Source organism: Telopea speciosissima, chromosome 10 (genome assembly GCF_018873765.1).
Source record: "Telopea speciosissima isolate NSW1024214 ecotype Mountain lineage chromosome 10, Tspe_v1, whole genome shotgun sequence".
Classification (NCBI taxonomy): domain Eukaryota; kingdom Viridiplantae; phylum Streptophyta; class Magnoliopsida; order Proteales; family Proteaceae; genus Telopea; species Telopea speciosissima.
Window position 1 is genome coordinate 33305143 of NC_057925.1, and position 104811 is coordinate 33409953.

At 41.9% G+C, this 104811-nt stretch overlaps 3 protein-coding genes across 4 annotated transcripts; 2 read left to right on the top strand and 1 right to left on the bottom strand.

Moving 5' to 3' along the window:
- Nucleotides 1-1239: 1239 nt before the first annotated feature.
- Nucleotides 1240-66494, top strand: LOC122642969 (L-2-hydroxyglutarate dehydrogenase, mitochondrial). 2 transcript variants are annotated; one of them, XM_043836596.1, is made up of 6 exons: nucleotides 1240-1675; nucleotides 19278-19559; nucleotides 19691-20127; nucleotides 50224-50383; nucleotides 66057-66174; nucleotides 66445-66494. In XM_043836596.1, the coding sequence occupies exons 1-5, from the start codon at nucleotides 1391-1393 to the stop codon at nucleotides 66168-66170; spliced, it is 1278 nt and encodes a 425-aa protein (XP_043692531.1). In that variant the 5' UTR covers nucleotides 1240-1390; the 3' UTR covers nucleotides 66171-66174; nucleotides 66445-66494. The 2 variants fall into 2 exon arrangements, with proteins under 2 accessions (XP_043692531.1, XP_043692529.1); XM_043836594.1 differs by lacking the exon at nucleotides 66445-66494 and having other exon boundaries at nucleotides 66057-66236.
- Nucleotides 46630-47175, top strand: LOC122642970 (probable prefoldin subunit 2). The gene has a single exon (XM_043836597.1). It carries the CDS (start codon nucleotides 46660-46662, stop codon nucleotides 47107-47109), a length of 450 nt encoding a protein of 149 aa, XP_043692532.1. The 5' UTR covers nucleotides 46630-46659; the 3' UTR covers nucleotides 47110-47175.
- A 33108-nt stretch (nucleotides 66495-99602) lies between the features above and the next one.
- On the bottom strand, nucleotides 99603-100184 carry LOC122643486. Its single transcript, XM_043837104.1, has one exon. It carries the CDS (start codon nucleotides 100182-100184, stop codon nucleotides 99603-99605), a length of 582 nt encoding a protein of 193 aa, XP_043693039.1.
- Nucleotides 100185-104811: the final 4627 nt, after the last annotated feature.

Below are 104811 nucleotides of genomic sequence, written 5' to 3' on the forward strand. Positions count from 1 at the left end.
GACCCATCGCCCGCCCGGGCCATCCTGGTTCATGAAGGCGCGCAGCATCTCGTTGGTGTGGAGCATCTGCGTTGCAAATCCATAACTGTCGATTATTTGCCGGGCTTCGGGTCCAAACTCTCCGGCAAGGGTGGCGGTGCAGTAGGACATTCCCGCCCAAACTTGGCTCGGCTTGTGCCGGCTAGCCGCGGCCGTGGTTAGTGCACCTCCTCCATTCCCGCTCTCTGGAGGTGGAATGGTGCCCGTGATGGGCTGCGCACCACCTGCCCTAGGGGGTCTTCTGTATATCCCCTGCCGAGAGGCTTCGGGGGGCGGTGATCGTCTCGTCGGCACAACGGGTTGCGGCTCCTCTGTACGGGAAGTAGAGCCATGCTGCCCTGACCTCGTATGCACCATTATTATTGTTCTAGGATTTGGCAGAAACGATGATGCTTGCTGATGTCGTTCCCACAGACGGCGCCAAATCTGTTGCGTATGAAAACCTCCGGTAGTTGGTTCGCCCGTGGATGAACCTGCAAAAACCAAGCAATGAGCGCAGGAGGGCCGGTGTGGCTCCGGCCTAGGACTCTCCGATGCTCAAGTCGGGTCTTCAACGCGACACAGAATCGCGTAGTAAAAAGCAAGATGTCGAATAGAGCTCAATACCCGGGTATTTATAGAGTAAGGAGGAGATGAGACGGCTGGGAGAGTCCTAGTATGGTAGGAGTCCTTCTTTCGGAAGGTTCTCTCGCGTAGAGCGGAGTGGAGAGTTATTTTCGGGGTCGGACTCTTATTAAGGTAAGAGTCCATGTAGAGCGTGATTCTGTGTTGCCCTGGGATCGTGGCTCGGTCCTTATCCCGTGATTCTCGGGATGTGCTGTCGTGGCCCGGAGATCCCCGGTGGGGTGCCATGAGAGCCTCAATGGAGGAGGGCTCGGCCTACAAGGTCGGCCCGGGGGGACTTTGGTCTCGGCCATGAGGTCGGCTAGGAGTCTATGGCTGACCCGTGTAATCTCGGCCTCAGCCACCGGCCAGCTCGCTCAAACCAGGCTTCGTCAAGTGACTTATCGGATAAGGGGTCGGCCCAATTTCCTGCTCGGCCCAACTCGGTTCTCGGACTGAGGTCGGGTCGGCCACGTGGCAGCCTCTGATAGGTGGGGTGTCTTATGCCTCATCACAGGCCACGGTCATTGACAGCTTTCTTCAGGGAAAGGTTCTATTGGATAAAAGCATACTCAAATGGATAATTCGTCCGGCTACGCTCATTGTCAGCTTTCTTTAGGGGAAGCTTGTATTGGCTAAAAACATACACAGATGGATAACATGGATGAGCTCCACTGACGATGAAACGATTGGGAAGTAACTAAAAAACTGGGAACTCGCAGTAATTCTGAGTGATTCCCATTTGAAGATGCTGCGATCAGCTCTTAGAACGTTAAAGAATTCCATAAGAAGCACACCCCGATGCGCTGGATCAAAGTTTTTATATACTCTTTCCGATAAAATCCCGAAAGAAACAGTAGATTGTGTTGTGATTGGAGCAGGGGTGGTTGGGATTGCTGTGGCGAGAGAGCTTGCATTGAAGGGTAGAGAAGTTTTGGTCATCGAATCTGCTTCCACTTTCGGTACTGGAACCAGTTCTCGCAACAGCGAAGTCATCCATGCTGGAATTTATTACCCTCCCAACTCGCTCAAGGTAATCAATTTCCCGAAATTAAATTTATTGTTTTGTTGTTGCCCCCAAAGTTAAAAGTAACTCATTTACGATTTTCTCTCTTTTCGACCTGATTCTTCTTTTTTCTCTTGAACTTCACCTTAAGAATATACTTTTGTGTTGTAATTTGGGAATTTCTTCCACTGGATATATATATATATATATATATATATATATATATATATATATTTACATTAATAAAGCTTATACTTGATTTTCTCTTTCTTCTTTTTTGGTACTCGGGTTGTTGATAATGAAAAATTAACTTAACTAGAAAACTAGAGATCCAAAAGAAAAAGAAAAAACTTAAAATTGACTATGTAATTGGGTTCTAATTCTAATAATCAACCCTTCTCCTCCCCCCCCTCACCCTCCCCAAAAAAAAAAAAAAACCTCAGCCTTTTCCCAACTTATGGGGTTGGCTACATGGATCCAAACAAAACAAGGTAGGGAAAACTGAGGTCTAAACAAAAAAAAAGGGGGAATGAAGATATGAGAAAAGAGGGGTGGGAAATGAGACGAGAAATAAAAAAAGGAAAATGACAAATGAACGGTGGAAAATAAAATAAAAGATGAGAGAAGAAAGAAGAAAGTAGATGGAAAGAGGCACAACTCAGCAAGTCATGAGGATTTCAGCTAAATGGGGTCTGCTACATGGATCCTTGGCCTCCAACAGGTTCTATCCGAGGTCATACTTGAACAAAGCCTAGACTAAGCATGTTCTTCTTCACAACTTCTTCTATGGTCATTTTAGGCCTGCCTTTAGTTCTTTTAGCTCCTTCAATTGAGATCATATCGCTCCTTACTGGGGCTCCCTAAGCCTCCGTTGAACATGACCATACCACCTCAAGCGACTCTCTCAGAGCTTGACGTTGATCGGGTTAACTCCAAAGTTAGCTCTAATTCGTTCGTTCCTTACTTTATCCTTCCTAGTTTTCCGCACATCCATCTTAACATCCTCATCTTTGCTACACATAGCTTCTCAATATGACACTTCTTAGCTACCTAACATTTTGCCCCATACATCATTGCCGGTCATACAACAGTCCTATAGAACTTTCTTTTAAGCTTTAAAAGAATACGTCTGTCATGCAACACACTGGACGCACCTCTTCACTTCATCCATCCCACTTTAATTCTCTGTGAAACATAATCCTTTATGTCGCCTTCTTTATTTATGATTGACCTCAGATATCTAAAATAGTCACTTTGCCGGATCTCTCTTTCCTCAATTCATCATGTCAGTAGTCATCATAGTGTAACTAAAATTACACATCATATACTCCGTTTTCGTTCTATTAATCTTAAAGTCTCTTGTTTCCAAGTTTAATCTCCATAGCTCCAACTTAGCGTTAATCCTTTCTTTTGTCTCATCCACTAAAACGATATCATCGGTGAGGAGCATACACCACGGGACTTCGTCTTGAATGTTCTTGGTTAGGTTGTTGATGATAAACGCAAATAGATAAGGGCTTAAGGCTGATCCCAGATATAACCCAATCGTAATTGGGAATTCCTTGCTTGACCTCCCATAGATCTCACACTAGTCTCCACACCCTCATACATATTAATGTAGGACAGGATTGAAGGTTCAACCAGTCCTAGAACAGGATCCGAAATCAGGGAAAAGGTTCAATTCGATGGGGTTAAGGTTGGGTTGGGTTGGGTTGGTGTATCAATTAATAGGCTGAAGGTAAAGGTAAAGGAGAGGGAATAGGTCTAGAATAACAGGGAAGTCAAGGGATTAGGCAAACAGATCTGCAGCAGGGCAGTGGTCTCTGCTGATTTGGTTTGCAGGCTGGGAAAGTGGGGTTTTGATGGGTTTTAGGGTTTCTTGTGGAAGGTGATATGCAGGTTAGATTGGGCTAAAAAGGAGATCGAATGGAGGCTATAGGATGGGGAAGAAGTGCCCAAAAGATGGGAGAAAGGTGATTGTTGGATTGAGCAGGGGAAGGGTGTAATGGAATTAGAAGGTTAGGCTGAAAATAGAAAGTAAATAACTTTAGCTAGACCACTAGGCTTGACCACAACTTAAATTGAACCGACTGGTTCAATTGAACTAACCCAGACCAACTTAAAAATAAACTAAGTAGAGAAATAAACTACATAATCCCATATGCAACCATTACCCATACTTTAGGCCCATAAAAGTGGGTATTATATTGAAAACCCATGGGACCAAAGGCCCAACATGTATAGAACCTAACTCTACACTTATTTCTAAGAAAACAAGCCATGTTTGGTGATGAATCTGCTTCAACTCTCTCAAGCCTGAAATTAATAGGGCCATTGGCATTGTTGATGTCGTGAATGTTAGAGACTACTTTGAGAAGGCCCTACATGCTGAAGAGTTATTGGCTTCCAATAACAAGAGGTTTGGTTATCAGACTGGAGAGAATAAGAAAAATCTTCCAGCACAAAAACCTGCTACAACAGCCCCTAATTGACCCACAACCTTTACCAGACAAGACAAAGGTAAGGATCCTATGGTGGCAACAAGGCACAATGTTTCCATTGTCAAGAAACTGGACATTATGTTAAGTATTGTCCACTCCGTCAAAGTAAATGCTGTTGTTGAAGTTCACAATACACCGGAGGAGGACGATTCTGATCTACTCCCATACCCATTCGATGATGCTGATTATAGTGGAGCTGAATTTGATGAGGATGATGCTACTGATGAAGGTACTTATGGCATTCATCTAGTCAGCCGTATATTGGTGGCTGAGACTCAAGGAGAGGGAATAGGTCTAGAATAACAGGGAAATCAAGGGATTGGGCAAACAGATCTGCAGCAGGGCAGTTGTCTCTGCCGATTTGGTCTGCGGGCTGGGAAAGTGGGGTTTTGATGGGGTTGGGGGAGATTTCTTGTGGAAGGTGATCTGCAGGTTAGATGGGGCTAAAAAGGAGATTGAGTGGAGGCTATAACCTATAAGATGGGGAAGAAGTGCTCAAAAGATGGGAGAAAGGTGATGGTTGGATTGAGCTGGGGAAGGGTGTAATAAAATTAGAAGGTTAGGCTGAAAATAGAAAGTAAATAACTTCAGCTAGACCACTAGACTTGACCATCACTTAAATTTAACCGACCGGTTCAATTGAACTAACCCAAACCAACTAAAAAATAAACTAAGTAGAGAAATAAACTACCTAATCCCGTATGCAACCATTACCCATACTTTAGGCCCATAAAAGCGGCCTATTACATTGAAAACCCATGGGATCAAAGACCCAACATGTATAGAACCCAACCCTAGACTTATTCCGAAGAAAACAAGCCATGTTTGGTGATGAATTTGCATCAACTCTCCCCAGCTTGAAAAAATTCGTCCTTGAATTTTGCAGCGATGAGGGGGAAACAACATGTGAGTAGCAGCTTTGACCATTCCCAAACAAAACTCTGGTGATGTAGGAACATTAGGAATAAAGTCTTCAAGGAGTGGAGCTTTCCCTTCAAAGAACCATGGTGGCATAACAAACTCTATGTGCTCGACCTCTGAGTCAATATCATATATGAATGTCATATTCATAGAGTCCTCAACGTTGGTAACATTCTCATCTAAGACTTGAGGCACAAGCTCTACCTCTTCAAGAACAACGTCTTGAATGTTGATGATTTCTTTTGAAGTGTTCTCGACCACTACCTCATCTTCCACTGTATCAGCTTGGTCTACTTTGATCTCTTCAACGTAGACTTCTTCAATAAAATCTTCCACATGTTGACCTTTCGTGTTGGAAGCTTCAAGCACCGTCTTTTGTTTATCACACAGTTCATTGTGATAACTTCAGCTTTATCTTCAACTTCAAGCTCATTCTCTTTGAATGCTTCCTTCGTTTCTTCCTTTGATGGTGCAAAGTTGAGTTGAGCCTGTGCTCTAACATTAGTGGTGCTTGACTTCCAACAATCCTCAATTTGTGAACTAAATTTCATTGATGGTTGCTTCAAGTTGTCTTCAATTTTGAAGCCTTTTGGTAGTAACCTAGTCGAAGGGTGAGTCTCCTTGGGATATGCTTTGGTAGCTTGGTAGGTACACTTGTTCTTCAACTCGTGCTTCATCTCTCCCAAGTCCTAGGTTCACGCCTTCTAACTTTAAGCCTCTCTTGATGGAATGTCCACCATTCTCTAGCACGACCAGTCAATCGCAAGCTAACAAAGTGAAGCTTCCTTTCCTCAGTTGTTCTACACCAGTCAAAATATTCATCTAGAGAATCTAACCAATCAAGGAATAGGTATGGATCTGTCTGTCCATCGAAGTAGGGAAATTCGGGCTTCACCTTCTTTGTAGTAATTTCAGTCCTCCTTTGTGGACCCCTATCCATTAACTTCTGAGTACAGCTGTCTATTGTAGATTGTTCTGGATGTTCTACCTCACCTTCAAGAGGTGCACAACTACCTTGTGTAGGGGTAACACATGGATTCTCCCTTGTTGTCATCTAATCAAGCAATTGCTGGAACATCTCCAACACCCTAGCCATAGGATCAGGTTGGTCTGGAGTTCTTAAACTGTTCTCTGCCATAGCTCTGATACCACTTAATGTAGGACAGAATTGAAGGTTCAACCGGTCCCAGAACAGGATCTGAAATCAGGGAAAAAGGTTCAATTCAAAGGGGTTAAGGTTGGGTTGGGTCGGTGTATCAATGGATAGGCTGAGGGTAAAGGTAAAGGAGAGGGAATAGGTCTAGAATAACAGGGAAGTCAAGAGATTAGGCAAACAGATCTGCAGTAGGGCAGTTATCTCTGCCGATTTGGTCTGCAGGCTGGGAAAGTGGGGTTTTGATGGGTTTTAGGGAGATTTCTTGTGGAAGGTGATCTGCAGGTTAGCTTGGGCTAAAAAGGAGATTGAGTGGAGGCTATAGGATGGGGAAGAAGTGCTCAAAAGATGGGAGAAAGGTGATTGTTGGATTGAGCAGGGGAAGGGTGTAACGGAATTAGAAGGTTAGGCTGAAAATAGAAAGTAAATAACTTCAGCTAGACCACTAGACTTGACCACAACTTAAATTGAACCAACCGGTTCAATTGAACTAACCCAAACCAACTTAATAATAAACTAAGTAGAGAAATAGACTATCTAATCCCGTATGCAACCATTGCCCATACTTTAGGGCCATAAAAGTGGCTTATTACATTGAAAACCGATGCGATCAAAGGCCCAACATGTATAGAACCCAACCTTGGACTTATTCCTAAGAAAACAAGCCATGTTTGATGGTGAATCTGCATCACATATCTTTAATTACATCCACATATTTATTCGATACTCCTCTCTTAACTAGAGTATGCTAGATTAAATTTCTAGGGACTCGGTCATAGGCTTTTTCCAGGTCAATAAAGACCATATGGAGATCCTTCTTTCTATATGGAAGGAGTTCATGCATGAGAATGCTTCATCAAATAGGGGGGATCACACGGTTAAATGTATGACCATGCAAATAACCTTTTGCCATAAAATAAAACAAAAAAGTAGAGTTCCAACTAATGATTTGGGACTCCTGAATTTTTCTTCTATTTACTTTCAAGAGTCCCCTTTTGCTCAAGATGCTTCAATTCTTGTCATCTTTTTGAAATGACTAAAATTTTCTATTGGGATAAGCTTCATAAACATATCCGATAATTGGCCATAGCTTGCTTTTGGATGCCTGCTGGTTCTCCTCAATATGCTTGTTTTGCTGTGGGGATAGGAACTTACTGATACCGAATGTGTTGGGACCTTGTTCCATCTAAAAGGACGTACCCAGTGCTTGAGGCTCCCACAGCGGGGTCGAGGGAGGGTCATATGTATGCAGCCTTACCCCCACTTTGCGAAGAGGCAGTTTCCTGACTTGAACTCGTGGCCACTAGGTCACAATGGAGGGTGCCAAGCCCCTTCCTGTGGGACCTTGTTCCAGACTTCCAGCTGCTGTTGTGAAGTGTGAAAGATAGTCCAATTTTTTTTTTTTTTTAAATTTCTTTTCTGACAAACTTACTGCTGCTGCTCTATAAGTAAAAGCATTTCTTCATGTGCTACTGTAATTTGTCCTTCAATCTCAAGACTTGAATTTATCTCGATGTTCTTTTCCATTTGCTCTCTGATCTTAGCCCAATAAGTGTCAGGTGTTGGGATAATCAAAGTATGTTAGTAGCCTTTAGGACTGAATGCTTGAGTGATCAATAGGATCTCCAAGCCCCTTTATTTATAATAAAAGAGGAGAACAAAAAATTACAATAATACCCCCTCATAGCTGACTCTAACTAATGAGTCGGCTATGGGGGAAAAAACCCCATAATGCCCTTGCGGGCTACATAACTCAACACTCCCCCTCAAGTTGGTGCATAAATATCACACACGCCCAACTTGAACAAAATAGGATGAAATAATTTCCCACCCAACCCCTTAGTGAAGACATCAGCCAATTGATCATCGGTCTTCACAAAAGGCATACAAATCTGTCCACTTTCTAGCTTCTCTTTGATGAAGTGTTTGTTGATCTCCACATGCTTTGTACGGTCATGCTGCATTGGATTATGGGCAATACTAATTGCGGGTTTGTTATCACAACATCATTGAAGACGAACACTAGAGGGGGGGGGGGAAGGTTGGCGGACAAGGCGGTGGAAGGCACGGTGATTGAGGCGTGGCTTAATGAAAAACTTAAGAGTGCATAGTGCGGTGATCGTCTACCATGGTAGATGAGGAGGCTACGACTTCCAGCGAGTGGCGGCAGCGGTGAAGGACAACGTGAAAAACGAGAAAGATTTCCTAGGGTTTTGGGCTCTGATGCCAAGTTTAGAATCAGAGTTTGGAGAATAATATGATTTGTCATTAATGACAGAGGTCCACTTTATTTATAATGCGAATTGCAGCCTAAGGGCAAACTAGTCAAAGAGGGAAATATAATAAAACCGTGAAGTAAAGAGATAATATTTCAATCCCACGGTTCTCAAGATTCACTTTTAATACATCTAACATGGTCAAGATCTCTACGCTTCCTTTCCCTCATTTTAGCTCTATTATAGATAGTCGTTTCCTCTTCCTTTGTACTTAGATTGTTATGGGAAATTATCAACGCCACCCCCTGAGTTATCCCGTGATTTTAATGCAACCCCACTAAGTACCAAAATATCAAATCTGGCCCAAAAACTAACGGGGTTAACTGTGTATAATGCAAATGACTAAACTACCCTCTACACTAAAACATTACAAACCAGCCAAATCTGCTACTCTGTGTTATTATTTTTGCTTCCTGAGAAGCAGGAACAGAAAATGGCAGATGGGCTTCACAATGAACTCTTCTCTTCCTTGATCACTGATATAAAGACCTACACAGGCAAAGACCCTCTTCTCCCAGCTCCGGTAAGAAGAACCCATCTCTCCATTTCCTTTCTTTTCATCGTTTTCGATTCTCTCTCATTTTTTTCAATTTCCACTTTTCCTCATTCCTATAATCAAATATTGACCAGAGGAGTTCGAAAGATGAAGGAATCTCTCCCTACTCAGCTTCTCAAGGGGAAGTGATGCAGATTCATCATCAAATAGGGCTTTTTTCATTGGGAATTAGTGTAGGGTTGGGATATATATATGTTGGGCCTTTGTTCCCAAGGGTTTTCTATGTATTAGGCCACTTTAGTGGGCCTAAAATAGGGGTATATAGGTTGCATACGGGATTAGCCCAATACTTAGTTTTTATTTTGTGTTTTTAATTGAACCGGTTTAAATTGGTTGCATCCAATTGGTTCAATTGGTCTAATTTAAGTGAAGTGATCCTATTGGCTAAGAGGTTCTTACATCCTATTGGCTACTAGGGAATCTTCTTCATTTTAAGTAGTTTAAGTTGTTTTAAGTCATTAGGACTCTATTTTGAGTCTATTTGAGTTTCCTAGTTGGTTTAAGTTGCATAATAGGTTAGGGATAAGGTTAGGCCATTCCTTTTTAGTGTCTAAGTCTATTTTTGAGTCTTCTATATAAGTTTGTAAGGGAGGCCAGCATTGAACACGAAGTTGATTAATGAAAAAGCTTTTGTTTGCTGCCATAGCTGCTGCTCTGCTCTGTTGAGTGAACCTTGTGAGTAATATCAAGGCTACCTTGTGGGTAATATCAAGGTGAAGGGATTGGTGGACTCCGATCGACTCCTTGCATCTTGTAGATCGGGAGGTCCTTCTTCTAGTTCTTCAAAGCTGCTACCATTGAAGATTTAATCTTTCAAGTAAGTAGTTTATTAATTCAGCATTTAACCTTCTTCTTCTAATCCTCTAACCTAAGCTCCATCTACTCCTATTATCATCCCTTCCATTAATCCATAGATCCATTAGAACCCTAAAACCTGCAACACACTTCTGTCCAGAACTGCAGAATTTTGTAACTCATCCAAACCCTAACTTCTTTATACCAAAATAATCCCCTAGACCTGCCCATTAATACCCTATAAACCTCTTCCCTAAAATCTGTCCCTAAACCCTAGATCTTACAAACAGTCCATTTTCATAAGGCATCCTACCCAAAACCCTAGAATTCCAACCTCAACCAAATTTGATCCAACTTATACCATTAGACTCATAAAATTTTGCACATCATTATCAAATAAAACCCTAAGTCGAAACCCTAACCATAATCCTAATTCTGCCCTAATTAGCCTAAGCTGTCCCAATCAGCCAGCCTTGTTAAGAGATCCTATTACCCTGGTTCCTAGTGGGATTACTTCTACCTAGGACTACATTAGGAAGCTCCCCCGATTCCTACAGAAATGCGCTCAAACCTTCGAGGCTGATTGTTTTTTCCCCTTTTTTTGTGTGTAAATTGCAGCGGCTAAAGCAGGAGCGGATTCCAGCCATTAAGGAATCCGGCGAAGGATCCAAATGAGGCAGAGAACCCTGACAGTGGTTCCAACCTTTGCATCGTGACCCTCCTTCACCCTTTTTTTTTTTTAATAAATTTCTGCAACTTGCCGTCCCTTCATCCTGAAATCTTTCCTGTTTAACCTACCTACCCACTTACTTTCTTCTCTCTCTCTCTCTCTCTCTCGCGCAGTCCGTCTCTGAGGGTTAGCGTTTCCTTGATTCATCTTCTTCTTCCTCTTCTTATCTGAAACAGGAACAGAAGAAAAAAAATGGGGAAGGGACAAGGGAGGTTCTCTGAGCGAGAGCATGGTGAAGAAGATCCTGCTCTCATACACATACGTGGCCATATGGATCTTCCTGAGTTTCACTGTAATCATGTACAACAAGTACATCCTAGACAAGAAGATGTACAACTAGCCATTTCCAATCTCTCTCACCGGCCTTTTGCTCATCCTTGCATTCCTTGGCTCTCCCTCCTCGTTAGTGTCTTCAAGTTCGTTGAACCAGGCACCATGTCTCGAGATCTCTACCTTTCCTCCGTCGTTCCCATTAGAGCTCTTTACTCGTTCAGCATCTGGTTCTCTAACCCAGTCGAACAATAGAACCTGCGTCATCTAAGCTGCCCACTCCCAAATCTTGAATCTTTCCTTTCTTTTCCTTTTTTTCATCATCTTTTGGCTTACAAATTTATCTGATCTAAATAATTAAAATCAACAATTGAATCAACGTCAAGCCTGCAAGATGGAAAGGCTTCTTGGGACGAAGAGGAAGATGAGGCAACAAGTTGTAGAAATGAGAAGGCTTCTTCGTTGGTTGAGGACGAAGAAGACTTGGTTCATTTGTTTTAAGGGGAAGGGCAAAATAGTCTTTTAAAAAAATCTAACCTTCTGACATCACTAATTAACTGTTAAAAGGCTAACCTCGTTAGTTTTTGGGCCAGATTTGATATTTTGGTACTTAGTGGGGTTGGATTAAAATAACGGGATAACTCAGGGGGTGACGCTGAGAATTTCCCTAAAGATTTTCATATTTCTTCGTCCTTTCTTTTCCCACAATCTTCTTAGCTTCATTTCTGGCAGATTTATACCTTTTTAGATCATCTACATCCTTAATCCTTTGCCATATGTTAAACCTAGCTTCCTTAGTCTTAATGGTTGCTTAAACCTCATCATCCCACCACTAAATCTTCCTAGAGGAATGGTGTTTTCCTTTCGATTTGCCTAGGACATCTTTAGTAACCTTAATACAAGTAGTCATCTCGTTCCACATTCTCTTTGTGGCTCCCTCAAAGTCCCACTTTCCTTATTTGACCACTTCTCAGTAAATGATTTCAAGGTATCTCTTTTTAAACTCCACCACCTTATCTTAGGGTAAATAAGCTAACATTTCTTACGATTCTGCGTAATGAGGCATATATCCATGAGGCCCACTTTAATCTAAACTCAAGGTTGCTGGATCTGGGATCACATCATGTCTATTTTTGGCTGGTTGTCCTTCTAGGACACAGTCAAGAGTCAACCATCCACCATCTTTGCACAAAACCCTTGCTCTCAGGAAGATTTCCTGACAAAACAAGGTGTTCTATGGTCAACCATGAATTGGGATGGTCGTCCATCTAGAAAGGGACAACCAGATGGATTGTCTGGTGCATGGGACTGACTGGCTAGTCATCATCCAACCTTTGTCGGTTGACCACAGCTTGTAGCTAGTTGATCGCCCTTTTTGTTAAGTCAAAGAATATTGTCAATTTGTTCTCCAAAGAAATTGGTTGACTACCTATGCATTATGGGTGACTTATTACCAAGGTTTAAAATCTTGTTTCGTTTTTGTATTTCGGTTTGACCGAAATATTTAGGCCAAGTTAAGGCTTGAAACTTCATGGAAACCCTATTTTAGGCTATATAAACACATGTAAATGTTCAAATTGCAAAAATAGTCACCCAAAGGGGTGTTTTGGATTTGCGCCATTGATTGGCAGTATATGGCCGAATCCTAATGTATAATTTAGTTAATTACACATTTGCACATACTTTACACATACACATTGTTTAAGACTTTAAGTACTAGAGAACATAATAACTAATAAGCAATTTAAACAAGTAAACTCATAAGTCATAATAAAAAAAATAATATACATACAGATAAAAGATTTCGACACCGTGATGTGGTGAAGATTCGAAGGCCGGTTCAAAAATACCAAAGAGAAGTGAAGGAGGAAGAAATGGGTGGAAGAAAATGGAAAAAGCAGGCCTTGTGAGCTCTCGACCGAGACTCATGAGATTTTGACATTTTATGATATGGGTTTGTAACATCTTGCTGATATTTCGGTGAGATGTTACAATGTACCGAAATTTTGCGAGATGACCGAAATTTCGGTTGAGTTATTGTAATTTTTCAATTCGAAGGCGTGTTTCGTTTCGGTATCATTGAGATTCTCAAAATTCTCGAAATCTCGATCGTGTTTTAACGAGTTTTTGTACTATGCTTATTACACATGTTTAAAGGGCATCTAGGCAGTTGGAGTTGTTACATAGAATACATTGTGATTTACAAATTTAGAACTTAATTTTGTTGAATCATGGACTTGATCACCTTATCCTTTGCGTGTGTAGCTCCTTCCAAGTCATTGGCCTTTGTCAATTCCTGAATTACTATGGCTTGGTGAAGCCTGAATAAGCTGTGGTTGCCAGCTTCTTCAATTTCTTTTCACAACTTGTTTGATACATCCGGTTTAGTACAGGCTTAATGCTTACATCTCCTATCAAGTCCAATAGAGCTATCTTGGGAATATATCAACCTTTCAAACTTAACTGTTAGCTATATGGCCACGGTATTCTGGTCCTCTTTCTTTTGTTATTTTATTTATTTCGTACATGTGGTTTAGTCCCACATTGTTAATTTACAATTGTTTCATTCTTCATTATGATTATAAATAAAGATGTGCTTGGGATGACTAAATCCAAGCATTCATTCTCTAATCCTATTCTGTTAACATGGTATCAAAGCAGAATTCGAATTAGGGACCCCCCCTTCTCTTCCTTTCTCTATTTCAGCCTCCTCCCCTCTCATTCGCAAGTTTTTTTCTTCATTCACCCCTATTAGGGCAGCACTGATGAGGTGATCAATAGATCCAGTGGCTGCCCTCCATTACCTCATTCTATGATCAAGTTATTTGATCGATAGGGACAATTTTAGCTCCTGTTGCTGCCTGTGATATTTGAAGATTCTGTTTTTTTGTGGACTGCTCTCACTCCCTTCCAAGGAAGCAATCTACATCATTGAAGACTCAAGAACTGCAGCAGTATTTACTATTCTGGATTAGTTCCTATCTCCACCAAGTTTGAAGACATCCTAGATCGATTATTCTTCCACCAAATCAGGGTTTTTTCAAAACCCTGAGCATTATCGATCTAGGGTTTGCAGGTTCTTGTGGCGGCTGATATTTGGCAGAGTGATTCAGCATTACTAGAGCACCACTCGATCCTAGTTTCAGCTCCATCTGCTGAGATTTTTCTCTTGTTCTTCCCTACATCGATCTTATCAATTTCAGGGTTTTTTCCAAAACCCTGTAAAAATCGATCTAAGGGATTTACTTGGCTACTGTTGCTGATTTTTGGAGACCATTGTTCTACCACTACCAGCAGGCTCTCCTCCAATTTTCAGTCCTTAACTTGGAGGATTTCTTGGGTTTTTCTTCACAACAGCCCCTTTCTGCGATTTGGGCTTCTCTACTGTCTTCATGGTGACTCTGTGGATTCAATTGCTACTTCTGTTGGTGATGGAACCAGCAAGCCAGATTATTACACTTTTTCTCCAAATCCAATCAAGTTAGATGGCAGTAATTATTTGCTTTGGTCTAGGTTTGCATCCTTTGCCATTGCTGGCCGTGGCCTTACGGGTCATATTAGGGGCACTACTGTTATGCCCACTGAGGTTGGAGCTGCTCAATACAAGTGGCTTGCCAACAATGGAGTTCTTATGTCCTACCTAATTGGTTCTATGACTATAGAGTTGCAACACCATTTTCTTCTCCTTGACACAGGCTCGGAAATTTGGGCTGCTTGCAAGGAAACTTACGGACAGCTTGGCAATGATGCCCAGGTTTATGAACTCAGGAAGAAGGTCCTTCATACTACTCAGGGGGAGTTGACAGTCTCCAAGTACTATGCTACTTTGCGCAGCCTTTGGCAGCAACTGGACCACTTTTCTAACTTTCACCCAAGTACAGCTGCTGATATTACTTCTTACAAACAACATATGGACAAGATCAGAGTCTATGATTTTTTGGCAGGTTTGAATGTCGAGTATGATTAGATTCGGGTTCAGGTGTTGGGTCATAAGCCATTTCCCACAATTGAACAGTCCTATGCCTTGGTCTCCTCTGAAGAAAATAGTTGGGCTGCCATGTTGCACCCTCCTATTATTGACAGATCGGTACTCCAGGCTGCTGCCCCTGCCACTCCTGCACCTAGTGGCATTGCTTCTCTTGGTGATTCTACTACTGGGTTTGTTGTTTGTGAGTATTGTCACAAACCTTACCACACCAAGGAGAAGTGCTTGAAACTTCATGGGAAACCGGCTGACTTCGAAGCTAAAAGGGTTGCCAAGACCAAGACAAAGACTAAGACCAAGGCCCATCGACCGAGAAGCGTTCACGCGGCCCACTCTCGCCATCGACCCTGGTCTATCCCGGGATGATCTACGAGCACTCCTTCGTATGCCGAGGTCTTCCGTTGCCGCCTCTACTACATCGCCACGCCAATTCTTCGCTACTTCAGGTTCCCACTTTGCCCGGTCAGGTATTCCATTTGGGGGTCATTGTGCTTCTGTAGCTTCACATCCGTGGATCATAGATTCTGGGGCTACAGATCATATGACCGGTTCCTCTGGTTTGTTTCATAGATATTCTCCCACTTCTGGGAAAGACAATGTCAAGGTAGCTGATGGTTCCCTTTCTTCTATATCTGGAAAAGGAATCATCAACTGCACTTCCTCTCTTCCATTAACTTCTGTTTTGCATATTCCTAATTTTACTACTAATCTTCTTTCCATTAGTAGTATTACTCGTGATCTTAACTGCAAAGTCACTTTCTTTCCTTCTCATTGTGTGTTTCAGGATCTGGACTCTGGGAGGACGATTGGATTGGATAAAGTGCAAGGTGGGCTGTACCTGCTTGATGATGGTCGCTTCTCTCCACCACCATTGCCTTCTCCACTACACCAGAACTCCATGGTCTCTTCTGAACTCTGCCAGTGGCACTCTAGGTTAGGTCACCCCCTTTTAGGAATTTTAGCACATTTATTTCCTAGTTTGGTCACCTTTCGTACTAAGGATGACTTTTTTTGTGAGGCGTGTGTTCTGGCCAAACAGACACGTTCAAATTATCCTATTTTAAATAAAAGGAGTTCTTCTTGCTTTCAATTAGTGCACTCTGATGTTTGGGGCCCTAATCGTAAACCCTCTATTTCTGGTCATCGGTGGTTTGTCTCTTTCATTGATTGTCATTCTACGCACACATTGGTGTATCTTTTGCACACAAAAAATTAGGTTTTTTTTATGTTTTCAGCACTTTCATAAAATGGTCCAAACTCAGTTCTAGGCTACTCTCAAAATATTGAGAAGTGATAATGGGACAGAGTATAAAGAATCACAATTTCAAAAATATTTGGCTGACCATGGAATCATTCATCAAACTAGTTGTATTGATACCCCTGCCCAGAATGGTGTGGCAGAAAGGAAAAACCGCCAGTTGTTAGAAATGGCTAGAGCTTTGATGTTTGCGAAAAATGTCCCATCTCAATATTGGGGGGATGCGGTTCTTACGGCGGCGTATCTCATCAATAGGCTGCCCTCTAGGGTGCTTAACTCCCGTAGCCCCTCTGATATTTTGATTGGTCATTCCTCCTTTATTATGCCTCCCAAGGTGTTTGGTTGTGTGTGTTATGCTAGAGATACCAAATCTCCAGGCAAACTTGAACCTCGGGGGCTCCGTTGTATTTTCTTGGGTTATTCTCCAACCCAGAAAGGCTATAAATGCTACCATCCCCCTTCCCGCCGTGCCGTGGTTAGTATGGATGTTATTTTCCATGAGTCCCTTTCTTATTATTCTTCGCCACCTCTTCAGGGGGAGAGTGCTGGTGAAGATGTGGCTTTCGAAATTCCTTTACCTGAGGTGCTTCTGGCTGCTGCCCAGCCATCTTTACCACCCTCGGCCGCTGTCCAGCCCCCTTTACCACCCACGGCTGCTGTCCAGCCCCCTTTACCACCCACAGCTGCTGCCCAGCCCTTTTTGGATGCTTCCCATCCAACTTTGGATGCTGCCCATCCTACTTTGGAGATTGCCCAACAACCTCTGGCTGTTCCTCCCACACCTAATGGGAATCCTTTACAGGGGTAGACCATAGAAAATAGTGTTGTTAATATTCCTATTCAGGGGGAGCTAACTCCAGTCCAGGGAACTATTGGTGAATTTCAGAAGAGAATTGACAACTCCAACATGATCACCTATACAAGGGGCAGATCCACCAGAGGGCAATTGCATCCCACTATAACACCAGTACCCATCCAATTGCCGGCTCCAGACACAGATCCTTCATCTCCTGGTAATCCATCTCCTTCCGACCTACCTATTGCACTTCGCAAAGGTACTAGGACTTGCACTTTACATCCCATATCTCATTTTGTTTCTTATAACTCTCTTTCTCCCTATTTTCGTGCATTTGTATCTTCTCTTTCCTCTATATCGATTCCTAGAAATTGGCAGGAAGCATCTACAGATGGAAAGTGGAAGGCAGCAATGTTGGAAGAAATGAGAGCACTACACAAAAATAATACGTGGGATCGTGTGGCTCTTCCTCCAAGGAAAAAACCAGTGGGATGTAGATGGGTCTTCGTGGTTAAACAAAAAGCTGATGGCTCGGTGGATAGGTTTAAGGCACATCTGGTTGCAAAGGGGTTCACTCAGACTTATGGAATTGACTATCAGGGGACCTTTGCACCAGTGGCAAAGCTCAATACCGTCAGGGTGTTATTATCTTATGCTGCGAATCTTGGGTGGGATCTTCAGCAGTTAGATGTCAAAAATGCCTTCCTCCATGGAGAGCTTGAGGAGGAGGTATATATGGACATTCCACCAGGTTTTTCTGATGACAGGACTAAGGGCAGGGTTTATAAATTGAAGCGTGCCCTTTATGGTTTGAAGCAGTCACCTAGGGCCTAGTTTGGTAGATTTCATAAGGTTATGATTTCAGCAGGTTACAAACAGAGCAATGCTGATCACACTTTGTTTATCAGACGTCTTGGTAACAAGGTTACTCTTCTCATAGTCTATGTGGATGATATTGTGGTCACGGGTAATGATGATGTTGCAATCAGGGATTTGAAAATTCTTCTTGGCCGTGAGTTTGAGGTCAAAGATCTTGGTCCCCTAAAATATTTTCTAGGGATAGAAGTTGCTCGATCTTCAAAGGGCATCTTTCTTTCTCAAAGAAAATATGTCCTTGATCTATTGACTGAGACATGGCTACTTGACTGTCATCCTTCAGATACTCCTATGGAAGTTACTACAAAACTTAGGGAGAAAGAGGGTGAGCCTGTTGACAAGGGTGCTTATCAGCGGTTAGTGGGCAAACTAATCTACCTTTCTCACACACGCCCTGACATTGCAGTTGCTATAAGTTTGGTGAGTCAGTTCATGCATGATCCCTATTCCTCTCATATGGATGCAGTCCGTCGTATTTTGAGGTATTTGAAGTCTGCTCCGGGAAAGGGAATCCTCCTTCTATCTCCCAATGGTCACTTGAAAATTGAAGCCTATACTGATGCCGATTGGGCTGGTTCTCTTGACAGAAAATCTTTCTCTGGCTACTGTTCCTTTGTGGGTGGGAACCTTGTCACATGGCGTAGCAAAAAGCAGAATGTTGTGGCAAGGTCTAGTGCTGAAGCCGAGTTCCGCGCAATGGCACAAGGAATTTGTGAACTTCTGTGGCTTGGAGGATTATTGCAGGATATTGGTGTTATTGTTCATCTTCCTATGATGCTCTATTGTGACAATAAAGCTGCCATTAGCATTGCTCATAACCCTGTCTAGCATGATCATACTAAACACGTGGAGGTTGACCGTCATTTCATCAAGGAGAAGGTTGAAGCCGGCCTCATTTGTGTTCCCTTTGTGAAGTCCACTGATCAACTGGCTGATGTATTCACTAAGGGGCTGAGTAGCAAGCTGTTTCATCCTATCTTAGTCAAGTTGGGCATGCATGATATATATGCACCAACTTGAGGGGGAGTATTAGCTATATGGCCAGAATACCGTGGGGGTATTCTGGTCCTCTTTCTTTTGTTATTTTATTTATTTTGTACATGTGGTTTAGTCCCACATTGCTAATGTACAATTGTTTCATTCTTCATTATGATTATAAATAAAGATGTGCTTGGGATGACTAAATCATCCAAGCATTCATTCTCTAATCCTATTCTGTTAACATTAACAAACATGTTAGTATTCCTAAAATCATCATAACCATTTTTCTGGTCATCCCCAAGGTGTCCAGTTTAACAAACTGGCAACTAGGTGTCCAAGGTTGACATTGCCAAAACTCAATTGGAGTATTTGCCTATTTGGGCAGATTACAATCTCCCAACACCTATGACTATCATCTCCACTTTATCTAAGTTAATATTTTTATTTGTTTATTTTTGGAATTTTCTTTTCTTTTCTGTATTGGGGAAAAAAAATATTCATAGAAGGATGTAACCTCAACTTTTGATGCAGGCAACTTTTTGTGTAAGAGGAAAGGAATTACTTTATAAGTATTGCTCTGATCATGGGGTTCCTCATAAACGAATTGGCAAATTAATAGTTGCCACAGGATCTTCAGAGATTCCCAAGTTGAATGATATATTGTGTCGTGGAATAGAAAATGGAGTCAATGATCTAAGGATGATGGAGGGCTTTGAAGCTAAGCGGATGGAACCAGAACTCCAGTGTATGAAGGCTTTGTTCTCACCATCTACTGGGATAGTTGATTCTCATTCCCTCATGCTGTCCTTGATGGTATATTGTTCCAACTTATCTATCCATCTTTTGTAAAGTTTGAAACAGATTCCTGTTTCATAGTTTTGGTTTATCACCTTTGTAATTACAATCTCATTTACACTGGGAAGGTTACACCTTTGTGGTTCCAGGGAGAAGCTGAGAATCATAGAACAACCTTCTCCTATGACACTATTGTAACTGGGGGCCACCTTGAAGGAAATCAAATTCACCTCTACATTGCCGAAAACAAGGATTTTCAGAAGTGCATTGAGAAATTTCCAACGCAACCAGCGCTTGTCTTGATCCCCAAGCTTGTAGTGAACTCTGGAGGTTTAAGTGCTTCATCCATTGCAAAAAGATTCATTGGCCTTGCGAGTGGAGTTATTCCTGCCAATTATTATGCTCGTGGTTGCTACTTCACACTTTCGAACACTCGGGTTTCTCCTTTTAAACATTTGATTTATCCTATTCCTGAGGATGGTGGTTTTGGAGTGCATGTTACATTGGATATGGATGGCCATGTCAAATTTGGCCCAGATGTTGAATGGATTAATGGTGTAGATGACATATCCAGCTTCTTGAACAAGTACACCCACCTCTCTCTCTCTCTCTCTGAGCTCACTATTCAGAATTTATAGCATGTGAAATTTAATGCTCCAGTATTTTGTACATGCAGCAACCATCATAAAAACAATGTCAGAACTTGTTGCATAAATCTAGATGGATAATTACTGTTGAGTGATATAACCCGAAAGGGTATTTTGGGGGTTTTCCCCTAGCTGACTTATTTAGTAAAGTCGGCTATGAGGGGGCCTAATTGTAATTCTGTCCATTCTCTCTTTATTGTAAATTAAGGGGCTTGGTGATCACATTGATCATTCAAGCATTCAGCCTTAGCTGTTAACATGGTATCTGTTAGCAGAACCTTGAGTTTGAAAGAGAGAAAGAGAGAAAGAGAGAAAGAGAGAATGAGAGGATAGAATGTGGCTTAGATTCATTAATAGGTAAGCCCCTCTATTTATAATAGAGAGGAAAGTTACAAAGGGACTGAAATAGACATAATTACCCCTAACTAGCTGACTGTATAAGAGCTGCAACTTAATCCTAATATCATAAGAATAAATCTACCCAAAAGGACCAGAATACCCCCACGGTATTCTGGATAACATATTCCAACATTCCCCCTCAAGCTGGATTATACATATAAGTAAAAAAAAGCTCCAGCTTGAACTAATAAGAAGGAAAAAAAAAAAACCCTCCAACATTCTAACACTCCCCCTCAAGTTGGCGCATATAAAGCACTAATGCCCAACTTGAATAAAATGGGAAGAAACAGAGTTGCAATAGAGTCCGGCTTGACAGATGAATGAAGCTCCCAAATAAATCTTCAAGAACTTGAAATAATTGATCTTCAAAAAACTGGGTAGACTTGATCAGCGAAGCTTTCACCAATCTTCAATAGCATTCCAATGATGAATCTCAGATTGTCATAGTGACATAAAATCTTGAAGTGAAAGACTAGGGCAGCAAGCAACGGAAACAACTGAATCAGGCAGTGGAAACAACTGAATCAACCCAACTGTAAACCCTCAAATAGGCAGGCAACAACTAAATATCTTCAATACGCTTCAAAACTTCAATCTCCCCCTTACGGCAGACTCAACCCAATAACGAAAGATACCCAATGACAATGGTGGAGAAAACTGATTTTCTATGTTTTTCACCAATGTTCTTGCAAGTTCTGCGTTCTGCAATCTCTGCAAGTGTATTGTACATAATCCCCCGCTCACGTGTAGTAGTACACGTGGACAAATAACGGAGATGATGTAAGAGATAGTGCAAAAGTATAAACTTCCAGAATTCTCCAAAGGTGCTATGGGTATGGAAAAAGGAAGGAATGGCAAGTTAAGAGTATACCATAAACTTCCAAAGTAGTTATGGGTAAATGCCAAATTTATGGTATGGAAGATTGGTATGTGAAAAGGCAATGGGATAAAGAATCATGGAGAAAAACACATAAATTTTCAATACACCTGCAACGGAGGAACACCAAACTCCAATATTCAGATCTGATCTAAAGAAGAAGACAGATCTGATTTGAAGCAAGGAAAGGCTCTAATTTTCAAAGCTTGATCAATTTTCAAATAAGGAAGAACCGGTGTGCAAAACTCCAATCTAAACTCCCATGTGCTAAATAGAACTGATGAAGATATCTGGGCAGAATTGGTGTAATAAACTGCTTGAAAACTTGGATCAAATCTGAATTAGAGAACAATAATGCTTGGAGTAATCTCCTAAAGTATGCTGAATATAAACTTGTAGAAAAGCTTCACACAACTGAATAGATTCGTAGTCGCAACCAATAACTATGGAACAACTGTTGTAATCCCAAATAGAAACTGATCTCCAAGGTAGTAGATTCGATTCTTCAATAAGGTGAAAGAACTTCGATCTCCAATATTAGGTAGACACAGTCTCAAGAACAGAGCAGTTGTAGTCCTCATAAAGGCAACAGTAACATGTCAACCAATCATGTTTATAGAAGCCAATCAATAGAACAAGCAAGTATAAGATAATAACTTAGCAGATCCAATAGTAAGTGATGCAGCTAGCCACATAGGAACTAGAAAAAAATAGGTTGATAGATGGTGAAATCGAGCCATAAGAGTGAAACCTGAATTTATTTCAAAATAACTCCATGAATGATGCTGAAACGTGGTCAAATACTCCTCTGATATGCATAAGACTCCTAGAATATTTAGCTTGATAGGATAGCCCAAACTCTAAAATCAATTTTAGTTGGGGTGTTAGAAAAAACCCTGAAAGTTGAGATTGATTCTAGGGAAGGGGGCTTCAAAACTTGATGATGACTTGTCAAAGATTGATGATGTCTTGTAATCGATGCTGTCGTCAGCTTCTTAAATGGATCTCCAATACGAACAACCAATCTCTTGTTGTGATTGAGACTTGATCTTCAAGAGGGAGAAACACCAAAGAATTGCAGAAAAAATAGGGCAGCAGCTATTGCAGGTAGAAGAACTTCTTCAAGCCATTAATTGTTGAAGCAGATTGTCCCTCTTGATGGTAGAAACACCTCTAAAGAACTCCAGCAGCAGCAAGCAATCCTAACCCAAAAATCGATTTGTGTTAGGGTTTTGTAAAGCCCTGAAAATAAGAATCGATTGGGGTTAGGGGTCTTCAAAAAAAAACTTGGAAAGGTGCAATGTTGAGGTCGAGTGGTCCTTGTAATGGAGGAAAGCAACCCACAAAACTCAGCATGAATGGAGAATAGTGACCCTAGTATCGATTGGAGTCAGGGTTTTGAAAAACCCTGAAAAGGTGAGATCGATTGGGTGTATCAAGACTGGAATGGTTAATGAAAGCTGGAGAAGAAAAAAAAGGGGAAGAGAACAATGGAATAAGGTAGATAGGTGCTGGAAAAGAATGCAGAGGGAGCTCCAATAATGGAAGATCATCCTTCCATGGTGATAGGAATATGATCTCCAAAGAATTCTAGGAAACTCCAAATCGCAGAGATGGTTCTAGCAGTTAGTGATTAGAAAATTGTAAAAAATAGATAGGTAGGTTGTGGGAGGGCAACAACTAAATCATTGGTTTAGGTTTTCCTCATTAGTGCTGCCCTCTTACAAAGAAGAAAAGCTTAAAACCAGAAGGAGAAACCGAGAGAGAGAAAGGAAGAAGAAGGTGATGGAAGAAAGAAAGTTTTTTTTTTTTTTTTTTTTCTTCTGTCTAACCTAGATCAAAGTTGGCTCTGATACCGTGTTAGTAGAACCGTGAGTTAGAAAGAGAGGATGAGAGAATAGAATGGCTTAGATTCATTGATAGGTAAGCCCCTCTATTTATAATAGAGGGGAAAGTTACAAAAGGACTGAAGTAGACATAATTACCCCTAACTAGCTGACTCTATAAGAGCAGCAACTTAATCCTAATATCATAAGAATAAATCTACCCAAAAGGACTAGAATACCCCCACGGTATTCTGGATTACATATTCCAACAGTATCAGAGCCATTAAATCTGATCTAGGTTTTCAGCTTCTCCTTCTTCCTTCTATCGCAAACATCACACCTATTTTCTTCCACCTTCACTTCTTCCTTTGTCTTTCTAAACCATAACAGGGCAACACCAATGAGGTGATTATTATGAATCTAGTTGCTGCCCTATCTCCCACCACGATGAGATAAAACCATCGAACCCTGCAAGAATCGATTGGAGTGCTTTCTCCCTTCTACGATTTTTTGATTCTTCTTTTTTGGAGATCGAGTCTACATCAAATATTGAAGATCAAGTACTGTCCCTGTGGAAGCATCCATCGTTGCTTGCAAAATTTAAGAACAATTATCGATTTCAGGACTTCAGGTTTTTTTCAAAACCCCGACTTCATCGATTTCAGCTTTCCCCTTTTCTGATCAAGCTGGTTTTTGGAGGAGGTCTTCATCACCATATTTCGAAATTTTGTCTCGTCTCTCCATTTTGGGCTGGTTGATATTTCCGAAATATTCTAAAAATTCAGCGAAATATGTTATTTTTTCTGCCATATTTCGGCACCCCATCTTGGTGGATTTTTGGCCATATTAAGGCCTGATACTTCATGTACACCCTTATTTAAGCTAAATAAATACATTTAAACCTTCATATTGCAAAAAAATGAACTCAAAGTGGTGTTTTGGGTTTGCACCCTTGATTGACAGTATACGGTCAGACCTTGATGTATAAATAGTTAAATACACATTGTTTGAGTAATATACTGAAATTTCACGAAATATGAACATTTTTCATTTCGGAAGCCCATCTTGTGAAACCCGTAAAAAAAAAAAAAAAAAAAAAAAAGAACTTTTGGAACCTGTGTGATTTAGGTTCTGGTTCAACTGTACCCATGCTAGCCTCTAAGTTGAGGGCCATCTTGACTAAGAAATTCAGACCTATCTCATGACTCGTCTGTGAAGGCATTCCGATCAGCTAACTACCGTGGCCTTAAATGAGTCTGAGGTGTCTAACGGAAGACAACACATAAGCTTGGCATGCTAGATTGATGGCTTGTGGAGCCTCTCTTTGTCGTAGGCCTAGTGCCAAGTGAGAATTTTCCCAAGCTGCTCTTCTGGAGTCAGAGGACCCCTGTGAGACCTCGCACCGGAGTTACCTGTGCCGGATCTGTTGCCTGGAGGCCATGCAGAGGCTCTCCCTCGATTAAAATTATTGTAAGTGTAATTTACATATATTTATATATATTGATGTACGACTAAATAGAAATTCAGGGGTATTTTAGTCAAATTGCCCTTGTGGGACCCAATTCCCTAGTGGGGAATGCTGTTCCAGACAATTACCCATGTTCGGATGACCTTTAATGTCGCCCGACATCAAGTTATGGATAGAATAGACCAATAAATACGAATTCAGGTTTATAAACTAGTTTAGAAATTAGTTTAAATCTAATTTCTGTCCAAAAAACAGATTTACCCCTTAGTGCTTAAGTAGTTAGATAAATATCAAAAGCCTTTCCAATTGATCACTATTCACAAGTCTAAGGGAGCTAAAGAAATTCGTTCCTGCTTGGGAGAGAAGGAAAGAAAGAGGAAAAGAGAAGAGAAGAAGGGAGAGGAAGAAGCTTACACTTAGGGCTTGTCTCCCATACTTAGGATTAAGCTTGGATTCTCTATTGGAAGGCTAAATTGCACAAAAGAAGGGCTGCCTGCATCTGTTTTCACTTCTGAAATTCAGGTAGGCCATGCGTCTGTACATATTCCACCTTCCTCTTCCTCTAATCTTCAACATATTATGTCTAATTGAATTCCTGCCATTAAAGCTCTAAATCTGAGCTCAAATACTAGGAATTTTACCCAATTTCCTGCTGTTCTATTGCTAATTGGGTTTTGCCATGCCTGAACCTTCATGGCTGTACCTCTAATGAGCCTATTTGTTGATCCTTAATGGGAAATTATGAACCTAAGCTAACCAATTTGAGATTTAATGATGAGATTTTTAAATTTGGGAACCAAATATCAAATTAGAACCCCAAAAAGGAAGACCCACCTTGAATATGGCTTGGAACCCCAAATTTGGGCCATGCATGTAAGGATCTGCCCAAATGAAGCAAAAACCCCAAATTTGGACAAGCTCCCGGATGGAGTTGCAGGCCCAAGGCGGATGATCCGGCCCTGAAGCCCTCTGCATCTGGTTGGTCCTTTTTGGTGTCCTTGCTACCCTGTTATGTTAGGAAATGCCCTAACTTCTATTGGGACCTAATAAATGCTATTTTTACATGTTGATTAGGTTTGTTTTCTGCTGTGTTGTCTACTTTGCTGGTTTATTGGAGAGTTATCTGACTAGGTTAAGCTACATTACAGGTAAGGGGACCTTGACCTTAATTTAAGTGTGTTTATCATTTTAATTTCACTGTTATGCTGAATGCCATGTCATGCATTATTACAAATATACTGATGCATATAGTTTTCTAGCTTATGATTTAATGCATTAGAATGCATGTGAATTAGGCTGCACATTGGCATACCGCATTGCACTGCATTGATATTTTTATTATGTGGAAATTGTTGAAGGTGGAAATCAGTACTCTATAACTCAATCCATGCTTGTATCATCATAATTAGACTACACTGGGTTAGGTTGATATTCATTACCTAGTACTACGCCCCTTACCAACAGGGGGAGATGTGTTGGACAACCCGTGGTACAGCCGAAGGGACATATCGGGGTGCCATCTTCTGTCCCATATTAGCGTGTCCGTTCCGTTGTGGGAATAAACAGACAGGGTTGATTTTTGGGGGTCTGTCGGGTCCGCTGCCTGGTGTCATGCCGATCTGGCGGGTCCTCACCGTGGTAGCATGGTTTCACTCGGGTGACCGATGTGTTAGTTCCGGGACCGAGGTTAGCATCTACCACTAGTAGTACTGAGACCTCATGAGACTTAGTATCTGTGCTGGGAGCATGTTAGTTTAGCACATGCATCATGAATATAATTGTGTTTGTATGCATGTATCCCCCTTACTGGGCTCAGTGGAGAGCTCACCCTTGTGGATATCCTTATTTTTCAGGTGATTTAGTTACTTTTAATAATGGATTTGCGATGCTGGAGTTTGAAGTGCATGATACTTCGTGCGTACTTGATGATTGCACAATCTCCTGATCTTGGCCTGACAGTCCAGGCTACCTCCCCACTCTTTTATGCTTTATAAACACTTTGTATAGTTATAGTATAGTTTCTTGTGTAATTTTACCTTCTGGTACTTTTATGAACTGTATAGTTGTATCACAAGCTTTATCTTTTATATATATGAAATATCACTTAGACTTCTCTTACTAAGGATGTTACCTCTATTATTTAAATTGTTTCCGCTGCCTCTGATTACTGTATTTGTGAGATAATGATTGTAAATAGGGTATTGCACTTGTGATCCTTGGGGGATTGGTTGGATGTCAGAGACATCCAGTCTCTCCTGGCCCTTAAGCACCAGGCCGGGGTGTGACACATCTCATCTCGGTAGTGTTGAGATTTCCGAAATATGCCGATATATCGCAAAATTTTGAACCATGTTCATCACCCTAAAAGAGGATTTCGGTCCTACCTGTGGCCTTTTTTGCCAAAGTTTTGGGGGTGATCTACATATTCTCTTTTTTTCAAGTTTTCTTCTAAAACCTTGACAAATCGTTCTCACCCATCCCTTATCAGCGGCAGCTAATTTTTGAAGGAGTTTCTCACCTCACCAATAGAAGAACTCGATCCAAGTTTGAGCTCTTTCCAACGGCTGATTTTGAAGATAATGTTTTTCTCCATATTTGAGTCGATCTGGTGTTTTTTTTTGTGCCCTAATGTCTGACACTTCTACTGCTACTTCTGGGCTTGATGGGCAGCCGCGGAATGAGTATCTTCCCTTTGCTGCCTCAATCAATCTTGATGGCATTAACAACCTGATGTGGTCCAGGTCTACATACTTAACTATTGCTGGTCGTGGTTTTACTGGACACGTCACTGGGACTACTGAGAAGCCATCTACAGCTGGTCCTCTTCAGGACCGATGGATTTCAAATGACTCCCAAGTCATGTTCTTATAACATAAGTCTATGCAACCAGATCTTGCTTGTGGTTATTTGCTATTAGACACTGCTACTCAGATATGGATTGCTGCGAAGGAGACTTATGGTTAGGTTGGAAACGAAGCTTAGGTGTATGAACTTCGCAAGAAGGTTTATGAAACCACCCAAAAAGAACTTTCCATCTCCCAGTACTATGCTGCCCTTTGTGGCTTATGGCAACTTCTGGATCAGTACACTAATTACCAGCTATCTAATGCAACAGCCATTGCTGCCTATCGCAAGCATGTAGACATGATTCGAGTTTAGGACTTCCTGGCTGGTTTGAATGTTGAATACGATCTGATTCGTGTTCTGGTCCTTAGCAGATCACCTTTTCCTACATTGGAGCAATCTTATACTCTGGTTTTTACTGAAGAAAATAGACGGGCTGCCATGCTTCATCCTCCTATCATTGACTGATCTGCCTTGCAAACTGGTTCAGGTTCTACTCCTATATCTAATGGGTCTTCTCGCACTGGAGATACCTCTAAGGAGGTCATTAAATATGAGCACTGCCATATGCCATATCTCACTAAAGCCAACTCCTGGAAACTTCATGGTAAAGTTGCGGATTTTGAGGCGAAACGTGGTCGTTGGAAGTCCAAGTCCAAGGCACACTGAAACCGCTGCACCTCCTACAGACATTGGTCTTACTCCGGATGAACTTCAAGTTTTCCGTCGCATGTTAAAGGCCTCTCTAGCTTCACCTGCTCCGCCATCTGCACCTGCTGGCCCATCTTGTTCTCACTTTGCTTCAGGTATTCCAGTCGGTAGTCACTGCGCATCGGCTGTCTCCAGTCCCTGGATTATAGACTCCGGTTCTACTGACCACATGACTGATTCTTCCCATTTTTTTCACCAATATTCTCCCTCTTCTGGGAAAGACACTATTCGCATGGCTAATGGTTCCCTTTCTTCTGTATCTGGAAAGGGTTCTATTCGCTACTCTCCTAGCCTTACGTTATCCTCTGTCTTACATGTTCCCTCTTTCTTTACTAATCTTATTTCAATTAGTAGTCTTACCAAGGATTTAAATTGCAGAATAACCTTTTTTTCTTTCTCACTGTGTCATACAAGATTTGATGAAAGGGACGACGATTGGGGGTGATAAGGTTCATGGTGGTCTCTACTTGATATGGGTCAGACTCCTCTCCCGCCGGTTTCTTCTCCAGCTCATCAGTTATACTCAACCTCGTCTCCTGATCTCTATCTATGGCACTGTCGGCTTGGCCACCTCTTTGGACTTTAGTATTTTTTTTTCCTCAGTTAGGAAAAGATTGTAAAAAAAATGAGTTTTTTTGTGAGGCTTGTGTTTTAGCCAAATAGACTTTTTTTAGTTATTCCCCTTTGAATAAAAGAAGTGTTTCCCCTTTTGCTTTAGTTCATACTGATGTGTGGGATCCTACTCGTTGCTCATCCATTTCTGGTCATCGATGGTTTGTTACTTTTATTGACTGTCTTACTCATACTACCTGGGTATACATGATGCAGCATAAGAGTGAAGTTTTTCACTATTTTCAGCTCTTCCACTGTATGGTTTAGACCCAGTTCTATGCAACTCTAAAAATTCTGCATAGTGACAATGGTAGAGAATACATGGAGGGTCAGTTCCAAACCTATTTGGCTGATAATGGGATACTTCATCAAACCAGCAATGTCGACAATCCTGGCCAGAATGGAGTAGCTGAAAGAAAAAATCATCTCTTGGAAGTTACTAGGGCCCTTATGTTTGCTCGGCAGGTTCCTTCCCAATACTAGGGTGATGCTATTCTTACCGATGCCTACTTGATACACCGTATGCCTACACATGTTCTTGATGGGATGGTTGTGCGCCTACAGACACTCTCCATGGATCCTCTTCTTTTGTTGTTCCACCGAAGATCTTTGGCTGCGTTTGCTATGCTCGTAACCATCACCCTCATGTCAAGCTTGATCCTCGTGGCGTTTGGTGTATCTTTTTGGGTTACTCAACTACTAAAAAAGGATACAAGTATTATCATCCTCTTACCCGGCGTACTTCGGTCATTATGGACATCGTCTTCCATGAATCTCGAGCCTATTATTCCCAGCCACCTCTTCAGGGGGAACATGATTCTATGGTTATTGAAGATGTGTCTTCTATACTACCGGTTCTTGTTTAGGGGGAGCCATTTGCACCTGACGCTCCTGACTCAACCTCTAGTCCAGTTCTTGTTCAAGAGGAGCAATTGGTTCGAAGGCCTGTGAGTCAGATTCTTGTTGATAGTCTATATCCGGACCCCTAAGCACAAGGAACAAGTTGAGACTACTACCGCTACTGCATCTCTTCTCCTATCGCCAAACTTTGATCCAGAGTCTGCTACTCCATCTAGTAAGAATCCTTCTCTTAAATTACCTATTGCTATTCGTAAAGGCATTAGGTCCTGTACCCAACATCCTATCTCCAATATTGTTTCCTATGATTCCCTTTCTTCTTCCTATCATGCCTTTGTGTCTTCTTTTTCCTCTGTTTCCATTCCACAGAAGTGGCAGGAGGCATTTGCAGATCCAAAGTAGAAAGCAGCGATGATGGAAGAGATGAAAGCCTTATCCAAAAATGAGACGTGGGAGTAAGTGATTCTTCCTCTAGGCAAGTGATCAGTTGACTATAAATGGGTGTTTGTAGTCAAGCAGAAGATGGATGGGTCAATAGATAGATTCAAGGCAAGATTTGTGGCCAAGGGGTCCACTCAAACCTATGGGATTGACTACCAGGAGATTTTTGCTCTAGTTGCAAAGTTGAACACTGTTTGGGTTTTATTGCAATATGCTGTCGATTTGGGTTGGGATTTGCAACAGTTGGATGTAAAAAAATGCCTTTCTTCGTGGATAGCTTGAAGAGGAAGTTTATATGGAGATTCCTCCAGGTTTTTCATGTGACAAAACTCATGAGAAAGTCTGCAGATTGAAGCGGGCATTATATGGGCTGAAGCAGTCCCCTCGGGCTTGGTATGGCAGGTTTCATAAAGCCGTGATTTTTGTAGGGTACAAACAGAGTAATGCTTATCACACCTTGTTCATCAAGCGTTGTGGAGATAAAATTACTCTTATTATAGTCTATGTCGATGACATAGTTGTGACCGATAATGATGTTGATGAGATCTCTCACCCGAAACATAGAGGAAGAATGAAGGGAATATCTTATTGAGGCAATTGTATTTGTTTCGGCAGATACACTATCAAAAGCTTATTACGTGGAATCCCATTTTTTTGGAACTAGTTGAGGAGGCAAACAAGTCCGCGGTATTTCAAAACTGGAATTGGCACAATATCGCGAAGTGGCCACCCTTGCTCAATTTTGGGTCAGTCCTTGATGCTGCGACTCAGGCCTTACCCAATAGAGGTGTAAGGCTCATAGAAGTACCGAAACAACCACAATATGCACCACTTCCAATTCAAAAACAAATTCTAGTAATTTATGCACATTTATATATGCATAGCGACTTGTTCAGGAAGAAAAAGATTGACTTGGGAAGTCTAGGCTTTTTGATGGGGGCATCATGCCATACCATTACTAGAGCCCTTTGTGCACCACTACCAGAGGCGCAGGAGACTACTTCCACGGAGCCAGTTGCTATGGTTCGATGATGATTTCAGAAGCTACAGGCTAGCACGAGGCTGCTTAGACATCTAGGGTTATTTTGCCATTTTCTTTTTAGTATTTAGGTTGAATAAGTGAAGGGCATTTTAGTATTTTTATTTGTTTAATTCTGCACTTTAATTTCAGCCTTTATAACTTATGTGAGGGTACTTTGGTTGTTCCTTTTGTTTTAACTAGGTTAAGGGTATTTTAGGAATTTACATATTTCGTCTTTATTTAAGTTGTATTCAGACATTTGATCGACTTAATGAATGAATGAATATTGAAGAAAGACTTGCGGCAAGAGCAGTCCCCCTCCCCTTCTACGATTCTCTCTCTCAAGGTAATTCTCTAACTCCCTCTCTCTCCCTCTCTCTTTTTCTTCCCCTCCCCCATGGCCATCCTTTCTCTTCTCTCTCCCCCTCCTGTCGTGATTCCCTTCCCCCCCTTCCCTGCTGTCGTGACTTCTTTTCCCCCCTGCTGCTGTCGTGAATCCCCTCTCCCCCCTCTGTCCCTTGCGGCTGAAGCACTCAAGCCCATTATTGCCATTCCCCTCCATCTCCCTCTCAATCAAAAAACCCTTTTTCCCATCATAACCCTATCTCTAGCCACCCCAGTCCCATTCCCAGGTTTTATTTTGAAAGCCTTAGTCCTAAACCAACCTCTACAACCCATCCCTTCTTTAACCTTAGTAAGCAGAATTTATAATTTTGTTTGCATGATTTTCCCACCCTTTTCAGCCCTAAAACAGTATCTGTTGTTTTGAATTAATTGCATTGTCTTGATATTGGCTTATATTCCTAATCTTCTAATTAGTGGTTTATCAATGTGGACTGTTAGTCATGCTTAAGGATTTTTTTGGATGAATATTCATGCTTAATGATTAGTTGAATGGAATGCATTGAATCCTCTTCTCTAGCTTTGTGGATCTAATCATATTAGTTGCTAGATTTGTTTCCTAAAGCTTGTGGTGATTATTCATTTGTTTATGGTGATATATTACTGGTGGTAAATTTTTTTATTTATTTCTCATGCTGAATGTATAGTTGTGCAAATTCCAGCCCTTGTCCCAAGTCCATATTAGGGTGTTACAACCTGTGATCCTGTCCTATTGCGGGATACCTTAGGTCCTAGGGTTTGTCCTGCATCACTTTTGTTACATCTGCACCCGAGATTCTAATGGTTTATCTCTAACATCGTGACGTGTAGATGGTGCTGCCATGTATGCTGGTAAGCTGTTTTTGATGATGGTCAAACCCAGCTACAAGATCATTGACTTTGACACGGGTTTGCCCGTCGAGGAGAGGTTTCTCATTCGGGAGTAGGGGAAATTCATCGATGGCGACATCACCGACTATCCTCCCAGTACAAGCCCTAAGAGCAAAGAGTATTTGAGGGAACACCCTGTTTCGTGCCATATTGACACTTCGTCTCTCGATGAAGTTAGCATCGCTGTGAGGAAACTCTTTGGGGTCATGGAGGAAACACCGTGACGGGCGAGGGGTAAGCTATTGACCCTATTTACTACTTGTTACTACCCTCTCGTAGTTCTGAAGGTCCGGGCCAGCCTATGGAGCTTTGACAGAATGGTTGAGATAAGGACGTAAGCCCACTTGTCCAATTCTGCTTCCAGGTGATCTAAAATTCCACTTCAAGTTGCTGTCATGGATTGAATTCTTCTATTCTTGAAATTGACCCCTGTTCAGTTAAAATGACATAACTCCATCATCTGAACCTCTTTTGCTTTGATTCCAATTTTGTTAGAAACTAGATTCATATATCTTCATTTTATTAGAAGGAACCATTGTCCAATTTTGCCTCCAGGTGATCTGAAATTCCACTTCAAACCCAAATTTGCCTGCTGTTGCACTACTGGTTGATTGCCACTGGTCGATTCGGATCAACCAGTCCAATGGACCAGTACTATTGTCTTGTGTAAATTTCTTTCCCGGTGTGTGGGGCCGGCCCAGTGTCTCGCACCATCAATCACCTCCCCGCATCCCAACTAACCCGTGGGAATATTGCCCCGCTAATGTGACCATGTGGGGCCCATCTATAGGCTTAAGTGCTTAGGAATAGGCTATAGAATGTGTTTTTAGCCAAAATGACCTTAGCCAAACAGGCCTTAAAGCCAGCCTCTATATAAACCCAATCCTATTTCCTGAACTTTTTTCTTCGGCCAAAAGAAATCGTTGAGATAGAGGAAGGAGAGAAAGAAGAGAAAGGAGGTAGGAAGAAGAGGAGAAGAAGAAGAAGGGAAGGCTAGGAACCTTCTTAGCTTTGGAAGTCCTAAGGTAAAACCCTAACCCCACGATTTTCCCTTCTAATGAACCCTGCTTGTTTCTGATTTGTATAATTTTAGAAGTTGAAACCATAAATTTACCAATCTCTAGGCCCCATGTTAAATTCTTTATGTGTATGAGCTTGGGAAACCAAACCCATGAACATGCAGCCCAATATACTTGCTGTTTGTATTTCTTTAACTTTCAAAACATGAAACCTCTCTTTAAGTTCTGATTCTTGTCCTTTTATAGTTCAGATTGTCAATCTCTTAAACCCCATGCTCAATTATGCTTGTGTTTAAGCATAGGAACCCGATTCCATTAACATGCAAGCCAAATCCCTCTTTGATTGTTTCTTTTAAACCTTCAGAATCTAAATTTACTTTGAATTTCAGGTTTCAAGCATAATTTAGTTAATTAAAATGCTATCCCTTGGTCTCTATGCATAAACCCCATGAATGGGACCCAAACCTCCATGCATGCAAGCCAACTCAAGACCCAAAAGCTTAATTTAGTACTGTCATGACTTAGAAACATGGATCCCTTCATGCATGTTCAATCTTCTCATTCAACCTTGAAAGCCAGCTTAAATATAACATGCCTATGCTTGCTGATCATAAATCCCAGCTTTGGATTAGTAGAATCAAGCCAAATCCTCAGAAAACATCTATTTCTCGAGCTGTACTTATACTGGTCGATTGCCACTGGTCCATTGGATGGACTAGTACCAATCGACCACTACCAGAAACCTTGCCCAAATGCAAGCTTGGTCAGCCCATGGCCTGTAAAACCTTGTGTTAGGCCTTTTGTGTTGAAACCCAAGCCAACCCATCCCTATGCCTATTGTTTGGAGTCCGGCTAACCTAGGAATGGTGATTGACCAACCATGCCTAGTTGGGGACAATACCCTGACCCAAACCCTGTTGGAACCACTTATATAACACCCTAGGGGCCCTCTTGGTGTGAAACCATGACCCTTTTTCTCAATTTTGCTGCTGCAGCTCTACTGGTCCATTGGTACTAATCGACCACTACTGCTGTCTTTCCAGTTTTGAGTCTGACCTTGGTTTAAAACTTAAACCAAGGGTACCCCTAGACTCCATGGCCATTTACGTATCTCTTAATGTTTGCTTTTGATTTAATTAACCCTAGGCTATAACAATTTGTCCGCCGACGCGTATCGGAGTGCTTTTGAGGACCGACAGTCCTTCGAGCAAATAGATCTTAGCCAAGGTGAGTGGGTTTGGGTGATTGTTTGGGTTTGACTATATCTATGCATATCCATTATTATATTGAATTGCATTCAAGCATGTTGATTAATTGCATTATATTCTTAATTGAAGGATTATATGATTTTAGTTGTGAATTGTATTTAATTACTTATGCCGGGTTACGGTACCGGGAGTGCTGGTGCTGGAACCCCAAGGAATAAATTGCTATTGCTTGTCATACTGGCCTGTATGCGCCGTGTCGTGTTGGTACCCGGGTACTAGATGGTATGGGACGTTGATGCACCTGGAATACCTCTCGAGACGATAGGATTTTGCATATAATATAACTACGGTTGGGTTTTATTTCTCCCATGCTACGACCCTTACCAACAGGGGTTTAGGTGTTGGGTGATCAGGGCTTCTTATTGCTTGTAGGGGAGAGAGGCCAGGCCAGGGATGACCACAGATCATCGGGGTCTACCTCTAGGTGGTTTTGGTGGCTTCGACCGGCGCGGGTCCCTGGTAACAATTGAGGTTTCACTATGGTGATAACATAAGTAACCCATAGTAATTCCTGAGTTGTTATAGTAGCATAAACCATTGACTTAGTTTGTGTGTTAGGTGAAAAATCTACTAACATTTATATGCATCATGGACTATGTGTGCACTGTGTGTTTGTGCATTCCCCATCCCCTCACTAGCTCAGTGGAGCTAACCCCCTTTGTGCACACTCTTTTAGACTTTGATGCAGATGGTGAAGGTTACGTTGCTGGTCTCGAGGTCTAGACTTCGAGCTATGATGATATTGGTACTGTGGAGCCAGAGGCCGTGACTGAGGATCATGGTGATGGTTGCCCCTGCGATGATTGTGCCTACGGGTCGTATTGATATTTGGGACTAGATCCCTTTTTGATCATTTTGGGCCTCGTGCCTTGTATAAACAGTTATGTTATACTCCTTTTGGCAGTTACTTGATGGCATAGTACTAAATCTCGTTTCGTTTCGGTGTTTGGGTCTGACCGAAATTTCTGAGATACCGAAATTTCGTCGAAATATGGTATTTTTCTGTGGGTGTAAAATGCCAAAATGACCGAGATTTCCGAAATTTTTGAAACGAGATTACCGAAATTACCGAGATTTTTGAAATTTTCGAAACGAGATGACCGAAATTTCCGAAATATTCGAAATATTGCACATGACTTTTTCAATATCTCGCGATATATCGTGAGTCCACGATATTTCGTTGATATCTCACGAGATATTGTCGAAATATGGTATTTTTCCATTTCGGATTGGTATCGTATCTCGGACAGCTCGAGATATACGAAATTTGGCGAAATATCGCCGAAATTTCGCTAGATTTTGAACTATGCTTGATGGTCATAAAATGTTTTGTTAACTACAATTCTTGTTATCATTAGTCAACGAACATCTTGTAACTATTTAATTATACGCTTCCGTAAATACTGATCTATTTTGGAATGTAATATTCCCTATCTTCCGCTCTGATATTAATGTGTATTAATGTCAGTTAATGACTGTGTATTGGGACACTGCATTTGTGATCCTGGCAGCTTATTGGGATGACACGTGTTGTCCTAGTCACCCCTTTATTGTATTTTATTCCCATCAGGAATAGGGGCGTGACAACTTTCTTAGGACAAGAATTTGAAATAAAAGATCTAGCAAAGCTAAGGTACTTTCTTAGCATTGAAGTTGCCCGTTCTTCCAAAGACATTTTTCTTTCCGAAAGGAAGTATGTCCTGGACCTTCTCTTCGAGACTGGTTTGTTAAGGTGTCATCCATGTGATACTCCTTTGGAAACTACTACTCGTCTAAAAGAAAAAGATGGTGATCCTGTTGATAAGGGAAGTTATCAATGATTGATGGGAAAATTGATCTTCCTCTCCCATATTAGACTAGACATTGCATTTGCAGTGAGTTTGGTCAGTCAGTTCATGCATGATCCCTACTCCACTCATATGGTTGTTGTTCTTTGTATTCTCCATTACTTGAAGTCAGCTCCAAGAAAAGAGATTCTTTTGTCTCTGCATGATTATCTTCGTATTTCTACACTGATGTTGTCTGGGGTGGTTCTCCAGATCAGAAATCTACTTTAGGCTATTATACGTTTGTAGGAGGTAACGTTGTCACCTGGCATAGCAAGAAGCTGAATGTTGTGGCAAGATCTAGTGCGAAAGCGGAGTTCCATGCTATGACCCAGAGAATTTGTGAGTTACTATGACTTCAAAATTTACTTCAAGATCTTGGTGTTGTTGTTCGCTGTCCAATGATGTTGTACTGTGATAACAATACAACAATTAACATTGCCCACAATCTATTGCAGCATGGTCGTACCAAACACGTGGAGATTAATAGACATTTCTTCAAGGAGAAGTTAGAAAGTGGAAAGGTATGTATGCCTTTTGTGAAGTCAGGTGATCAGCTTGCTGATGTATTCACTATAGGATTGAGTGGAAAATTGTTTCATCCTATTTGGTCAAATTAGGAATGTATGGTATCTATGCACCAACTTGAGGGGGAGTGTTGAATGATGTAACCCGAAAGGGTATTTTGGGTTTTTCCCCCTATAGCCGGCTTATTTAGTAGAGTCGGCTCTGAGGGGGCCTAATTGTAATTCTCTCAATTAAAGGGCTTGGTGATAACATTGATCATTCAAGCATTCAGCCTTAGCACTACTGTTAACAATTACCTACCATAGCACTCTTCCTCGTTGAATATTTTTGAAAAAAAAATTGATATTCTTCATTGTTTGACCTATTCCAATTTTTTGTACAGTTGAAAGCCTGCGACTACAATGGGAAAGGCCACTGGTTGGATGGTTCCAATTATACAATTGCATTGATTATTAAGTGGTGGATTTCATTCCCATTTGACTATTCTTCATTGTTTGACCTATTCCATTTTTTTGTACAGTTGAAAGCCTGCAACTACAATGGGAAAGGCCACTGGTTGGATGGTTCCAATGATACAATTGCAGTAATTATTAAGTGGTGGATTGCATTCCCATTTGACTTGTCCCATTCTTGAAACAGTTAATTATGACGCAATGGCACACATGGGAAAGCACCAAATATATGCTGTAAATGGGCTTCTACGGACCTTTGACCAGGAGTAATTTTAGGCCTAAATATGAAACCCTTAGGGTGCCATATTATGGACCAGGGTTTGGGCATATTCATGGGCTTGAACATGTCCAGGCAGTAAATCTGAATGGCACAGTTGCCTAGTTTCTAGCTGTCCTATGCAGCTATGATGGATCCCCCATAGACCATTTGTTAATCTACTTGTGGCTTGGGATAAAAATATAGAATATAATTTGATTTGGTTCTTGGGTCCTCTTTAAATTCTGAGAAGATTGTTTTTTGGGTGAATAAGAAATTCATTACCAAGAAGAAAGGAAAATCACAGGGCCCTCAAAGGGGAGCAACCAAACAAAAAATAAGGAACCCCAGCATCAGCTTTGCTGGCTAGGGGAAGAAAAGGAAACAGAGGAGAGACCCTTGGAGACAACAATAAGTCTGTTCCTTGGGGTGTCAGTATAAAAAGAGGGAGGAGCAGCCGAAAGCTTTGCTCTAATATCAAAGGAGATGGAATCCTAAATCTGTTGGTAAGATCTAGAATTGGAGGTCCATTTCCTGATATTGCGCTCCATCCAAATGTGGTTCAGGGTAGCACAAAAAGCAAGCTTTCCAATAGTGTCACACAGCGATAGGCCCCCAAAAGTCATATCAATCCAAATTCATTCCCGGGAGAAAGGGGGAATTCTTCTAGGGGCAGACCAACATTTTTGTAAGATGCCTTTTCAGATTGCTGCCGCAGTTGGGCACTCGAAGAAGAGGTGGTCAGTGTCTTCCACATTGTTCCAGCAAAGGCAGCAAGAAGAGGAGACAGGAATGTGGCGATACTACAGGAAGGTCTGAGTGGGAAGACAATTGTTGAAGATCCTCCAGACCGTGAAGCAGTACCTAGGGATGTGATGCTTGAACTAAAGCAGCTTTCTCCAGGCGGCAAGAGGACCCTTGTGCCGAATGAGGTCCCAGGTAGATTTAGAGGAGAAAAGAGCAGGGTTACTTGCCAACCAATTTACACAGTCCTGGCTGCCAGAAGGCCTTCTAGTGATGGAGGAGAGATCATTCCAGATGCTTGTAAGGACCGTAGAGGAAGAAGCAAGAGGAGCCCAGCCGGATTGATCAAGGATGTCAGCTACCAAAGATAGCTTGTGAAGGCCCGAAGCATGAATGGTCCTGGGGGTGACCAGAGGAAGAAGGAGACCCTTTGGATGCCAGTGATCTAGCTAAAGATAGGTTGAGAGCCCATCTCCAATCTGAGATTTGATAACATGGCTGACCAAGTGACAGGAGTCTAACATTTTGCGCCAAACCTAAGAAGAATCACTTGTCGAGGAAGCCTTCCAAATAGAGTCATGCCTAAGAGGCCTTGAGTAAATCCAGTCAACCCAAATGCTCTTGTGCTTTGAAGCAATCTTCCAGATTAGTTTGGAGATACCAGCCAAGTTCACATCCTTGATTCTTCTAATGCCCAATCCACCTTCTTTCTTCGGCAGGCACACAACGGCCTAGGGGAGAGGGTGGAGGAATCTAGAAGTATCACTACCCTTCCAGAGGAAAGCAACCAAAAGAGATTCCAAGGCCTTTATAGTAGCTTTAGGCAGCCCGTAGATTCCGGACTAGTAAATATAAGAGGATTCTAAAACTGATCTGATAAGGACCAACCGGCCTGTATAAGAGAGGAGCTTGCCTTTCCATAGCTGAAGCCTTTTTCGAATGAGGTCGAGCATAGGAGTGCAGTGGTGGGCTGAAAGCCTGGCAGGGACCAAAGGGAGACCTAAATACTTCACAGGGAGATGACCTTCTTGGAAACCAGATCTGTCCAGGAAAGGAGCCTTGTTCTGCTCAGAGACCCCCGCAAAGAACAAGAGAGACTTAGAAGGGTTGATGCGAAGACCCGTTAACTCATGGAAGTGCTACAAGCATAGCATGATAGAGTCCAGAGAGGCAAGGGATGCCTTTGAGAAGATCATAAGGTCATTCGCAAAGGCCAAGTGAGGTAACTTGAGAGCTTTACACTTGGGCATGGGCAAAATAAGCTGTTGATCAGTGCAAATTTGAATTTCCCTGTAGAGAGCTTCCAAGGCCAAAGTGAACAAGTACGGGGAGAGAGGACATCCTTGTCTTATTCCCACAGAGGAATCAAAGTAACCAGCAGGGCTGCCATTAACAAGAACAGAGAACTTTGTGGAAGAGATGCAATCCTCAACCCAGTTGACAAAGATAGAGGGGAATCCCATCTTGGTCATTACCTGACAAATATAATCCCACCTTAAAGAATCAAAGGCCTTGTGAATGTCTATCTTCAGGAGGATGTAAGGGGCACGACTTTTCCTCTCAAAGCCTCTAATAATGTCATGACAAATAAGGATGTTGTCCAAGATGTGCCTTGCTGGGATGAAAGCCGATTGGTTGTCACTGACCAGAAAATCTACTACACTCTTGAGCCGCCTAGCAAGGATCTTGGCAATGAATTTGTACAAGAGGTTGCAAAGAGCTATGGGCCTGAAATCATTTATAGCAGACGCACCTTCCTTTTTAGGGATAAGACAAAGGAAAGTGTGGTTGATACCTTTGACCTGGTAGGGGTTGTAGAAGAAGCTGACAATAGCTGCAATAAGGTCCTGCTTGATGATATCCCAGGTAGCTAAGAAAAAACCCATACTGAAGCCATCTGGGCCAGAAGCACCTGAAACCTTAAGGGAATGAATGGCAGCAACAATCTCTTCCTCATTTGGAATGGCACTCAAGGAGCTAAGGAGAGCCGAAGGGATAAATTTGTTGAGAAGATTGTTCTCCAATACAATTAGGAAGTTTTTCCAGTTTAATTTTGGAATTTCTTGAATTATGTTTTAGTAGTAAAGAAATATTTTAGAGACTCCTTTGCTTTGCAAGTGTTGAGATGTTGAGAGTTTTAGAGGTATAGTCCCACATCGGTTAAGTTCGGTCCTTGTTACCTTAATATACTTAAGGAGCTATCTCCACCTGATGTCTTAAGGTTTTGGGTTGGACCCTCCAACATGGTATCAGAGCCCAATACTTTGGGTATTTTTTCTTTTCCGCCGCCAGAATTATCCGATCAGCGCTGCAACCAAGGCTTTGGCCTCCCTCACTCGTCCAAGCATGGTTGACTGAACATGTTTAAAGCATGTCTCACTACTTCTGCCAAGCTCTACTACGCTGACCACTTGTGCTCTGCCGACCTGCATGGCATCTCCACTTCCGCCTTGGTAACAACATCCCTACCTTGGTTCATTTGTTGTCCTCCCTAAGTTATTTGTCCACGTGTAGAGCCAAGTATGCCGAAGCTACACGTGAGGGGGAGTGTTGAGATGTTGGGAGTTATAATGGTATAGTTCCATATCAGTTAAGTTCGGTCCTTGGTGCTTTCATATACTTTAGGAGCTATCTCCACCTAATGCCTTTAGGTTTTGGGTTGGACCATCCAACAAGAAGTTTGGCAGGGATTTATTTCTTCAGAATCTTTCTATATGGTTAGAGTGATAGGCTCGTTTGGTGAATCCCTTATCAGACTTAAAGCATAGATTCAGATCTGAGATTTTATCCTTGAAGGTAGAATATGGAAGGTATTATCATGAGTCAATACATGGACAATGCCGTAAGCATGTAACATTCAGCTGTAACTCTATTCATCAACCAGTGCTAAAAAGATATGGAAACCTAATAAGAAGAAAGGTTTATTTTGGTAGAGGTTGTGGCTACTACAGTGGGGTTTTGTAGCATTTAAGTTCCATTTTCAATGATGTCGAGAGTATTTCCTATGATACTACTTCCTGCTATTAGCATAGGGATTGAGAAGCCTAAAAGATATTGAGAGTGAAGAAATAATTGGAATGGCTTATCAATGTGATAGCCATCCATGATTTATTTATAATAGATATGAAGAAAGTTCCAGAATAGGTACAATTACAATAATACCCTCAGGAGTAACTAGAATAAAGAAAACCCCATGGGACCCATGTTACATTAATACCCATATTCCAACACTTCCCCTCAAGTTGGTGCATAGATATCGTCATGCCCAACTTGCACAATAGAGGTTGAAAAGCTTTTCCACTTAACCCTTTGGTGAACACATCTGCCAACTGTTCCCCAGATTGAACATAAGGAACACAAACAGTCCCATTATCCAAATTCTCTTCGATAAATGACGATCAATTTCTATGTGTTTTGTCCGATCATGCTAAACTGGGTTATGGGCAATACTTATTGCTGATTTACTGTCGCAGTAGAGTTGCATTGGCAGACTGATAGAAATGCTCAAATCTTGGAACAAGGTTATGAGCCACAATAGCTCTCAAATACCAAGAGCCATAACTCTAAATTCAGCCTCTATATTGGAACGGGCTACCATTGTTTGCTTTTTGCTGTGCCATGTAACACAATTTCCACCCACAAATGTATAGTAACTTGTGGTGGATTTACGATCATGAGAACCAGCCCAGTTCGAGTCAGTGTAGGCCTCAATTTGCAGATGATCATGAGGAGACAATAAAACCCCTTTACCAGGGGCTGACTTCAAGTATCTCAAAATCCTGAATACAGCTTCCTGATGGTTAGAGCGAGCATCATGCATAAATTGACTAATGAGACTCGCAACATAGCAATGTCAGGCCTAGTGTGAGATAGATAAATTAGTCGCCCGACTAACCTCTAATATCTCCCCTTGTCCACTGGTTCACCATCAACGCTTCGAAAAAGAGTATTGGCCTCAATAGGAGTATCCACAGGAGAACATCCCAACATGCTTGTTTCCGAAAGAATACTTGCGTTGAGATGAGAAGAGCCTCTTAGAGGAATAGGCCACTTCAATCCCGAGAAAATAGCGAAGTATTCCTAGATCCTTGATCTCAAATTCCTTGGCCAAATAGGTCTTCAACTTGGAAATTTCTGCAGAGTCATTTCCAGTTACAACTATATCATCTACATATACGATGAGGAGAGTAATAACGCTACCCGTCTTCTTGATGAACAAAGTGTGATCTACGTTGGTTTGTTTATAACAAAATGTCACCATTGCGCTCTGAAAGCGACCAAACCATGCACGTGATGACTGTTACAGACCATACAAAGCCCGCTTGAGTTTATAATCCTTGCTATGAATTGCAGCAGATGAGAATCCAGGTGGCACATCCATATACACTTCCTCCTCTAATTCACCATGGAGGAAGGCATTTTTAACATCAAGCTGCTGTAGACTCCATCCAAGGTTCACAGCACAAGAAAGGATTATCCTGATAGTGTTCATCTTGGCAATAGGTGCAAAAGTCTCCAAATAATCTATCCCATATGTTTGGGTAAAGCCGCGAGCGACCAATCTTGCTTTAAAATGGTCAATAGTTCCATCAGCTTTCTGTTTAATTACAATGACACATTTATAGCCAACAGTCTTCTTTTGTAGTGGAAGTGTGACAAGGTCCCATGTACCACTGTTCTTAAGAGCTTGCATTTCTTCGACCATAGCCCCTTTCCACCTAGCATTTGCAAATGCCTCCTGCCAAGTCTGTGGTATGGAAATAGAGAATGAAGAGGAAACAAAAGTATGAAATGAGGGGGGCAAAGATTCATACGAAACAACCTGAGAAATTGGATGTTGCGTACAAGATCTTTTTCCCTTCCTGAGAGCAATGGGTAGGTCAAGTGATGGATCAGAAATAATAGGAGGTTCGGAAATAATATGAGAAGGATCCAAGGGAGAAGAATCTGAAGGATCAGAAATATTATCAGAGAAAGTCTCAATCTGTCCTGGATCAGAGGACAACTCTCGGTTTGGTATTGATGCAGTGGTGGGCTTTAGTTGCCATTGCCCTTTTTTCTTCCGATAATACTGTTGATTAAAATCTTTCTCTGGCTGAACTTGCTGCTCCCCCTGGACACCACCATCATCTAAAGGTACATGATAATCATCGGTGGGCTCATGAAGGGGAGGAATAGTAATCGGCACATCTTCTGTGGTAGATGTAGACTCTCCCTAAAGAGGTGCCGATGAGGGATAAAATGCCACAGCCTCATGAAAAACAACATCCATGGAAACAAAAACACGATGGGATGAAGGATGGTAACATTTATAACCTTTTTGTGTTGGAGAATAGCCAATGAAAATGCAGCGGAGACCGCGAGGATCAAGTTTACCATGGGCATAGTGGTTTCGAACAAAAAAAACACACCCGAAAATTTTGGAGGAATGATATAAGAAGAAGACCCTTTTAAAAGATCAAGAGGAGATTTATAGTCAAGGATCCGAGAGGGCATTCAATTGATAAGATAAGTGGCTGTTAGAACAGCCTCGCCCCAAAAATGAAAAGGGACATTCATTTCAAACATAATGGAATGAGTAACATCAAGAAGATGTCGATTTTTGCGTTCAGCCACTCCATTTTGGGGTGGAGTGTCAACACAACTAGTTTGGTGAATGATACCTTGAGTACCAAGAAAGACTTGAAATGCCCCGTCTAAATATTCACGACCATTGTCACTCCGAAGAGTTTGAATGGTCGCCTGAAACTGAGTTTGAACCATGCTATAAAAAAACTTAAAACAAGAAAACACTTCACTTTTGTGCCTCATTAAATAAACCCAGGTGGTGCGTGTGTGAGAATCAATAAATGTGACAAATCACTTAAAACCAGAAATAGAGGATGTACGTGAGGGACCCCAGACATCAGAATGAATCATAGAAAAAGGTTTGGAACATCTTTTATTTGAACTAGAATAAATAGAACGAGTTTGTTTTGCAAAAACACAAGCCTCACATAATAAAGTTTAATTGCTGAAATAAACAAGGAAAAATTTTAGCTAAGGTTCCTAAAGGTGGATGTCCCAATTGGCGATGCCAACGATGTAATTCAAATAAATGATGGTCAGCGGAAGTAGCACTATGAGCCTATCCAGATATGGCAGCAGTGTTAGAGGTAAGATCATCGTCGAGCAAATAAAGGCCACCACACATTCTACCAGTTCCAATCGTTCTCCCCGTCCCCAAGTCCTGAAAGACAAAATGGGAAAAATAAAAAATAGCTTTACAATTGAGATTAGATGTCAAACTACTGATAGAAAGCAAATTAGAACCACCCAATTTGGGGTCTCCAAAGTCCAACTCCTAAACCGTTCCAAGCCTGCCTCCCCAAATTCTTGCCTTCCCATCCTATGTTTGCTACTCGGGCAGCCGACATCGACGACTAGTCCCTACCCACCTTCTCCCCACCAAGGTTTAATATTTCGCGATATCTCGGTATCTCGGGCCTACCGAGATATTCGAGATACTCGAAATATCGCGAAATATGACCGAAATATTGCATTTTTTCTGCAATATTTCGGGGGTCCATCTCGGAGGGTATTTGGCCATATCTAGGCCTGAAACTTCATGGACAGCCTTATTTAAGCTTAATAAACACATTTAAACCATAAAATTTGTAAAAATATGAATTCAAATTGGTGTTTTGGGCTTGCACCCTTGATTGACATACGGTCGCTGACCGTAATGTATAAATAGTTAAATACACATAGATTAGGCAGTTAATATTTAATAATAGTATTTAACTTCATCACATATTAAGTTAAAGCCAATACACATTGATGAGTACCATGATTCTCATAAAATCCATAATATTCAATAAGTCAAAACTCAATAGCTCAAATGCTTAAAGCCTTAAAGGTAATACACTAAGTGTCAAAGTCACAAGACTCGCAAGTCACAACTCACAAGTTCATAGATCAATGAAATCACAACTTAAGTTACAAATTACAAGTGCTAAACTACTAATAGTAGTTGCTGTGCCTCCTTGGATCAATCCCACTCATGCCTCGCTGGAGTCGACGTCCATTGCTCTCTGTTTGAAGGACATATGTGGACCATGGTATAGAATCGGAGAAGAAACGAGTGTAGTCATCCACAAGTGTCACGTAAATGGAATCATCAACATACTGTAGGTAACCTATCCTAGGATATAAGCTAGGGTTACCAATCAATCCAGTCTGTGAAGAAGATGATCCACTGTGATATGATGTTGGCGCCGGCACAAGAGGCGATGGCATTGGCTGCATGTATGGCTGGTGAGGTTGGTAGCTAGGTCTGCTAGGGTATGCAAAGATGTTATCTACAAAAGATGATCCAGTATGTCCCTGGGACTGGGACTGGGACTAGTAGTCATAGTCCCCTACCCCACTAAACTGCCCATATGATGATGATCCATATCCATATCCATTGTAAGGTTGTGATGCACCATAATCCGATGCCAATGGAGTTGTAGGAAAATGAATTTTTAAAACCAGAAAAGAAAAAAAAAAATACATATGGGAAAAAAATTTCGACACCGTGAGGCTGTAGATCGGCCTCCGGTGTCTAACATATATTAATATCATCAACATCCAACAACATTTGTACAAAGTATTTTAAAAAAACATAGTTTTTGAGAAATAGAATTTACCTTAAATAGTGAAAATAGGCTTGGATGATGAGCTTAGATGACCCTCCAACGTCTTCCCGGCGACAAGGAGCTTCAACAATGCTTGGATGAGGCTTGGAAGGGAGGAAGAAGAGCAAAAAATGAGGAAGAAGAGAGAAAAATAGAGTTTCAGCAGCTCTCGGTCGAAATATCGACCAAGAGCTGCAAAATATGGTATAAAATGGCCCCTCACGTGACACTATTTGTCACTTTTTCAATATCTCGCGATATATCGACGAAATATTGTATTTTTTGGTTTCGGATCTCGGACATGTCGAGATATACGAAATTTGGCGATATATCGCCGAAATTTCGTGAGATTTTAAACCATGCTCCCCACTCCGTCCGTCGAACATTTGCCATGTCGAACAAAGTTGAAGGTGATGGTAAGGAACCAGTGAATGAGCAGGCAATTGCCAACATATATGGCAACATGAGGTCTGAAATCAACCAACTTCACTCAAAAATTACAGAATTGGAGATGGAAGTGAGCGAGCACTCTTTGGTGATTGGAGCCATACAGCCACTTGATCCATCCAGGCGATGCTACTGGATGATTGGAGGTGTGCTGGTGGAGAGAACCATCAAGGAGGTCCTACCAGCAGTCCAGCGTAACAAAGAGGGTCTTGAGGAGGTGATTTCTCGGCTAAATGAAGCCTTGGAAAAGAAGAAAAAGGAGATTGCTGAATTTGAAGCAAAATATGAAATCAGGATAAGAAAATCAGATGGTGAGGTGAAAGATGATGGAGGTCGGAAGGAAGGTTCTGCTCAAGGAGTTCTTGTGGGTCCTGCGGGTGCTAAGAATGAATAATCAATTGTATTGAGTTTTTTGTCTGATGAATTATTTTATTTTTGTTGAAATGAAATTTTGGTTGAACAGTTGTTGGTGTTTATACTAAATTTATATAACCTTATTCTCTATACAAAAAAAAAATAAAAATAGAAAAGCAAATTAGAAGCTAACTTTGGGACATGCAAAACAGAGGACAAGGATAAAGAAGGAGAGCAGCGGATGGCTCCATTCCCTGATACAGAGGAAAGAGAACCATCGGTTATTTTAATTTTATCATTTTCTGAAGAAGTAGAATAATGAAAAAATAAATTTGATGTACCAGTCATGTGGTCAGTGGCTCCAGAATCGATTATCCAAGGACGAGATAATGCCGAAGCACAATGACCACCAAAAGAAATACCTGGTTTGGAGAAAACAAGGTTGGATTCAGAAGAGGGAACCACTGTCGAGGTAGAGGTAGATGCAGATGTTGATGTGAGGGACCCAAAGTTGGTCACCATACGACGAAATACAACAAGTTCCTCTGCAGAAAGTGTGGTATTCGGAGATGTTTCGGTTGCTTCAATAAGATTGGCCTGTGCACCACTACGACCACCATTACCACGACCACGACCCCAGCCACCACCATGACCATTAGACGAATCAGGTGGCCGACTATACAATATCCAGCAATAATCCACAGTATGTCGTTCCTTTCCACAATGGGTACATTTAAGAGGTTCCTTCTCAGACGAGGAACGTGTACCAGTATTAGAACTTAGAAGAGCCACCCCCAGAAGCAAGTAAAGCTGATCTCTCTGGTTGTGTGGGTGGTAACATAGTGGATCGACGAGTATCCTCCAACTGTATCATAGAGTAGGCTTGCTCCAAATTGGGAAAAGGGGAACGACTCAAAACCTGAGATTGAAGCTGGTCATATTCTATATTGAGTCTAGTCAAAAAGGTGTATACTCTGAATTTATCCTCCCTTTGCTGAAATTTTGTAACATCGGAAGGGCAATGAAGTTGAAAGTTATCATGGTAATCTAGCTCTTGCCATAGACTACGGAGTTCAGAGTAGTATTGTGACAAAGTAAGTTCTCCTTGTTTGGTTGCATGGATTTTTCTTTGAATATCATAAACTTGTGCATCATTCCCTACCTGGAAATAGGTATCTTTTGCAGCCTTCCAAATCTTGGCGGCTGAGTCAAGCAACACATAGCCGTGGGCAATGGCTGGAGTCATAGCACTGAGAAGAAAAGACAACCAGCGAGTCACTTGAACTCCACTTATCTTGTAATGGACCAGCATCACTTGGCTTGACAGCAGTGCCATATATATAACCCTTATAGCCCCATGAATCGATGGAAAGAAAAACTGATGTAGACCAGAGTATGTAATTTGTGCCATCGAGCTTCACTGGACGGGCTAGAAAAGAGGGATAATCATGATGATTCCCTTGTATAACAGATGGGCCAGTAGATGCTGTGGAAACGTCTGAATTAGGCATAGTAATGATAGGTGCACACTATCGATCACAAAAAAAAACAGAATAATAGCCCAAAGCACAAAGATGATGTGCAAAAAAATTGCAGTAATTGTTTTCTGCAAAAAAGATGATTCTCAGTTTTTGTAGAAGACCTGGAATGATGCTGATCCTTTGTGGTGTCGATCTTAAAGTGCAGAAAAAACTGGAATGAAAGAAGATTGATGCCAATAAAAATCTGGAATGCCAAGAACTTCTGTAAAAAAAATTGCAGATCGTGGCTGAGAATATCTTTCTAAAAAAAATCTGCAATGTCTTCAATCTTCAAATAATGATCTCAATCTGTATGGAGATCATAAATAGGATAGAAAAAAGGAGGTAAGATCCAGGGCAGGTATTAGATCATTATTTGATCACCTCAAAGTACCACCCCCATAAAACAATGGAGACTAGAGGGAAAAAGTTTTGGTTGTAAGGTTGGGTTTAAGGTTTAAAGGAACTAGAAGAATAGAGGAAGAATCGATCTAAGAGGGATCAATCTTGAGAGGAGGGAAGAGATGGATGAAGGGAAAAATCAAACTCAAGAAGGGAGATCGATTATTGAGAATTGAGACTTATTTCTTAGGTATTGGTTTTGGCTCTGATGCCATGAAGAAATAATTGGAATGGCTTATCAATGTGATAGCCCTCCACGATTTATTTATAATAGATATGAAGCCAGAATAGGAACAATTACAATAATACCCTCAGGAGTAACTAGAATAAAAAAAAGCCCATGGGTCAACCTTATAACATGGGTCTACCCATGTTACATTAATACCCATATTCCAACAGAGAGTGATGGTACTAAATGGAGCTCTAATCAGAGTATAAAATGAAGACGAAAAGGGGAGCATTGTGGGGAACAATTGTGGTAGTTTGTCTATGAATAACAGTTGATGCATTTGAGGTATGGACTTGAAATGTATGAAGAATAGTTGATGTGTTTGAGTTATGGACTTGAAATTGGGATCTAAACTGCATACCACAATGCACCCAAATCATAGGCCTCATGGTGGAGCTTCAGATTGACAGGCTAACGAGAAAAGAAGGTACTAGCAACTCTTTGGAAGCAAGGATCGTAAGGATAAGGGAAAGAGGATGAAATTGATGGGTTCTACTGAGTGGCAACAGATCTCCATGGTGAATATTATGCAGCATGGCCTCATCATGATTATGATTCCCCTGGTTTTGGGATGACCAAGTTTATCCATGGCCAGGGATCATATTGGGAAAGAGGTATATGGCTCTCCCCAAGGTCATGGCTTGGAACTTTTTTTCTTTGGATGGGGTGGGCAGGGCAGAGTAACTTTGTTATCTCAGCAGGATCCTCTATGCTAGCTCTCTTGTACCTACCGTCTTTCTCATTGTTTCCACTTGTTGCCATGCAGGTGTGTGCTGGTCCCTATAAATTGGACAAGAGAAGGATCTTAGTCCTATTGCCCCCCTCCCCCTCTCTCCCATTCTTTGTTAGTAACGATGGTTTAGAGACTATTTCTTCACATCGATCAGCTAGGAATTTACCAGATCCGCTGAATATAATTTGAAGATATATTGCATGGTTGCATTGAAAATTTTTCCATAAGGAACCAATTCACAGAAACTTATCTTTCTTTTTCCCCTTTCAGGTTTGACTATTCTGTCTCTGCTGATCGAGCCCAGAGTTTTTACCCAAAAATAAGAAGATACTACCCTAATCTGAAGGATGGATCTCTGGAGCCAGGATATGCAGGGATCCGACCAAAGCTTACTGGTCCTAGACAGTCTCCGGCTGATTTTGTTGTACAGGTCTTCTCTATAAACACCTTATACACTGAATTTGTATTTCGTTCTATATTTATGTCGGTCTATTATTGCCAGGATAAAACTATTTACTCTTAACAGTTGACATAATTTTGCATAAAACTTATTCAAGATTATACTTGTCACACAACAAGGAGACACTTGGTTTTTTCAGAATTTTTCTGTATTAAACATTCCATCTCCATGTTGAACACTGCATTCACATTTACTATATAACCTAACCATGTATCTGTCTCAACCAGGTTACTTGGTATTTGGTAACAGAGAAAACTGGCTTGCTAATGTGATCATAATTCATAAACCATAATGACATTTATACTGAAAAAACACTCAAATTAAATAGACTACTGAAACATAAGTTAGATGATTATGGTGAAGAAATTGGTTAATTGGGGCAGGAATATAGTAGTGAGAGGCGACACACAGATTTAGGAAGCTACAATGATGAATATAAAAATACTATTGGCACATAAAACTTTTCCTATAACCTTTTTGTGATTACTTCTCAGGTATATATTTTCCCTCCCAACAAATGGTGGAATCCAGTTGTTAACTCATTCTAATTGAAACCTCACTGCAACTGTTCGGGTGTAGCTATATTAACTCTATTCCAGCATCCACTATTCCTGGGTCCATATTGTCTTATCAATCATAAGTTTTTACGCCTTTCCTTGGCCTTGCTAACTTGACCTGCATCTTTTCTGGCCTTCATTATGTTTGTTTTGGGAATTGTGATGTGACACCAGTACACCTTTATTTATAATAATAGAGTAATGGAGTACAAAGACAATAAAGCCCCTAGGGTGACATTGCATTATTCCTAAGGACAATTTTACCCCTATACCCCATATTACAACACTCCCCCTCAAGTTGGTGCATGGATATACACATGCCCAACTTGCATACAAAAGGACCAAAAGCTTTACTACTTAAACCCTTTGTGAAAACATTGGCCAACTGGTCTCTAAACTTGACAAAAAGAGTGCAAATCAGTCCTTATTTCAGCTTTTCTTTGATAAAATGGCAATCAATTTCCACATCCTTGGTTCTACCATGTTGGACCAGATTATGGGCAATATTGATAGTAGACTTGTTATCACAGTAAAGTATCATGAGTAATAATGTAGGAAAACCCAAGTCTTTCAACAGTCCCTAGAGCCACATTAATTCACAAATGCCATGGGACATGGCACGAAACTCCGCCTCAGTACTTGAACGGGCAACAATAGTCTGTTTCTTGCTTCGCCATGGGACCAAATTGCTTCCAACAAAAGTGCATTAACCAGAAGTTGACTATCGATCATCAGGAGAACTAGCCCAGCCAGAGTCAGTAAAGGCTTCTACTCGCAGATGATCGTGAGAAATAAAATTCCTTTGCCAGGGGCAGCCTTCAAGTAATGTAAAATTTGGATCACAATATCCCAATGGGAAGTATATGGGTCATGCATGTACTAGCTGACCATGCTGATTGCAAAAGCTATGTCCGGCTGAGTATGAGAAAGACCAGTAACCTCTGATATTTCCCTTTATCCATAGGGTAACCTGTTTTAGTAGAGAGACAAGCATTTGCTTCAAGAGGAGTGTCTGACGGTTTACATCCTAACATGCTGGTCTCAGACAACAAATCCAAAGTGTATTTCCATGTGAGAGAAACACCCCTTTAGTAGACCGTGCAACCTCAATTCCAAGAAAATACCTTAATGTGCCAAGATACTTGATTTCAAATTCTTTCCCAAGATATGATTTTAGTTAAGCAATCTAGCAATCTTGGTTCCAGATCTCTTGATAAAAAGGGTGTGGTCAGCATTGCTTTGGGTGTAGCCAAATGAGACCATTGCGCCATAAAATCTTCCGAACCAACCCGTGGGGACTGCTTTAAACCATAAAAGGCACGCTTCAGCTTGCGCACCTTCCCATGAGAGGGACGGATTCACGGACGGAACCTCACCATGAATCCGTTCGTGCATCCGTCCGAACCCTAAGACATTGCCGAGAGGGAACGGAACCACTAGGTTAATCCGTCCCTGGCTCCGTTCGAGCCAGTTACCAAAATACAATGGACGGAACCACAAATGGATCCGTTTGTGCATCCATCAAGGTTCTGTCTGAGATTTGAAAGGATTTTCATTCTCACCTTGGAACCTTGAGGTCACATGGCTCTTAGGGTTAGAGAGGGGAGTCCTAAGCCTTCCTAGGGTCATTAGCACCTAGTCCATCCATGGGTCCAAGGTCTCACAAGGATCCAACTCCTTTGGTCCAGGTCTAGGGTTTAGGGTTGGGGAAGCCATAGGATAGCAACAATGGTTGTAAACAGGGGTTGATTGGAGCTATAATTAGAGATAGGTCTTCATTAATGAAACTCCATGCTGAGCTAAACTCCACCTTGAGTCCCAAGTGGAACCCTAGGTTAACCCATCCTTAGGTAGAACCTCCCAAAACCCAAAAATGGAGAAGGGGGAGAGAGTAGTAGGATACAAGCTTACATAGATGAGTGAAACCCAATACTCAAGCTCCGAATGAGCCTTGATGCTCCACCTTCCACTCTCTTCTCCCTCCCTTTCCTTCCTTTTCTTCTTTCCTTGTCCAGACAGCAAGAGGGGAGGGGGAAGGACAGCAAGGCTTCCTCTCTTGCTCCTTCCTTCATCTTCTTCTCCTCTCCTTTCTTTCCTCTTTCTTCCCTTTTTCTCCCAAGGTTTCTGATTTGGGAAAATGAAAGAGCTAAGGAGCTCATGCGCTTTTTTATAACTTGAAATGGGCCTTAGGGCCTGTTTGCCTAGGTCCTTAAACTTAAGAATCCATTTAATTCAAGTTTGGGCTTAGGACCAGTTTGGCTAAGGTTCTAAGCCCTTAGGTCCAATTAGTTAGGTTATGTTTGGCTTAGCTCAAGGCCCAAAAATGTATTTTGGTCCAGGGCTTGTTTGGCTTGGTCCAATTAAAAGAAAACCATTATCTGTTTGAGTTAAGCCTTGTGGGCCACTTTCATGGCCCAACAGCTCAAAAGAGGATAAGGGTGGGGGTCTATTATGTCCGAGGACATAGCCACAGTGTCCGGAACACGGGAACGTGGGCCCCACACAGGAAAAACAATTAAAAATCAAGAGACAGCACGGACGGATCCACGGAAGGAATTAGTCTTATGAGTCCGTCCGTGACTCTGTCGCTGCTGTAAGGGCTAAAAACACAAAGAAAGTTGTCGGGCTATGACCCACATTTCCAGGACTTCGAGGGGATATGTATACCAAACATTTAGGGTTCAAAGCTTACCCATTGTGTGGTCCAATCGCTCATCAAGGTGTAAATACAATCCTTGTGTTTGAGCTTTACCTTTTACTGTTACGGTCCAAGGTCACAGGTGTTGACCGTTGGCAACGTGGCGACACCCGTCAGTAAAAATTCAATTTGGCCCCGGGGTATTAGGGTGTATTTTGGGCGCGAGTGTAACATTCCCCCAACCTTATAAGAAGTTTTGTCCTCGAAATTTGACGTGTCTGGGGATCCCAATAAGTGAGGATACCATAAATACCAAAACTCCCTACTTAACCACTACCTGGACTATGTTAGGGAGTCCAGCCATAAATGGGTCAGTGCCTACTCAATACGCCATTGGTCAGGGATTCACAGCTTCACTTTCTTACAGAATCGCATCACTGCAGGGGATGTGGTTTAAGGCGATCCCGGGCTCAATTGGTTTAGAGGTCGACGCTTCTAAGTATTCAGGGAGGTTCGAACCTCGGATACAAACCATAAGAAACAAAAGGTCTAATTGATCTTCTAGATCAAGTTCAGTGTTAAACACTCATCGCTTTGGGTTGCAAGGTTAGGTTTATACTATCTTTCAAACAAGGCTCTTGTTCTAAATATTTTCACTTCAGATTTTCCATTACCTAACTCAACTTTAGAATGAATTGGAATATTGATGGAATCTCCTATTGTTCACTCCTAATACGGAGGGAACGCATTTGGTTGCCCATTACTCCATTCATACCTATCGTTGGGAAAAGTCCTAAGAAATCGTCCAGTTCTAGTTCTCAAAACCATACAAGCTTACTAACTAACACCCAACAGAAATATAATAATTTACAACAACTTCCATTTCAAGAGCTATTACTCACTTCCTAGCCTCTGGTCTAAATCAACTCTTCTAAGTGATGCCCAAGGTCAGGCAAGATTTACAAATTAGGAGGTTCACCCAGGGCCAACATCGAAATCACCAACTATTAACCAACAATCGCATGACCAGGGTCGGTGTCAAGACAACTAACACAGTAAGATCAACACTAAGGTCGTACTAGCAGTGTAGGGAACAATATAATTCAAGCATTAAAGGATTATGCAAGGTACCTACTCCAGTTTCAAATTCAAATGCACAATAAGGCATAAGATAAATCCAAAAGAATATGGTCACATCCCTAATTGATGCACCCGCCAAACAAAGCTAATTTACGAAGAAAGGTCAACAACAAGGTACAAAAGTGTTAGAGGATCTAGACCGAAAGATATCAAACATAGATGGATCGGATGTAAGTACGGGTCATAACTCGGGTGTGGGTCCGATGAATTTCATAGAAACAGAGAAACCCGTGATTAGTTCTCCACTCATGTTTGGGGATTTTTTCAACATTAAAAGCCTTATTACTTTCATGATTAAGGTTATTTGGAAGTTCTAAACACAATTTGGCATTCCATTCATGGATCCAGGTTAGGGTTTGGATGAACAGAGTCCAAAAATCAAAATAGAACTGCTACTGATTTGGGGAATTGCGTGAGTGGGCTTTCACTTGCACAATGTTTCCATTGGTTACTTAAACTTAGTAATTTAAAACACCAAGCAAGTCATTAAGTCATTCATTTATGAGTTTAGCCACGAATTTGGATCCTATACATTCCAATAAAGGTTTCTGCACTATATAGATTCTGTCTTCTTTTATTCATTAGCTAGGTGGGTTGCATAACACTCATCCCGTATTTGATCAATTATTCTACATCTCTTACTTGGATTTGGGGAAAGATTCCCACCTTATACTAAGTACTTATTGATCCCATTTGATTCAAGTGTAGTGAATTGTGTTTATGGTTCTTGTTTAATTTAAGTTCCTCTGTCCACAAGGCTTATAATCTTTCAAGTAAGACTTTATACTGCCTATCTCATTACGTGCTCTAATCTATTATCCTTAAGGTTATCAGTTTAATACTATTAAAGAAACTCGTTCCCTTCTACTCTCCTCCACTTCACCTAGGAGGCATAACATACCTCACTCCTGTGTTTTATTTGATTAACATTATCTTTTAAGGGAGAGGAACTTATTGGGTTTAAAGATTTTATTCTCAATGTAAAATCAGCTCCCATACTTATGGAATGGAAGTTACTGTTTGGACTAAAAATTGTTATTCCCTACAGACTTCGTCTTGCTTGTGCACAAGCTTCAAACATTATGACCTCAAGGTTAAATAAAGATCAACCGAAAGTACAAGAGTAGGTTACAACAATATGGGTGTAAACATGAAGATGCAATCATATAGTCATCACATTAAGGGTAAGTCCACAAGGTTCCAAAAATTGGGTTCAAAAGCCCGAAAAAAACACGGACGGAATCCGTGTTGTGAGTCTATTTGTGACTCCATCGCAAAATAGGCAAGACAGACTAACGGGCGGATTATGTAATGTGAATCCGTTTGTGCATCCGTCCTCAGAGTGTTTGGTTTGATCAAAACACCGAATCAAACGGAACTACGGACGGATCCTTGGTCGTGGTTCCGTTCGATGTTCTGTGCAGTTCAAGGAACGAAAATTACAATTTTTATGCTGGACGGATTTACGGACGGAACCACGATAGTGGATCCGTTCGTGCGTCCGTTCGCCAAATTTTTATAAAAAACACAGCTGCGAGTTTTCAAACTCATTTGGCTCTTAGGGTGGACGGAACCACAGAGCAGGGAAGCTCCAAGCATCATCCGTTCAAGGTTCCTTCGCCTTCTCCTAGCGATCTTGGGACCCAACACATCAAGAATCGGCCTCCATTGCTACAAGGTATTGGTTCTTCCTCTTCTCCTCAACTTCCCAGATTTTTCTTCTTAGTCTCCTAGGGTTTTGATTGTTCTTTCTCTCCCTTTTTTTTTTGTTCAAGGGACATTCATGGTGGTTTGGATGTATTCTTGCTTCTATTTGCACTCCCATAACCATGTGGATACCAAAACCATGCCAAAATTTCGATTGATGCTAGGGTTTGGTTGAATCAAGCCCCAATCGAAATCTTCCCACTCATTTGTCTAAAATTTTATTTTTTGTTCAGTTGTAAAACCCCAAATGTTACTGTTTTAGGTTAAACTACTGTGTGCATATTTGTATTTTGAATATTTTCAAAATTCCTTTCTAGGAAAACACATATGCTTGTTAATTAAGTGCACCCATGCTTAGTTGAATTATTCAAATGGTCTCTAGGTAATGGTTGGGATAAAATTCCCAATTTCTCACTATTTTGGGAATGAACTTCAAGGCATGACTAATTTCATTGTATTCCTTGTCATTTCTATGAGACTTATCCCATTAAAATTCCTCTCAAGCACATTTGGTTGATTGTGTAACTTCTAAGGTAGGGATTGGACGTAACGCTCACTCTTGCATTGATTCTCCCCAATTCGAACTTTGTTGTTAGTTAAAAATTTTGTTATACAACTGATGTGTTTGGTCCTTTGCTTGGAAACACTTGGTAACCAATGGTATAAAGCTTGTCTCTATTAAATCACCCCCCTTTTTTTTTGTTCAACTAATTCCTACATATATACATATTTGCGTCCATATATCTATATATATATATATATATATATATTTATATAATTTCGTTTTATTTGTTTGAGTTTGGTTTAGTCATTGTTATCCTTTTATTGGCTTCTTGTGCGTAGGGATCAAGCAATGGCCCCAAGAAGAAGGAATGCCCTAGCCGCTCTACCACCTCCACCCCCGGCTTTCAATGCAAAAAGATTCATATCAGCGGAGGCCGAGGGCCTATTCCATGAAAACTTCCATTACAGTGAGATCCTACTAGAGCGGGATGTAATAGTTGGGGAGTTGGTAGCCTTCATGGTGGACATCAGGTTTAACCGATTAGGGTGGACCAGCATGCTCACCAACCCCGAGTTCTATTACCCCACCATTGTTATGGAATTCTATTCCAACCTGGTGCTCATTCAAGAGGATGCGGACAGTCTCAGGTTGACTTCCTTTGTGAGGGGAGTACCAATTGCATTTAATGGGGTGGAGTTGGGAATACTCTTGGATGTATCTTCAGAAGGGAATAGGGTGTACTACCCTCCAGGGAGTGATCCCAACAGGTGCCTATCTCCGACGGATCGCCAGCTCCTGTACTAGACCCTCACAGACTATGTGTATGATGACAGCGATGACGTATCCAGATTTGGGCCTTCTCAATGGGTCTTAACGTACATTGCCAAGACGAACTTGGCCCCAGTTAGAGGACACAACACTGAGCCCCCACTGATGGCAGCCTCACTAGCATATTCCCTCTACACAGGCAAGCAAACTTTCCTCCCATATGTCATCATCCAGAACATTGCGCATGCAGTCTCCAATCCCCACTGTAAGAATGCCTTGCCCTATGGAGGGCTGCTCACCCGGGTCTTTCTCCATTATGGGATAGGTCTCAACAATGAGATCCAGGACGCGAGCTCCGAGGGACCATTTGGGCTCAATGCATTACAACGGATGGGCATACCATATGATTCTTACAGTTTCGGGGAACCTGTCAATTATGGAGGGGGTGGAAGAGCCCTCTTGGAGGATGTAGAGGTCGTGGGATCTAGGCAGCACACTGCATGGGCCACCATCACAGAGGATACTGGTGGGAATGCTGTCCTTGTTGCCATCAGACGACTGAATCTAAGGATGACAGAGGGGTTTACTGAAATCAAGGGCCAGTTCTCATCTTGCAACCTGCGCCTCGAGAGGATGGAGAAGGAAACTTAATGACATCAACACTATGGTGGGTGTGAGAAGACGGACGATAGAGATGGCATGGAGGGGTAGCCCCCACATCCAGATGCTTTATTTGATTCCAGTGGTTGTTTAGTTTAGGATTTCCTTTTAGTTTTTTTTTTTTTTTTTTTCCGAACTTGTTAGAACTCTTTCTTTCTTTTTTTTTTTGGTGTTTTAGTTGAAACTTTGGTAAGCTTTTGTGGTGGTTTTTTTGTGTTTATATTTTGTTTTGAAAAGGTGTACCTAACTCTGAGGGAGGGCTTGGAATGTACGAACAGCTGGTGGTTAAACTTAATATATATATATATATATATAGTTTCCTTTCAGTTTGGTCTCCTATTTACTTGCTATAGTTGTCAACTTTTGCGAAGTTGATGCAACACTCCTCTAGGGGGTAAAAATGTAACTTGACAGCTGACACCCCGATATATATGCACCTCAACCCTTAATTTCGTAATTGTCTAGTATTTTCTAGAGTTCTTGGTTTGCACCCTAGCTAGTCCTCTCCCTATGTCTGCACACACTTATTTATGATCTTGAAATTTTTAATTAGAACCTATTTGGAGGGAGTAAATCAAGAGTTTACGCCAGATTGCAGTTGGTGCAGAACATCTTGCTCTGATATCATACTGTCACACCCCCATCTCGACAAGGGATAAGATACTATAAAAGGGGTATGACTAGGATGCTTACCACCATCCTAACCACTACCAGGATCTCGATGCAGTGGCCAACTCATAGTCTTAACCAATATTAAATTACAGTAATATCAAAGTGCGGGAAGTAAGAGAATATTACATTCCAAAAGATCAGAAATAAGCGGAAGCGTCTATAAAAACAAAAGGGTTCAAAGTCCATGTGATAAATAATTTAATATTTTATATCTCGACCTAAAAGATTTACTGGAAACTGAAACAATAGTAATATTACCAAATTTATACAATGCTCATAATAAACGAAATAACAAAAGATATAATTGTGCCTCAATGGCACAATCCCTGAGTATACGCCATGATCAAGGTCCAATATCACGGGCTCCGATCAGTCCACATAAAATGATCACCATGTTACGTCATCCACATACAACTAAAAAGGGTTGCGCAATGAAGGTAAGCTCCACTGTGCCCAGTGAGGGGATGGGGAATGCACAAACATACAATTCACACATAGTCCATGATGCATGTAAATGTTAGTAGATTTTTCACCTAGCAAACAATTTAAGTCCAGGTATATGCTACTGTAACAACTCGGGAGACACATGATAATATCAGAGTACGAAAACCAATGGAATGACACATTCCAAGATAGATCAAAGTTAGGGGAAGCGTAAATCAATTTACAATCAAACAGTTACAAGGTGTTCATTGGCTAATGATAATATATACAGTAGTTAATCTTCTTATAACCATCAAGTAATTACTCCAAGGTATACACAGAGTTTGCACACGACAAAAGATAAACATAAAGTAAAGAGTAAGGTTATGCCCTAAGGGCACCGTCCTTGAATGTACACCAACATCCAAGTCCAAGCCACTAACTCCACTCGATTCGCATAAAAAGGAGCACATCAAGAGCTTACCTGCATAACAACTAAAAAGAGGTTGCGCTACAGGGTTAGCTCCACAAGCTAGTGAGTGAGCAAAAGGGAATGCGCATACACACAAATACACATTCACAAACAATTCATGATGCATGCATATGTTAGATTCATTTTTCTCCTAGCACACAATTCTAAGTCAGGTATATGCTACTATGATAACTTGGGAGACACTGTGGGTCACTTAACTTATCGCCACAATGAAACCTCAATTATCACAAGGGAGTCTATGACAGCCGTCGGCCTTCCCACCCAGTGGCAGACCTCGATAGCCATTACTATCCCTGACCTGGCCTCCCTCCCCCACAAGCGAGGAGCCCTGACCACCCAACACCTAAACCCCTGTTGGTAAGGGTCGTAGCATAGGGAAATAAGATCTTAACCACAGTTATACTACATATAAATCCTATCGTCTCGAGAGGTATTCCGGGTACATCAACGTCCCATTCCATCTAACACCCAGGAACCAGCACGACACGGCACATACAGGCCAATATGACAAACAATAAGAGTTCATAAGCATTTATGAGGTTTCGGTACGGTACACCCGGCATCGTAACCCGATACAATAATGAAGCAATTCACATATCCATATTCGAATCAGTTTATAATCAAGATACATAATGTAAATATGCGATATGCTTATTAATCATACAAGTAGTATGGTAAATGAATATTTAATAATAAGTAAACCCAAACAATTACCCAAAACCCACTCACCAATAGTTTGTATAAGATTCGGTGTGTCTATTAGTTCTTGCTTTGATACACGCTCTCTTGTACGAGTTAAACAGCCTAAAGATGCAATAACACATGTTAGAAGATGTGTGGAGGGGTCCCATGTTGAGTCCCAGAGGTTAAAGTTGGGTTTTACACAAGATAACACGGACGGACTCAGGGACGAAAGCAACAGGGTGAGTCCATTCTTGGCTCCATCCAGGCCAAATGGTCAAAATGAGAGGGACGGATTCATGGACGAAAGCTCACCATGAATCTGTTCGTGCATCCGTCCGAACCCTGAGACATTCTCGAGAGGGAGCGGAACCACAGACGGAACCACTAGGTGAATCAATTTGTGGCTCCATTCGAGCCAGTTACCAAAAAACATTGGACGGATCCACGGACGGAACCATAACGCTAGATCCGTTCGTGCATCCGTCGAGATTCTTTCTGAGATTTGGAAGGATTTTCATTCTCACCTTGGAACCTTGAGGTCAAATGGCTCTCAGGGTTAGAGAGGGAAGTCCTAAGCCTTCCTAGGGTCATTAGCACCTAGTCCATCCATGGGTCCAAGGTCTCACAAGGATCCAACTCCTTTGGTCCAGGTCTAGGGTTTAGGGTTGGGGAAGCCATAGGATAGCAACAATGGTTGTAAATAGGGGTTGATTGGAGCTATAATTAGAGATAGGTCTTCATTAATGAAACTCCATGCTGAGCTAAACTCCACCTTGAGTCCCAAGTGGAACCCTAGGTTAACCCATCCTTAGGTAGAACCTCCCAAAACCCAAAAATGGAGAAGGGGGAGAGAGTAGTAGGATACAAGCTTACATAGATGAGTGAAACCCAATACTCAAGCTCCGAATGAGCCTTGATGCTCCACCTTCCACTCTCTTCTCCCTCCCTTTCCTTCCTTTTCTTCTTTCCTTGTCCAGACAGCAAGAGGGGAGGGGGAAGGACAGCAAGGCTTCCTCTCTTGCTCCTTCCTTCATCTTCTTCTCCTCTCCTTTCTTTCCTCTTTCTTCCCTTTTTCTCCCAAGGTTTCTGATTTGGGAAAATGAAAGAGCTAAGGAGCTCATGCACTTTTTTATAACTTGAAATGGGCCTTAGGGCCTGTTTGCCTAGGTCCTTAAACTTAAGAATCCATTTAATTCAAGTTTGGCCTTAGGACCAGTTTGGCTAAGGTTCTAAGCCCTTAGGTCCAATTAGTTAGGGTATGTCTGGCTTGGCTTAAGGCCCAAAAATGTATTTTAGTCCAGGGCTTGTTTGGCTTGGTCCAATTAAAAGAAAACCATTATCTGTTTGAGTTAAGCCTTGTGGGCCCACTTTCGGGTCCAACAGCTCAAAAGAGGGTAAGGGTGGGGGTCTATCATGTCCGAGGACATAGTTACAGTGTCTGGAACACGGGGATGTGGGCCCCACATAGGAAAAACAATTAAAAAGCAAGAAACAGCACGGACGGATCCACTGAAGGAACCAGTCTTGTGAGTCTGGCCATGACTCTGTCGCTGCTGTAAGGGCTAAAAACACAAAGAAAGTTGTCGGAGTTTGACCCACACTTCCAGGACTGCGAGGGGGTATGTATACCAAACATTCAGGGTTCAAAGCTTACCCATTGTGTGGTCCAATCGCCCATCAAGGTGTGAATACAATCCTTGTGTTTGAGCTTTCCCTTTTACTGTTACGGTCCAAAGTCACAGGTGTTGACCGTTGGCATCGTGGCGACACCTGTCAGTAAAAATTCAATTCGCCCGGGATGTTAGGGTGTATTTTGCGTGCGGGTGTAACAATAGGTCTCTGGTGTACACTGCCGCCGATCCTACACACAACATTCAAATTAGACCTGGTTTGGGCACAGGTGTAATAAAAGTAGGGGGGCCCATTATGTATTATTATATTAAAATTTTAAGGCAGGTTGTTGTGTCTTGTTAGTCGTTGGTTAGGAAAAATTTCAAGTTTAAGATATCTATTAAATGTTGAGTTACTTGTTATTTGGAAGCTGGAATCCTTACCTTCAGAAAAGGTTCTTGGCTGTCTAGAGCCCGTAGTGAATAGTAATTTATTTTCTTTATTTCTATAGATTTGTAATAACCTTCCCCCAATCAAGGATGAATTAGTTGAATGGAAGTTTTTTATTCTTTTGACTTGTTACCAAAGAAAGAGGCTGTTTTTCTCTCTTCGTCATTCGGTTTTTGTAAGGAGACTCTCTCTTTCTCTCTCTCTCTCTCTCTCTCTCTCACTCAGCTGGAGATTTCTCTTCGTTCTCTTGTTATCTTCTATCCGCTAATTTCTCTCAAATCTTTGGACAGCACATAAAATTTATATCTTCCCTTTCTTTTTTACCTCATCAATTGACAGTTCCTGAGCTTAAAAGTTAGGATCTAATTTCTCTGTTTGGCTCCTTAACAGTTCCCTTCGGTCGCCCTCTTCTCTCACATCAATTCACTCCATCGATCTCTCAATTCTGGTTTTTTTTTATTTAAATCTGGAATTTTAGATAAAATCTGGTACTACTCCACATTAAAATCTGACCAGTAGATCTGAGATCAAATTTGTGCTATCACAGCCAATAGATCTTATTTGTAGATCTAAGCAATATCAGTCCTGCTCACCTGAGATTAAACATATGATTATCACCAAAAATAAGAAAAACTTGAGATAATATCTGCTTTGCATTAGCGCTAGCTGTATTCTATGTGGCAAAGAGCTAAAGCGCTTAACTAATTGCCTTCTGGGGTGAAAAAACACCAAGATAACAAGGGAATCTTGACAAATGTTTAAGTAAATAAGAAATCTGGGGGGAGGGGGAGAAAGAGAGAGGGGGAGAATGAGAGACGGGCTCTTGAGTTTTAGTTGGGTATCCTTTATATTTTATAGTGCATTTTAATCCGCCATATATGTGGCCAGAAAAACAGTTGCATATGTTGGAATTATGTGTTCATCAAAATATTGTTAATTACTTGAATTAATTTGATGATTTGGTCATTATTTTTGTGTGAAATATAATTAATGGGCTATGATTATCCTTAGGTTTTCACCTAAAACGTTTTCGATTAGGGCTAGGGCTGAGAACCCTATTCAGACAGTCGACACATTATGTGCTTCTAGAATGGTGATTCAAGGAGCATAGATGTGAGTACACATACAGTATGTGTATTAAATTGAATCACTTGAAAATCTAGCATGTGTTACTGCCAATAGTTAAGGAACGAGATTCTTACTTTGTAGAATTCGATTGGGCGTGGCACATCACGAGTTTTGACGCACCAATGGTTGATGTCCCTTGGACTACATATCTGTGTACTGGATTCGTGGTGTCATATTGTGAATGAAAGAGATATTCAGACACGGAACCGACTCCCCTTAACTGAGGAATATTGAAGAGAGAGTATGTCTGTGTATGATTGGATGGAAATCTGGATCCAATGCTGCATTTTGTAAATTGTTTATAAAATTATTATATCTTATATAAATTTATTTGTATTATTATTTGAAAAGTATATTCAAAATGTTTTTGGGTCTGATGAGGATCACAGACTCTCAGTCTGGACATGCATACTAAATTGGGGTTTGGCAGTAATAAAATTTTATGCCCTATAGTTCGTTATATGATATTGTTTGGTGGAGAGGCTGATTTTCAATTAATTAGATTACTTGCAGACATCTACACTTTTGGGGAGTAAACAGGGTTACATTATCTAGTATATAATTATCTAATAATATCCTTAATTCGATTAAAGATACTGTGGGATAATTATGTTAAGTCAATATCCCTTTTTGATTCTACCTCTTCCCCCCCTATTGTTGCATACTAGGAATAGGAAACTACCAAAAGATATGGACACATGGCATGATGGGATTAAGAATCCCAATCACACAATTAGGACACCTACATTAGTGGGATTTATAAATAAAGAGGAAGGGGGAGCAAATTACGTACAAGACTCTCTCATCCTCCCAAATCGTTTTCTCTCCCTCTCTCCCTCTCCCTACTTGTGCATGTGAGAGTTTGGGTTTGTGATACCCTATGAGAAAGAAACTGAGTGTGTGCTTCTCTTTAGTGTTTTTGATCCATTCAGCGTTGAAAGCGTTGATTCCTAGCATTGTTCGGGTGAGGAAGTGATATTATTTGGAGGAAAAACTTAGCTTGCAGTTCTAAGGTTACCCGTTTCCCTTCCCTTCTGATTAGTGGTTTTGTACAGCGATTTCGGATGCAAGAGATACCTGATCCGATTCTTTCCGCTGTATGATTGGGTTCCCTCCAACAGCATACATGTAAACAAGCTGACAATCATTAGTTTGGAATCTGAGTGATTCAAAGCATATTCTGACATCTGACAGTTTGTTTGCATATAAGCTCAGTTTTTCTTTTTCATAAATCTTATGGAGAGTTCTGGCTTTTCCAGTATCTCTGGCACACCATGTGATAAATCTCAGAATTATTGTCAAGGGGATGTTCAGTAAGTTTTCCAGGAGGCAGGATGAAAATGATTTAGAATCCATGCTCTTTTGTTTGCTAATGCAGGCATGCTTGCATGTTTGAGTTTTTCCATTCTGAAGAATACAACAACAGCAGTTATGTGATGAAAAGCTTCTAAGGACATGGAAATCTAATGACAGAATCAGAAAATGTGACATGCATGGCATACTGAGGATGCACATCTCTGTCTGCAACTATACCAAGTGCAGTAGTTCAGAAACCGTGTAGTTGGTGGGGCCACCTCTATGATTAGTTTATAACCCACAAGAATCCCTGTCTCTCACATTATTATTTCACTATATTCACTGTACCCTTAGCCCTCTCCATGGTCAGATCCTGATCAAACAGTTACATTTTACATGTCAGCTCTCTTTCTATTGTGCAGGTTTTAGAGAGAGGTTTTTCACCTGTCTGGGTCAGTAAGCTAGAGACCATATGTCCATGTACATCCATTTCACATACTTTGTTGCAACAACTACCAAAAAGAAAGACTATACAGAACAAATATGAAAAGATTGAAACCTACTTGAACATGCCAAGTGGATCAGAGAAGTATTAGTCTATGACACCACCATAATGATGAGACACTCTGTACTGGCTTATTCTAGTTGGTTGGAGATACAGCTGGAATGACCAGTATTAGATGTCAATTTTCAAAGACTCTTCAATGAGATTGTGTAAGAAACATGTTGAACAGAAAAAACTTGGCATCCTTTGCATAAGACTTGGGCTTGTTATTTGTAATGTTTTTCTTTCTGCATCACTTGCATCAGACATTTCAAGCATTGTCTCTGGATATATGATGCTTTTCTGCTGTATTCCTGAGTCTTTCTCAACTATTGATTCTATGTATCACCATAATACATTTGTGCAGGGGGAGGACATTCATGGGCTACCTGGTCTTGTAAACCTCTTTGGCATAGAGTCACCAGGCCTAACTTCGAGTCTGGCAATTGCAGAATACATTGCTGCACACTTCTTGAAATGATATTTTTACAGAGCAAATTTTTGTACTTATATATTATTTCCATAAGTTAAATTGTACATTATTTGTAAATATATCTATGAACAGAAGATCGCTGCCAGGCTGCATGGCCCCTGCACAAGCACAGGGCCAATGAGAGCACACAGGGGCATCAACGGGGCTGGGATTTCTTCATTTCAAGGGGTGGGGGAGTCATTTTACGTGGTCCTATATCTGGACATAGGCTGCACGCAACCTAGCAGGGATTTTTTTCCCTATATCTATATATAGTTTTGTCCAATAAGAATGTTTGGGGTATGTTCTTTATCCCTTTTTATGTATATCAATGGTTATTTTTTTAGATCAATATCTATGTTGTCTTCACAAAACCATCTGAGTAATTATCTCACATTGTATTAATTGAAATAGTGATCTGGCATGTGCTCATCAAGTCTTCGAGGCAATTGATGGTGCTTATTTTTGTTCTATATTTCAGAATATAGCTTCCTGCATTTTGACCCAACTTTTTTGAGTTACATCTATATACATTTGGAGCAAAAACCAGGGCATAAAGATCTGATTAGGGACGATGTGACAGATATGGCCAAATTTCACAGCTCCAATTTCGATCAAAATCCAGAACTGGAGCAATGCAAGGTGCCTGGCCCAGAATTACAGTCCAAAATTTATATGGGTTTGCATGATAACATTTCTGTTTCTCTATTTATCTGTTCCTCCTGGGAACAAAAAAAATAGTAGAAATTTGTTTGTTAACACCGGTTCATTTTTTTGATCCAAGGAATTAACCAGGACAAAAAAAAAAAAAAGTTGGGAAATAGAAAAAAAGAAGCTCCAAGAACTTTCTCTATTCCAGCAATAAGGGTGTAGAGGTGTTCGACCTATCTCAACGACTCTTATATCCGTGAGAGTACACCGCCACCATCTCCACCTCCACCACCACCACCATCTCCACCACTGCCACCACCACCATCACCTCCACTAGCACCACCTCCTCCTCTACCGCCACCACCTTCACCACCAACACCAACACCTCCACCATTTCTACCGTCACCGCCACTACCACCACCATTTTGCAACCAGCACCAACACCTCCACCACCAGTTCCTCCACCACGACCACCTACAACGTCACCACCTCCATCACCTGCACCTCCACCATCGTCAGCATCACCACGACCACCTCCTCCACCACTGCTACTACCATAACCTCCTCCAATTTTTTTGGTATGCAATGGCATTTAAAAAAATTTATTGCAGTTCCAAAAATAGAATTACTGTGCATAAAAAACACGTTTCTATTTCTTTTCTAACCTAGAAATAGAATTTACTATGTTTTACCAAACATGACTTTTTGTCAAAAAATTTCGTCAGGTAATAGAAATACAAAAAGTTATTTTTGGAATAGAAATAGGGCCCAAAAACAGAAGTGTTATCATGCAGACCCATATGATTCTGATTTTAAAATCAAACTTGTTGCACCTGGACTTGGTCCGGTATCAAGAAGATTCTACCTATCCTCTCTAAACTAATCTGCTGGAAGGTTGGAAATGGTCGCTCCATCAATATCTGGAATGATCCATGGATCCTTACTTTAGAGAATTTTGCAATACCATGCTCTAACTTTCATAATCCATTATTTGATAAAGTCCATGAACTCATGATTGGTAGAAATTGGAACCAACCTCTCATATTCAGTCTTTTTCCACCCACCATTGCTCATCATATCTTGAAAATCCCAATCTCAACCTCTACACATGAAGACTTTATATTCACACCCCATTCTAAATCAGGTTCCTTAACAACCAAGACTGCAGCAACTTTCATCACTTCCCAAACTTCTGTAACACAGTCATCAATCTGGAAACACCTTTTAGTATTTATATGTCCCAATTTTATATGCCATAAGGTAGCATCATCAAATTTTGAAATAAGGCATGCATCATGTGAGTTTATACTAAATATGCAAGTATAAACATTATTTCTTCTACATCATTCAAGAATCACATTATCATTAGAATCTTTAATTATACATTTAGCGGCATTGAAATTCAAAAAATATCCATTGTTGCATAATTGACTTATAATAAGTAGATACTTTAAGTTATCAACTAAGCTAACATTAGAAATTACTGTACCTCCAAATTTGATTGATCTATTTCCAATGATTTTTTCTTTGTTGTTTTCTCCAAAAGATACCCATCCTCCTTTTTTGCTTCTTGAGCTCGAAAAAATAGCTTTGGATTGGATGTTATGTGCTTTGAGTAGTCACTATCGATGTATCATTCCATGTTGCTCTTGTGCACCTACAAAACAATAATGTGCACTTAATAAAATTTTGGTCCCCATTGTGTGTTGGGTCCGTCATTATTAGTATCATACATTCCTCTTGGTCTCCAAACCATTTGATTTTCATTTACCTTTTAGTTGTCATACCAATTTTTAAATGATTAGGGGTTCCAAGGTCTTTGGTTTTGAGTTACTCTATATGATCCTTAGTTCTTAGGTGGTTTTTACACCTTTGGTGGAGTTCTAGTTGGTCTTTGCATATTTGTAGGACTTCTCCTATTTTGATCATTATAAGGTTTTCTAGGATAATAAAATGCTTGGTTCATATGATAGCATTCTCAAATTGTATGTCCCTTTTTGTTGCAGTTGTTGCATATAACAATTTGAGGAGTATTTACATTTAAAATCTTCCCTTTAGGATTGAGGTTCTTAACTTGAGGACTTTTCTCCTTGGAATAGCATTCCTCAAGAGAATGTCCCTTCTTCCTACAATAGTTACAGTATTTGTTATTCTTTACTTTCTTACTTGCTATTTTACTTGTACTTGGCTCTTTGGTTTGATTGAACTCTTGTTCATATCATAGCCTAGCCATTCCTTATTGAAAAGTACTTTGGATGAAGATCCAAGTAAAATGTCAAGATTCTTTTTACCATTAGTAAATGATTCTAAGGCTTTACACAACTTTTCTTTTTCTTCCTCTAAGTCGTTAACTTGAGAAATTAAAGTCGTGTTTTGGTCTTTAAGGGAATTGATCTCGTTTAAGAGATTCTTTTTGGTGGTTGCCAATTCCATGCTACTTTGATAAAGACCTTCAAATAGTTCTTCTAATTCTAAAAAATCTTTATCCTTATGAGACGGAGATGTGGGAGTTACCTCATTTTGGTTTTCTTCATCTTCAAGGGCCATAAGTGCAAGGTTGGTTTGCTCTTCTTCTTAAGATTCTTCGCCTTCCTCTTCTTTATCGCTTGAGTCAAATGAATGTTCGACTTTGTATGTCTTTTTGTATTTTTCATTTTCGGACAGTCTCCTTTGTAGTGTCTTAATTTCCTACACTCAAAGCAAATAATGTCTTTTGAAGAAGAATCAATATTATCTTTAGAAACACTCTTACCTTTTTGGTCCTTAGAGAATCTTCTCTTATTGAATAAGGTTTTGCCCTTGTTCTTCAGGAATCTTGAAAACTTCTTGGAGAAATATGCAATCTCATCATCAGAAAGTTCTTTTTCATCATCACTGATTTTTTAGCATAATTTGAAAGCCACGACCTTCTTCTTAGATTCTTTTAGTTCATCTTCCTTGCTGTCTAATTTGAATTCCATTTTGTGAGTTTGGAGTGATCCCAATAGCTCATCTAGGCTCAATTTGTCGATATCTTTTAATTCTTTGATAGCCGTTGTTTTGGGTCTCCATTCCTTGGAAAGAGATCTCAAGATCGTTCTTACATTTTTTTCATTCGTATAGATCTTTCCTAAACCTTTCAACTTGTTCACAATGTTAATGAAATGAGTGAACATAGCATAACTACACTCATCATTTTTCATTTTAAATAATTCATATTCATTTATAAGCATATCTATTTTGGATTGTTTGACTTCCGAGGTACCTTCATAGGTTACAACAAGTTTGTCAAACATCTCCTTAGCAGTATCACACATGCAAGTTCTATTGTATTCTTTCTCTCCCAAAGCACATTGAATATATCTAATTGCTACATAGTTAAGTTGGACTTTTTCTTTATCGGCGATAGTCCATTCTTCTTTGGGTTTATCTATAGTGTTTGGTCTATTTCCAATCACTTCCCAAACATTAATGTTATTGGCACAAACAAAAATTTTGAAGCGATTTTTTCAATAGGAAAATACTTCTCCTTCAAAGAAGGGTGGTCTGGTGATGTTGTATCCTTCAATCTTTCGGTCGGCAGAGGATCTCATGGTCTATTAATTCTTAATAAGATTAAAGCAATCAAGGTCTTGACCTTCTGCTCTCATACCAAATGTGAATTCACCTAAAGGGGGGTGAATAGGTGAAGGTAATAGAAAATAACAAACTATTGCGAAAATAAAAATGTTATCAATAAAAGACAAGTAAATTAAAAAGATAACACAGAGATTTATAGTGGTTCGGCTAAAACTATCCTACATCCACCCCTCTCACCTTAAAGAGAATTCCACTAAAAACAATCTTGAGAATGAGCAAGAGAATTTGTACAAATCTTGATTGAGAGCAAGATGACTCAACCATTCTTGATTCCGAGCAAGAGAACTCAATTAACACATATAATAAAAAGTTACTAGTAAAGAGGTTACCTCAACCTTAGTAAGTGTGTAAGCTACCTTCCACCTTACAACTTGAAGCTAGATGAGGTAGAGGAGCTTGAGTGTGTGAGCTTTGTGATGAATTATTGCTTAAAATCAATAAAGGCTCACTTGAGGCTATTGCAATGGAAACTTGTAATGAAGGCTCTTAATGATGTTGATTAATAGTAATTAGAGCTTAAACAAGTGCCTATTTATAGGCTAGGTAGCTCTAATTAATTAGGAAACTGTTTTAAGATCGGATTCATTAGACAGACATTTTTTGGTATACTAGTTCCGGTATGCCAGTTTACCAAATTTCTTAAAATGATCTTTGGTATAACGGTCAAATTCCCAACAGTTATATCTGATCTGATATACTAGATCATGATCCAGTATGCCGGTTCAGGGTAAAACACAGCAAACCTTTGATCTGGTATGCTGGATCATAATCCATCGTGCATTGGAAGGCTATTGCAGGCATTTTCCTGAGATCATAACTGATCCAGTATGCCGTTTAAGAATCCGGTATGCCAGATCTGCTAATTTCTGCTGAAATAAGCTGAGTCCTTTGATGGACTATCTTAGGGGTTTTCGAATGAGTTTGGTCACATGAATTGGGGTTATGTCAACCTCCTTAAGTCATTCTATATGAATGTATGCGTGTGTGTGTGTGCATTACATTATTTTTTACTTTAACAAATGATTTTACAACATAATACAACTTGAATTCTTCAAGACTTAAACTTTTCTTTAAAGTCTTCAATGTAAGATCTTCTATCTTGTCTTGGTCTTTATCTTCAAAGCTTGTTTCTTCATTTCATGATTCTTTTGATGTCTTTGAAAGGTAAGACAAATTTCTTTGAGCATCAATCACTTGAATTGAGTGCTCCCCCTCACTTGGTGCCATGCTCTTATCTATACATCTTAAATAAGAGTTAGTCCAATATGATTTTATTTGTTATCATCAAAACAGTGTTCCCATCTTGATAGATGATGGAGTTAAAGTATGAGGACTTTTACTCAACAGTTAAGGGTCTGCATTGACTTCAGGGACCTTATCAAAGCAACACCAAAGGATGAATATCCAATGCCGGTGGTGGACATGTTAGCCGACTCAGCCTTAAAGCATCATCTGTTATCCTTTATGGATGGCCGTTCTGGTTAAAATCAAATATTCATCGTTGAAGAGGATGTTGTTAAGACTGCATTCAGATGTCGAAGAGCCTTAGGAACGTACAAATGGGTGGTCGTGCCTTTTGGGTTAAAAAATGTAGGGGAACATACCAGCGTGCCATGAACGCCATCTTCATGATATTATTGTCGATTTTATGGAAGCCTATGTAGATGAACTGGTTGTTAAGTCAAATGATGACAACCAACATCTTAACCATCTCAAGAGATCATTTGAAAGAATTAGAAAGCATCATCTTAAAATGAATCCTTTAAAATGTGCCTTTGGAGTAACTGCTGGAAATTTCTTAGGATTCCTTATGCATAAGAAAGGAATAGAAGTGGATAGGAATAAAACAAAGGCAATTAAGGAAGCAAGGGCTTCACGAAATAAGAAGGAGCTTCAGAGATTTCTTGGTTAAGTAAACTTTTTGAGAAGGTTCATATGTAACTCAGCTGGCTGAGTAAGAGCATTCTTGCCGCTAATCATGTTGTGATCAGAAGAAGGATTAATTTGGAATGATGTGCATCAAAAAGCGATTGATGAAATTAAAGAATATTTGATGAAGCCACCAATTTTAATGCCGCCCAGAAGAGGAGTTCCCCTCAAGCTTTATGTTGTGAAAGTCAAAGACTCAATTGGAAGCCTCTTGGCGTAGGATAATGAAATGGGATTTGAGCAAGCAATATATTATCTCAGTAGGACTTTAACTAAGGTTGATAGAAAACACTTGCCGATTGAAAAGCTATGTTTGGCATTATTTTTTGCCTGCACAAAACTTAGATATTACCTTTTATCGACAACTATTCATGTTTTGTCCCAGACCGATGTAGTAAAAAATATATGATAACTAAACCCATCATTCGGGGAAGGATTGGGAAGTGGGCACTGGCCCTGACAGAATTCACCTTACAATATATGCCCCAAAAGGTGGTCAAAGGACAGGCATTGGCTAATTTCTTGGTTGATCATCCTCCTTTACCAATGAAAAGGCTTGAAGAAGAAAGTGTTAATAATATAAGCTTGACCCCCTGGGTGTTAACTTTTGATGGCTCAAAGACTGAACAATCAGCTCGGGCAGGGATTACCTTTATTACCCCGGATGGGCGTGAGATCCAACTAGCTTTCCAGTTATGTTTTTCTTGCTTGAACAATCAGGCTAAATATGAAGCCCTCATACTTGGTTTGACTTTAGCAAGGGAGATGGGGGTCGAATTCTTAAAAATTGTTGGAGATTCCCAACTAGTGATAAAGCATCTAGTAGAGGTGTACTAGTATGAAAGCAAAGTTTAGTTCAATATTTTCAAAAAGCAAAGGAACATATTGACCGATTCGACAATGTTTCGGTTAAACATGTGCCACGTGGAGAGAACGGTACAGCTAATTGTTTAGCACAGATGGCTTCAGGGATCCAGATTTCTGGCGCCTGTAGAGAGAAGGTTATCAATATCTAGAAGAGGTTGTGGTCATCTATCACAGAACTTGACGAACTACAAGTTAATCGATTGGATGAATTCTAGCATGATTGGAGGACACCTTTGGTTTTCTATTTAAAGAACCCTGGTGCCATTTATGATCGACATTGGCGGTGCAAAGCTTTAAATTATGTTCTGCTGGGGGACGACCTGTATAAACGTTGAAAAGATAAATTGCTATTAAGCTGCATCAGTCAAAATGAAGCCATGTTAGTAATAGCCAAAGTCCATGAAGGGATTTGTGGTGTTCCACCAACCTGGCCCAAAGATGAGGTGGCAAATTAGACCCTACGGATATTATTGGGCATCTATCTTAGAAGATTGCATCAGGTACGCTAAAGGGTGTCAAGCGTGCCAAAGACATCCCTATACAGCGAGTGTCAGCAACAGAGATGAATTTTGTCATTAAAACCTTGGCCATTTAGAGGATGGGCCATGGATTTGATAGGCAAGATAAACCTGGCATCTACCAAAGGATATTGCTTCATAATAGTAGCAACACACTATTTTACTAAATGGGTCGAGGCAATTCCAATGAAATCTATGGCTCAGAACGATGTCATTAGGGTGATAAAGCAGGATATTATTCATCGCTTTGCTTTGCCTAAAACCATTAATTACGATAACGGTACAGTTTAAACTGGAGACCAAGTGGCTGAGTTTGCAAAGAATTATGGTTTTAGTGTAACTTTCTCTACCCCGTATTATGCACAAGGGAATGGTCAAGCAGAAGCCAGTGACAAAGTGTTAAAAGGAATCCTCTCAGAAGTAGTAGATGACAACACACGAACTTGGGCTGACCTTCTATCAGAGGTTTTGTGGGTCTTCAAGACTTCCAAACGATCAAGTACTACAACAACACCATATGCATTATGGGCACGATGTTGTTCTGCCAAAGGAAATTACTATTAGATCATTGAGAGTGGCTTAACAACATCAGTTGGCCCCGTCCGCTTAACAAGATGCCATGATAGTAGAATTGGATGACTTGGATTAGGAACGTTTAGCAGCCCTTAACCGAATTCAAGCCCAAAAGGCGAAGGTTGCAAGAGCTTACAATAAGAGGGTCAATGGGAAAGATTTCGATGAAGGAGACATAGTTTTCAAAACTATACTCCCAGTGGGAGCAAAAGATCCTACTTTTGGGAAATGGTCCCCGACTTGGGAAGGTCCATTTATCATACACCAAGTGTAAAAAGCTAGGCATACCGGTTAAGGAATATCCAAGGGCAAGTGCATATCAGACTGATTAACGAAAGGTATTTAAAAACCTATCACCCAACCATGTGGGAAAAAATGTGTATGCCAAGAGAGTAAAAGCTTAAGATGCTCCATAATTCTTTGTAGTTCAAATCCCTTTAAGCTTACAGACCAAGTTTAAAGCTTTAAAAAGCGGACCAAATATCTTCTGGGATCTTCTTAGTGTCGGTTATTTCCTTATTGGTTTCTTCCGCACGGAAAATTTTTTCCTTAGCCTCTTCATTTAGCGTCTGGTACTTAGGCATTTTCCTCGTAACCTCGACCACCAAGGGGAGGTACTTCTCCTTGTTCAACGCCCAGTCTGCTTCCACTTTCCTCTTTTCAGATTCTAGTTGTGTAATTTGAAGAGTAAGCCTTTGAATATCTTTTGCTAGAGATTTTCTAGAGTCTTTGAAGTTCAAAAACTTCACCTTCATCTCCTGAAGTTCTTTGCCCATCATGCTCGCTTGGTCATGTGCTTGTTTAGCTTCAACCGCCTACTGCTAGGCAAGGGCAAATCTGCTTTTACATTTTTTTTGGCTATGGTGAGTAAATCACCCTGGAATTGGAACTAGGTGAAGCATGAAGAACCTCTAGCGCCTTAATGAAGTCATCTAGCCTAGCATCAGTAGTCAACTAGCCGACTGAAAGACCTTTCATTTCCTTTACTACTTCTTGGGCACGAAGAAGATCTGAAGAAGGTAGGACAGATTTGGTAGAGGCAAGGCAGTCAGGGATAGACTTTGTGTAATCACTTAAGGAGGCAATCAAGGTACCAAGCACAATATCCTATAGGAAGACATTCAGGGTTAAAATAAATTAACAACCCTCATCCCTTTCTTGAAAGGCATAGAGTAGAGAATGCCTGATACTGACCTCCTCGTCGAAGATGTAAGGAATATTTGTAATAGTTGTGGCCGACCCTATTGGCAGGTTGGCTTGGGGAATGTTATCATTGGCCGCCTCAATAGAATGTTTGCCTCCATTATTTGTGGCTGAATCATCAACACCCTCGCTAAGATCACCTTGATTGACCCTAGTTCCCTGAGGACCCATAGGGTCAAATGCCGAAAAAGGTTCTTTTCCTTCAGTCAGAATAAGTTGAGGAGTCCTTGAAGAAGTCCTTACTTCTGTTATTGTACGGGGACCTTCATCAATTGATGTTTCTTTTGAGGAAGTGGCTATTAGCAGCGTTTGAATAATCTCCACATTTCCCTTGCTAGGCAGTTTTGGAGGGGCTGAGTGTAGAGAAGACTCGGCCAAAGGGATGGCCTCCCTAGGATTGGATGCTGATATTTATGCCAACAATTGTGCATTTTCAGCCATGGCAAGATTGCATTTCATAGTCTTTCGAGGGGGTTCAACAACTTTTTCCACTGGCTTAGGAACTAGTGACATCGACGGGATAGCTTTCTTGGAAGTCTTTCTTTTTTCTGAAGAGGAAGATCGACAATTTCTTCCCTACTTTCCACGACAGTAGGCCTAGCCTGACTTGAAAGAAGAGGTACCTTGTCCTAAAAAAAAAGAAGGGGAAAAGCATTAGGGGAACAAAATAAATGATGTTCTTTTTGTTTTTCGACATTTAAGGAAAAGATACCTAAGCTAATGGGTGAAGGGACTAACACATATCGTCTTTCTAGCTGATCACTTCCTTCACAGGCATGAAGCCTTGTGAAAGTAATGCCTCAAATTAGATCTACCAGTTTGGCCAAATGATAGCAAGAAGATGACGATGACAAGGCATCAATTGCATCAGCCATGCCAAGAGTGGATTCTGGCATGGAGGGTTATTTACTCAAGAACCTATCAAACTACTTTTCTACGCATTCCATGAGTGTTGCATAACTCTTAGAATCAAGGTAAGCATGTTTAGGCCGAGAAAAGAAATGACGACAATGATCATCCTTCTTGGCCATGATTCTGCAATGATTCAATGCTGGGCTAGGATGGTATTTTACGCCAAAATATTGTTCATATCGAGTGATGGAGTTGGCATGTGTTGTGATAAATTCTGACTCGAGCAGCGGTCCACCTGGTCGAATCATCCTGCACAGGCAAACCATAAGAAAGACAAAGAAGTGCCAATCTGAGCCAGTTAGTACACTCCGATGCCTAAGTCAGAGCTAGCAACAGATAAAAATCTCAAGCGAAAGAGCTTAAGCAAGCAAAAGTCCAATCCCCCATACCTAAGCCTAGCATGGCCATTTATAGCTTTGAGCTGCTAAATGGTACTCAAGCTTTACCTGATTATGGACGATAACCCTGGTTTCATGTCGTCCTCGATGGCTAGATCTTTGGTCGACACGTGTGTGACCTAGGGTCATGTAGAAAGTGTGATTCTAGGCTCATGCGGAATGCATAGTTAACTTGGGTTAATTAGGGTCATCCCGATGTTGACTTTTGACCCGAGTTGTTTGCTGGCCGAGCTGGATCTAACTTCTTCATCTACGTGTCACGAGGGGATTGGTTCTAGTCAATTATGACGTATCATAGCCCCCCCACTCTTATCGAGCATAATTGTTTGATAAGAGTAGATTGGGTTGATCGTGCCTTGAGTTTTTCTTGACCCGGGGTCTCATCGTCGTCATGCTGTCGCATTAAGTGTCATCCATACTGTGTCAGGAAGTGGTTGTTAGCTGCATGACGTGTCGTTTCTCGATCTGACACGCATCGCTTTGCCATCATTAGCCTCCGACATACGAACCGTCATGCGTTTTCTACCGTTCGATCAACGATCTTGGGCCGTTGGATCCATGTGGCTTTCCCCCCCTTTTCCCCTATAAATAGGCACTCTTCTTTTGTTTTCACTGCTCACTTCACATCATCTTTGTTTTTTATGCTAGAGTCTTCGAGTTTTTTTAACCTTTGGTGCTCGGCTCATTCTTCATTGCGCGGTTCAGTTCATCTTCTCTTCTTTCTCAAAAGTAAGTATGTCCTTTGATAGCAATTACAGACCCATCCTTGGCAAGGGAGATGTCAAAGGCTTCAGCGAGGATAGCGATCCGAAAAGCTAGTCTTCAGAGTCTATCTATGACTCAAGCGAGAGTGGGAAGTGATGTCCCGGACTGTCAAAGAGGCTATAATCGACCAATCATCTGCTTGTCCCGATGTGACCAGGGCTGAAACTTTCGGTCATGCTCACGAAAGGGGTGTCGCAGTCCTATCCAGTCATCCTGACCAGGAAGAAGGGTAGGGATCAGTAGATCATGGTGATGGTTCCTTCGATCTCGAAGACCTAGAAGTGGAAGTCGTAGTGACTTTTGTGGAGCCCCGTAAGCGAGTTTCACAGAAGGTCGAGGATTATGAATGTACCTATGCCAATGCTGCCATAACTGTGCTTAGGCAAAAATACTTCAATCCCCCTGACGTGGTCACCCATCAATCGAACTGTCACTAGGCCTGTTCCCCCATGCCCCGGAGGTGTGTATCCACATGGATGCATTCAAGGCAAGCCTCCGATTCCCAGTTTGTCCTTTTGTTGTCGATGTCCTTGATCACTAGGGGTTAGCCCCAGGCCAGGTCATGCCTAATTCCTGGAAGGCTATTTTTAGTTACCTGAAGATCCGTGGTCGCGGGCCGACCATCCCACTCTTTGCCCAATTCTATTGTTTGAAGAAGTACAATGAAGGTTGGTACTATTTTACTCGCTGGGATCTCGGCGAGACGTGGAAGAAGTTCAAGTTCTATGATGAAGTCCTGACGTCAAAGAAATTCTAGAAGGAGAAATTCATCTTCGTAGTCATCCTGGGAAGTCCCTTCAGATCGGGATGGCCGAAGATTAATCTCTGGGTCGAGAATCGCATGGTTGGTCTGACCCGAGACGAACAAGAGTCGGTGAAAGCCACTCTTTGGGGCCTCAAGTTCGATGTGCGAAACCTAAAGTCAAAGGTCTTCCTCGTCAAATGGGGTCTTAGTTCTTGTCAGTCCAGCCCATCCTTTTCTTCTTTTTTCCATTTTCCTATTAGACATACTGTTCTCTTATGATCTTCTTTCCTTTTTTTTTCTCTTTTTTTTTTCTTAGTGAAGCTCGACCCGGCTCGCCTCGCCTCGCCATCGTCGCTAGGAAGTAGAGGGCCTCCAAGGAAAGCAATAAGGTGGTGAGTGATACCACCAACAACCGTCCCGAGCAGACCTCCACCTCGGGAGTTCAAAAATAGAAGAAGAAGGGGAAAGAGAAAGAGAGAGAGGAGAGAGAAAGAACAGAAGAAGGAGAAGGGAAGAACCCCCATTCAAGTCGGGGAGACGGGTCGTAACCCTCCTCCAAAAGGAAATAAGAATAAAAGGAAGTTGGATGAGACTGGTCTTCCCGATGAGTACGGGAAGGACAAGAAGCAGTCGGAGGGGAGTTAGTCTCTTCCAAATAGCTCAGACCTTCCTCTGTCTGAGCGTATGGCAACCAACCGACCCAACATCTTTTATCCTGGTTGAGTCATGACAGCTGGTGACTCTACCACCAACGATTGTGCGGTGGCACGGGAGTTGCTGGTGAAGGGTCATCTCCCTCGGGACATGACCCATTTGAGAGCTCTTTCCCACAGCCGTTTTGTTGATACAGCTTATATGGATATTGCTAAGGTACTTCTTCCTACTTACTCTCATCTCTGTCCCGTTCTTCTTTTAATTTGACTTTGATTCTTACTTTCCTGATCTCGTTCTAGGGTCTCCTTAACTCGATTGAGGCTATGAAATGGGTGGAGTACCTGATGGAAGCCAACCGCAAGCTCACCCAGGAGCTGAAAGATAATCGGTCTTTCATCGAAACGCTTACAAAAAGTAAGGCAGATACTGAGAATGATCTCAGCAAGATCCGAGCCGAGCTGTCGGCCTCCTTAATCCAGAAAACCGATCTATTGAAAGGGCAGACTCTCCTTAATGATAGCATAGCCACCATGAAGCAGGAGCTCGAGGAAGTCAGGTTTTCCAAAGAGTAATTGAAGAAGACGTTGGATGGGGCGATTGCCATGGCTCTGGTAGAGGCCGTAGAAGCTTTTAAGGCTTTAAAGGAGTTTGAAAATTTGGTGTATGAATATAGTAGCGAGGCTTTTGGGCTCAGGATCCATACCACCCGCCACCATATTCATAAATCGGATCCGGGATATGACTTTTCCGACTTCGAGAAGTATGGCCCAGAAATAGAGAAGAAGGTGGCAGATCCCGAGGAGGAGGAGCTTAAAGTGGCTCTGAAAGACATTCTTGAAGTCTCTGAGGCGACGGTGTTGGTGGATGACCCGAAGACTCATAATGCTGACGATTTGTCCCCAGCTCCTCCGATCGATATGACCAAGTTCGAAGATGGCAAAGCCGACCCTTCCCCTGCCGAAAATGTTGATGTAGTGGTGGTGTAGCCCACCTTTGAACAGCCATATTTTTCTCCCTTTTATGTTTTAGTTTGTTTCGTTTCTCTTGCTTCTTTTGCACTTGTACATTTTCCAAGTGTTTCTTGGTCGGGTTGATAATGTTGATACCGACCTACCTACATTGTCATCCTCGCAATTTTATGCATAAGTTAATGAAATGTCCTTTCTGTACGTTGCATATTTTGTACACCGTTTATTTCCTTGTGCTTGTCATTTGAACTCTCCTTATGACTTTGCGCTATACGGCCTTGTCTAATGCATGGAGACCATCCTGACCAAGGGGTGGGGTCAGGTTTTCTCCCGACGTTTATGCCTCACGGGTGAGGACTTTTGTGCCTCTCGGGTGAGGACTTTTGTGCCTCTCGGGTGGGGACTTTTGTGCCTCATAGGTGAGGACTTCTGTGCCTCACAGGTGAGGACTTTTGTGATTGCCATGCCCGACCCTGAGGTCAGGAGTTTTACTCAGAGAAATGTTAATAGAGATACGCAATTTGGAAGAATTTGCTGTATATTCCTTGTATAGTGCTTAGTTTGCATATAATACAGAAATCAACAAGTAAATCTTTAATGGAAACCCGTGGTTGGGTCTCTCGTTTCACTGATAGAATTTCTATAGATTTATAGAATTCCAAGGTCTTGGGATGTCCTCGCCCCCGGTAGTTTTCAAGTGATACGTGCCTAGCCGGATCACCCTAGAAATTATATACGGGCCCTCCCAGTTCGGGGATAGTTTGTTGGCGTTGCGAGGGTCAGATGTGCTGGCCTTGCGAAGTACTAAATCTCCGATCCTGAACATTCGTGGTCATACTTGGGAATTGTAGTATCGAGTTGTTCGTTGATGATATGCTTCATTCCTGATCATGGCAGCCTCTCTCATCTCATCCAAGAAATCTAGATTAGCACGTAGTCCATCCTCGTTAGCTAATTCATCGAAATTCATGACCCGATATGACGCGGCCAGTACTTCGACAGGTGTTAGAGCTTCCATCCCGTATGCCAACCTAAAAGGGGTCTCCCCCGTTGGTGTTCTGACTGTTGTTTTGTATGCCCACAAGACACTAGGTAGCTCATCCACCCATTTTGCGTTGGCCTCCTACAGCCTTTTCTTAATCCCGTCCAGTATGGTTCGATTTGTCACCTCCACCTATCCATTACATTGGGGGTTTGCTACTGCCATTTTCCTGTACTCGATGTGACAGTGTTCGTAAAAGGCTTTGAATGCTAGGTTGTCAAATTGTTTGCCATTGTCGGTAAGCAGCACCTTAGGGAGGCCGAACCGATATATTATCTTATCGCAAAAAAAATTCTCCATATTCTTCTCTGTGATTGTAGCCAGAGGTTCGGCCTCAACCCATTTAGTGAAATAATCTATGGCAATGACCAGGTACTTTCTGTTTCCCGAGGCTGGGGTGAAATTTTGGAGCAGGTCCATTCCCCACATAGCAAACGGGATAGGGCTGAGCATCGAGGTCAACGGTGTCGCTGGTCGGTGCAGGACGGGTGCAAACAGTTGGTATTTTTCACAAGTCTTCACATAGTGCATTGCCTCTTCTTGCATCTTGGGCCAGTAGAAACACTGCCGCAATATCTTGTATGCCAATGCCCGACCACCTAAGTGGTTTCCACAGATACCCTCATGCACCTTTGCCAGAGCATATCAGGCCCCCGCTAGCCCGAGACACTGCAATAGTGGTGTACTTATTGACCTTTTGTACATTACACCATCAATCAATGTGTAACGAGCTGCTCTTCTCACCACTTTCTGAGCTTCGGCTCGATCCTCTGGTAAGACGTCCTCTTGTAAGTAGGCGACTATTGGGTCCATCCAGCAGGGACCTTCTTCAATCACATTAACTTGTGGCTCTTCCATATAAGAAGGTTGCTTTAAGACCTCCACGTATACTGCGTGGTCGAGGTTCTCCCAACTAGTGGTGAAAAGTTTTGATAGAGCGTCGGCCGACCCATTCTGTGACCTCGGGATGTTGTTTATCTCCAAGTGTTCAAAGGCTGAAATTAAGGCTTGTGCCTTTTCTAGGTACTTAGTCATTCTTTCTTCTCTTGCTTCGTAATTTCCCTGTACCTGGTTAACCACAAGTTGGGAGTCATTGTACACCGTTATATGCCTGACTTGCACCGATCGTGCCACCCTTAGTCCAGCCAGGAGTGCTTCGTATTTTGCCTCATTATTGGAGGCCGGGAATTCAAATCTCAGAGCATACTTTATCTGGAAACCTTCAAGACTAGTCAGTATTAGTCCTGCCCCGCTTACGACAGAGTTACTTGACCCGTCCACTTATAATGACCAGGAGATCAGGTCAGCCGATTCTTGCTCTTCTACAGTGTCCTCTGCTCAGGTGCACTTTACTATAAAATCTGCTAAACTTTAACCCTTGATGGCTGTTCTGGGCTTATAGGTAATATAGTACTCATCGAGCTCAACTGCCCACCCGACTAGGCGGCCCGTAAGGTCGGGCTTATGTAAAATCTTCTTCAGGGGCTAGTCAGTTAGTATCGTGATCGGGTGGCTTTGGAAGTAAGGCAAGAGCCTCCGTGCTGCGATCACCAAGGCGAATGCTATCTTTTCAATATGAGGATATCTTGCCTCGGCCCCTAGTAGTATGTGGCTAACATAATAGATCGGTTGCTATGATCGGGTACTTTCATCTGTCCTGATCAGAGCGGCGCTCACTGCGACTACCGATACTGCTAGGTAAAGCTATAATTCCTCGCCCTGGACAGGTCGGGATAACAACGGGACTTTTTACAAATAACCTTTCAACTCTTTAAAAGCTTTTTCGCATTCTGGAGTCCATTGAAAATCTTTGGGGTTGCGGAGATTCTTCAAAGTGGCAAAGAAAGGTATGCATTTATCCCCTGCTCGGGCCACAAATCTGTTGAGTGTGGCCACCCTACTTGTTAACCGCTATACTTCCTTCACATTTCGGGGGGGTTCCATATCCTGTATGGCCTTGATCTTGTCTAGGTTCGCCTCTATGCCTCTCTTTGATACTATAAACCCGAGGAACTTCCTGGAGGAAACCCCGAACACACATTTCACCGGGTTGAGTTTCATTCTGTTTTTTCTCAGGCATTGGAACGTTTCGTTCAGGTCAAAAATATGATGGTCGGCTTGAACACGTGGTTAACCATTCTTTGATAAGTTACCCCAGCATTTTTCAATCCAAAGGGCATCACCTTATAGCAAAAATTTCCCTGCTCGGTTCGAAAAGCCGTACATTCTTGATCTTCTTCGCACATCATGATCTGGTTGTAGCCTGAATATGCATCCATGAAACTTAAGAGTTTGTGCCTGGCGGCTGTGTCGATCAATTGATCAATGCGGGGCAGTGGGTAGCAGTCTTTTGGATAGGCTTTGTTCAGATCCGTAAAGTCAACACACATCCTCCACTTGCTATTGGACTTAGGCACCATTACGATATTGGAGAGCCAGGTAAGGAATTCAATTTCTTGGATGAAACCTGAGTCTTTCAGCTTTTGTACCTCGACCTCAATGGCCAATAGCCTCTCTGAAGCGAAGTTTCTCCTCTTCTGTTGTACTGGTCTACACCTCGGGTTAATGTTTAAGCGATGCTCTACGATACTCCTGGGAATTCCTGGCATGTCCGCTGCTAACCATGCAAAAACATCAACATTTACCCTCAAGAACGCTACTATTCGAGTTTTCTGTTCTTCACCGAGTTGGCTCCCGATCTGAACCGTTCGGTCTGGACTTTTTTCACATACCAAAATTGTGATCACTTCCTCCACTGGTTCTCCTCTCTGAGCTACAAGCTCATCCCTATAATCAAGTACGTCGATGGCCAGGGCAATTCCTCCACAGGCGCTTCTATGCTTGACAAAACTAGCATCCCATTCTCTTGACTTTTTTTATCGGTTCAGCATTCGCCTATGCCGTTTGGGGTCGGGAACTTGATCTTCAGATGCTTGGTCTGTCAAACCCTACACCTGACTGGTTGAACTTTTGATTGAAGGGCAAGAAACCCCTGACCAGGCAATCAGGAACACTGTGGACAATCACTCCAGTGACTGGGACCAATGTGAAAACCCTGAGCAGGTTTCCCTATATACCTGTCAGAAGATGGATAGCAGATCCCTGCACTTGCACAACTCATAGCATTATGTATGGCCTGGACCCCAGGTAATCTCTCTCCTCCTCATAACAGTGGGACCCACCTCTGAAAAAGTGTGTAGAAACCTCTAAAGGGCATGTGGGGACAATACCCTAACCAAGGGTCAAACCCCTGTGCAAGCCCCACTGAGTTTCAGCTTGCTAGACTCTCTGGACGATGGCACTGGGCGGTGCAGACAAGGCCCATAGACATCGCCCAGTGAGTGAAACAACATATTTTAATGGATTTTAATTATGGGGACCACCCAACATGAGCATGGGCACCCTCCATAGATGGAGGGGAGTCTGAGGGACCACCTCATACCCTTGGTTCACTGTGGACCCCACTAGTGTGCCCAGAATCACTCAGAATCAGTTTAAAAACTCATTTTCAAAATGGACCTTAATAGCCAAACAGGCCTCAGTGTGGGCTGGCCTATAAATAGGAATGCCTTGGGCTCATTTAGAGCCCTTAGCACTGTTGGAACCGTGAGGAGAGAAAGGAAAGAAAGAAGAGAGAAAGAAGAGAGAAAGAAGAGAGCAAGAGGAAGGAAGGAAGGAAGAAGGAAGGAGGGGAAGTGCAGCCTCTCACCCAAAGCCTGGAACCGAGTCTCCTCAGCCCTATGCAGGTATAGAAACTCTGCTCAGATCTGCTGCTTCTCATTTGTGCTTATATTTGTGGATTTCCTACTCGCTGGGCAGCCCAGAACAGCTAGGGTTTGCCCTAAACAGCTCCAGATCTGCCATGCAAGCATAGAGCATGGGAGATCTGTGCTTTTCGTTAAATTTTATAATTCTAATATGCTGTTTATGGAAGCTGAATCTGGGTGTGCACAGCTGCACTGCCCAGATTCACTACTGGCTGACTGTTTGGAACCCTGGATATAAGCCATGGCTACATAGACCTAGTCCTGGGAATTTACAGCCATGAATCCCTATATTACATCTGTTTCCAGCCTTGCATGTGGTTAGAACTGAGATTCATGCTTGGAGAAAACCCTGTGACACTATTTATTGGGCTGTTTGGGCAGCCTCTGGCAGCCAAATGGTGGGCTTGATGGAGGATCCATTTGGACCAAAATGGAGATCATCCCTAGGGCTATCCAACCCCCTAACATGCAAAGGGATCAGAGTTGAACACTGCCTATGAAGCCCAACCTTGGAAACTCAGCCCTTTGTCGATTTGAGGGCACTGGGCGATGTACTAGGCGATGCACCCAACGCCTAGAGCCATCGCCCAGTGAAGGTTTTGCTGTTGTTTTTGCAATCTGACCTGGGAAACCTCACCCAATGGCCTTGTGACATTGTGGAAAGGTGGGAAATGACATAAATGCCTTTCCCCACATCTATCCTTATAAGGGAAATGCTTTGGAGCCCAAGTGGGCCCCGCAGGTGAAGGAAACCCTGCCTGTGCTTGGTCCTATAGCACAAACAAACTGTGGACAGCACTGTGATCCTATTCTGACCTAGTGTCAGGTATAGTCACTAACAATGACCATTTTACCCCTGTGTCACCAACTCTAGATGATGCACCGGGATATAGACCTAAGGCCTAGTGCAAGTCCCAGAGGATTCCAGGTGAGAACCAACTGAACACCGAGTCAACCCAGTAAGCTTAGGTTAACCCTAGGATTACCGGAGATAGACTGGAAACCTAACATGACAATTTTTGATTTATAACTAGGATTTGATCTTGTGCTCGAGGTCAACAACCTGACTGCTGTTGGAACTGAGTTTGCGACCGACGTCTTAGAACCAAACCCAAGTAAGTGAAATGTTATCGTGTATGTACATGCAATCTGTAATGCTATGCAGGCAATTAAATTCAAATACTAATGCTGTGTTTGTTAAATTCAGCTAAATTATTCAAAGTGTTACACATTGATTATCTGTTGATCAACATTGTGAATTTTATCTGAGGAATGTGAATGTTAGACTAGATGTCGTAGTCGGCTTGGAATTGAGGCCTGTGGTAGCCCGTAGTATGGGATGCGGTTGACACCTCCTGACTCATATGATGTCATATAGACATGGGGTTAGAGTTTCATCATCCATGCTACGCACCCTTGCCAATAGGGGTTTAGGTGTTGGATGCCTGTGGGGGCGACCATACGTATATGTGAAAAGAGAAAAGAAATGAAAAGGACACCGGAATGGTGAATGAATGAAAAGAACATCGGAATGGTGAATATGGGCTATGAGCCAGAAAAGAAAAGAAAAGAGAAAGGAAATGGATTGTCCCACAAGATAATCACAGAGGGCCGGTCGGGCTAACCTTGGTGAACGAATGAGGGAGCTGACTGGTCCTCTCCGACAACTCAATGGGTGTATCGCGGGAAGAGGTAACCAAGTCTGCACCAGGGATACATGTATTGGGGATTGTAGTAGTACAGACCTAACTTAGTTGTATTGTTAGGTGGCTAATAAATAATCTAGACTTGCATATCATGTAGGATCATGTGGATTGTGGTTGCACGTGCATGCATGATGATATATTTGCTCACGAGCTCAGTGGAGCTCACACTCTGTTATATATGTTTTTCTTAGATGATTTTGCATATCGATGCCGCTATGGCATGGAGGCTCATTACGAGGAGGAAAGCCCTGGTTATTATGATGATCTTGGTATGGACCCCGACGGAGGTCGTGCCGATGATGCGTGCATTCTCGGTGGTCATTGTTGAAGACCGTTGAAGAGTGCTCCTGATGCTTTTTATCTTGGGGACTCCTTTTTGTTTTTGTTAGGAGTTTATCCCCGTTCTGTTTGAGGTTTTGTTGTGGTTACTTTTTATTTTCTTTTTGGGGTTGAGGCAGCTCACCCTGTACATTTATGTATATATATTTTTCTTGGCTTTTGTTTTTATCAACTTTGCTGTTTTAGTTGTGGGTAGTTGGGGGGGGGGGGGAAATGTATCAGAACAAGTTCACTTATATATATATATATATATATATATATATATATATATATATATATATATATATTAACATTATTTCCCGTATCACTACGCTTTCCATTTATTATTGCAACTGTAGTTATTCTGCTGCACTCTGATCATGCTGGTAGTAATGAGATGAATGTGGATCCTTGAATATAATGAACAGCTTCTAGATCCGTGGGATTTGGCGGATTGCCGTTACGCAATTCGAGTCACCTACCTAATCCTCCCAGGGGGTGGTTTGGGGTGTAACAGAGCTTGATATCAGAGCGTGAGGCTCTTCTTACATTCATGGAATGCAGATTACGGTTAATAAGCTACCAATATTAAAACAAGTAATAATTAAAAGCTGCAAGGGGGGGTAGATGTAAACAAATAAAAGAGCATAATTTCCATTAAATAAAAGATGTCTGTGGCTAAACCACTACATAAGTTTTAATTACATGAACTGAGATCCAATAATTACATAGCTAAAAAAAAAACACTAAACTAGATACATCCCAAACAAAGAAAAGTACATAAGCATAATAAGGGAAAAAAAAAAAAGAGACAGTCATAACCACGTAGCATGAACTGATAGGGGCTGATCAGGTACTACTCAGTAGGAGGTAAGTCACTCGGAGGAGGCTGTGTCTGGTGAGCATCAACTCTGTAGAATCAATCCCAAAAATCTAGGCATTGCTCAACAGATCCTACCCTGCTCTCCAAGGAAGTAAAGCCCTGGTCCATCCTAATTGCCATATCTAAAAGCTGGGTACCGAGGCTTTGAAAATGTGTCAACATCTGTGTCCACTCGGATGGCCCTGGGAACTGAGAACTGGTGGCACCCATAGCCTCATAGGCAGGTAAGTCAGTGTACTGAGTGTCAACACCCTCAAAGTCGCCCTGACCCATATCCAGTGCACCAACAAACTGCTCCTCTCCGTGTATGCTCCCCATGTCACCTTACTCCTCTCCGTGCGTCTCCTCATCGTGTACAATATCACCCTACTCCTCCGCATCCAATCCCTCATCTCCCAGCTACATCCCAATCTGCTCCTCACCCTCTGGAGGATCCTCTCCCTACACCTTCATCTTCAATATGGAAGTCTTATCAATGGGCCTGGATCTGTCCTTCTCTATGTACTCACCCTCCAAAGGAACTCCAGAGTGCCGAAAGACTAGGGTAAGATACTTCCCATAAGGAAGGTTCCCGTCACCAGGATTCTGTGCATGATACAACATAGCTTGGAGTAGAAGGTATGGGAGGTTGATGACTGGACCCGCTCTGCCAGCTCCCAAGAGACAATAGGTGATGTAGGCCTTCATCATAGATATGCTACCCCGATTCCCGCCCTTGGGGTAGATATTGTAGGTAACACACCTATTAATCACTCTAGCACTAGGTTTGTAGGAAGCCTTAGATTTAGGTGTGCTCTGTGACCCTGTCAGTGCTTTGAAGACTGTCCTCCTAGTCTCCAAAGAAAACATCTCTGAAATGTCCATGTGAGGTTTGTAGTAACACCTCTCCCCAGTATTGGGCAAACTCAGAATCTCTGCTAGTGAAGTAGTGGTCAAATGGATGTCCACTCCCTTCACTCTACTCTCCAGTCCGAACTCTCGTGCCCCAGATGGCACCAAGTTGCAATAAAAGTACCGAACCAAGTTGGGATAACAAGGCTCGGTAGGAGACAACATAGAAGCCCAACCTAGAGCATTGAACCTAGCATAAAGGCCATACTGGTGGAAGTCCTCTACCCGGACAACTCGACCATTCACAATCTTTAAGGATTTGAAAATTTTCCAATCTCTAAAGTGTTCATACATAGAAAAGACGAACCGGTCGAACTCAGGCTCCTGCGAAGAAGAAGAATCATCCCTAGGAGATGTTGGAGGCATTGAAGATGATGAGGAATCCTCAGACTCAACTCGAAGTCGTTTCCGCGCCACAGATTTCCTAGCCGTACGGTGGCTTGTAGACATTTTCTACAAAAGAGAAGAAAAGAAGATAGTTAGGGCAAGGAAAATTAGTGACAGACCTAGCTAAAATAAGATTGAAAGGAAAGAACACCTAACAAGGCAATGTAGCTCAGGAATCTTAACTAGGCACGTGTAGATTCGCGAAGAGCTCGAGGAAACGCGAGGAATTGGTGTGGAATTAGTCACACTACCCTCTAAAGACCTTCCCTTGGTGTTTAGAAGAGTTTGGAAGAAGTTAGAATGCAAATGGCCTCCTTTCGGACTCATATACTGTGCCCCTGATTCTCTAGGCGATGGCACTGGGCGATGTGTCCAACGCCTAGAGACATTGCCCAGTGAATATATTTTGTTGGTTTTTGTGTTTTCACTCATGGGAACTTAGGATTTACCAAAAATAACCTTGATAAACATGGAAGTACAGACTTTTATTAAAGTTTTAGGAAAAAAAATATAATATAATATATGAACAAATACCAAATAAAATTAAGAAACTAAACAAGTACAACCTTCATAAATTAAAAAAATGCAACTTCAACATAGGGTATTAAGTAAAACACATAGGGACTTAGGAAAATTTGTGTTAATATGTATAATATGAGTGTCTATCATATATAAATATAAATATATATATGTATACATACCTATGAGAATTGGTGTGTGCAATATTAAATTATTATGTGCTTGAATATCAAGATGTACGAACCGTGTGGAGTGTTGCTTTGCAAAACAGAACATAGGTACACAGGTATGTTGTAATATGTATTTACCACGTGCAAAAGCGTAGATCTTACCCTGTCCAAGGTTAGAACAGCCAAGAATAGGATTTGATAGGTGGTCTAGCTGATCGAAACACCTAGATGCTAGGGTACCTCGAGCCAACCCAAGTTTAGTTTTATTGAATCTTGGTCATTTAAATTTCAATAGATATGTACTTCATTCTTTTAATTAAGTATGACCTGATGCTTAGAATCATTTTCTATGACAGGACCTATTACCTTAGCCAAGGCTGGAGACCCCAGCACCATAATCTATATTAAACAGTTATGGGAGAGGCTGAGATGGATACGACTAGTACTACCCTGAGCTGAGAACAGGTTGGACTTTTATTTAGCCCTTGTTGCCATTAGTGGACTGACAGAACGATTTTATGACCTTAGCCGAAGAAGTAAGAGCAGACATAGAGTACCTGCTTATGATGGAGTTTGTGATCGGGAAGAAGCTAGAATTGCTTGCCTGTTAGACCAGGTAATTAATTAAAAGTTTTCTATATAAATAAAAATTGAAGCCTCTCATATAGTGCTATGCATAGCATATTGATACATAAAATGCTTAAGAAAGAGAAACGAAATACAAACCAAATAAAACATTTCACAATAAACCAAGACAACATATCTAATAACCCACCTTACTAGTGTGACTCATGAAACTCATTGGAATTGTGGACTAGATTTGTACCTGCTCTAGCTAGGAAATAACTGGTGACCCCCATGGCCGATATCGAAATATTGAACATGCTCCTCTTTTCAGAGAAGCCACGATGGTCAACACCAGGAGAAGTTCCCGTGGTGGTCGCAAAGGAAAGCAACCTCGAGTTGTATCGGAGGTTGAACTGCCTAATGGGACTGAGGCTCAAAATTCTGAAGCATCGGCTGCTTCGTCGAAAGCACCCGCGGCTGCATAAGCCACTATTGCAGCACCTCAGCCAAATGTGGCAGCCGATGACGTGACTGCATTCATGACCACAATGATGCGGACCATGCAACAACAACAAGAATTGCTTGGTCAAATGTCCACAGTTTGCAACCATGGTGCATGAACGTACTGCACCACCACCACCACCCAATCGGCCCGTACTATTTCCACCACCTATGCCTCAATATTTGGCGGAGAATTCTACTGCCAAGGTTATGGAAATTTTCAAGAAACTCCAACTGCCTGCATTTTCCAAAATAACTTCTGAGGCAATGCAACCGGAACGGTAGATTAGTGCCCTAGAGAAGGCATTTGAGGTACTTGAGTGTATAGATGCACAAAAGATTATATGTGCGGGTTATCAGTTGCAGAATGAAGACGAAGCTAGGTGGAGAGCTACTAAGCCAAATTTGGAAGCTATTCACCCGAATCCCACATGGGAGCAATTCAAAGAAGTTTTCTTCAAGAACTACTTCCCAGAGAGTTTCAGGGACAGGAAAGAAGCTGAATTTATCGCACTAGTGCAAGGAACCAAGTCAGTGCTGGATTATCAACAGTGATTTGAAGACCTGTTCCATTTTTCTCCAGAACACCTGAGAGGGGAAGTTAGTAAGGCGAAGAAATTTAAGAAAGGACTCAAGACTAAGATCGGATCAGTATTGTCAATCACGGACATCCGGGATTATGCTCAGATGGTTGATAAGGCGAAGACTATAGAAGATAGATTTTAAGAGAAATAGAAAGAGAAAGCTGTGACATCGTCTGTAGGCAAGAGGCCAAACAATTTTCAAACCTATGCCTTGCCAAATAAAGCTTACCGCGGAACCAATTCAAATTCCGTCTCGACTCCGTATCATAGGCCGAACGTGTGTCAGAACCCTTTCCGCCCCACATTCAATCGACCTGCTCAATCGACCCCAAGTCAAGTGACAACAGCAGCTTCGCCAGCCCAACCAGCAACAAGTCAAGTGAGCCAAGCCTCAACACCTGCTGCTCCACCCTTTAAGTGTTACCTGTGCAACAAGGAAGGGCATATGGCCAGAGATTGTAGAACACGTGGGTACGACAACAACTCGCTGAATCAGCCCTACGCTAGGTCCTTCCAGCCACGGGACAATCGGATGCGAGGAAAGGTGTACGCTTTGACAAATGAAGAAGCTGAGGTAAACCCCGATGTACTGACAGGTAAGTTTGCTAAACACTACTTAACTATAGGGAATAATTGGCTTATTTCATGTAACCTGAACTACCTACAAACCCCAGGTACCCTGAATGTCTCAACTATATCCGCATGAGTATTATTTGACTCAGGCACAACCCACTCTTTCGTCTCCTCAACCTTTGTAAGTAAGATGAAAGATCAACCAAGAGACATCGGGCACGAACTAGTAGTCAGCACACCGACACGCAGTGTCGTGAGTTTGAAAGAAGTATACGACCCTTGCCAGATTGATATTTGTGGGCCGCATGATTGATAAAGATGGATATAAAGGATTTTGAAGTAATACTAGGTATGGACTGGTTGTTTGCCTATGGTGCAAACATCTTGTGTGCGGAAAAGAAGATAATGTTTAAGTTAAAGGATGGGTCAATCTTAACTTATCAAGGTGAACCATGGAAGAAATTCAGGAGAATAACTTTATCAGCCCTCTAGACGCGTAAGTTGCTTGACGATGGATGTCAAGGCTTTTTGGCCACGGTGATAGACACGGAGGCAAAGATAAAACCTTTGGAAGAACTAGAAGTTGTCAGCGAATTTCCCGATGTCTTTCCAGAAGATCTGATGCAGGTACCGCCTGACCGCGATATAGAGTTCACAATTGATCTAACTCCTAGTGCAGCACCGGTATCCAAGCCACCATACAGAATGGCGCCAATCGAATTGAAGGAGTTGCAGGTTCAACTTCAAGACCTGCTGAACAAGGGATTTATACAACCCAGTGTATCACCCTGGGGAGCACCCATGCTATTTATTAAAAAGAAAGATGGTAGTATGCGGCTGTGTATCGACTACCGCGAGATGAATAAGCTGACTATCAAGAATCGATATCCATTGCCGCGTATCGATGACCTATTTGATCAGTTACAAGGAGCACGAGTTTTCTCCAAAATTGATCTTAGGTTGGGGTACCATCAGTTGAAGATCAAGAGCGTTGATATTCACAAAACGGCATTCTGAACTCGATATGGACATTACGAATTCCTGGTTTTGTCGTTTGGGCTAACCAACGCCCCGCATTCATGGACATGATGAATAGAGTATTCCATGACATGTTGGATAAGTTTGTCATAGTATTTATTGACGACATCCTGGTATACTCCAAGAATGAGGAAGAACACGCTTGACACCTTACCTTCGTGTTGCAGCGATTGCGTGAACACTAGCTCTTCGCCAAATTCAGTAAATGTGAATTTTGGCTTCACCAAATTGGGTTCCTGGGATACATCGTCACCAAGGACGACATTAAAGTAGACCCAGGCAAAGTGAAAGTGGTTCTCGAGTGGGAGACTCCGAAGAGTACCATCGAGATCTGAAGTTTCTTAGGTTTGGCCGGTTACTACCGATGATTCATTAAAAATTTCTCGCAGATTTTGGTACCCTAGACAAAACTTACAAAGAAGGGAGCCAAGTTTGTGAATGGAATGAAGCATGCGAGAAAAGTTTTCAGGAATTGAAAAACCGATTAGTGATAGCTCCGGTCCTGACCATTCCAAATGGCACCGGAGGAATGGTGGTATACACCAACACATCCAGGACAGGATTGGGTGGCGTCTTGATGCAGAAAGGAAAAGTCGTCACCTATGCCTCCTGACAATTAAAAGAACACGAGAAGAACTACCCCATTCATGACTTAGAGTTGGCAGCGGTAGTTTTCGCGTTGAAGATATGGCAGCATTACCTATATGGTGAAAAGAGTGAAATCTTCAACGATCATAAAAGTCCGAAGTATTTCTTCACCCTGAAGGAGCTAAACATGAGACAGAGGCGGTGGTTAGAACTGGTAAAAGATTATGATTGTGAAATCCAGTACCACCTTGGCAAGGCCAACGTTGTTGCGGATGCATTAAGCAAAAAATCTCAGACGACATCCTTCGCTTCCTTAGTTGTAAGCGAACAATTGGTAGAAGAAGCTCGCAGGTTTGATCTAGAACTCGCGATCGAAGGAATAGCTATGCAATTAGTAGCCATGGATCTGCAGCCGTCGATACGAGAAGAGATAATTGCGAAGCAACCATTAGACCCCGAGCTGGCGAAGATTATTTGGGAAGTACAGCAAGGAATCCACAAGGATCTGGATTTTTCCTTGGCCCATGATGGTGCACTGAAGTTCGAGACAGATTGTGCGTGCCTAATGACTATAATGTCCAAGATCGAATTCTAAAAGAGGCGCATACTTCACCCTATACAATCCATCCCGGAAGTACAAAGATGTACAAGGATTTGAAGAAGTATTACTAGTGGACGAGAATGAAAGCAACCGTAGCAATATATGTGTCTAAATGCTTCACCTGTCAATAGATAAAAGCAGAGAAACACCGACCGTATAGACTGTTGCAGCCACTCCCTATACCTGAATGGAAGTGGGAAAGGATAACTATGGATTTTGTGACAAATCTGCCCAACACCAGGAAAGGCATGAATGCAATTTGGGTGATTGTAAACGGACTAACGAAAGCGGCACACTTCATACCAATCAAAAAAAGTTACCCAATGGAGAAGCTTGCCCAGATATACATTGAAAACATAGTCCACCTACACGATGTGCCTGTCAGTATTGTGTCTGATTGAGATCCTCGATTTACCTCAAGGTTTTGGAGAAGTCTACAAAAGGCATTTGGATCTCAACTGAATCTTAGTACAGTTTTCCATCCGCAGATGGACGGACAGTCAAAGAGAACTATCCAAACTCTAGAAGATATGCTCAGAGCCTGTATTTTATGAATGAAGTTGGGATGCCCACATACCACTGGTGGAATTTGCATACAATAATAGTTACCACTCCACCATTGGCATGGCACCATTCGAAGCACTCTATGGCCGGAAGTGCCGAATGCCGTTATATTGGGATGAAGTCAGTGAACGAAGATATCTCGGACCTGAGATGATACAAGCGACCTGCGACAAGGTGGATGTCATAAGAGAGAAGATCAAGGCAGCCCAGTCAAGACAGAAAAGTTATGCGGATAATAAAAGGAAGGATATTGAATTTGAGGTCGGAGAAAAAGTATTCCTTCGAGTGTCTCCAACTAAGGGATTGCTACATTTCAGCAAGAAGGGCAAGTTGATCCCAAGATTTATCGGTCCCTACGAAATTCTTGGTAAGGTGGGACCCGTAGCATACCGACTGGCACTACCATCATCTTTGTCAGGCATCCACGATGTTTTCCATGTGTCGATGCTGAGGAAGTACATTAGTAACCCAACACATGTACTAACAACTGAACCCGAACAGTTGGATGTAGATATGACCTATGAGGAGCAATCTACGAAGATATTGGATAGAAAGGAGCATAACCTCTTTAACCGCACCGTCGCTTTTGTAAAAGTTCATTGGGGAAACAACCCAGTGGAAGAAGCTTCATGGGAACGTGAAGAAGAAATGAAAGAAAAGTATCCTCAATTTTTTAGTTTGCAAGGTAAGCAAATTTCGAGGACGAAATTTTTGTAAGGTGGGGAGAAATGTCAAACCCTGCACCTGATTGGTTGGATTTTTGATTGAAGGGGAGGAACCCCTGACCAGGCAACCAAGAACACTGTGGAGCATCACTCCAGTGACTGGGACCAATGAGAAAACCCTAAGCAGGTTTCCCTATATACCTGTCAAAAGATGGATAGCAGACCCCTGCACTTGCACAGCTCATAGCATTATGTATGGCCTAAACCCCAGGGAATCTCTCTCCTCCTCATAACAGTGGGACTCACCTCTGAAAAAGTGTGTAGAAACCTCTAAAGGGCTTGTGGGGTCAATACCCTGACCAAGGGTCAAACCCCTGTGCAAGCCCCACTGAGTTTCAGCTTGCTGGACTCTCTAGACGATGCCACTGGGCGATGCAGACAAGGCCCAGAGACATCGCCCGGTGAGTGAAACAGCATATTTTAATGGATTTTAATTATGGGGACCACCCAACATGAACATGGGTACCCTCCATAGATAGAGGGGAGTCTGAGGGACCACCTCATACCCTTGGTTCACTGTGGACCCCACCAGTGTGCCCATAAACAGTTTAAAAACTCATTTTCAAAATGGGCCTTAATAGCCAAACAGGCCTCAATGTGGGCTGGCCTATAAATAGGAATGCCTTGGGCTCATTTAGAGCCCTTAGCACTGTTGGAACAGTGAGGAGAGAAAGAAGAGAGGAAGAGGAAGGAAGAAGGAAGGAGGGGAAGTGTAGCCTCTCACCCAAAGCCTGGAACCAAGTCTCCTCAGTCTTGTGCAGGTATAGAAACTTTGCTCAGACCTATTGCTTCTCATTTGTGCTTATATTTGTGAATTTCCTACTCCCTGGGCAACCCAGAACAGCTAGGGTTTGCCTTGAACAGCTCCAGATCTGCCATGCAAGCATAGAGCATGGGAGATCTGTGCTTTTTGTTCAATTTTATTATTCTAATATGCTGTTTATGGAAGCTAAATCTGGCTGTGCACAGCTGCACTGCCCAGATTCACTACTGGCTGACTGTTTGGAACCCTGGTAAGACATGGCTACACAGACCTAGCCCTAGGAATTTACAGCCATGAATCCCTATATTACATCTGTTTCCAGCCATGCATTTGGCTGGAACTGAGATTCATGCTTGGAGAAAACCCTGTGATACTATTCACTGGGCTGTCTTGGCAGCCTCTGGCAGCCAAATGGTGGGCTTGATGAAGGATCCATTTGGACCAAAATGGAGATCATCCCTAGGGCTATCCAACCCCCTAACATGCAAAGGGATCAGAGTTGAACACTGCCTATAAAGCCCAACCTTGGAAACTCAGCCCTTTGTCGATTTGAGGGCACTGGGCGATGCACCCAACGCCTAGAGCCATTGCCCAGTTAAGGTTTTGCTGCTGTTTTTGCAATCTGACCTGGGAAACCTCACCCAATGGCCTTGTGACATTGTGGAAAGGTGGGAAATGACATAAATGCCCTTCCCCACATCTGTCCTTATAAGGGAAATGCTTTGGAGCTCAAGTGGGCCCCGCAGGTGAAGGAAACCTTGCCTGTGCTTGGTCCTACAGCACAAAAAAACTATGGATAGCACTGTGATCCTATTCTGACCTAGGGTCAGGTACAATCACTAATAATGACCATTTTACCCCTATGCCACCAACTCTGGATGATGCACCGGGACATAGACCTAAGGCCCAGTGCAAGTCCCAGAGGATTCCAGGTGAGAACCAACTGAACATCGGGTCAACCCAGTAAGCTTAGGTTAACCCTAGGATTATAGACTGGAAACCTAACATGACAATTTTTTATTTTTAACTAGGATTTGATCCTGCGCTCGAGGTCAACAACCAGACTGCTATTGGAACTGAGTTTGCGACCGAGGTCTTAAAACCAAACCCAGGTGAGTGAAATGTTATCGTGTATGTACATGTAATCTGGAATGTTGTGCCAGCAATTAAATTCAAATACTACTGCTATGTTTTTTTAAATTCAGTTAAATTATTCAAACTGTTACACATTGATTGTCTGTTGATCAACATTGTGAATTTTATCTGATGAATGTGAATGTTAGACTAGATGTTGTAGTCGTTGGAAATGAGGCCTGTGGTAGCCTGTAGTATGGGATGCGGTTGACACCACTTGACTCATACGATGCCATATAGACATAGGGTTAGAGTTTCATCACCCATGGTGCGCACCCTTGCCAACATGGGTTTAGGTGTTGGATGCCTGTGGGGGCGACCATCCGTATATGTGAAAAGAGAAAAGAAATGAAAAGAACACCGGAATGGTGAATGAATGAAAAGAACACCAGAATGGTGAATATGGGCTATGAGCCAGAAAAGAAAAGAAAAGAGAAAGGAAATGGACTGTCCCACAAGATAATCACAGAGGGCTGGTCGGGCTGACCTTGGTGAACGAATGCGGGAGCTGACTGGTCCTCTCCGACAACTCAATGGGTGTGTTGCCGGAAGAGGTAACCAAGCCTGCACCAGGGATACATGTATTGGGGATTGTAGTAGCACAGACCTGACTTAGTTGTATTGCTAGGTGGCTAATAAATAATCTGGACTTGCATATCATGTAGGATCATGTGGATTGTGGTTGCACGTGCATGCATGATGATATATTTGCTCACGAGCTCAGTGGGGCTCACACTCCTGTTATATATGTTTTTCTTAGATGATTTTACAGATCGATGCCGTTGTGGCATGGAGGCTCAGTACGAGGAGAGCCCTGGTTATTATGATGATCTTGGTATGGACCCCGACGAAGGTCGTGCCGATGATGCGTGCATTCTCGATGGTCATTAATGAAGACCGTTGAGGAGTGCACCTGATGCTTTTTGTCTTGGGGACTCCTTTTTGTTTTTTTTAGGAGTTTATCCCCGTTCTGTTTGAGGTTTTGTTGTGGTTACTTTTTATTTTCTTTTTGGGGTTGAGGCAGCTCACCCTGTACATTTATGTATATATATTTTCCTTGGCTTTTGCTTTTATCAGCTTTACTGTTTCAATTGTGGGTTGTTGGGGGGAAATGTATCAAAACAAGTTCACATATATATATTAACATCATTTCCCGTATCGCTACGCTTTCCATTTATTATTGCAACTGTAGTTATTCTGCTGCACTCTGATCATGCTGGTAATAATGAGATAAATGTGGATCCTTGAATGTAATGAACTGCTTCTAGATTCATGGGATTTGGCGGATTGCCATTACGCAATTCAGGTCACCTACCTAATCCTCCTAGGGGGTGGTTTGGGGTGTGACATGGTCGATACTATAGCCCCAAGGGCATTCGAAGCTGGTCGGCCCAGGATAACATTGAAAGCCGATACCGACCTCACCACCATGAAATTAACTTCCACAATGACTTCATTAGGATACTCACCTACTGTAACAGGCATCTTTATACTCCCTTCTATCCTTGCTGCTGCGCCTGAGAAGCCATACAAGTTGGTGCCATCCATGGTGAGGCTTTCATCACCCAACCCGAATTGCTTGAAGGCTTGATATGATAACAGGTCGACCGAAGCTCCAGTATCTACAAGAATCATGTGGACCATCCTGTCCCGAATAATCATTTACAGTACGATGGCATCATCATGGGGCCAACTAACCCCCTCCATGTCCTTGCCAGTGAAGGATATGATCGGGTCGGTCTTGGCGACCTTGTTGGTTGTTTCAGCTACTCTAACAAACCTCGCATGCGCTTTGGCCTTTCGGATTGATTCCTGTCCTGGTCCTCCAAGGATTGTGAGGATTGGGGCCGCCAGTGGCCAGCTCGACTGTCTGGCCTCCCTGATCGGTTCATTCCTTCTCTCCGTCGTTCCTTCTTTTTCCTTTTCTGGCTGCTTATCTTCTCTCCGATCATCTCTGACATCTTGCCGTTCCCTTTCCCTCTGATCAGGTCGGTTTTCTCTTATCTTGTCTACGTATTTTGATAAATGCCCATCCCGAATGAGGTTCTCAATTTCTTGCTTCAACTGTCTGCAATCCTCTGTGTCATGGCCTGTGACCCTGTGGAATCGGCAATACTTCCTCGAGTTTCTATCTTTGGGTTTAGAGAACATGGGACCGGGCCAGTTTAGCAACCCTTTGTTCTCGATCTGCATTAATATCTCTATCCTTCTCGTATTGAGTGGGATGTACTCGGGACTAGGTGCCCTCTCGGTTCGGGCTTTCCTTTCATCCTTCTTTTCTACTTTCTTTTCTTCTTTCTCCCCTGTTTTCTTCTTTTCCTACATTCCACTCACTTCATTTTGTGCTGCAATTATCTCCGCCATACTGGCAAATTGATGACATTGACTAATGAGCGCAGTCATATTGTGTGCCTTGTTCAATATCAAGGATTTTATCAACTCGATATCGGTAATACCACTCTGCAGTGCATTAAATGCCACCGAGTCATCCATGTCGGGTATGTCAAGAGACTCTCTATTGAACCTGGAGATGAAGTCGCAAATATACTCATCCTTCCTTTGCTTGATAGCCAATAGGTTTGCCACCGTCTTCTTCTGCCGGATACTGCTCTGGAATCGGGTAACGAATGCTCGAGATAACTTAGCAAACCCGCTGATCGACCTCGGTCTGAGGTGTGAAAACCAGTAGGTTGCTGCGCCTTTCAACGATGCTGCAAAAAATCTACAGGACGCCATGTCCGACCTGCCATACACCATCATGACCGAGTTGAAATAGTTGATGTGATCGATCGGGTCGGTCGATCCATCATACAACATGAAAGCTGGGACTTTGAATCCCTTCGGCAGCTCTGCTTCCATGATCCCTTCGACAAATGGGTGCTGATTTGACTTCATTAGCATTTTCTCGGCTGCATTCTTCCCAAAACTTCGTATCCGGTCGTCAAGGTCTTTCAATCTATGCCTGATTTCAACGTCCTCGGGTCGGTAGGAACCGAGATCACTTCGGTCACGTAAGGGACTCCTTCGCGCCGACTCTCCTCGGAGTGGGATGACAGGTGATCTGTCTAGCGCCCTCCTCGAACTCCGCAGTGATCGGGTAGGCGACCTTGCTCGGTGTTCCCATATTTGATCTTCGCGCCTCCTGCTTCTCTGTGAAGGCGGAGTCCTTCTCCTAACCAGGGCAGTGCTGGCCCTGCTCTCAGTTTGGCGGATGCCCTGTTCTTCTCATCGCGGGGGTGACTACTGTGGGGGCAGTTGACGATCAAACCCTCCTTGCATGAATCTTCTTAACATTGCATTCGTTTCTGCAAGTTGAAGGTGCAGGTCATGCACTTATGCATTAGTGGCGGGGTCATTCAGGTCAAAATTTTGCACTCCTGGGATCGCTGGCATCGGTCTGGGTCCTCCCCCCTGAATGCTTGGGATTGGCAACGGAGGTGGTGGGGGTAGATTCTCTTCGATCACCAGGTCGGGCGAACGTCGCACTCGGGACGGTCCTAGCAACAACATTGCTCTAGCTGCTTGCCTAGTGATCGGACATCTCTCTAGCTGAGTCGTTGCGCCGCGACGTGGGCTCCCTGTTGCCCCACTATTTCCTTGGCGGGAACCGTTTCCCCTGTCCGTATCCATATTACACAGCTGTTTTGTAATGTTTCCCACAGACGGCGCTAATCTGTTGTGACAAATTCTGACTCGAGCAGCGGTCCACTGGTCGGATCGTCCTGCACAGGCAAACCATAAGAAAGACAAAGAAGTGCCGGCCTAAGCCAATTAGTAAACTTCGATGCCTAAGTCGGAGCTTGCAACAGATAAAAATCTCAAGCTAAAGAGCTTAAGCATGCAAAAGTCCAGTCCCCCATACCTAAGCCTGGCATGGCTATTTATAGCTTTGAGCTGCTAAATGGTATTCAAGCTTTACCTAATTATGAAAGATAACCCTGGTTTCATATCATCCTCGGTGGCTAGATCTTTGGTCGACACGTGTATGACCTAGGGTCATGCAGAAAGTGTGATTCTAGGCTCATGCGGAATACATGACTCCAAACTGACCGGGTCAAGTGAGTTGAGTTATCACTAACTTGGGTTAATTAGGGTCGTCTCGATGTTGACTTCCGACCCAAGCTGTTTGCTGGCCGAGCCGGATCTGACTTCTTCATCTACGTGTCACGAGGGGATTGGTCCTAGTCAATTATTACCTATCTGCATGTATACCTCTTTTTAATACTTGTGCTCCTTCCCGCGTCTGCAAAGATGGAGAAACAGTATTAGAACGCCATGCGTTGTCTCCATCTAATGTAGAAGAGTGTTGATCATCAGGAGAAGAGTCAATTGGGTTTATTTGATCACCAAGGAAATAATCTGCCCACCAAATGGAGAATTCTCTTAGAACCCTAGGGAGGATTCTGAAAGGCTGAAAGCGAAACCCAGACAGGGCCACCGCGTTTAGGACAAAAACTTCCCTGATATCCTCTATCCTTTTCAGGATATGACAGTAGGGTAGACCAAGAGATTGGGAAGAAATGCAAGGATGAGGAATGGCTTGAATAAGACCAAATTGACGGGCCACACAATGAGGATTATAAGGCTCAACGCCGCAAGAATTATTCCCAGAGTGTTCATAAGTCACCCCGAAGTGAAGGTCCCTACAAACTAAATACTGGGCCCATAACTTTTGATTCTTAAAAGCGTCATTCATGGCCGCAGTAAGCCAATTAGGGATGCTGTCGAAGGTGTGAAAAGGAACCCAAAGCAGGGAGCCTAATGAAGAAGGTGAAGAGTTTTTCAAAGGATTGAGAAGGCCGAGCAGAGACGAACTTCATGCCAAAGACTGGGTAAGTTGTGGGGTTCTGGCTTTGAATTTCTGGAAAATAAATATAGAGCCAAAGTTAGAGGATCCAGAAGGGACCCCCACCCTTGGAAAATTTGTGGGTCACCATTTCACCACAACCTGGATATAAAGAGGACAGAACAAGGGAAGCCACCATATCAATCTGTCGGTTGTCAGCTACCCCAATCCCGAATGCAGGCGGGATTAGATCGTGGTCGATGATACGGTCGAAAAGACCAACGAGCGAGATGGTTTTTAATGGTACGTCACTCCCTATCTTTGCCTTATGAGTTCTAACATCCTACAATCGTATCGATGTCTATTATAAGGTTTTGGTCACCTTATCAACCTTAATACATAACAAAAATGGACAAAGCCAGAGCAACAGAAAGGCTAGATATTCGAGTCTATCAACGGGACCCACTTCTTTTTTTAACTCAGTTAGAAGAAGAGAGTAGCAGGTAACCTTGTAAAAGGAAACCCATGAGTTTCAGGGGAACTTTCAGAAGCCCCGCGGAATTCCTCTCCTTCACTTTTGAGCCCTAGAATGGCACCCATATCTAAGAGTGTAGGGTTTATCATACCAATACTAAGATGAAAGGTATTGATTGACTTGCACCCAAATGAAGGGCAACACAGATGAGATCTTTATCAATAAGCATATGAAATCTGGATAGGGAAATGGTGTGGGCAATGCCAAGAGATTTCCAAGAGTCCAATTTATGCAAGGCCATCCAGTCCACCCATTTATTCCAGTTCGACATCCTTGAAGGCCATAGCCTGGTGAGGGGATTAGCTTTAGGAAATTCAATCGGATCTTCTTGAGTTAGAAGGGTCTCTGAATTATGCCTAGGGAAATTTGGAATTTCTAAGTTTGCAAGAAGAACAAAAGAACCAAGAAGGAAATTTAGAGAAAAGGTTAATACTTCGACATTAACAGCAGCTGCTCTTAGTTCTTTGCAACCTCGTCGATGAGAACTCGGTCCTCGTCACTCATGATTGACTGGAAGTTGTGAGACGGGTTAGCCGCTTCAATAATAAGAACATGAAGAAGAAGAAGATGGAGAAACAATGGTTGCTAAGAAGAGAAAGCAAAAAGGGCAGAAACACAAAGGAAAAAGTTCAAAACCAAGTAGCTTTTGTAGAGGGCCCCAGCTGGAAATCTTTACATCTCGAAAAGCGGCGACTTCACCTTTATGACCCAAAGAGTATAAGGAAGGGCAAAAAAATGACACCGTCATGGAAGCCTAGAAGTATGCACATGAACGTTTAGTCTTTTCTCACAAAAGATCTTCAAAAAGAGAAGGATCTATGGGGAAAAATACGAGTCGTCGGACAAACAGATAAAGGTGTTGCAATTCCCTAAGGACTTTATAAGCATCATCATGAGAAATTGCAAGAGGCATCGTAAACACCCTAAAAATACATTTTGACCGATAAAGAGAGACCAATCATAATTTGGAAGATATAAAGATCGGTCATCAAAATAGAGCCTTTTCAAATCGGTCATAGAAATGGGGTTTTTCAAATCGGTCAAGGAAGTTGAATCTTCGTGAGAATATGGGGGGGTTACAATCGAGAAAATGCCGACGGTTAAGAACCACTACCACCATGATGACCATCACGACTCTTAAATGGTTATACAACCGATTAAGGGAGTTACAATTGGAGAACACAGACTAAAGATTTTTCTTCGCAAGTATAAAAGCCCTAATTCAAAAAAGAGAGAAATCTCTTGATCAACAAACAAACCTGCATCTTATTTATCTTTTATTTTCTGCAATTTACATTGCTTAATGTAATTCTCTTTCTCCCCCAGATCCTTGGGATCATTCTCTCTTCCTCGCCCTTAACAAGTTCTGTAATTTTTTGTACTAATAGTACTTCCTTTAGATGTGTTTTTACCAGGAATTAATAGATCTTGCTTTCTTGTTTTACTATCATCTCTCTGTGAATTCCCTTTTTCTAAATTTTTTTCAATTTGATCTTTCATTTCGAAAATCCTTCGAACAATCGAGGTAAGAGGGTAATCCACAGCTTGATAGAAATCAAAACTTCCACTACATTGAGTCTTGAAGACTTTGGCATGCCCACGCTCTTCATTGTTATTGTTTGCTAAGGTAGTCCGATCCTACGATTCAGCAATTGTTTGAGTGATCCGGAAAAGAGCCAAATAATGAGTTACCATACCAATTACATTATCCAATTCACTGCCTCCCCTCTTGGGTAGCCATACCAATCAACAGTATATTAGCCAAAAAATACTAGCCAATAATACTGTCCATTATAAATCATATCCAATCAGGAGTGACATAGACTGGTTTTTTTTTTTTTTTTTTTTTTTTTTTTAACTTGGATCGGGCGAGCATCAACCATCAAATAAGTTATAAAATGCTGTCCCGAACTATCAGTCCCACTTCTTACGCCTTTGCTACGTCAAATTTTTTGGACATACTATCAGTCCCACTTCTTCTTACGCCTTTGCTACGTCAAATTTTTTGGAAATAAAGTGCTACAATGCATGTAAGCTGCCCAGTGGTAGAAACAGTCAGTCCCACTAAACATCTCACATGTAAGCTGCCCATTAGCAGAAACTGTCAGTCCCATTAAACATCTCACAACAGTTGACATAAAAAATTCTGCTCCAACTAGGAAATTCAAAGGGCGTTTTTGTGCTTCTGTGCAACAATTCCTTGATGA

Coding starts and splice junctions, on each gene's coding strand:
- LOC122642970 (XM_043836597.1), top strand. CDS start 46,660: ATGTCGAACAAAGTTGAAGGTGATGGTAAGGAACCAGTGAATGAGCAG.
- LOC122643486 (XM_043837104.1), bottom strand. CDS start 100,184: ATGCTAATGAAGTCAAATCAGCACCCATTTGTCGAAGGGATCATGGAA.
- LOC122642969 (XM_043836596.1), top strand. CDS start 1,391: ATGCTGCGATCAGCTCTTAGAACGTTAAAGAATTCCATAAGAAGCACA. Junction 1,676..19,277: donor ACCCTCCCAACTCGCTCAAG/GTAATCAATTTC, acceptor CTTTTGATGCAG/GCAACTTTTTGTGTAAGAGG. Junction 19,560..19,690: donor CCCTCATGCTGTCCTTGATG/GTATATTGTTCC, acceptor TTGTGGTTCCAG/GGAGAAGCTGAGAATCATAG.